Source organism: Notothenia rossii (assembly GCF_949606895.1).
Source record: "Notothenia rossii genome assembly, chromosome: 11".
In the NCBI taxonomy this organism is placed as follows: domain Eukaryota; kingdom Metazoa; phylum Chordata; class Actinopteri; order Perciformes; family Nototheniidae; genus Notothenia; species Notothenia rossii.
Window position 1 is genome coordinate 5,300,470 of NC_136910.1, and position 144,179 is coordinate 5,444,648.

At 40.7% G+C, this 144,179-nt stretch overlaps 1 protein-coding gene and 1 long non-coding RNA gene across 2 annotated transcripts; both read left to right on the top strand.

Moving 5' to 3' along the window:
• The first annotated feature begins 6,628 nt into the window (after positions 1–6,628).
• snx29 (sorting nexin 29) lies at positions 6,629–113,198 on the top strand. Its single transcript, XM_079658816.1, has 8 exons — positions 6,629–6,993; positions 27,331–27,437; positions 52,170–52,286; positions 54,068–54,123; positions 54,501–54,582; positions 86,787–86,927; positions 105,296–105,435; positions 112,179–113,198. Exons 1-8 carry the CDS (start codon positions 6,936–6,938, stop codon positions 112,303–112,305), a joined length of 828 nt encoding a protein of 275 aa, XP_079514942.1. The 5' UTR covers positions 6,629–6,935; the 3' UTR covers positions 112,306–113,198.
• Positions 113,199–132,942: 19,744 nt separating this feature from the next.
• On the top strand, positions 132,943–141,365 carry LOC307025574. The gene is made up of 2 exons (XR_013804201.1): positions 132,943–134,347; positions 134,550–141,365. It is a non-coding gene; the product is annotated as an uncharacterized lncRNA (long non-coding RNA).
• The last annotated feature ends 2,814 nt before the right edge of the window (positions 141,366–144,179 follow it).

A 144,179-nucleotide genomic window follows, 5' to 3' on the forward strand; every position in this document is an offset into this window, starting at 1 on the left:
GACAGAAATTACTCTGCATCCCCAAAAACCTCCAAAACCTCTCTCAATCGGCCAAGCCATTTTTTAACTATCGGCTATACAGTAATGGTCATTCATGCTAATTAGCGCACCTTATGCTAATTGTGCTAACTGCCCGACATAAGCAAGTTAGCATCTGGCAGTGTCTACGTGCTGGGGACTTGTACTAAACATTAAACTTTGGTGTACTCAACATTTCTGGGTTCACAACAGGACTCTCTGAGCTGGCAACTACACTAAGAGCTCTTCTTCTCATTTATTTGTCCTCCTTTGGGACAGGAGAGGCTTTACCTGTCTTTGCAACCAGCTGTACACCTTTACACCAGAATACTGATGAAGAGGTGATATGGGTTTTCAACAGAGAAGCTTATTCTGCAGCTGTGGAGATGAGTCTTTAACATCTAGTTTATCTTGTGCTTATGTCAAGCGTGTTTAGATTTAAATCTGCAGGCTCAAGAATAAATGAAATACGGGCGTTAATGCACCCTCCATGTTTTGAATACCAGCGCGCAGTAGATTTATCGGATAGAAATGATGCTCTTCAGAGAGAAGTAAACATTATATATTTGTCAAATCTTTACAAAATGAACAGCCAAGTTTCTTTGGTTTTGCACGGCCGACATGATTCATCTGAGCCGCTGTAATCGTGCCTCTGATTCTGCTGTGAATGTGATTCAGATAAATATAATTTGTTGCTTTGGCTCACGTCTGATTATGATATTAGTTTAGATCAACTGGTTTAGAGATTTGGGGCTTTTTTGAGATGATCTTGATTAGCATGACAATCAAATCTGTGTACTCTCTGGTTTGTGTTTCCAAAATGTAATTCCCATTCACATCTTGGTCTTATCTTACCTCATCTGTGTTAACATTTACATGCAAACAATCGTTTTCTGGCTTCATAGTTGCATTATATAAGTGGTTAACAGATTGATATATAAAACAGCCTTAAAATAAGCATAGATATTCAAACCGTGTACAGTCTGGGTTTCCAATGGACCAACTCTGTAGTTCAAATCTGAATAATCCCTGATGTTGTGGTCATTAGTGTCAACAGCTGTCAGATTAAACTAAGATTAGGATAGGAATACAATATTTGGGCGAAACACATTTATGCTTTCTTGCTGAGATTCAAATGAGGAGATACTACTCTCATATCTATCCATTAGATCAGATGAAGTTACGGCCCACAGACGATTAGCTTAGCACGACTTTCTGAGAGGGGATCTCTGTTTGTGCACAGTTTAAAACTAAAGAAGGAAACTATAATTTGTTTTTGTTTGGTAACTTGCATATTCAAATGTGACATGAGTAAGTAACATACTCATTGGCACCTAAACCACAATCTCTTTTTAAACCTAACCAAGTAGATTTGTTCACTTAAGTGGCTCACGCAGCGGCACCTGTCGACGTTCGTAGTTAAAATGCACACAAAATATTGTCTTACTTGTCCTCATACAATGCATACAAATCATTGTATATGATGTATTGCATTGTAATCATTGTATGAAGGTAGTTGGCTCTATGTGCTGATAGGTGTATTTTCTTGACTGAGCCAGACTGTTCCTTCCTGTTTTAATGTCTATCTTAAACTAAGCCAATTAGACGCTAGCTCTAGATTCAAATGTAGTGATTTGGTATATGGATATGACAACGGTATCAACATTTTCTCAGAACTAGTGGATGATTAAGTGTATCTCCAAAAAATGTAGACTATTTCTTCAGTATATAGACTCTGAAGAAAGCCCCGCAGGAGGTCCCTCTTCCTCGTATGTAATTTCTTCAGGCTTTCCCAATTTGAAACCACCTCAGAAGTAGACGCTTTGGGTTCATTAAAGTGGACCTATCATGCTATATTTGAATAATATAGTGTAGGACCATACCTATATAAGGCATATTTATACTTTTTATTTTTCTAAATACCAAACAGATCATGCATTTTAGCCATTCCTCATTTCACTCAATTTAACACTGTCTTTGCATCATGGGCTGATTCTGTGAGAACAGCACCATCTACAGGCCTGGCATATGTACTACAGCGTCTCCAGCGCTTTCCAACCGCAATGTCCGTGGCTGTCTCCTCCTGATTGGTGGAGTTTGCCCAATAGCCGTAGCGCCACTTCTGTGACGTCATAGAAGTGTTCAAATCTGGATCAGTCTGTATCAGATCCGTTGCAGCCCCTTTTTAAGAGATTTGGGTATGGAGGAAAATAGAGAGGGTTGTGTTTTCTGACACTTGGTGAGTTCCCTGGAATACCGGGAACACGTATTCATGTAGAAAAGACGTGCACAAGTGCATTTTGCATGATAGGTCACCTTTAATGCAAGATTTCACTGAATTCAAAACCAAAAGCTTCCTAATGGAGTTATCCTCTATACTCTACTGCCACTTCAATTAGAAAACTGTGCTGATGAAATTGAGCTCTCGATAATTACCATTTGCAGCACTTCACATGCGAAACCCATGGCATCTTTTATCTTGGAATGAGAACAAAACCCCTGAAAGATGAAGAAATAGCGTTTCCACAACATAATGAAGACTTGGAAGGGAATCCACTTTGTGAGAGAAGTTTTTTATTTTAGTTTCAGGGCGTTTTTTGGACCTCGGTAAATCCTACTGTGCTTCAGCCAACTCAAAGAAATGCTTGTTTTGCGAAAGCCTGGATCAAAAGCATTTCCATTGCGACTCAAACTGTGATTGAAATATTTAACTCTGGCACCGAGCCTCGTGCAATCTCCTCCTTCTCATCTTCAGAGTTAGAATAAGACGCTGTATGTATATTTGATCATCTTTCTGGACCTTTGACCACCTATAGAAAGATATAGACGCGTGTTTGGAGCTGCTGAGAAAAATAATGGAGGTATTCGTTGGGAAAAAAACACAAAAGTACACTTTGTTTTTTTTCCTTTCATCCTCCTGCGTGTGAAAAGCTTCTGAAGTACCGTCTCTTCTTCCTCGTTGTGTAAATATGAATATGGAACGACGTGTCAGGATGTTGTTGTTGACATCAGAGACGTTGCAGAGTACTTCCTGGAAAGATTGCTGCTTAATGACTGTGTGTGTTTTGCATATGCCAGCTGATCTGTTTTGTGTTTGTGTAAATCACGAGCGTTAATGCAGATTCCTCGCATCAGCACAGCAGCACGGGTCACTTTTTATCCCTTCTTCCTGTTTACTGCAGAACGACGCTGCTGATTAGGCTCGAGATGAAGAGAAAGCTCCGTTGTCTGCAGACAAGTCGGCGTGATTAAAGGCCGCCTTTCAACACTGAGTCTGTTTGTGGCAGAGATGGCAAAAGTGCACACATCCTTCACTCAAGTAGAAGTACAGATACTCGTGTTTAAAAATACTCTGGTGAAAGTAGAAGTACTGACTAAACTTCTTTACTCAAGTCAAAGTAAAGAGGCTTTGAAATGTACTTCAGTAAAAAGTACCCATAACTAGCAGCTGTTTTAAAGAGTACCTGACCTCCCTTTATATTAATAGAACAATGATGTCATTGTTAGCTAATGAATGTTTCCATGCTGAACAACGGCAACATGACAACGTTTTCATTGGTCCCTCTTCTTTAGAGAAGACCAGGAAATGATGGATACACGGATCGTGTTCAAATCAATAGGCACGCAATGACTCTAAATAATAATGATCACGCCACCAAACACACATTCAAACTAAAGGAACCAGCCTGTTTGGAAAATGAGAGAAGTAGTAAGTACAGGTATTTGTGTTCAACATGTAAGAAGTAGAAAGTACAGGTATTTGTGTTCAACATGTGAGAAGTAGAAAGTACAGGTATTTGTGTTCAACATGTAAGAAGTAGAAAGTACAGGTATTTGAGTTCAACATGTAAGAAGTAGAAAGTACAGGTATTTGAGTTCAACATGTGAGAAGTAGAAAGTACAGGTATTTGAGTTCAACATGTAAGAAGTAGAAAGTACAGGTATTTGTGTTCAATATGTAAGAAGTCAAAGTAAAAAGTCATCAGAAAAATAAGTAGTGGAGTAAAGTACTGAAACCAGAAACATGTACTTAAGTACAGTAACAAAGTGTTTGTACTCCACTACTTCCCACCTCTGGTTTGTGGGGGCTTCTGAGGTGAAGTTTAGAAAAACAAAAACAGGGCGCAGTTGTTTTTGAGGAGCAGGTGGTGCTGATTGAAAAACCTAGAATCACCTCCAGTGATTAGCCACGTCTGAACTTCAGCGTGTAGTGCGCCCTCATCTCCGCCGTAATTGGCTCTCGTATTGATTAAGTAACATATGCAGTCAGTAGTGTTTGTTTATGAAGTTGAAGTTGTTGAACTTTTGTTGATGAGACGTTAAACATCCTCTCGTACGTCCGGGGTTCAGTGTGGATGGCATTGAGTAACTTCAGAGTTTCAGCATTGAGATGTTGCTTATGTGCTGGAGGGGGGTGACCTGTTCTACTTTAGAGAAATCAAATGTTGAACCACCCTTAACTTTTGTAGACGAGGCCCTAATGTGCTTTTTTGGGGGGGGTTTCTCTTTCCTTCTGTGTGTTATATGGGTCTTTGTGCATGTCAATGGTCTGCAAAGGCTAAAATCCCAAAGTTCACTCAAGACTACAGTTTGAAAAAGAAATGAAAAAAGCTCCTCATCTTTGTTTTGGTTACTGATTGAATCACAGACCACAACTTCCTGACAAAAACTGATGGCCGTTGAATTGCATTGTGGGTAATGTAGTTGCCAGGTTTTGACGAGAAAGGATAATTCATGGAATAATCTATAGAGAGCGCAGACCTCTGCCGTGTGTCTGTTGGATTGGTTCAGATTTGATCGAAACTATTATGAATTCTTCTTTAGCACATGATACACCCTTTAACCGAGTTTCAAGAAATTTAAAGCAGTAGTCTTTTTTTTAAAATCTTAATGGCAATCAGACAAACCAACAAATCGAACTGAAAACATGGCGAGGTAAGAATACAATCGTTCTGTTCCCCTGCATTAAAACATATTTAATTCGGAGCGAGGATACCTTGGCGTGAGTGTCTCAAAGAACAGCAACTAGGATCTGAATAATATAATTAATATATTCAGCATATATAATGTATAATGACCTTAACAGACCAACACAGAGGCCATCAGTCCCCAGGAGCTCCAGAATCAGCAGTTGTGAAATATCTCCATGTAATGAAAGTCCTGTCAGCTATTTATTTAATGAAGCCTCAATTAAACAGTGTTTGGGATTATTGGATGGATTATTCCTTTAGTTTTGATTTGGCTGGAGATTGTCGCACGCCGTCGCAGCAGATTTTATTGTTATGTTCAATCAATAGATGACGTAGGACACAAATCCTCAACAGAAAAGAAAAACGCAGAATCTTTAATCCACATTTTTAGTGACTAAACAACTTTTTTCTCTGCGTTGGACTAATAATATCTACTTTGCTTAATAAACAAAAACACACAGAATGAATGCTTGAATCCAATGTGACCCCCAGCACTGGATGTGGATGGACAAGATGGTGAGGCTTTTCATTAGAGGAACTACTCAGATCTTAAGTCAAAGTATTGGCAGCAAAAAATATTTAAAGTACCAACAGTAAAAGTAGTTGTTTTGCATAATGGCCTATTTCTAAATTATATAACATTCCTGGATTTTGATTATCGATGCATTCATGTGTAAACTGATAAAGGTGGAGCTATTTTGTATACTTCTGCAGAATATATTAACCCTATATTATATGTTATGTTCATTGTATTACTGGAGTAGAAGTATAACGTAGAATCAAATAAAAAAACTCAGTGCTAGTACCTTAAAAGTATTCTTAAGTACAATATTTTAGTAGATTCCCCCACTGCTTTTGCACTTTTTTTTGTTTTTATTTATTTATTTTCCTTTATCTATTTGTTATTTTTTTAATAAGAAAATAAAGGAAACTACAATTTGTATTTTATTTTGACTTTTTTTCTTCTATTTTGTATTTTTAGTGAAATGTATTTTTATTTTATTTGATACATTTTGCACATTTTTTTACTCGTTTCTGTTGTAAGATTTTTGTACATTTTACTGTGGGAGAATCTTAAGACTTCTATTACTCCGCTGTCACTGCCCATCTGACAATCCTGGATCCTAAGTGGAGCAGGCCCTTTCCCTCTCCTGATCTGTATCTCTCACCCATAGATGGCAGTGTGTCCATGGCCTCCAGCATGGCGTCTGTAACGTTGAGAGGAGAGGCAGGCGGCCGCTGACAGGCCTCCGTAATGCAGAGTTACTGTAATGGCCTGCGAGGGAATTAGATGTAAACTATGAAGTACTTTGAGAGAGACATGTTGCTCCGCTCTGACCTCGAGCCGGCGAGAAACATCTCACCAGATCATTGATTTGACAAAGGCTTGAACTAATGATGCCGGAGAAGAAGTGGGAAGAGAGGAAATAAAAAGCGATCCCAACCTGTTGCTAAGGTCACCGGGTTGTACGTTAATGGCCGTCATCGACTCTTGCTCTCAGTTTGCTGAGAATCTGTCGGCTCTGCCACCTCTGTCTTCTGTCCTCTTTACTTTGGATCCCTCAATTAAGGCTGCCTTTTGTTCCCCAGGCTCTCATGGAGCCAGTGCCATCCTCCTCATCCATTATGGATCAGCAGCAGGAGGAGGATGAGCAGCACTTTGAGGGTTTTAATAAAGACATCTGGTGTGTGCTGTACAGTAGAAGCATGTATAGACTTCATATAGGGAGGATTTAGTGTCTGAGACTGGATGATGCAGTTCAGTTGATATCGAAAACTAAGGAACAAAACAGAAACCCAGAAAATGTGAAAAATAAGTAATTATCCAAATGATTTCACAATTTGAGGTGCAACCTTTTTTCTTATAGGATCGTAAGAAATTGCTAGCCCAGTCTGCTCTGATTGGTTAGTTGGCCGGCTCTGTTGTGATTGGTCAACCGCTAAGAGATGTCCCACCCCTTACCCCCGAGATCTACCAGTCCAAATAAAGAGGTACTACTACGAGGTAAATACACACTTCTACTTGAACAACAGTCAATGGATGACACGGACAACGTCAGCGAACTAGTCCCCCTCACTGCCCACCAGCCACGCCCCAACACATGTGATCACGCCGGCCAATCACAAAGCTTGGATGCGTTCAAGTGCATTATTCTGTCACAGGAAGATTATCTTATAGGACATTAACGATACAACAGAATATTGTTGCTCTATCTTTAGACACATCTCGCAATCGACTGGGAAACTCTCGGTCGATCGCGATCGACTGGTTGGGCACCCCTGCCTTAACCTATCATGTACACTGTATTGGAACGCTAGCCAATAGAAGCGCAAGTGTTACATTGTGATATCATTATGGAAGTAAACAAAGGAGTCCAAGGAGGTGCTTCAGGCAGGTAGGAAAATCTTTTATTTTAGCCTTTGCAGACCATTTACATGCATTAAAACCCATAGGACACACTACAGGAAAGGGAAACCCCCAAAAAGCATATTAAGGGTCACTTTCTATGATTCATCATTCCAAATTTGAGTTGATTTGATCTACTTATTGGCTACCACAATACCTTGCTGTATTCACCTCTGCAATAGATTCATATATGTATCCCGGTTGTTCCAATATAACAGTCTGTCAGTCTCTGTAACATTACTCATTATTTTTCGCCAACATTTCCTGGTGTGGTAAATGTATTCTGATTGTATTTCCTGTCAGACCGGCAGTGTGTGAGATGCTGTTTACTCCATGTATGTTTGGGCAGCGATCCATGCAGACAGACGTGTTCATTTGTTACCCTTAATGTACGCGAGGAACTCAGCCGTTATACACCTGTAAATGTCAGCTGCATAGTTACATTTCCCTCTGCCATGGTGATGTATGGCATGTTCTATCCGCTCAGTATTACTGAGACGTGATGTTATTGTGAGAACAAAGCTCACAAGAATTTTAACCTTTATTTCTCAAGGGAAGGTCGGCTGCGCACAGACAGCTCTTTTTTTCGTAAGCTGCACAGCTTTTACTCAATGATGCTTTCAATTTCTGGCACTAAGGGCACCTTGACATGACTTTTTGAGAGGTTGGATTGGCCTCCATTAACCTTTCCCGCCCTTATTTTTGCATTTGAAGTTTTCCAGACTCCACTTGCATCGTGTACTCGCCCTGTAACTGTGGTTAAGATGTGTTTTTTGTTCAGAGGAGTTTTCTAATGCAGGTTGTTAATGTGACCCCTTTAACCTCTTCTCATTAGTCTTCATTGCTAAATGGTGGGTGGTTCAGTGGGCGGCTCCGAACGGAGAACAAATGGTCCGCATCATTAAGTTTGATGTTAGCAGTGCAGGTGCCCTTTAACAGAACACACACTATTAACACAATAACCAAAAAGCAATTAGATCGACTTTCTAAAATGGCAGTCAATTAGCAAAGCTGCTGCACTGCATGTTTTGAGAGAGAGAGAGAGAGAGAGAGAGAGAGAGAGAGAGAGAGAGAGAGAGAGAGAGAGAGAGAGAGAGAGAGAGAGAGAGAGAGAGAGAGAGAGAGAGAGAGAGAGAGAGAGAGAATCATAACTTTTATATTAATAATTCAATATGCTTTCATTCAAATATCACACATTAATATGAAGAAAAATGTGAAGCTGCGTCACATACAGGGGAAACAATAGCCCATGGTTAAAAAGTGGTCCATTAAACAAAAAAAACAGATTTAATAATACGTTTTTGTATATGTGATTAAATCGCTTATACAAATGTGAAATGTGAAGGAACTTGGAATAATGAGTTGATGATTTATTTATTGAAACACTTCTGATGGTCCATGTACTGGAGTCACACATTGGAGATTCAGGTTTAGTTCAGAAGTTACATAAAATAACAAAAGACAAATCAGCTTAAAGCTTCTTTTGTGAAATGCTACAAGGATTTCTTTAATCTTAAGAAGTAAACGCTTTGAAGAGTAAACTTCACCGGGCCTGTTCTCACAGATTGTCTAAAAAGTTCTGTTGTTGTGCAGACATCTGGCTTCATGTCTCCTGTCAGAACAGAGAGAGGTCCAGACTGACTGAAGTCTCTCGGAAAACAACTCTACTTTCTAACCTGATTCACCCAATACGTTTCATGTTGCCTGATTGTTTTTTTTAAAGAAAACTTCCGGGTGCGCCCCTCTGTCTTTTGTTATTCACGGGAGAAGTGCACAGCTTTACAGAAAAATATGAAAAGCCGCTCTCCTTCTCGCTACAGATGCATTTGTTATGTATTCATGTTGGAGCGGTGTCGAGCTGCAACTAACAATTTCTTTCATTATTGATCAGGTGTGTGGACTCGCACAGGAAATAACAGACACAGCTGTTTTAACATCCCCTTTAAACTAACAAGCATTGTCTCTATGCTAATGAAGCCACATCAGTTTAATTATTGAATGCTTGTTATTTGGTTGCCTGACATATGACCGCAGGTTTTCTAAATGTGGGACAACATTATTACAATATGTCAGTAGATGACTTCCTAATTTTTCTCTGGTGTGTCTCTCTCACCAGTGTTGGTTAAGGTTTGTATTGTTGTTCATTGTGCTAAGTTGAGCAAGTTGAACATTTCCGCTCTACATAACACAAAAGTACGTGTTTTCATTTTCACCTCCAATAAAAATTGACAATATATCACAGGGGTACAGAAATCAGGACCCAAATGCAGGATGAAAGAGGGGAAGGCAGGTATACAAAAATAAAAATTAAAGCTGGTACAAACACTAAAGGAGCAGGCAAGGTAAAGCAAAAGGAAAGTAGCAAAACTAAACAAACTACAAACTGGAAAGACTGGAGGGAACACAAGGAAGACTAAGACGGAGACTGGAGGTGCATCTCACTTCGGTTAAATGGATTCTTTGCGTCCCTCACTTGAGTTGTTTCCCTGCGTCTAGTCCCTCCCACCAGGGAAGGAGAGACGCAAGGAAACCACGAGAAGCAGGGAAATTCGTTTGTGATGACGCCGCACAGCTGGTCGTCCGACAGCAGCCAGATCAGTGCATGCGCTGCATCGTCCAATCAGTGAGCGATACACAGTAAGGGGGCGGGGCGAGTGTCTGAGGATTTCACCGGAGGATGGTCTGGTGGTTCCTCGATGATCAGTTCTGCGTTATTGCTCCTCGATCCTCGGTCCTCCGGCACAAATAAGGCCACTGGGACGCTACTCAAGATGGCGCAGACAAATCAACTTCCGCTGATACCGAGCCCGAGGAGCGAGGAAATGAAAAATAACCGAAGTGAGACGCACCCAGGGAACCGCAACAGACCGAAATCAAACCGTGGGAACATTGAAGATGAACTGACAGATAACACAAGGGAAGTCAGGCATACACACACACTAACCTCAGAGACAAGACACAGCTGGAGAAAGCAAGCAAAAACACAAAGGCAGCAGCAGGTGATCACAGTCAGACAATAAGGCGGGAAAGCTAAACACAACAGGAAGTAAAACAAGACAACGAGAATGCATTTCAATATCAAACAAAACTTAGAAAACGACACAATAACCAAGTGTTGAAACTTAAACATTTTGGTTTTTCTACCTCCTCTCCAACCTGGTGTCAAATAAAGTGAAGAACACTCCTGTGTGGGAGGTATTTAAATGAAAATATATGGAAAAAAAACTGAATTCTTCTATAGTTTGTACACAATAACGACCTAATACATAAATCCAACTGGAACAAAACTCCTGAAACTTGAAGCGGCACCTGTGTAACACTGCAGAGTATATTTCCCTAGTGTAAATCATCGCCGCACAGTAAGGACGTTAACATGCATGAGGTGTCTCTGTATGAATAACAAATGACTTACTGTACATTTGAAAGCTGAAGATTCCCCCTTCGCTATCAACACCAGGAGAATGTCAGCTACGTTTATGTGCTTATAATACTTCATGCATAACTAAATGTAAGTGCTTTTTAAACCACTTCAAATGGCACATGTTGTGAGTCACTTTGTAATCAATTGGTGAGTTTAAGTACAGTGCTTCACGTTTTGCATTATCCTGCTAAATGTGTCGCGCATGAACATACAGGCGAGTGTTTGATAACTCCATTCATGTTGCAGCAGATTGAGCTGTGGAGCTTTTCCGGCTGAGACGTTTTTAGGTCAGAGCCTCTTTTTTTATCCCTCCAATAATTGCTTTGATCAAAGGAATAATTAGGTTTTCTCCTCCTCCTCAAAACACACACCTGATCACACGTCTCCCCCCCCCCCCCCCCCCCCCCCCTTCAGTTTGCAGAGACGGACGCTTTAGGATACTCTGACAGAAGGTAGAAAGGCAACAAAACAAATGAAGCAAAGCGTTAGCGGGACATAAATCTTCTTAATGCACGCAGATGAAATACATTCTAACCCGACTTTGTGCCAGGATAAGAAGCGATAATCTCTTAAAGCTGCGTTACTAACTGTTACCTGTTTGTTGAAAAGGGCATGCTGTGCTCAAGGTGGAGACTTTAAAACCCAGATTTAATTACAAACCCCCCCACAGTGTTTCTTTCCTCCTGAGTATTTGTTATGCTCATTGTGTGAGAGGGAACTTTATGATTTGAGTCTTTGCAGATCATTTACATGCACACACAATATGTAACACATTTGAATCTTTAATCGGTTGAATCTTGAATGAACATGTCTTCTTTGATTTTTAGTTACCACCATTTGTATGATTGTTGTACAGAAGAGGATTAGGACCACATGGGAAGTTTCTGCCCAAAAAAATCTCACTTTTGGGCAGATATCAATAAAATATGTGGCCCTTTGAATTTAGATCATATAGAAATAATAATAATATCAGACACCCACACAACAAACATTAAATGCCCTTTCCCATTTGTTTAGTAACATTGTAATCCTACTAGCGTACAGAAATCTGTCTCTTTCTTAAGTAACTGTACAGGAATACAGTTACGTTTTTGTGTCTCCTGAGTAGAGTTGGGAACCGAAACTTGGTGCCAGATGAGAACCGATAAGAAAATGCCGGGTGTTACAAAATACACAATTTCGGTTCTGCTTAACGGTTCCTAAACGCGGTAGACCCTGTATTCCACGGGTCCGTCTGCGCCGCGGCAACCCGGTGGAATACAGGGTAACGACAGACTGGCCATCTGTGTGTTCTGGAGAATCACAGAACGGCCGGTCGTCAGCGGGCCGTTCGTTGACGGCCGGCACCGCCCTTAATTTCTTTAAACGACATCATATAAATTGCGGCGACAGAGGTCCACAGTTGCCCCGCAGCGAGGCTCCCCCACCCTCCCGTAGACAGTTCACGAGCTCAGTCACTTCACATCACCAAAGATGGGTCGCGGTAAACGCTCTGAAGTGAGGCTCCACTACACAAAAAAAGAAAAAGACAAGGCACAGTGTAATGCCGCCTGTTAATAGCTTGCTTCAGGCATAGCTCAGTTAAAATAAAGCACAGCTATTGTGTAATACATTTGTATTGCATGTTTATTTTTTATTTGTAAAAATGTCAGTTAAAGCTTAAAAGAATAAAGATATTTTTGTTATCTAAACGTTTGACCTCTTTCTTTTAAAATGTTGTAATCAAAACGGGGAAACGATAAGAACCGGAATCGATAAGCAGAATCGGATCGTTACATTTCAGACGATACCCATTCGTACCCCTGATAGCGTAATCCCGTTACATGTAATCCTGTGTTTTACCCTCGATACAGTTTTCTGGTTGTAATTACATGTTTTATCTCCATATTCTCCCTTCTTGTCTTCCCTTCGGCTGTGACCCAGTTTCCCCACAGGGATTATTAAAGTTTCCTTTCATCATCTGCTCCGATCTGAAGTGCTCAGCCTTCAGTTCGGCCCTCGCACCTCTCAGCGTTACATAAAGTCTCTGCGAGGTTACAGAGTACAGCTGCTGCACTGAGCGCTGCCAAAGAGACGTGATGGTGCTCATGTCGGTGGAGGAAGAGGATCAATATTCGGATTATGTGTAGTGGAATGATTCAATAAATATTTATAGGAAAGGCTTAAGCTTGAATTCACATAATCAGAGTGAGGACAGAAATTGGATTACAGTGAGCATGTGTCGCCGTCAGTATCATAAGAACAGACACAAGCATGTGTTTCAGTGATGCATATGGACAATTACGCACGCACGCACGCACGCACGCACGCACGCACGCGCACACACACACACACACACACACACACACACACACACACACACACACACACACACACACACAGACACACACACCATGTATACATCAGTGGCGAGCCGTGACTTTTATACCTAGGCCCTCTGACCCCCACCCCTTCCCTCGAGTTATTACGTCACAGCGTATACTTCAGCGGAGTATCAAAACAACGGCCCGGGGTGCAAAACGCATCAATGAAAGCGACCCTCTACCACACAAAACAACACCTGTAAATAACCCTATTTGTGTTCTTTGAAATTGAAAAGGATATTGCATTGTGTTTTTTTACTTTAGTTGCAGTTGTATGTCTTAAATGTAATTTGGCATGCTTTTATTTTGAAGGCGAGTTAACGCTGTTGACAGGAAGTTATTGTTGCTATGGAAACAAGAAAAGTTTCACAGCGGGCAGAACTTGTCATAAAGTCTGGGATAATAACACCCACCCATAGAGTGGCGAAGTCACGCCCACTTACTTCCGCATCATGGGACCTTATTCCGAAAAGTTAATACATTGAAGTCAATGGAGAGAGAAAACTTATCTTTTGATCCCGTTTGAATTGTGCCTTGAATTACACATATGTTGTTTGTCAATCTTAAAAAATCATTTCCATGTTAAAAAATTCAAAGTTTGTCTTAAAACTGTTGAAATATAAGACTATGAAAAATACGCAACTAGAAAGACTACAAATCCTAGAGTCGCTGTCATAACTGATGTATTCCCTCCAGATAGCTAAAAATACATTTACTTACTGTACTTACTTACTTTAACAAGATGCCTGTGTGCTTTGTACCAGGTTGTTATCATACCAGTAATAGTACCTCTTGCTCGTTCTCGAAGAGCAACTAAAACAAAACACGAGAGTGTACCTTGTTAGCTAATGTTAGCTAGCTGACATTAACGTTACACATTACACTCGTGTTACTCACCGAAACCTTGTAAAGCCGGTCCCGCATGCTGGCTCTTACGGAACCGACTAACTCCCCTTTTTCGTATGTACAGCTCTCAACATGCCCAGACTTGTAGTGATTTTCACCTCTTTTAATACTTTTCGCCTCATTCTAAAAGAAAGAGGTGAAATGTACCAGCGTGACGGCCATCTTGGTGTTGGTGACGTGTGCAAGACCAGAGTTGTAGTTCATTGAGCGCTTCACACAAAGAAATGTGTAACTTCACAGTTTTACGACACATTTAAAAAAAAAATGTATTTGCAAAATTATCTTTTAAATTGACAAACATCATATGTGTAATTCGTGGCACAATTCAAACGGGATCAAAAGATAATCTTTCTCTCCCCATTGACTTCAATACATTATTTTTCCGAAATAAGGTCCCATGGAGGTCCACCGGAAGGGGAGGGACTCCGCCACTCTATTTAGAGGGAAGATATGATTGGTCAATTGTACTGTCATTTGACATTACTCTCTCGTTCAGTTACTATAGCTGGGCCCTCTGTGAATTCATAGCTGGACCGCCTGGACGTCCAACAGCTCCTCTCTTCACAGTAACTCGCAGAGACGAGCTTCTTTCATTTAACCCTTCACATTCCAACAGAAACTGAATAGGCAGATTCGAAGGATTTATTTCTTTGGAAATGTTATTTTAAATACAATAAAATCAAGTTATTTTGGTAAAACTAATGAAAAATATAACTACAAAAATATATATATATTTTTAATGTTTTTACATTTTATTTTGTAGAATATCTTGGGCCCTCGCAGAGGGCCTAGAGCAGGGGTGCCCACACTTTTTTGGCTGGTGAGCTACTTTTGAAATGACCAACTAACCGAGGTCTACCAACCAAAAATAAAATCCCAAATTGCAAGGGTTGCTGAATAACACGTTTTATTTTTACATGGGATAACTACAATAGGGCTGCAACAAACGACTAATTTGATTATCGATTAATCTATAGATTAATGAAACGATTAATCGACTATTCGGACTACTACTGTGTGCCTTGCACAATTTCTCAAACGCTCTTATTTAGCCATCAACTTTTAGATTTAGTTTGAGGTTGTTTTAGGCATGTGGAAACTAACAATGAAGACAATAAAGATGAATACTTGATTCAAAAATACATATATTATTAAATTAACTTAACAAATTGTGAACAAAATTAACATTGCTTTTTATTTGAATTAAATAAATAATATTTCACATCAAAAGAAACAACAATGTTTTAACAAATCGTATTAAATAATGTGATGACAGAACTGGAAACAGAATAGCTGAAACTTTAACAAAATAAATAACTCAGTTACCTCTAATCATTAACCCATGTTTGTATAATGTAGTTAACTCCGTGTGTTGCTGCTAGCATACATAACACCTGACGTGGAAACGTTACTCGTGGATGGGGCCACAGGGCTACTAGAAAGACAGTTGAACCCGGTGCATTTCTCCGTCTGGATGTGGTGCACTTTTGCTAAATGTTTAGACAAATTGCTCGTGTTACCGCCCTTACATGCTAAACACTTTTTGTGACGAGCATTGTCCACCTCAAGACGGGTAACATGTAACCACACCTTGGAGCGCTTCTCTCCACCATCTCCTCCGTGTGTTGCTGCATGTAGCAGATGCGTGTGTGTAAACTGCCCCGCCCCCTTGCAAACAGACGGGGGAAAGAGAGATCTCTTCTGGATTGGAAAGATAGAAAATACACCGACCATAGACGCATTTGTTTGTCTTTTTGCATGTTAGAAACGAGTTGGCGACACTAAGACTAAGAGATAATGTTTGTGTAGCAATAATACATGACCTTTCTCTTTCTCAACTCGCTACTCGGAGGGAAGTCGCTGTCATATGCCTTGTGAACACTCCGATAATGCCTCTCCACAATACCTTTCTTTGGCAGAGCGACGCTTGCTTTACAAATAAGGCAAATAACCTTTGAATGTGACATCACAAAAAAAGATTCTCCCTCCCATTCTGTGTGGAAGTGGTATGTCTTTAGCTTTTTGCTCGTTCCCGCACTCATTTTGTTGTTTGTCTCTCCCGGCACTTGACTGATTTTGTATCGCTTTGCATTCTGGGTTAACAGACTGGAAAGCAATAGGTCGCTTTTTCTGTCAATCAAGTAAACTCCTGAATTAAGTGGCAGGGAGGCCAAAGGAGGAGGGATCAAAACCTGTTTTGTCTATTTTAACGGAGCTGGATTTTTTTTTTTTATGAATGACTCGCGATCTACCAGCATTGCCCCCGCGGTCGACCGCGGTCGACGTACTGGGCACCTCTGGCCTAGAGGGTCCTGACGGCTCGCCACTGGTATACATCACTTCAGGGGACATTACATTGACTTACATGCATTTCCTCGAGACTTATCCTAACCTTAACCATAACCAACAAATGCCTAACACTAACCAAGTCTTCACCCTAAAATTAATGATTCCCCTCATTGGGACCTCCAATATGTCCCCATAAGGGAGGCGAGTCCCCACACGTGACTGTGTAAACATATGTAGGTCCCCACAAGGATCGTAATGCTAGGACACACACACACTCCTATTTTTTTTATCACTTTTATAATACAAAAAAAAATATATATATACATAATATTACATTTTATGCAGTAAATGTAAGCGAGTAATGAATTTAAATTACTTTTTCCACCAGCATTTGGATATTATTATGCTCTTTAGCTTTTTCCTGTAGTGTGTTATATAGGTTTTTGTATGTGAACACACTTCAACACACTCCAATACTCCTGTGCCCAAGTTATCATCAACTCATTCTGATTAAGGGTGTAACAAATACCATCAGTGTTTTCTTTTCTGCATGATTCATCTTTTAATCTCGTCTTGTTACTATGAATTTCTGGTAAATAGGAAATGTTTGTCCATTAGTATTCCTGACCATCTGCCCACGGCTGATTTCACACCTTAATATCTCGGCCATCAGCTGGTGCTCTGGCGCTAACGAGACATTGTGTTTGAGAGCGGCTCCAGCTACAGTCAAAGATAGTAATCAAGTCAAAATCATGACATTTCCAGGAAGAAAAAATTGCTTTTTAGATTTTCTATTCAAAGAGCTGGGACATGATTTGACCCTGTGTGTGGTGGGGAAAAGGATATTTGAGGGCAGCAGAGGAATGCTTTCAAGCACTTTTCACCTTTTTTTTTGTGGCTGAGAGCCGTGGTTTGATCCTGATGGGTGGCGCATGGCTGTGGTTCTGCTCTGATTCGAGCTATTCTGGACACTTCCAAGAACAGAGCACAGAGAGCACTCTTCAAATGAAAGTGTGTGTGTGTGTGTGTGTGTGTGTGTGTGTGTTTTTGTGTGTGTGTGTGTGTGTGTGTGTGTGTGTGTGTGTGTGTGTGTGTGTGTGTGTGTGTGTGTGTGTGTGTGTGTGTGTGTGTGTGTGTGTGTGTGTGTGTGTGTGTGTGTGTGTGTGTGTGTGTGTGTGTGTGTGTGTGTGTGTGTGTGTGTGTGTGTGTGTGTGTAGGGATTCGAACCCCTGGACCCTTGCTATGAAGACTTACACATGGGCTGCATCTCACTTCGGTTAAATGGATTCCTTTCGTCCCTCACTTGCGTCGTTTCCCTGCGACTAGTCCCTCCCACCAGGGAAGCAAGGAGAGACGCAAGGAAACCACGAGAAGCAGGGAAATTAGTTTTAAGAGCAATGGGACGTCGTTTCCTCCGGAGCGCCACGTGAAGCGACGTCCGTTTGTGACGACGCCGCACAGCTGATCGTCTGAAAGCAGCCAGACCAGTGCATGCGCTGCATCGTCCAATCAGTGAGCGATACACAGTAAGGGGGCGGGGCGCTACTCAAGATGGCGTAGACAAATCAACTTCCGCTGATACCGAGCCCGAGGAGCAAGGAAATGAAAAACCAAAGTGAGACGCACCCATGGGCTGCCCACTGAGCTACCATAGCACCCTAAAACAATTGTTTTTAACTTAATTGTATTAACATATCTCGCCATTGTTCATTTTTGTGAAACAAGAGGAAAAGCACACACACTCTTTTAACCACAGGACCAAGTCTCTGAAATGCTAAATGCCACAACATGCTTCAGAGCATAATCTCAATAGATACAAAGATGTTAAGACTTTTGGAAAATTATTCAATCTTTTAAAAAATATATATTTTAGTTGACTTCAGGACTGTCCAGCGCTTTTTGGAAATCATCAATTCGGATCAAACACTATGAATTGGAGCATACTTTTTCATTAGATAAAAACATGGATATGAAAACATAAATCTTTTTAAAAGTATTTTTGACTTTACAACGCCTTGGAGTTATTGGAAATCTTCAATTTGAATCACACAAGGAGTCAAACACAACCACCACTAGAATCTAATTCTCATATCTGTCTGCGGCTGTGCAAAACAAGCAGCTTTAAAAAGGAATAAATAGACAAATAAATTGTATTTGTAATTCAAATGTAGATTTAAAATTTGAAGTCCCAAACTTTATCCTTAATTCTTTCATTTCTTCACATTTCTTGGTATTCTTTGTGAAATGATCCCTTAGTCAGACACCTGCACACGTGTTTCCCCGGTGTCTTCATGTCTTTCATGCCTCCTCCGACATCTTCAGAGGGCTGCAGACGGGTGTGAAATAGCGTGTGTGTGTGTGTGTGTGTGTGTGTGTGTGTGTGTGTGTGTGTGTGTGTGTGTGTGTGTGTGTGTGTGTGTGTGTGTGTGTGTGTGTGTGTGTGTGTGTGTGTGTGTGTGTGTGTGTGTGTGTGTGTGTGTGTGTGATCTGTGTGTGTGTGTGTGTGTGATCTGTGTGTGTGTGTGTGTGTGTGATCTGTGTGTGTGTGTGTGTGTGTGATCTGTGTGTGTGTGGTTCTCAGCTGTGATCAGCAGGCCAGCACCGAGCTCCTGATTTGAGCCATCAGAGCCAGGAGGAGAGTGATTTCAACACTCCCTGCCTCACGTGTGCAGAGGTGGAAGAAGAACTAGTAAAATAAAGATTTTTACTTAAAGAGAAACTAAGGGATGTTTGCCTTCGCAGACCATTTACATGCACACAAACCTAAATAACATACAATAGAGGAAAGGGAAAACTCCAAAAATGATAATCCCATGTGACAGCAGTGTGTCGTCTTGATTTACACACACACACAGACACACACACACACACACACACACACGCACACACACACGCACACGCACACGCACGCACACGCACGCACACACACACGAACTGATGCACAAAGGCGTCTGTAATCTGAAGGAGGGGAACGCCAGGAATGAGCTATGAACGATTAGAAAGTGAAAGAAGATTGCTTTTGATTAGCACTCGTTAATTAACTCAGTCAGCCGCCTGCTCCCTCGCCATCCCATCAACCGAGTACAGCCTGACTGCATGATTAACTCTGTGTGTGTGTGTGTGTGTGTGTGTGTTGGAAAAAATTGAGGAAATGCAGGCTTTTGTTAGCGTAGCAACAAAACTTCCCTCGTGATTATGAGTCTTGAAACTCAATTTGCTTTGATCTGCGTGTGTGTGTGTGTGTGTGTGTGTGTGTGTGTGTGTGTGTGTGTGTGTGTGTGTGTGTGTGTGTGTGTGTGTGTGTGTGTGTGTGTGTGTGTGTGTGTGTGTGTGTGTGTGTGTGTGTGTGTGTGTGTGTGTGTGTGTGTGTGTGTGTGTGTGTGTGTGTGTGTGTGTGTGTGTGTGTGTGTGTGAGAAACATGTTTTTATGCATTGATATTCCTGCTGTAAAGTTGCTGGCCTCACACTTTGCTTGAGAAGCGGCGAGGGACTCCAACGTGCAAAGAGAGAGGGCTGCCAAGTTCAACTGTATGGCACTGAAAGATTGATAAGAGTGAACAAAAAATAATTTAGATGAGAGGGAGACAATGAGGAGGGGGGGGATGGGTAAGGAGGGAGGAAGTATCAAAGGTAGAGTAGGTATGAAGGAAGAGGATGAATGAAGGTTGCATACATGAGTCAAAGCAACAAAGGATACAAAGAAATCAATGCTTCACAACAGAGGAAACAAGGACACGTTTGGGTGAAAGTTAGCGGCACAAAAAGAACAAAGCATGGGAACCAGGAGCTAGCTGCGATTTCATAAGCAGATCAGATATGGAAGAGGAGATTCAGAAGAGCCCCGATTTCACAGTGAGCCGTGGGTGTGTGCCTCCGCTGCATGAGATGCAGTGGAGGCACCATGCACATGTTTTATTTAAAGGTGACCTATCATGCAAAATGCACTTTTGTACGTCTTTTCTACATGAATATGTTTCCCCGGTGTTCCAGGGAACCCACCAAGTGTCAGAAAACACAACCCTCTCTATTTTCCTCCATACCCAAATCTCTTAAAATGTGGCTGCAACGGATCTGATACAGACTGATCCAGATCTGAACACTTCTATGACGTCACAGAAGTGGCGCTACGGCTATTGGGCCAACTCCACCAATCAGGAGGAGACTGCCACGGACATTGCCGTTGGAAAGCGCTGGATACGCTGTAGTACGTATGCCAGGCCTGTAGGTGGTGCTGTTCTCACAGAATCAGCCCATGATGCAAAGACAGTGTTAAATTGAGCGAAATGAGGAATGGCTAAAATGCATGATCTGTTTGGTATTTTGAAAAATGAAAAGTATAAATATGCATTATATAGGTATGGTCCTACACTATGTTATTCAAATATAGCATGATAGGTCCACTTTAACAGGATGACGGTGTTTGTTCTCAGGCCGCGGTGCGTTCAGGGTCTCCTCTGCTAATGGACGCTCTCTGCCCCACACATCACGTTTCTTTTGATGTGGCATTAGCATTGATGAAATAACAAAAGTCAATGCAATTGGGATCGTTAAAGTCTGTCTTATCTTATCTACTCCAAACTAAAACTCCTACAGTTTTTCTTCAAAGCCCACCAGCAGATTGAGAAATAATAAACCCTTCAAAATATATTTCACCGCCACGTTTCCTCCTGCTAATGGACGGAGCAGCACCGCTCACATCTCTCAGCCTCTGCCCCCCCCCCCCCTCCTGCCCTCTGACATTATCATCTCCAGTCTAAGCTTTGGAGAGGATATTAAAGGTTTCACTTGATTTCACAGAGAGGGTTTGAAGTGTTCCCCTAATGTGAGGCTTTCTTTGTTCCTGCCTTTCTTCGGTTTTTGAGCAGGACACAATCAACCCTTTTATGTTTCATTTCATTTCATTTTTATTTGTCCCGCTCGTGGTACGCAAAACCAAATGGAACACGCCTCTACCAAAACAGAGCGAAAAGGAGCAGGGAGAAGAATAACATCTTATATGACCTGCCCCTTTCTAAAAAAAACTAAATAAATACAAATAGATGTTCTGCCCTTCTATAATAAAAAAATGTTCCCAGCCAAACATAACAGTATCTTAGGATACTAAGAGAAACACAAAAAATACTTATTTCCCACTTGACGGTTAACGGAAAGAAACAAAACAACAAAAAACAACAACACCAAATATATGACCGTTTATGTGAAGGTGAATCTGGATTGATCTGTTTTGCAAACCCAGATTTTGCAAGAAGGATGAACTGTTCAAAATAAGAAATTCTTTAAAAATGTAGGGATTCTTGCAGATTTTTCTGATATTTTCCAACCAATTTTAGCCAATATACGCACATATTTCTTTCCATTTGCAAACTGATTTTAGAAAAACATCAAGTTTCTCATGAAGGGGCATTGATACAAAAATGAAATCAATTAAAACATTTTCTAACATTTAATTTAAAATAATCATAAATTTGCATCTTTAAATTCTAATTTAATTAATACTCCTGCTGTTTTTATTCATAGCCCACTCGCAGACATTAAACACCATGCATTCAGAATGTTCTCAATAGGCGCGTTCACACCACAGTTACATTACATGTCACTTGTTAGACGCTTTTATCCAAAGCGACTAACATACTCAACACTGTGGGCAATCCCCACAGGAGCCATTTGGGGTGAAGTGTCTCAGGGACACAACGACATGCTGACTGCAGTGGGGTTTGAACCTGTGACCCCCTGATCTGATCACCAACGCTCAACCCACTGCACCACACGCCTCCCTTTTCCCACTTTAGTTCCGATATAGTTCCGAAATGTTGCGTTCACAAAAAAAAAATCGGGAACAAAAATTAGTTAATGAGAACCTTTTTCCCCCTTTTCCGTTCCTGCTAGATTGCAGGGACTTTCGTGGGAGAAAAAGGTTCCTATGTCTGATTGGCTGAGCGGATTGCAAACCACGCCTCGTGAAACTCCCAAAAAGATTTTTGAAGCCGCCATTTTATTATCTTTGCATTAGCATTATTAGCATTATTAGCATTAGCCCAGCGCAGAAACGCAGAGAGACTAACTTATGACAACACAAAAGAAAACATGGGAGCTGTGGAGATGAGGAGGTGTCGGCGTTCTGGCGATTTACTCGGAAGGCTTCAGTAGAAGCTGCTGGGAGTCCCAGCAGCTTCTACTGAAGCCAGTCCCCAACTCCGGGGACTTCCAGACGGGGACTTCGGGTGGCAGTATACGCCGTGAAGTGGTTTGCGGCCTGCCAGTAAACCCAAAGCAGAAGAAGAAGAAGTGACGTCAGCAGCTTCATTTGCGTAATCCTCCCCCAGGAACTTATTCCGGTGTGAACACGATATGTACTTAGTTCATGATAACTAAAGAGTTATCATGAACTGAGTTCTGATGAACCTTTGTGGGAAAAGTACTGCGGTGTGAAAGCGCCTAATCACTTTCCAAACAAAACAGACACATCCCTCCTACTTTAAAACCCTTGGATTACCAGTGTTTTACCACCCATTTATAATTGGAGGACATTTTCACTTCTGCCCGATATTTAATTTGAAATCCCTTATCTTCCAATAGCGCTGACATGCCGATATCAGTCTGCATCCCGACTGCAGGTAGCAACAACAGAACTGTGGAGGATTGATAGAAAGTCCCAATCACCAGCTGTGAAAGACCTCTCTCTCTCAAACAGTAAAGATTTGTTCATCGGTATTTCCAGTATTGATGAACATTGTTGCTTTGGTGCCTCTTTAAACCCATTTCACTCAACTTGAGTCTCTGTCCGTCCTGTGAGGGTCTCCTGTGGTGTGAGGAGGATCAGCTGTGTGGACTTTAGATCATTATCAGTGTTTGAAGAAAGGAAAGGATGAAGGAGAAGCGTAGGATGGTTGGACACAGACCTGATTCACGGGCAGAGGAGAGTCCCTTGTTGATGTTATAGCTGTTTTTCGTTACAAGGAAAAGCACATTTTGTTCATTTAAAACATATTGGGACTGTAAACGTGTGCTTGCTTCTTTATTTAATACCTTGTATGTCCCACCCTCACTGTCCCCTTGGCTGTAAATGTCCCTTCTGTGGTGCAAATTCTGGACCGTCTTCTCACGGTCTTTACGGCCAGGTTGTACTGTTCTTAAGTAGAGCACTCGAGTATTATAATTCTTATTTTAGCAGCACTTACAGAACAACACTTTTAAAATAACTCCCTGAAATAACTACGTTTACTATTTACTACCGGCTGATACTTAAATACTTTATAATTAAATGTTTGTATAGTTGTTATTATGCATAAGTGTGCATGTTTATTTTCCATTTGATTTCTGACACATGTGCAATGCCTTGTTTACATGCTGCTTGTTCCACTTCATTCTTAAAGTACAGCTACCTATCTAAGCTACCTTGTGTGTGTACTTATTTAATTCTAATATAATTAACGTGTGCTTTATTTAATACCACTTACTGTATGTCTCACCCTCACTGTCCCCAACACTGTTGATGTCCCTCCTGCGGTAGCTTCACAGGCTGTAATTAAGAGTGTGATGGTTTCATCTATTTCTACATCTTGAGTAAAACTAACCTTTTGAATGTCAACAAACTCCATTTTGCTCATTAAAATGCTTAAGCGTAAAACATCACGCCAATATTTCATATTTTTCTGTTCCAGGCGTAGGCTTTGGCAATCCATATGAGTTGGCGTTCAGCCTTTCAATAAAAACCTTCTTACTGCCGTCCATACTGTTTGCTTTCCAGGAAAGAAAGGGAGAATAAACTCAAAATCATCATCACTTTTATCCCAACTGTAGAAGATGTAGAAGAAATCACAATTTATGGAAGAATTCAAAGTTGATTTCATTAAGATGTTGTCTCAGTTTACCTGATGAATCATTTTATTGAAGTTGAGGATTGTGATCAAGTCGTTTTTGTTTTGATTCCGTAAACAGATCAAGCAGACTTTTATTGTCTAATTCAAAAACCTTAATAGATAGTTTGTTGAACAAAACATTGTTAGAAATAACAAATGAACCACGTTTCATATTAACATGACACGAAGTACAGAACGTTTATTAGATTGTAAAGGAATACATCTTTAGCTGTAATGTTTTCTGGATGGAAACATTTGAACATTTACAGTAGGCCAATTTCTAGGAAATTCCCCTCCGTGTGTGTGTGTGTGTGTGTGTGTGTGTGTGTGTGTGTGTGTGTGTGTGTGTGTGTTGTGTGTGTGTGTGTGTGTGTGTGTGTGTGTGTGTGTGTGTGTGTGTGTGTGTGTGTGTGTGTGTGTGTGTGTGTGTGTGTGTGTGTGTGTGTGTGTGTGTGTGTGTGTGTGTGTGTGTGTGTGTGTGTGTGTGTGTGTGTGTGTGTGTGTGTGTGTGTGTGTGTCTCTCAGTGGACTTCCCCACTAAAGTGGCTCATTATCTCGCACACTGTGATCATTAGAGAGGCGTCTCTGGAGAAAACACACACTCAGGTGAACACCCAGGGGGACACAGACTGAGGAGTGGGACAGCGACACGCGCACACACACAGTCACACACACACACACACACACACACACACACACACACACACACACACACACACACACACACACACACACACACACACACACACACACACACACACACACACACACACACACACACACACACACACACACACACACACACACACACACACACAGAGAGAGACATACGTATGTGTTCCCATCGATTTCCCTTAAGGGAACCCTTTTCTATCATCGACTAAACTGATGACCCATGACTAAGTGACACATTTAATGGATATTTCATATAATATTCAGTGCATAATAATAATAACAACAACACATAACAATAAACTGTGCAATTAACCCAAACAATGAACACAATAACAGCAGGAAAGTTGTGTGAAACAAGCGATTAGAATCCATTTTGAGTGTTATTTTTATGGACTTTTAATTCTAATCTTTGTCAATATTATGTTTTTCTTAATATAATAACAATCAAACAGTAAGCCTTCTTTTCTGACAAGGTCAGTAAATATCTTCTCAAAATTACATACAGTATGTACCTTTATCTATTTCCTAGAGACTTACCTAAAGAGACCTACCTGTGTGGAGTCATATCTCACTGCACTGTGTGTGTGTGTGTGTGTGTGTGTGTGTGTGTGTGTGTGTGTGTGTGTGTGTGTGTGTGTGTGTGTGTGTGTGTGTGTGTGTGTGTGTGTGTGTGTGTGTGTGTGTGTGTGTGTGTGTGTGTGTGTGTGTGTGTGTGTGTGTGTGTGTGTGTGTGTGTGTGTGTGTGTGTGTGTGTGTGGTTTCTAGGCTATTGGAATCCTGACTGAGGTTTACAGTACGATACTATTGGTGGGCCGGAGATAAGCTGTGCTGCTGTTCCCCTTTACCGTAGCCAAGATAAGGCATTTCTGTGCAGTGTGTGTTTGTGTGTGTGTGAGAGAGAGAGTGTATGAGAGACTATGTAAAATCTTCTACTGTATATGTGTGTGTGTGAAGCTTTTGTGTCTGTAACCTTTAAGTTTCTGATCAAAATTTTGTCTGGATTTTGTATTCATACGGACATTTATGTAGCATTTTTTTCAATCAGTCAAATAAAAAAGCTGAATGTGAAGATACTCAGCTTTTTCTTCATCTCATACAATCATAAAACTGAACTTATTTGGGTATGTTAATTATTTCCGCTGTATTTCAAAGTGAATTCAGATGCTATGAAGGTCCACAAAGTCTCTCCAGGAAGCAAATCTACCCATCTGAGAATGCATATATACTGAAGAGTGCATTGTGTGTGTGTGTGTGTGTGTGTGTGTGTGTGTGTGTGTGTGTGTGTGTGTGTGTGTGTGTGTGTGTGTGTGTGTGTGTGTGTGTGTGTGTGTGTGTGTGTGTGTGTGTGTGTGTGTGTGTGTGTGTGTGTGTGTGTGTGTGTGTGTGTGTGTGTGTGTGTGTGTGTGTGTGTGTGTGTGTGTGTGTGTGTGTGTGTGTGTGTGTGTGTGTCCTCAGTCCATTGGCTGACTGTATCCCACAGTGCTCTTATTTCTCTACCTGTAGCTGCTATTGATTCCTTCCCAGAAGCTTTCGCCCTGCTGTCCCGTCTGTTTGGAGCTACACTGAGCCTCCTCTATCGATACCTGCTCGCTCCGTCTAGACTTCCTCACGGTTGCTGGGGTTTCACTTTTATTTAATCAGAGTCCAGCTCTACTCCAAAACTCTTCTCCGAGTTGCCATCGTCACACTTTTATCTGAGCTTTGTGCATCCTTTGGTCGGGCTGGATTTCTGTCTCTGTACTTTACTTCTCCTCTCGCTTCCTGTCTCTAGCCTCCGTGTGTTTGTCTATGTGCTGCAGCACGCTGGAAGAGAACGTTAATTTGCTTTTCGCTGAGGGTGAAAAAATCAAGTTTCCCAAGCACCACAAAGATAGATAACTCCGACTTGTGCCCTGCTCCGCTGTGGGAACCTGATTAGTTCATGTTTACGGCCTCAGAAGTGGAGCTTTGCCCTGCAGTAGTGGAAAGAAACAATAAGCAACGAATAGGGGAGTTTATCATTTTGACAGTGTAGTTTTCTAATAAAAGGAATAGTGTTTGTATTTGTGTGCATATAGGTGTCGTTCTACGCCTCTGACTGCGAGAGTTTTTCTTCTTCGTGCGTGACTCATATTGACTTGAATGTGTGACAATAATTAAATTAAATGGAAATCCCTGGCTCTTGCCTCGGCTGGTAATGTGTTTATTATATAGATCTGCTGCTACCTGGGCATTGTTTTCCTCTCAGCTGGAACAAAAGCATCAAGCAGCCGCAGGTGACACATCGCGCTACAGAGGAAAGCACAATCTGCATAATTGGCAGGAACGCAGCGTTTATAATTGGTTGTCAGAAGAGTTGTTCCCCGCTGTGTGTGCTATCAACTTGTCACAGTATCTACGTCTGAGTAAACGGGCCGTCTCTTTTGTCTTTGTGTGTCTGCAGCTCTGTGTGTGTTGCAGTCGAGTGAAGAGGAGGCCCCCGTCCCGCAGAATAAATCCATGGAGGACATCGAGGAGCTGGCCGCCAGCTACGAGCGCAAACTCATAGAGGTGAGTGATGCCTTATTTTGTAATGCTTTGTTGTGTATTCGTTTTAAAAAAAGTAAAAGTGTCGTCACTAGGGATGTCCCGATCACCTTTTTTTGCTCCCGATCCGATTCCGATCATTTGATTTTGGCAATTTGCCGATACCGATTTTTCCCGATCCGATCTTTATGCAATGCATTAAGAGAAAAAAAGTTAAAAAGCATTCAAGTTGTCCCTTAAGGTTATTTTTTTATTTAAATTGGATATTCTATCCAACATGGATATAGCTTCTTTCTTTCACAGCAGCATTGGATCAGTTCAGTTGGGCAGCATTGGATCAAAACAAAATAAAGCTTATCAGTACTCGTTAGCTTACTGCTACAATTAGACACTGCGCCCACTCTGTTGCCAGATTTGAGAGAAATAAGCAACCAGGTCTATGAAAACAAGCCCCAAAGAAGCAACACATACATGATGTTGTGTCATTTGAAACCAAAACTAAGGCCTCAGGATGACTTTAACACTTGAACATGGTCATTTTTGTTTTGTAATATTGAATACAACATTTTAAAAAAGTATTTAAAAAAATAAAATAAAAAAAAAATCCCGATCCCCGATTTTTTTCTTCCGATCTTTTGAAAATCACGTGATCGGCTCCGATCCCCGATCACGTGATGGGATCGGGACATCTCTAGTCGTCACAGTTCTTGTGAATATTTGACAGTTTTTAAGTACATTTCACAGCATTTAAATGAACATATCATCATATTGGGAAATGTTTTAACTCACTTTATTGCTAGTTAGTTGACAAGATTGATATCGATGATGCGATGTTGGATTGCATAAAGATTTGAAGCAGGGGAAAATAGCTAGTGGAACGCCTAGAAAGTTTTCAATGTTTTCTTCGGCCTGATTACTGAAAAGGATATATTTTTCCATCTGCAGTTCACTCCTCGCATCTCTTTTTGTTATGTATGAACAATGCAATTGAGTACTTAAACCCTCAGCCTCTGATCCACAATGCAAGAAATGGTGTCGAGGAAAACAATGTTGTTTGTTTGCAGTCATTTCATTTGTCTGTGGTAACGATTTATTGATGTCAGTGAGCCACCTGGAGCTTGAGAAATACCTCAATTAGCACAAAACACATTCAAGGAAAGAAGGTTTTTTGGTCTGTTGAGAGCCGCGAAGGGAACATTGAGCAGAGAATTGTACTTTCTGCAGCTGCACTGATTCAAACCTCTTATCAGCAACTAGAGACGTTCCCAGAGCAGGTTTTACAGTGGTTGCATTGCATGATGAAGATCTTTTATAACTGGAAGTTCTGCATGATGTTGTCCTCTATTTGACGGACAATAGGAGGTGTCTCTCGTTGGAATCGTCCAAATGAGAAAGTAGGTTTAACATTAATAAGTAATAATTCCCCCAGTGTGCCAAACTTTGTTTTCACTTATTTGTTTTAATTTTTTAATTTAGTTTTTATTGAGTCAGGCACAATGAGTTTACAATCAATATGTTTCCCTTTCCCCCCCTCCCCTCCCGGTCCTAGCTAGTAAAGTAAATAAATAAATAGATACATATATAGGTAAAAATAAAGTAATGTAAAAGATAATATTAAAATAAAATTAATAGATAAGGAAATAAAGAATAATAACAATAATACATGTACCCATATACTCACATATGTATACCCACATATACACATACAAATATATATATATGTACATACCTACACACATGTACACATACACACACATACACGTACTGTACATACATACATGTATATAAAGACAAAAAAAAACACATAGTTCCCCCCTTCCTTATTCATTTAGTTTAAGTTTAATTTGTTTTCACTTATGTATGCACATGTATGTGTGGTGCATTTTTAATGGTGCTTACTTATTTATTGTCCATTTTCTTGTCACTCTCCATTGGGTTCTCACAGTTGTCGAGTCACTGTCTGATGAATTAAATCTGCCTGTGATGCAGGACGAAGGATTTTCTCATCCCTGACATGTAACAAGTTTTATAACCGAAATATTGTAAAATGGCTCGGCTAAACCACACAGAAGAGGGAACCGTTCTAAGGCGGAATTGCCCCAAAAACGAGGTCCTTTTGGTTTTTCTAACCACTTTTCCATAACTTGTTTGTCCTAAACATCTCTCACTGTGCATATGGACATTCAAACATGTTTAATTAAGAAAAATAGCTCAAGAAACACCATCTAAATTAGTAAAAAAAAACGTGAAATACTGACTTTATTTGATGATTTTACAACAGTCATTAGCATTTAAGTACTTTTAGCAAGATATGTCACTAGAATAAAAATGCTAAATAAGCACTTTAAGGATCTTGGCTTGTCGGTCATGATCGTTTTTTTTTGTGAACGGACAAATGTTGTTCCACTTTAAATATTGCATCAGCAGGGAAATGTGGGACGGAATGATCTCCTTTCCTTTGGTAAAGCAGGGTCCAGTATATCCTCTGCTAAATGAGATAACAAAGGAAGCATTGAAGCCCCTTTCCTATTATTTAGAGAACTTGAACAGCTTTCATCATGGCTGCCACTTCTTCTGGGTCATTTCCCTCCCTAAGGCAAGGCAAGTTTATTTATATAGCACCTTTCAACACAAGGCAATTCAAGGTGCTTTACAAAAATGAAAGACATTCAGACAAAGGTATTTAAAAACAGTCATTAAAAAGAAAAGATAATAAAATAAACATTAAAAGAAAAAATACATGAATGATGTTGTGTAATTTGAAACCAAAAATAAGGCCAAAGGATGAATAAAAAGTTACATGAATAAAAAGTTACAGTGCAGTTTAAGATATGAATACTTCACACAGATGAACACAACGGCTCAGTTTCAATTAAAAGCAGCGACACAACGAAAAGTCTTCAGCCTGGATTTAAACGTAGTAAGAGTTGCAGCGGACCTGCAGGTTTCTGGGAGTTTGTTCCAGATATTTGGAGCATAATAACTGAACGCTGCTTCTCTATGTTTAGTTCTGACTCTGGGGACAGAAAGCTGACCAGTCCCTGAAGACCTGAGAGATCTGGATGGTTCATCCTTTAGCAGGAGGTCAGAAATGTATTTTGGGCCTAAACCATTCAGTGCTTTATAAACCAGCAGCAGTATTTTGAAATCAATTCTTTGACACACAGGAAGCCAGTGAGAAGACTTCAGAACAGGAGTGATGTGATCCACTCTCTTAGTGTCAGTGAGGACTCCAGCAGCGGCATTCTTAATCAGCTGCAGCTTTCTAATAGATTTTTTAGTGAGACCTGTAAGACACCATTACAGTAGTCCAGTCTACTGAAGATAAAAGCATGGACACGTTTTTCCAAATCCTGCTGTGACTTTAGTCTTTTAATCCTAGATATGTTCTTTAGGTGATAGTAAGCTGGTTTAGTAACTGTTTTAATGTGACTGTTGAAACTCAGGTCAGAGTCCATGACTACACCTAGATTTCTGGCTTTATCTGTTGTTTTGAACATTGCAGACTGAAGCTAAGTGCTAACTTTTATTCGTTCTGCCTTGGCTCCAAAAACCATGACCTCAGTTTTGTCTTTTTTTAATTGGAGAAAGTTCTGACACATCCAGTCATTGATTTGTTCAATGCACTTACTCAGTGTTTTAACTGGAGAATAGTCTCCTGGTGAAATGGTTATGTAAATGTGTGTGTCATCCGCATAGCTATGGTAACTTATTTTGTTGTTTTTCATTATCTGAGCCAGTGGTAGCATGTAGATGTTAAAGAGAAGAGGCCCCAAGATGGAGCCTTGAGGTACCCCACATGTCATATTTGTCAACTCAGATTTGTATTTACCTATAGAAACAAAGTTGTTTCTGTCCTTTTAAACCAATGTAGAATTGTTTCCGAAAGTCCCACCCAGTTTTCTAGTCGGTCTAGTAATATGTTGTGGTCAACAGTGTCAAACGCAGCACTGAGATCTAATAATACTAACACTGAAGTTCTGCCACTGTTTGTGTTTAAGTGGATGTCATTGAAGACCTTTACAAGAGCACTCTCAGTGCTATGGTTTAGACGAAATCCTGACTGGAACACATCGAAACAGTTATTTAAATGCAAGAAATTACTCATTTGTTGAAAAACTACTTTTTCCTAAGGAACCTTGTAAAAAGAGAACAGATATGTCTTGCAACAGGAGAGACAGCATGTGGTTATAATTGTCCACCACTCATTTTTCCACCCATCTGGGAGTTGCCTTAATATTCTGCATATGTCTGCAAGCCTTCAGTGTCAGCAGCTCCACTGACGGTCCAGATGTGAAGATTCACAGATTTACATGAGCAGCTGTCAGCTGTCTCGCCTCTGAGACAAATATCCGACTCACCAAGTTATTGATTTTTGAAAATGTCACATCGAGTCTCGTTGGACACATAGAGGCCTGCCAGACACAAATAGATATTGGACAGGGCTCAGCCATAATTAACCTGGGAAACACTGTGACCTAGTTCAGCTTTAATACGATGATGCTAATGCAACTTATTGACTTTGACTTTGTTTATATTTGGGAACAATCCCAAGGTGCTTGATGCTCTTTTCCTCCTCTTCTGGTCATGTTTTCTGCTCGGCTGTGCACAGGGCAGTAAATCGTTTTTGGAAAAGAGATCTAAATGAACGTGAGGTTCTTCAATATGGAAAACAATGTCAGTAATCCCTTGGACACTGGCCGTGACTTTGGCTTTTCGTTAAACGTGCCATGATCTGAGTTTTTAGTTAATCAGTTTACCTTATTTTTATTAGTATTCTCACCCTGAGGAATGTCTGGTTTATGTACGGTACGCTTCACCAGATTCACCAGATGTGCGAGTGTCTGGATGAGTGGGTATTCTCAACTTAAAGGGGACCTATCATGCAAAGTGCACTTTTTTATGTCTTTTATACATGAATGTGTGTCGGGAACTCACGCAGCGTCAGAAAATAAAACCCTTTCACTTTTCCTCCGTACCCACATCTTTTAAAAACGGGGGTACAACGAGCGGATACAGATTTGCTGCCGATATGACGTAATTTCGGATGGTGGACCCACAGAAAGTTGCTATCAGAAACAATGCCTGACGTGTTTTGGACTTAATCTCGTCTTTGTTTACATTAGCAAGCCTCACTAACACTCAGAGCTAACCTGTACTGTAGAGCACATGTGTTTAAAAAGCAGGAAATAAAAAAAGGAACTCACCTTGTGATAAACCCGCAAGAGAAAAAGCATTTGAGCTCCATCCTGTTTCAGAAATAATCCTTGATGTGGTTTACAACAGGATGGAGTTTTATCACAGCAGAATTTAACTTTATCTCCGGTAGAATTCTGATCAGGCATTAGCTCCGCCTCCTCTTATATTTTTTTCAAGCTAAGGACCCAAAATCCGCGTTTCTCTAACAGGGCTGCAAAAGAGGGGTATGAGCTGTATGAGGCATGGCTACAATGGGGGATCTGTTTGGTATCTTAAGCAAAAAACGTTACAGACATGTTTTGTATAGGTATATACATATGTGTATAGGCCCTACAATATATTTTTCCAATATAGCATAATAGGTCCACTTTAATCTTCATGGTTGTCTGGTCTAAGTGGGTTTTAAAAGCTGTCAAAGTAAGAGGCCGGTTGAAATTTGTCCCAAAAGGTCTGAAAAATGAAAGGAAAGACAATGAAATCATAAAAAGTGTTAATGAGTGAAAGGCTGACGGGGATAAAAACAAAGAGGGAAGAAAGACAACTCGAGGGCATGAAGGTGTAAGCATTTTAATCTTCAGCTTTATTGCGTGTTGCTCTTCATTCTCTGCGAGTAATAAAAACAAATTACATAATCCAGTTTACATGTCCACCGAGGTTTCTGCAGAAATGCGTGACACTGATCTGTGGCTCCAGTGAAGGAGGTGGGCAGGAAGTGATGTAACATCGCCTGAACAATGCATACAAGCTGCTGAACATACAGCACAGAAACACCTCACTGAACCTGAAGATCACTCACACTCACCAGCATGTGACCGTTTTTAATTAAATGTAAATTCAATTATGAAACTAAAAATGATAACAGCATGGATTTGGCATTTGGTATTATTGTGTGCCCTTTGTTATCCCCGTTTAAAAAGTATTCCACAGTATCTTCTGATGGAGAAAACTAATGTTTGTTGGCCACAGCTGACTTTAAATTGACTGGACTTCTTTCTGCGGACTGATATGAATGCACGTAGTCCCTTGATCCTCCTTAGCAATGGGCTGTTCTCCTTAGCAACGGTCTGTTTTCTTTAGCAACGGTCTGTTCTCCTTAGCAACGGTCTGTTCTCTTTAGCAATGGTCTGTTCTCCTTAGCAATGGTCTGTTCTCTTTAGCAACAGCCTGTTCTCCTTAGCAATGGTCTTTTCTCCTTAGCAATGGTCTGTTCTCCTTAGCAACAGTCTGTTCTCCTTAGCAACGGTCTGCTCTCTTAGCAACAGTCTGTTCTCCTTAGCAATGGTCTGCTCTCTTTAGCAATGGTCTGTTCTCCTTAGCAACGGTCTGTTCTCCTTAGCAACGGTCTGTTCTCCTTAGCAACTGTCTGTTCTCCTTAGCAATAGTCTGTTCTCTTTGGCAACACACAGTTCTCTTTAGCAACTGTTTCTTCTCCTTAGCAACAGTCTTCTCTCTTTAGCAATGTTCTGTTCTCCTTAGCAACAGTCTGTTCTCCTTAGCAACGGTCTGTTCTCCTTAGCAACAGTCTGTTCTCTTTATCAATGGTCTGTTCTCTTTAGCAACGGTCTGTTCTCCTTAGCAACGGTCTGTTCTCCTTAGCAACTGTCTGTTCTCCTTAGCAATAGTCTGTTCTCTTTGGCAACACACAGTTCTCTTTAGCAACGGTTTCTTCTCCTTAGCAACAGTCTTCTCTCTTTAGCAATGTTCTGTTCTCCTTAGCAACAGTCTTCTCTCTTTAGCAATGATTTGTTCTCCTTAGCAACAGTCTGTTCTCCTTAGCAATGGTCTGGTCTACTTAGCAACGGTCTTTTCTCTTTAGCAACAGTCTGTTCTCCTTAGCAACCGTCTGTTCTCTTTATCAATGGTCTGTTCTCTTTAGCAACGGTCTGTTCTCTTTAGCAACAGTGTTTTCTCCTTAGCAACAGTCTCTTCACGTTAGCAACAGTCTGTTCTACTTAGCAACGGTCTGTTCTACTTAGCAACGGTCTGTTCTCTTTAGCAGCAGGCTGTTGTTTAGCGAAAAACAAACAACCTGTGGAATGTCCAAATTGACCAATCAGAATGGAGTATTCAACAAAGCCGGACAAATAAGATATGGACAAATAAGGGTGTCATAGATGTATTGTCACTGTCTTTCAGCTGTTAGAATATCTTTCTAAAATAACAAGAGCAGCCGAAGTGAAGCTGGAGATAATGAAAGAAGTAATCCTAGAAAAGGATTTTCAGCACTGTAAATCTATGAAGGTAAAACTCTCCTCAGGCACTTCACAATTGTTTAAATTGTTAACTGTTACCAGCTATATAATAACCTTTTGACATCAATGAACAGATTATACAAAGTAATAATGTGTTTAATTTTAATTTTAATTCAATTCAATCCAGGCAATTACACTTTTGTCCACCTTTTTAGTTGATGGTTTTTCATTAACATAGTGTAAATAATGACCAATTTGACTCAAGTTCACAAGTAGGAACTATGACTTCAAAGGTGTTATTATGTACTTTTTCTATTTGAAGGTTGGACATAGATAGAGATATAGATACCTGTTACTGTAGTACAAACACATTCTTTTGGCAATTACGGCAACGATCCAACAGAATTGCTTTATGAGATAACATCAATGAGCAAACTATACTGGTTTGTTATTGGTCCATTTGGCTCTGTTGCCTTGCTTTAATGTTTTAACAATAAAACAATCTGGAAGATATGCACTAATAGGTTTTCTAAAAGGTATTCGCTGTTGTAAAATAATCCTATCAAACCTGTGAAGAGGCATCATGTGAGTCATTAGGAAGCACCTCTTGTTTACATTTAAAAGGCAAGTCCTTGCTCTTAAAATTGGGCCCTTGTTACATTAGTGCTGTAAACGGAGTCTTCTGTTGCTTAAAGGCTGGATCATCCTATCCCAGATTCAGCAGACTGGCATCCATTAAACAAACAACTATATTAGAAGTCTTGTAAATGTGCAGTTCAAATTACTGCAGATCTTTTTTGTTTTGTTTTCCCATGGTGTATTTTTATATCTGCCGTGTTGTATTGATAAGTTGAGGGAGCTTCTGGAGGATAGACGAGAGATATGGGTCGAAACTTCCAGTGGGATCAGGGATTCTCCCTTTGATCCACCAGCTCATTAATTAACCATAAACAACATCAAGAACACGAACAACAATTACAAGCCAGCAACTCAGAGTCTCCGCTGTTCAGAGAGTAGATGCTGTTTAAAAAAAAGAATATTCGCGATATGCCTGTATGATGCCCGTTGTCTTCCCTTTGTAATACAAGTGACTGTGACCCTTAAAAAGACAAAATACTGCATAATGCATGCTACTCCTCTCAGGATGAAGCAGCTGTATCTGTTTGAAGTGAGCACAATAGCCATTTTAGGCCTTATCAAATGATCTTTTCACTTGAATTATTGTAAGTAAATATAATGATTTGATAGGACTCTTTTCCTCATAATACCGTCATGACATCAGTGTTTCAGGTAAAATGTGTGTGCATGTGGATGAATCTAGGGTGCATTCACACCTAATAGTCCGCTTCTCTGGTGCGCACCAGACGACAGTTTGTTACATTGTTTCATTTTTCAGAAGGTACGGTTTGCGTTCACACGGGCAAAACTCAAACGGACTATAAACTTTAAACACAAGTTATGTGCTCGGAAATGCTGTTCAACCATTGGTCAGACATTAAGGGGGTAAAAACGCATGTGGTGTTCTTACTTTTATGTAGCTGGCGGAGAATTTTTACTTTACACAACACTGTTCAACACTCTTTAACTAAACAACCGCGGATGTCTTGAAAGACTCTTTCGCTAAAGATTTTGAAGATATCTGCGTTCTTGTGACACGTAAATACTACGCTTCCTATGTTTTGGTGCGGACTGCGTTCACACCAGCAATGAACCGCTCCAGAGTTTGCAAGCAAGCGCTCCGAGACCACCTATTTTAGTGGACCAGAGTCCGGTTGTTTAGTTCACTTAAGAGGTCTCGGACTGCATTCACACCGACCCAAATGAACCGCACCAAGCGGCTAAACGCAACAGGGTTCGATTCAACCGGACTATACAAGGCAGTCGTGAACGCACCCTTAAAAGACCCACACTAGAGTAAAATGATCACACCAGCATTACATCTTAATGTTCCGGCTATATAGCTTTAAAAGTGTGTATGTTTATTAAAGATATCATCTACTTTCTGTATTGAGCCCAGCAGGGATCAACTCCCGGCAGTATTTAAGGTTTAAAAGTGTGTTCACAACAAGGTAACAACTTACTTTCTTGTTTGTTTTACCAGCTTTGTAGTCCGTTTGCTATAAGCCCCAAAACTTTGGATCGCTGTAAATCCTTTCAATGTCAAACGGCACCTAAAATAAAAAAGGGTTGACAATTTTCCCACACAAAACGTGTTGTAATTTTGAAATGAATGAGTCCTTGAGTTCAGAAAAGGGCACCTGCCTGTTTCTAGCCCACCAGTGTGACATGTGTAACTTGCAGTAGATTTGATCAGCTCTAGCTCGTTGGCTGATTAAGCTAACGCTAGATCTGTTAACTCTTTCTCTGACTGACTTTGTAATGTCTCCTGGTCACTATGCATAATTGATAAGCAAAATAAATCTTTTCTTTAAGGCCTGAGCAGCCACTGGGACAGAGAAAGCTCTTCTTGGAAACACACTATGTGACATAGCCTTCCCTGTATTTTCACATCAATAATGTTTCCAGCTTACTCGTGTTTAATTTGACAACATACTTCAACATTGAGGCTAAAGCTGTAAACAGGAAATGTTGAATAAAAAAGCAGCATTCTTCTTGCATTGCAGCGTAGAGCTTATAAATTATAAATTTCATCTGTTTGGCGGCTAAATTATGTTAGCTATAGTTAGCTAGCTAAATACACTAAGGTTATCGCAATTTCTTTGTTGACAAAACTGCCTCTGGCGGACTTTCTAATGTCTTAGCTAAAGCTAATCTGACAAACAAGTATCATTTGTAAGTAAAGGATCTCCTTTCACTCTGGTTTGCCTCTAAGAAAGTAAATCCTTCTCTTTGTATCTGGAGGAATATGCGGAACTGTTATACATGGAGCCTTCCTTTAAGGCCTGAGCGGGTCATAGTAAAGCTCTTCTTGGAAACATACTATGAGACATGAGCCGCTTTCACACCAAGTACTTTGCCGTACTTAGTGCCCCGGCACTTAGTGCCCCGGCACTTAGTACCCCAGGCAGGGCACTAAGTACAGATCGCGTTCACACCGGAATAAGTTCGGAAGATTAGGCAAATGAGCCGCTGACGTCACTTCTTCTTGTTCTTCTTCTTCTGCTTTGGGTTTACTGGCAGGCCGCAAACCACTTCACGATGTATACTGCCACCCGAAGTCCCCGGCCGGAAGTCCCCGGAGTTGGGAACTGGCTTCCGAGTAAATCGCCAGAACGCCAACACCTCCTCATCTCCACCGCTCCCATGTTTTCTTTTGTGTTGCAATAAGTTAGTCTCTCTGCGTTGGTGCGCGGGGCTAATGCTAATGCCAGCAAATACAATGGCGGCTTCACAAAACTTTTCAGAGTTTTACGGGGCGTGGTTTGCAATTCGCCCAGCCAATAGAAATTGGTACTTTTGTCTCCCCAGGAAAGTACCACCTTTCTAGCAGGCACTGAAAATGGGGGTAAAAGTTCCTTGCACTAAGTACTCTTTTTGGTGTGAACGCAAAATAAAGGGTACTAACGGAACTAAACGGGAAAAGTACGGGGAAAAGTACTCCAGTGTGAACGCGCCTATGGCCTTCACTGTGGGCCTCTTATCCCATAAATAATGTCTCCACTTAACTCACTTATACCTTGACATACCGGATAACATGCTCCAACATTGAGCAGCGTAGAACTTATTGATTATTTATTTCATTCAGTTTTACTGCTCTGTTTACATATTCTTTCGGTTTGTATTTTCAAACTGTATTTTGGGTAACATTGGCCAACCAAGAATATCATCCAGGGCTCACAGAGGGAAAATACTACAGTAGATGTTTATGTTAATACACCACTGTATACAATGTAATATAGACGTTTTTATATATGAATTGTTGTTATACAGTATATGTTAGTACAATGTAGATGCTTTGCTCTATTTATTTAGTTTACATAAATATTTTTCTTTAGATTTGTTGCTTTATTTGTATTTTTAGTGTATTTAATTGTATTCTAAAGTTGAGCAACAGGTTTTTTTAATTGTTGTTAATTGTTAGATTTTTTCCAAGCCCACAGACTGATATATTGATTTAATGATGTGCTCCTTGTTTGAAAACGTTCCTTGTGCGCACACTTGCCCACGGATCTTGATCAACCTTTGCAAAGGTGCGCCAAACTTATTTTCTCAAGACAATCAAACCAGACTTTTTGGAGAGTGTGTTAAAGAGGCAGGTGCCTAAATGGAGCGTGGGTGATTTAAAGTATTCAAGCAGACAGTATGAGAGCATTTTTTGAACATTAAAGCATGTAAACCAAGGCAGAACCAATATAAATGTTAGCTCTGATAAGACAGGAATGTTCAATTTACCTACTTCTGATCTTTTGGCATCATGGAAGCAGGTTCATTCACAAATAAGTGAAAACATGTGCTACCATGTATCCATAGCTACCAGCTGACTGTCATTTAACACGCTATCTTCACACTAGCAAAGTCCTGTCAGTGTATATTAAAATTCAGACTCCTGATGCTTAAAGGGACTACTTTCCGAATGTAAACCTAATCTTAATCTGTCCCAACACTTCTGGCACCCGCAGCCCGGCAGAACATGCACTAAGAGAGGGCTTTAGTTCCTCACTGTTCATCTGGGTGTGATGAAAACACCCCGGAATTAAAGCTGACAGACTCTGCTTTAACTTTGCGTTTCAAAGTAATATTACTGCTCACCCAAAAAAACATGTGTGATCCAAGCGCTGGTGGAGCTCTCTGTGATGCAGCAGTGACAAAGAGCTCCAGATTTAGCCTCTTTTTATAAACCATTTCTGTCTTTTTCTATTGGTCCATCTGCCGCTCTCATGCGCTCTCACACTTCCTAACTCATCTCTCTTTGTATCTCTTTTTTCACCTCGGTGCAGAGTGGACAGCACAGCTTGTGATGTCTATATCGGGCCTTTCTCACCCTCTTTTATGTATCTTGTTTTCCGTCTCTCAGCCGTGCGTCTTCCTGCAGCAGCTGTGTTGAAGTGAGTCAGAAACGCACAGATAGAGACACGCTACTTTTAGATTTACACAGCCGCCCAGAATTGGCGGTTTTCCGGGTGACGCTTCGCCCAGTTTAAAGGTCCCCTATTATACTGTCTTTCATCAATATATTATAGGTCTCAGATGTATCCGGAACCTGTCTCTGATTGGCTGGAACACCAAACAGATCATTGCAGCGTTACCCATAATCCCCTCTGTTTCAGCCCTGTTTCCAAAAGTGCTAATTCTCTCTCTATTACTTTAGATGAAAATAAGGAGCCCCTCCCCACGCCCCTCTGAGAGACATTTGGTTACAAAGAACTCAATGGTGCTCTAGGAGGAGATTCAGGTGATAAGGGGGGGGGGGGGAGGTTACCTTGGTTGCTGATTGGCTAATGGTTACTCCAAATGGATCAGGACAAAAAGAGAGAGAATCTTTGTTCCTGAAACTTTCAGAGTCTCTTTCCACAGAGGGGACACATGTTGATGTAGAAGAGACATGGAGAAGAGGGGACACATGTTGATGTAGAAGAGACATGAAGAAGAGGGGACACATGTTGATGTAGAAGAGACATGAAGAAGAGGGGACACATGTTGATGTAGAAGAGACATGGAGAAGAGGGGACACATGTTGATGTAGAAGAGACATGGAGAAGAGGGGACACATGTTGATGTAGAAGAGACATGAAGAAGAGGGGACACATGTTGATGTAGAAGAGACATGAAGAAGAGGGGACACATGTTGATGTAGAAGAGACATGAAGAAGAGGGGACACATGTTGATTTAGAGAAGAGACATGAAGAAGAGGGGACACATGTTGATGTAGAAGAGACATGAAGAAGAGGGGACACATGTTGATGTAGAAGAGACATGAAGAAGAGGGGACACATGTTGATTTAGAGAAGAGACATGAAGAAGAGGGGACACATGTTGATGTAGAAGAGACATGAAGAAGAGGAGACACATGTTGATGTAGAGGAGACATGAAGAAGAGGGGACACATGTTGATGTAGAAGAGACATGAAGAAGAGGGGACACATGTTGATGTAGAAGAGACATGAAGAAGAGGGGACATATGTTGATTTAGAGAAGAGACATGAAGAAGAGGGGACACATGTTGATGTAGAAGAGACATGAAGAAGAGAGGACACATGTTGATGTAGAAGAGACATGGAGAAGAGGGGACACATGTTGATGTAGAAGAGACATGAAGAAGAGGGGACACATGTTGATGTAGAAGAGACATGAAGAAGAGGGGACACATGTTGATGTAGAAGAGACATGGAGAAGAGGGGACACATGTTGATGTAGAAGAGACATGAAGAAGAGGGGACACATGTTGATGTAGAAGAGACATGAAGAAGAGGGGACACATGTTGATGTAGAAGAGGCATGAAGAAGAGGGGACACATGTTGATTTAGAGAAGAGACATGAAGAAGAGGGGACACATGTTGATGTAGAAGAGACATGAAGAAGAGGGGACACATGTTGATGTAGAAGAGACATGAAGAAGAGGGGACACATGTTGATTTAGAGAAGAGACATGAAGAAGAGGGGACACATGTTGATGTAGAAGAGACATGGAGAAGAGAGGACACATGTTGATGTAGAAGAGACATGGAGAAGAGGGGATACATGTTGATGTAGAAGAGACATGAAGAAGAGGGGACACATGTTGATGTAGAAGAGACATGAAGAAGAGGGGACACATGTTGATGTAGAAGAGACATGGAGAAGAGGGGACACATGTTGATGTAGAAGAGACATGAAGAAGAGGGGACACATGTTGATGTAGAAGAGACATGAAGAAGAGGGGACACATGTTGATGTAGAAGAGACATGGAGAAGAGGGGACACATGTTGATGTAGAAGAGACATGGAGAAGAGGGGACACATGTTGATGTAGAAGAGGCATGAAGAAGAGGGGACACATGTTGATTTAGAGAAGAGACATGAAGAAGAGGGGACACATGTTGATGTAGAAGAGACATGAAGAAGAGGGGACACATGTTGATGTAGAAGAGACATGAAGAAGAGGGGACACATGTTGATTTAGAGAAGAGACATGAAGAAGAGGGGACACATGTTGATGTAGAAGAGACATGGAGAAGAGAGGACACATGTTGATGTAGAAGAGACATGGAGAAGAGGGGACACATGTTGATGTAGAAGAGACATGAAGAAGAGGGGACACATGTTGATGTAGAAGAGACATGAAGAAGAGGGGACACATGTTGATGTAGAAGAGACATGGAGAAGAGGGGACACATGTTGATGTAGAAGAGACATGAAGAAGAGGGGACACATGTTGATGTAGAAGAGACATGAAGAAGAGGGGACACATGTTGATGTAGAAGAGACATGGAGAAGAGGGGACACATGTTGATGTAGAAGAGACATGAAGAAGAGGGGACACATGTTGATGTAGAAGAGACATGAAGAAGAGGGGACACATGTTGATGTAGAAGAGACATGGAGAAGAGGGGACACATGTTGATGTAGAGGAGCGTGAAGAAGAGGGGACACATGTTGATGTAGAAGAGACATGGAGAAGAGGGGACACATGTTGATGTAGAAGAGACATGAAGAAGAGGGGACACATGTTGATGTAGAAGAGACATGACGAAGAGGGGACACATGCTGATATAGAAGAGACATGAAGAAGAGGGGACACATGTTGATGTAGAAGAGACATGAAGAAGAGGAGACACATGTTGATGTAGAAAAGACATGAAGAAGAGGGGACACATGTTGATGTAGAAGAGACACGAAGAAGAGGGGACACATGTTGATGTAGAAGAGACATGAAGAAGAGGGGACACATGTTGATGTAGAAGAGACATGGAGAAGAGGGGACACATGTTGATGTAGAGGAGCGTGAAGAAGAGGGGACACATGTTGATGTAGAAGAGACATGGAGAAGAGGGGACACATGTTGATGTAGAAGAGACATGAAGAAGAGGGGACACATGTTGATGTAGAAGAGACATGACGAAGAGGGGACACATGCTGATATAGAAGAGACATGAAGAAGAGGGGACACATGTTGATGTAGAAGAGACATGAAGAAGAGGAGACACATGTTGATGTAGAAAAGACAGGAAAATGTGGATTTTGCATAATAGGGGACCTTTAAAATGTTAAAATGAACTTTTGATTTCCTGCGACTCGGCCTCCCGTCTGCCAGGAATGAAAAAAGATGTTCCTTGAAGTTATGATGTCCCTGCCCACTATGAAAGGGTCTCAGTTGTAATACTAGCACTAAGAACCACCTGCGATTAGTCTTTATGTAACACCACTAGGGGTGTAACGGTATACGTACCCGTACCGAAAACGAACCGAAACGTGACCTAAAAACCGAGGTACATACCGAACCGGAATGTTTGTGAACCGTTCCACCCCTAAACACCACAGAACATGATAACCCTCCCTGAAGATGTGGTCTTTTGGGAAATGCTGCAGTTGAATTGGAAAGGAGACAAACCCCCTGGATTACATTTTGAAGAAGTATTTTTCATCAGAAAGAATGAAATACGACGTTTGGACTGCGTTTAGGGGAGCATGTGGAAACAGAATGATGGATTGATATGTAAGACTGAAGGAAAAGGGCTATCATTTCATCTGGGATTTTGCAGCTTTGTGTCATTTCTTTCATTGGTGGGTTCATTAATGAAAAGCATGTAACTATAACAGTAATATTGATGCTAACGAAGCTCATGGGATTCATTCTTCAAATCATCCCTTATTTTTTAATACACTTTCTCGGTTTCTTAACTTTTAGATTCCAGCAACAATATCTAAAAATGTATCGTGGGGAGATCATTATCCATGCTAATCTATGACTATGCTCAAGGACATCTCATGGTTAACAGTTATTTCATAATTTCTAAATGAATCCTGCAATTTTTTCTTTTTCTTTTTCATTTTAACAAATCAAGACAAGACATATCCTGACATAGGTCGTTTTCATTCAAATGACAGATGGTTACATAACAAAGTATAATTAATAATTAAATAAAGCAAATCCAGTATAAATTGAAATAATTAAGTAAATAATATAAATAAATACAAAATAAATAAATAAAGTAAAATCAAATAAATACGAATGAAAGCATTTTACATAGGGACTGACCTCTTTGGCACAGCAGGATCAGATACACTGGGACTTTCCCATAGTATTCATCTAAAGTTTGGTTCATTTTCAACAACCCTCTTCAACCAGCGATACATCCAGCATTTCAACAATAGCCTAAAAATAAGCCTTACATAGTCTGTCGCAGAATCACAAATCTTTTATTAGCCCGCATCGGACTATTTACTGCGTTACAGCTGCACCGCTACAATGCAGGTAAAAAGCAAAAGACAATAAGAGTTGACTTGCATATTAAATAAAAAGGTAGTTCATTTTAAAAGGCATTTTTCATAATAAAAAAACTGACATCTAAAGAAAAGTGAGGTCTAATTTTGAGCCAGGGTATCTGCAGATTATTCCATCCCAGACTTGTTGAATTTAGGCGTGAAACGAGATGAATAAATCAATGTTTTTTTGTTAAACTCATCAACGCCATCTTGCCGTAAGGGAGCCTGGAGGGACAATTGAGTGAGATTGAACTCTGCTTTGTTTGGGAGGAAGAGGGAGACACCTGAGTGTTTGTGAGAATACACAAGTGATGTGTTTATCAAACAGTACATTAGTTTCTCTTCCTGTTGCTGCGTGTGTTTTCTTCTTTAAACACAGAACCATGCCCTTATTGAGTTCATGCATTTCTCTTGGCTTATCACCATAGCAACGAATACAAAAGACACACAAATATGTTCTGTCTGTAACCTTTAATCTCCTCTTATCGTCCAACTCTTGTTGTCCTCTCCATACCTCTTGTTTGTCCTTTTACGTGTTTTCATATTCTCCCCCTTCTCCTGACCTCATTTCTCCTCGGCATCATATTTCCAGTCGGAAATAAGGTTATTGGGTTTTGGGTCAGTTGTAATAACTCCTTTTTTTAGAGGGGCTCAACCAAGCCAGGGTTTTCTTAGCCTTTTTATCCAGGCCATTTGAGTTTGGTGCAGCTTATATCAGATCATAAACTGAGAGGAAGAGGCACAAAGAGATCCTGTAAAGATGGCAGAGGAGGAGTGTGAGGTGTGTGTGTGTGTGTGTGTGTGTGTGTGTGTGTGTGTGTGTGTGTGTGTGTGTGTGTGTGTGTGTGTGTGTGTGTGTGTGTGTGTGTGTGTGTGTGTGTGTGTGTGTGTGTGTGTGTGTGTGTGTGTGTGTGTGTGTGTGTGTGTGTGTGTGTGTGTGTGTGTGTGTGTGTGTGTGTGTGTGTGTGTGTGTGTGTGTGTGTGTGTGTGTGTGTGTGTGTGTGATGGCTCCAGCAGTGCGACAGTTGCATCAAACTAAACCCTGCAGGCCACAGTAAGCGTCTGATGGAAAACAACTATTTGCCTCGCTGCTCCGCTGTCATATCGGGTACAAATTTGTTTTTGCAGCCATATATAAAACATAGAATCCTCTTTGCTCTGCAGCTGTTGTTGTGTGGGGGGAAGTTTTTATTTTTCTTCAATATATGATTTGTTCTGTTGGTTCAACAAAATAAAATGTGGCTTTCTATTTGTTTTTTATTTGCACATGAAATAAACAATACCAATGTGTCTATTACTTAGTGTAACTACCATAGAAAGCTAAGTCCACTGCAGAGCATACAATAAGTTCATACAATATGTGTCATCATTAATCATGTGGGGGTCGGATCTTTCACACTGTAGACCAGGGGTGTCAAACTCAATTTCATCACGGGCCACGTAGGATGTATGGTTGCACTCAAAGGGCCGGTTGTAACTTTGAGACTATATAAAAAATACATACATAAATATTTAATATATATAAAATAATCCATTATATTATATTACTGCCTCTGCTTTGGATTATTATCTGATAGGGTAATAACTTCATAATTAACTACGTCTGAAAGCAGAAGTCTAGGGCAAGTAATTGCAAGTCTCTTCAGTGAGAATGTCGCAAAATGATTTAAAAAGAAAAGCTAAATTCTGAGGGGAAAAAGTTAAAAAAAAGAAAAAAGAGTGACATTTTGAAGCAAAAAAAAGTGACATTAAAAAAAAGAAAGAAGAGATGCATTGTGGGACATGTAGTTTATGGGCAACGTGCTTCTGTAAATCACCATGTAACCATATAATAAACATATTATATTCTTTCAGAGCTCTTGTGGGCCACATGAAATGAAGTCGTGGGCCGGATTTGGCCCCCGGGCCTTGAGTTTGACACCCCTGCTGTAGACAATTACATTTAAGAAGAGAAATGGCCATTAAAAAAGAGTTATGAACAGAGAAATGGAAAAAGGGTTACAGTATTTTTCTTAGCTTACGAAATCTAGGCATCAAATTGTCCTTAAAGACTATAGGATTCGTCGTTTTAAGAACACAGGTTTGACCAATTCTGTGATTTAAGGACACCTAAAGAATCTGACGCAGACTTTCCTTACGTTCTTTCTGTAGAATTTTTTTTTTAAAACTGGTCAGTGAGGGACATTGCTGGAGATTAGCTTTCTACTTTTGGCGATTGCTTGTATGCTTCAAAATCTTAAAGGTTGTTTCAATATGTGGAGACAATCCTGTTGAACAAAGCGTATAAGCTTCATAAATATGTGTTTGTGCCACTGAAAATAAATCAATGGAAGCATCTCATTGGCTTATCTGGTTTGGCCTTCGAACAATATCAATGTATTGCTCCCATGACCGTTGTTGATGAAGAGTGTGTCTGTGTGATGGTTTATCACTCCTGAGAAGCAGGGGACAATTTGTAAGGTTGCTTTGAGGGGGTCGTAAAGACTGAAACAAGCGGTCCATTTACTTTTTATTATCATTTCCATGAACTCAACAGGTATGCAAAAGGAAACGTGTAAACGTGTTGCTGATTTAAAAATGTTCACCATATTCTGTTCACTTCAGCTTCAGATCAGTAACAGTAGGACGCTGTTTGTAGCTCCATGTCTTACAGTACTAGTGTAGACCCACTGTATCCCAAAGCAGACGCCATCGTCCTGTCAGCTTGAGTTTCGCTGTCAGGTTCATTGTGATGTTTTTATAGTTTCACCCTGAAAGCTTTTCAACTTGATACCGCACCGGCTTGACGGATATTGTAAGCTAGTCCAGCACCTTCAGGACTAACAAGTTCCTGTTCAGGTTGTGAGTGTCAGGAAATAAGTGTTTGACACACACACACACACACACACACACACACACACACACACACACACACACACACACACACACACACACACACACACACACACACACGCCCACGCAGCCTTCAATGCACTTCTCCTGTTAGGAATAAAATCCTCCCTCTCGCCTGTTATTATGTGTCTGACATGATATGTGGATCCCTTTTAAAGTCAGTCGTTTGTTCCCTTTCTGTGTTTTGTGTATCTTTGTTGTTTAAATGAGCCGTTATACTCCACCTAATTCGTTCTGACTGTGCCCCTAAGCTGCACCTTCAGCTGTCTCCATAACAAATTCATACCGCTCTGATCTCCTCTTTCCTCGTTTATTTAGCTTTGTTTGTTTTGATTCCTGCAGCGGCTAAAAAGCCTGCATCCTGCAGATATTCGTCGGCCTGCAGGGGGGGGGGGGTCTTTTGGTGGCCCTCGAATATAGAAATGTCAGCGACAGAGTGGGACAAAGCATCTGATTAACGCCGATTGCATGTAAGGGTCCAGGCATGAGCAAACGAGCGCTGAACGCTGGCTTTGCATCCTAATGACCTACGTTAATATCAGAGAGGGTGAACTTGTTTAAACAAATTGGCAACGCTAGCACACACAGCCTAATATAGAGCACTATGCTGTGTGTAGAACACACACACACACACACACACACACACACACACACACACACACACACACACACACACACACACACACACACACACGCGCGCACACGCACACGCACACGCACACGCACACACACAAGCGTGCCACAACGGAGAATGCCAAACTGATTAACTCCCTCTCACTGAGAATTAATTGGGTTTCTTCACGCTTAAAATTAATTCCCTCTTTTATAATGTTCTATTTAAGAGTCGTGCTGGATAAATAATAAGAGGTGTGGGACGACGTGGAGTGTTTAAGAGTGGACTTCCTGGTGCTGAGTGGAGAATGACAGGATGTGACACAGACTTGATTTAATTTAGTGAAGCCTCTTATTGTTATGTTGCCGTCTTTTTGTTTTGTATCTCTCTCTTTGTGTCTCTTTGTGTCTCTTTGTGTCTCTTTGTGTCTCTTTGTGGTCTCTTTGTGTCTCTTTGTGTCTCTTTGTGTCTCTTTGTGGTTGCTTTGTGTCTCTTTGTGGTCTCTTTGTGTCTCTTTGTGTCTCTTTGTGTCTCTTTGTGGTTGCTTTGTGTCTCTTTGTGGTCTCTTTGTGTCTCTTTGTGTCTCTTTGTGGTCTCTTTGTGTCTATTTGTGGTTGCTTTGTGTCTCTTTGTGTCTCTTTGTGTCTCTTTGTGGTCTCTTTGTGTCTCTTTGTGGTTGCTTTGTGTCTCTTTGTGTCTCCTTGTGGTTGCCTTGTGTCTCTTTGTGTCTCTTTGTGTCTCTTTGTGTCTCTTTGTGGTCTCTTTGTGTCTCTTTGTGGTTGCTTTGTGTCTCTTTGTGTCTCTTTGTGTCTCTTTGTGTCTCTTTGTGGTTGCTTTGTGTCTCTTTGTGGTCTCTTTGTGTCTCTTTGTGTCTCTTTGTGGTTGCTTTGTGTCTCTTTGTGGTCTCTTTGTGTCTCTTTGTGTCTCTTTGTGGTCTCTTTGTGTCTATTTGTGGTTGCTTTGTGTCTCTTTGTGTCTCTTTGTGTCTCTTTGTGGTCTCTTTGTGTCTCTTTGTGGTTGCTTTGTGTCTCTTTGTGTCTCCTTGTGGTTGCCTTGTGTCTCTTTGTGGTCTCTTTGTGTCTCTTTGTGGTCTCTTTGTGTCTCTTTGTTTCTCTTTGTGGTCTCTTTGTGGTCTCTTTGTGTCTCTTTGTGTCTCTTTGTGTCTCTTTGTGGTCTCTTTGTGTCTCTTTGTGTCTCTTTGTGTCTCTTTGTGTCTATTTGTGGTTGCTTTGTGTCTCTTTGTGTCTCTTTGTGTCTCTTTGTGGTCTCTTTGTGTCTCTTTGTGGTTGCTTTGTGTCTCTTTGTGTCTCCTTGTGGTTGCCTTGTGTCTCTTTGTGGTCTCTTTGTGTCTCTTTGTGGTCTCTTTGTGTCTCTTTGTTTCTCTTTGTGGTCTCTTTGTGGTCTCTTTGTGTCTCTTTGTGTCTCTTTGTGTCTCTTTGTGGTCTCTTTGTGTCTCTTTGTGTCGCTTTGTGTCTCTTTTTGGTCTCTTTGTGTCTCTTTGTGTCTCTTTGTGTCTCTTTGTGTCTCTTTGTGTCTCTTTGTGTCTCTTTGTGGTCTCTTTGTGTCTCTTTGTTTCTCTTTGTGGTCTCTTTGTGGTCTCTTTGTGTCTCTTTGTGTCTCTTTGTGTCTCTTTGTGGTCTCTTTGTGTCTCTTTGTGTCGCTTTGTGTCTCTTTTGTGTCTCTTTGTGTCTATTTGTGTCTCTTTGTGGTCTCTTTGTGTCTCTTTGTGTCTCTTTGTGGTTGCTTTGTGTCTCTTTGTGTCTCTTTGTGTCTCTTTGTGGTCTCGTTGTGTCTCTTTGTGGTTGATTTGTGTCTCTTTGTGTCTCTTTGTGTCTCTTTGTGTCTCTATGTGGTTGCTTTGTGTCTCTTTGTGTCTCTTTGTGGTCTCTTTGTGTCTCTTTGTGGTTGATTTGTGTCTCTTTGTGTCTCTTTGTGGTTGCTTTGTGTCTCTTTGTGTCTCTTTGTGTCTCTTTGTGGTCTCTTTGTGGTCTCTTTGTGTCTCTTTGTGTCTCTTTGTGGTCTCTTTGTGTCTCTTTGTGGTCTCTTTGTGTCTCTTTGTGTCTCTTTGTGGTCTCGTTGTGTCTCTTTGTGGTTGATTTGTGTCTCTTTGTGTCTCTTTGTGTCTCTTTGTGTCTCTATGTGGTTGCTTTGTGTCTCTTTGTGTCTCTTTGTGGTCTCTTTGTGGTTGATTTGTGTCTCTTTGTGTCTCTTTGTGTCTCTTTGTGTTTCTTTGTGTCTCTTTGTAGTTGCTTTGTGTCTCTTTGTGGTCTCTTTGTGGTCTCTTTGTGTCTCTTTGTGGTCTCTTTGTGGTCTCTTTGTGTCTCTTTGTGTCTCTTTGTGTCTCTTTGTGGTCTCGTTGTGTCTCTTTGTGGTTGATTTTTGTCTCTTTGTGGTCTCTTTGTGTCTCTTTGTGTCTCTTTGTTTCTCTTTGTGTCTCTTTGTGGTCTCTTTGTGTCTCTTTGTGGTCTCTTTGTGTCTCTTTGTGGTCTCTTTGTGGTCTCTTTGTGTCTCTTTGTGTCTCTTTTTGGTTGCTTTGTGTCTCTTTGTGTCTCTTTGTGGTTGATTTGTGTTTCTTTGTGTCTCTTTGTGGTTGCTTTGTGTCTCTTTGTGTCTCTTCGTGGTCTCTTTGTGTCTCTGTGTGGTCTCTTTGTAGTTGCTTTGTGTCTCTTTGTGGTTGCTTTAAGTTTTTAGTACTTGTTATAGGTCTCTTTGCAGTTGTCTTGCATCTCGGTAGTTTTGTTTTTCCTGTTTTTAGTCACATAGATACTTAACGGTTCATGTCAGTTTGAATAAATTGGTCCAGAGGTACTTTTTCTGATGTGAAGTCCTCAAGGTGAAAGACTTATGAGGTTTTTTCTAGTATTTATCATCCAAAAATAAAAGGTACATGTCTACTCAAAAAGCGTTATCTATGAAATCAGCTGCCAGAGATTTCAGGTCTTCCAAAAACTCCCAGACTTGTTGTTTTTATTCACTTTAAACGTTGGGTGTGTTATTGCCTTTAGAGCTCAGGTAGTGTTTGACAGTGGAGAGATTTAACAGCCGTCCTGAGGACACACGTCATTATTCACTAAGCTGCAGTTAAACAGTAATATTCAGAAGTAAAGTCACTCTAAATCAAAGTAAAAACATCCTACAGCAGCTGTTGTGTTGATGGAGGTAATGACGAGAGAGTATTTATGACAGGACGCTCCATTAAATAGTGTTATTATATAGAAATGGTGGTCATTATCGTTATTTCTGGTATGATTACTACTCATCTCTGGGACCGGTTGTAAACTTTATTTGATTCACAGCATTGAGTTAATTGTTTCTCATGTTCAAGTTGTGTATTGTTTGCGTATCTAACATCCTCTCTCAGTCCTCCGCATGTTTTTTAGTTTCTGTTTATTTGAATTCGACAGATTAATTTATGCAATGACCACATTAGCTTGTCTCAAAACCTTCAGTTGAATATAAACAAAACATTTCAGCGACAGGTTATTGAGGCAGTGTTAAATGAGAAGTCTGTTCAAGCAACGTTTGAGCATCTCCACTGATTATTATATTTTATTTTATTATATCTCTCAGTCATGTCTAATGCCTGTTGTGAAAACAGACTATAACGTTTCGATGTAGGATAATTAGGTCTTTAGAGTCTGCTACACTATACAGCAATATGCCAACAACCCTCTGATTGGTTAAATATTGATATATATATTACCCTTTCAAACACAGTTACAAAGTGCTTCCAAATAAATAAAAAACACACATAAGCCTCCTCTTCCTCCTCCTCCTCCTCCTCCTCCTCCTCCTCCTCCTCCTCCTCCTCCTCCTCAGTGAATCAGTTAACGTACGAAGGTCTGTGCAGAGCGGCTGTGACAGCAGGTGTCTTCCAAACAGCTCAGTGTGTGTCACAGCTGTCAGTCTGCTGGCAGAGACCTGTCCACACTGTCCAGCATCGTTAGGTAGACATGCTTACACACACACACACACACACACACACACACACACACACACACACACACACACACACACACACACACACACACACACACACACACACACACACACACACACACTCAGAAGAAAAGCTTAGCCATATTTCCATGAGCACACACAGATGTGCATAACACCACGTCAAGGTTAGTTAGCGCTGATGAAAATGGATTATCAGGCTGGCAGGGGTCTGACTTGCTTCAGATATTAACTGGTCTCCCTCCTCCTCACCCTCTCCCCCCCCACACCCCCCTCTCTGTCAGGGTTTCCCAGTATCTGTCCTGCTGTCAGCATCCATCGCATCCACACACTGACCACCTGGAGCGCTTCTGCTTTTTGTGTGAAAACCAGATTTTGTTGTTCATAATGTTCCTAGCTAATATGATTACATGTTTTTTTTATAATTCTGTTTTTCATAATGACGTTCTACAGCATGATTAATGTAAGTGCTCTGTGTGTGTGTGTGTGTGTGTGTGTGTGTGTGTTTTTCCCTCTGTGTGTGTTTGTGTGTGTGCAGGTGGCCGAGATGCACGGTGAGCTGATAGAGTTTAATGAGCGCCTGTACCGTTCCCTCATGTCCAAAGACCATCTCATCGTCCAGATGAGACAGGAACTCATTGACCTGAGAGGCCCGGTGAGTTACTGGACACACACACACACACACACACACACACACACACACACACACACACACACACACACACACACACACACACACACACACACACACACACACACACACACACACACACACACACACACACACACACACACACACACACACACACACACACACACCCCCCTCCTGTCACCCTGCTGATTTTCATCTCCTCTTCACCTCACTTTGTTTTGGCGGTGCTCACTTTCTCTGCACGGTCACTGACTGACGATAACGGTTAAGTGCATTTTCCTTGAAGTTCTCATCTGTAAGATCTTTCTGTGTTGCTTGTCAGAGATAATCCCTCAATCGAACAGTGTGTGCTCACGGCTTTCTACTTTTTCTGTTGATGATGTTTGATTTTCTGTACGAGGAGCTTCTTCTGAAACACAGTTGACAATCACCGCCAACAACAACTACCCAGCTTTTTGGATTTATTTTTAAACTAGCTTATTTTGCTTCAAACTTTCAAAGTGGGTCTCTGCAATGACAACAAACACACACACACACACACACACACACACACACACACACACACACACACACACACACACACACACACACACACACACACACACACACACATACACACACACACACACACTCACACACACACACACACACACACACACACGGCCCGTCGACACAGCGGCATGTGTTGAAGCTTGCCGGCGGGGGGGGGCTGAAACTCGACCAACAACCAATCACATTAATCTCCCACCCCAGACACACAAGCAGCGGTTTGATTGGCTAGAGCTTGTACTGGTCTATGATTCGATTGGCTGACGCTTCCGCCGAAGCTTCAAAAGTTGAACATTGCTCAACGCTTCGCTCCCACAATGCAGTTAGGCGAAACGTGACGTCACCCCATTCAAAGTGAAGCTTCAACACCCGCCGCTGTTTGGACGGGCCGTCAGACACAGAGTGAGTGCCAACAGCTGGTCATGCTCAGGAGAGCTTGAAGCAGTGTGGCCACACACACACACACACACACACACACACACACACACACACACACACACACACACACACACACACACACACACACACACACACACACGTTACAGATGAGTGATCGCTGTGTTTGTTATTGCAGTGGTTCCCACATGCTGGATGGAAGTAGCCCTTCATCAACACCAGCACAAAAGCATTTGGCTGAATAATGCAAATGAAACTGTAATCTCACAATAGCTTTTTTAATTCTCCACTGACATACGCATCAATATGGTGAAATAATCAAAGGAACATTTAATTATGCGATTTACATTTTCACTATTTGTACAAGCATATGTTAAAGATGAAAATTAAAAAGCCATGACATTTCGTTGCCAGCTCCCCTTTATGATCAGCTGGTGGGGAATCACTCGCATATTGAACACTGCATATACAGTATGTGTGTGCTTATGTTATATTTGTATTTAAGTTTGTACTGTTTTGTAATCATTGTATTTCTTTCTTTCAAAAAGGGACAATGCACATTCATTAACATGAGCACTTTAGCCCATCATGTATACTCTCTAGAATTAGCCAAATAGTCTATTCATCTGTAGTTAGCGGCAGGTTCATGGTATTTAACAAAAACTAAAACACACAAAAACAATAAAAAGCACATGAGACACAAAGGCAGATACATAAGAACTGATAAAAGCTAGAAAGGCAAATACCATTTGAAAAACAATGGTATAGCCCCTCTCGCGGCTGGAGACAGCATGTGTGATTGTCTCTCTCTTTGTTTTCAACCTTTTTGTATTGTGCAGGTTCCAGGTGATTTAAGCCAGACGTCAGATGACCCCAGCCTGTCAGATTTTGAGACGTAAGAACATTTTTCTTTACTCCCCTGTCCCTCATTCTATCTTTTCCCCACTCCTCCTCCAACCTTGTCTCTTGCATATTGCAAAAGTTACCTCCGAACCATGTGAAACATCTGTTCCCTCTGCATAATTATGTCTCGAAGTTCTTCTTTCTCACCTGTGAACAAAACACTGTCTGATTTCTCACATCATCTGTTCTCCTCTGATCATCAGATTTTGAGGAGATTTACCAGAGTGAGCTTTGATTTGCTGTCGCTGTCCAAGCACACGCACTTGTTGATGTTCACTGTGATGATGATGATGATGATGATGATGATGATGATGATGATGATGATGATGATGACAGAATTGAGGACTGTTTGTTGTTTGTTTTACTCAGGGCTCATCGGGCTCTCATCAACGTTTGGATCCCTTCTGTGTTCCTGCAGGGCCGCGCTGCAAACGCTTACCACGTCTACCAGGTACACTCAGACGCTTTAACGTATATCCTCCGTTCCCCCAGAGAAAACAAGTAAACATTGCTCTACTCCACATTTAGGTATACTTGCTAATGATCAGAGATGGCAAAAGTACACACATCCTTTCCTCAAGTAGAAGTACAGATGCTCGTGTTTGAAAATACTCTGGTGAAAGTAGAAGTACTGACTAAACTTCTTTACTCAAGTCAAAGTAAAGAGGGTTTTGAAATGTACTTCAGTAAAAAGTACCCATAACTAGCATCTGTTTTAAAGAGTACCTGACCTCCCTTTATATTAATAGAACAATAATGTCATTGTTAGCTAATGAATGTTTCCATGGTGACCAACGGCAACATGACAACGTTTTCATTGGTCCCTCTTCTTTAGAGAAGACCAGGAAATGATGGATACACGGATCGTGTTCAAATCAATAGGCACGCAATGACTCTAAATAATAATGATCACGCCACCAAACACACATTCAGACTAAAGGAACCAGCCTGTTTGGAAAATGAGAGAAGTAGAAAGTACAGGTATTTGTGTTCAACATGAGAGAAGTAGAAAGTACAGGTATTTGTGTTCAACATGTGAGAAGTAGAAAGTACAGGTATTTGGGTTCAACATGTAAGAAGTAGAAAGTACAGGTATTTGGGTTCAACATGTAAGAAGTAGAAAGTACAGGTATTTGGGTTCAACATGTAAGAAGTAGAAAGTACAGGTATTTGACTTCAACATGTAAGAAGTAGAAAGTACAGGTATTTGAGTTCAACATGTAAGAAGTAGAAAGTACAGGTATTTGGGTTCAACATGTGAGAAGTAGAAAGTACAGGTATTTGTGTTCAACATGTAAGAAGTAGAAAGTACAGGTATTTGGGTTCAACATGTAAGAAGTAGAAAGTACAGGTATTTGTGTTCAACATGTAAGAAGTAGAAAGTACAGGTATTTGGGTTCAACATGTGAGAAGTAGAAAGTACAGGTATTTGTGTTCAACATGTAAGAAGTAGAAAGTACAGGTATTTGTGTTCAACATGTAAGAAGTAGAAAGTACAGGTATTTGAGTTCAACATGTGAGAAGTAGAAAGTACAGGTATTTGGGTTCAACATGTAAGAAGTAGAAAGTACAGGTATTTGTGTTCAACATGTAAGAAGTAGAAAGTACAGGTATTTGTGTTCAACATGTAAGAAGTAGAAAGTACAGGTATTTGTGTTCAACATGTAAGAAGTAGAAAGTACAGGTATTTGGGTTCAACATGTAAGAAGTAGAAAGTACAGGTATTTGGGTTCAACATGTGAGAAGTAGAAAGTACAGGTATTTGTGTTCAACATGTAAGAAGTAGAAAGTACAGGTATTTGTGTTCAACATGTAAGAAGTAGAAAGTACAGGTATTTGGGTTACAAATGTAAGAAGTCAAATTAACTACTACTTTAAGCTATTTCCCACCTCTGCTACTGATATATGTGAGAACTTTACCCAGAGGAAGCCGATGAAAACAAAGCGTTTTTTGCGATCAATTTGTTCGAGTTGAGCCGAACAACAGAGGGATGGAGTTACAAGTTCATTAAGCCAAAAAGTGAAGGAACAAATGAGCAAGCTCTGGAATAATTAAACATGAGAGTTTGCATTAATACCTCATTATGGGTGTTCATTAGCATTGTTGCATTCAAGCCTTATTTCTCCCACTCAGCTCTGCTCAAGTGGACATGACAAAGACAAACCTCCAGCCATGCTAGCAGAAAGTGATTTTACTCTCTGCTGGTTAGTCGCTACTCTGCTTTGGTCCAGACTGCAATATCTGAACAGAATTCTGATGGATTGCCATAAAATGTGGTGCATATATCAATGGTTTAAATGCCTATGAGTTTGGTGTACTAAGTTCTGACACTCCCTGTAGCGTCACCTGGAGGTCAAAGTTTCCAACCATCTCAATGTCCAGTCGATTTTGGTCATAATTAGGTTTTGGTAGTCTTTGACTTTTCTTCTACCTCCATTGATAATGGGATATTTGTTGTTTGGTGGAATTCCTTTTTTCCTTAATAACTATTATTATTATAACTATTGCATTGCTTTTCTGCAGATGACCAGTGACGTTTTCCAAAGAGTGGCTCAAATATGATTCATTGATTTTATTTAATAAAGCAGTCTCATTGATATTAAGTTCCATTTTCCATGAGAGACCTTAGGACATGTAGCATGTGAGAGTGTGGAAGAGAAACTGCCTATGGAGGGAACACAAGGATTTTAGCCTTTGCAGACCATTTACATGCACACAAATAATAGGGCCTCTTTAATAGAACATATGGTATTCACACCTTAGCACAGCTCCACTTGTGTAAAGCACCTTTGGAAGTGTTGAGGTGTTGGGAAGTGAACTTGAGAGCGGTTTATCAAACTGAATTTCTGCTTCTCGTTGTTTCTGTCAAGCTATGGAGCAAAGTCAACAACAGCCACTCATTCCCTCTGTGGCTGTTTTACTGTGTCTGTCACTTTAACAAGGTTTACACACACACACACACACACACACACACACACACACACACACACACACACACACACACACACACACACACACAGGCACAGGCATTTAGTTCCATGGTTCTGCTTTGTGAGACAGACAGAGAAACACACACTGTGGCACACACACATAGTGATGCAACACATAACAGTCACTCGATGGAATACACAGAGACACATGCACACAGACAAAAGAACACACGCATGCACGCACGCACGCACGCACGCACACACACACACACACACACACACACACACACACACACACACACACACACACACACACACACACACACACACACACACACACAAACTGCTATCTGCTCAGTAGCCAGGAGGTTCAGCCGTAGCGTTAGTGATGGTTTCTATGCGGAGACAGGTGACTCTCCCTCAGCTCTGTCTGATGCTCAGGACTCGGCTCACCTTATACATAATAAATGTAAATTCACAACGCGGTGCTCGAGCTGAGAGCTGTCCGACATATTTTGTATAAGAGTACAGTATCTCCGCGATGGACGGAAGCACGACTATGACAAATGAGTTGCATTGTTTTAATCCCTCCTGTCACATCTTCAAGCCACTTTTAGTGTTTCATTGAAAAGCAGACACTGCATGATGAGTCAAACATCGACCGTCTATAAGAAGTGGATAGCAACTATGATGTCACCCATTGGTTTGTGGATTTCCATTCTTAAGCCTTAATTTGGGCATTTTTGACCACACCATCTTTTTTGTGGTCAATGCCGCCATCTTGGATTGGTGCCCAATGTACTGTCATGGCTTAGTCGATATTGTATTGGCCGAGGGCTTTAATCCAAAATGAAATATACCTTTGTTTACTTTGCAGGTAAGGTAACCCAAATTAAAAAATAAATTAAATATTTTATTGGTTTATATTGATCAAATATCATTTTTATAAAAGAGGCATTCATTCTTATGTATTTGCCTTCACAAGAATGTTAAACAGTGTTATTTCCGTATACCTGGATAAGAAAATCTACTTTGTATTCTGGTAATACCTTTCAGAACAACATTACGTTTTTAAACACTGAACAATGAAAAAGATACTCAAATGAAAGTCTTCTTGAGGGTTCATATAATGCAGGGGTGTCAAACTCAAGGCCCGGGGGCCAAATCCGGCCCGCGACTTCATTTTCTGTGGCCCCACAAGAGCTTGCAAAGAATATAATATCTGTACATGCTACTTTACAGAAGCACGTTGTCCATAAACTACATGTCCCACAATGCATCTCAAATTTGACTTTTTCTCAGAATAGGACTTGAAATATGCCTTTTTTTTCCTCATAAATAGATTTTTTTTTCAAGATGTCAATTCTTTTTTTTCTTCTTCAGAATTTGGCTTTTCTTTTAAAATCAGATTGTGACATTCTCACTGAAGAGACTTGCAATTATTTGCCCCAGACTTCTGCTTTCAGACGTAGTTAACTATGAAGTTATTACCCTATCCGATAATAATTCAAAACAGAGGCAATTATGTAATATAATACATATTCAACATTTATATATGTCTTTTTATATAGTCTTAAAGTTACAACCGGCCCTTTGAGTGCAACCATAATGCTGATGTGGCCCTTGATAAAATTGAGTTTGACATCCCTGATATAATGCCTTATCTCAGAAAACACTACACTTTTCACATGAATTGGAAATGATAACAGTTTGGTTAAACGTATGTGCAGTACATTACAGTGTGCACTTATCTAACTCGCTTCAGGCACCAATCAGCATCCACCTGCAGTTTCCTTCTCTTTGATCGACTCCACCATCGAACGTGAACATTTCCCATGTGATGCTCAGATTTAGCCTCGTTCCTCGCTCTCAGTGAGACTGCTGTCCAGCCCTGGAGCTGCTATAAAGCGCTGCCCATCTGGTGCTTTGGAAACTTCCCTGAGCTATATTTGTCTTAATGGCTCCCTGTGGAAGTGGCTTTTGTTCTTCGACAGGCTAAAGGATGGCCAAGGTTACGGGAGTCATTGTAGTTAAGGTGAGGTTGTTGCTGTGATTTAACACCGATCCAACAGACCATGAGAGTATCACGAAAAGAAGGAAAGGGTCTCTTTTCAAATACCCTCCAGCCGGTGCATATGAACTTTCTCCATGTTTTTCTCATTTTCTTACTCTCCCACACCCACGCATATGCTTTCAAAATTGAACCAACGATGAGAGCAATGAGCCGAAGCCGAGGCTAGAGAGGGTTTTGGGAGAGCAAATGAGATTTCAGAAGCAGGAGATTTCAGGCAGGTCAAAGTAACCTTGTGGTTACATATTTTAAATAACAACCAATAAACCCTTTCAAATCATTGTCCAAAACAGAAAACAGACATTTACCCACACCACTACCACCTAAGAGAGGTAACTGTATTCAATTACATTAAATACATAAGTAATCAGATTACTGTTATTCAAAAAAGAATAGAGATTACTAGCACACTGATCAACTGAAACGTTGACTTTAATTAAATGTATTATATGCTTTTGCTTAAACAGCATTTGTAAAGTATTATCGTTTCTACATTTTTTATATGAAATATCTTAGTTTCTTCTTTTCCAAGGTCGCACTGTTACACACACATCTTATTGTTATTTATTTTCTCTTGTATCTATTTGCATTGCATTTTTAAAAGTAACCCTCCCAACCCTGCCCTTAATGTCTGCTTTAGGAGCTAGGAATGGGAACGTCAGTTGGTCTTCAATTTGGTCTATACTGAAATATCAGACTGTACTGTACAACCAGCGAAGCCCCTAGTAGACCCCCCTCCCCTACACACACCACAACACAGACTATATCACCCCTTGCTGCTAAATACCAAACAACTATGTGCAATATGTGCTATATATGCAATATGCCGTTAATAACTGTATAATTTATATCTGGCTGCTAAATCCTAAGAACCGTTACAAGGTGTGTTTTTTTGCATTTTGTAAATTGTGTAACTTTTGGCACAGTGGTTAGAGCGTTGATCATCAGATCAAGGGGCGTTGGTCCGTTGTGTCCTTGGGCAAGACACTCTATACCGCATTTGCGTATGTCTAATATGTGTAATGTGTAATTGTAGAGCGATTTGAGCACCTGTAAAAGTGCTTTAATTAAAATGTAATGCATTATTATTATTATTATTATTATTATTATTATTATTATTATTATTATTATTATCATTATTATTGTTATTTTAATTATTGTATACCTGGCTGCTAAATCCTAAGAACTGTTACAGGATTTGTATTTTGAAAAGTATTTTTTTTTTACTTTCTTTTAAAAAAAATATTTTGTATTATATCACAACTTAGTACTTTTTTTAACATATGTAACATTAAGCTGTCTGTGGCTATTTCCTGCTGTAACGAGGTCAATGTTTACACTTTATTAATCCAAAAGTAACGGAAAAATATCAGGTCTATTACTCAGATTACGTTACTGATTACATTTTTTGACATGTAACTAGTTATTGTAACGGATTACATTTTTAAAGTTACCCTCCCATCCCTGGCCTTAATGTCTGCTTCCTACTTCCCTCTCTTTCCCTCCTGCCAGATTGCACGCCATAATGGCACCGCTATCACTGCTTGTACTCCATTTCCTCTCTTTGCATTTCTTCAGAGCCACTTTCCTCTCCCAGCTTTTCTGAAATGACTTCCATCAGAAGTACGGCTGCTGGGATGGCTGACGTGAGACAGACAGATATGGAGAGTGAGAGACTGATGGATGGGCTCCATTATCAGGCGGCTTTTGCCCTTTGTGTCACTCCGAGCCTCTGTACCTCTTCTCCCCTTCTGAACTCATCGTGAGAGCATTATATCGGCCGTGGCAAATCAGTGCCTCCCTCCCACACAAACGCCAACAATAGAGGCTATCACTGGAGGAGGTAAAGAAGCATCCATTGCACCGCCAACAAACACAAGCACTCGTTTGGTGCTGCCAGGACGGTCTGTGTTTTCATTACCTGTGATTTAGGACTGGCTTTGTGCTCGTGAAAGAGCATCAGTCAGAGGATGAGGAGGGGGGGGGGGGGGGGGGGGGGGGGGGGGGGTGGGGTGGGGGGTGTGTGTGTGTGTGTGTGTGTGTGTGTGTGTGTGTGTGTGTGTGTGTGTGTGTGTGTGTGTGTGTGTGTGTGTGTGTGTGTGTGTGTGTGTTGCAAATAAAATCCATGACATTATGATATCTAGATTGGAAGGGCGGCCAAAATGGACACAAGAAAAGACAGTCCATAAACCAAAGAATATGATCCATCAAATGGGAGATAAACGGGCCCATGATTTGGTAAGGTCACACTGAAGTCAATCGTGTGGGTGGGTGTGTGGGTGGGTGTGTGTGGGTGTGGGGGGGTGTGTGTGTGGCCACAATAGCATTGGTTGAAATTTGCTGCAATCAAACAAACTATCAAATCACATTCACTTCTCAGCCCTGTAAGGCCCCCGGTTGTCATTGTACAACAATTGGCACATCCCAACCACCAGATGTTGACTTTTCAAATCTGTTATCGTTCATCCATCGTATTTCAGAAGAGCAGCGTGTGCCAATGAAGTCCGTGAAAGTTCTTAGTTAGTGTCTGAAGTTCGGAGGCTCTTCTCCTTCATCCTGATATTTGGCTCAAGGTGTTTTACATTTGTCTCGTCAGACAGTGAAGGGCACCCCCGCTGAGAGGCTGCCGCTGCGCTGCTGTCTGACGGGAGTTTTCAGGTCGTTGATTACTCGGTGTCATACCTGTGGAGTTACAGCAGCGGGGGGGAAACACAATTTGTACTTTAACTGACACCGTCAAAGCTATGATAAAGTTCTGTTTGCTAACAAAGAAGAAACCCAGTTAATTTTGATTATGGATTGACTTATCTGTAGTTGTGCATTCTATTATACCGTCTTTGAATAAATTCACAAGTTGCGTGAAGTTTGATCTCCTGCTAAATGCTGATTTAAGGCGTCAATAACAAGTGATATCTTCACTGCTTAGTTTACACAAGAAGAGGGAAAACTGCTATATTATTAAGAGCTTTTAAAGGCTTGATAATAACACACACATGTACCCTCCCCCCTCTGAATTATGACGTATATTTCAGATTTTTTTAAATGCAAAAAAGAGTGATTTTCAAATACAAATAGACGAGTATGCCTTTGCTATTGTTAAGTCCTTTGTGTCAGATTCAAGGTCATGAATGCACCTGCAGGCAGAGTTAGTTTTATAGTAATCTTTTGTTCCTACAAACTCTAGAACAAAACAAGAGTTGGTGTTTGTTGGAACAGGGTTTTAATGAGCATTTCTTTGTTTCTGTTGAGTTTGAATAAAGTGCGTGAGACGATGATTACGGCCCGTCTACACAGCAGCGTTAAAAAAATCTTCCAACGCTTCTCTGCCCATTGACTTTGAATGGGGTGACGTCACTTTGCCTCGCTTTTCGCCGAACCGCATTGTGGGGAAACAAAGCGAAGATTTCCAGGATTTCCAGGATTCAAAAGTTGAGCAATGTTCAACTTTTGAAGCTGAGCTGGAAGCGTCAGCCAATCAAATCCCGTTTATGTAAATCTGACAGTACAAGCGCTAGCCAATCAAATCGCGTGCAAGCTGGGAGAGACATACCACAGTTCATTTCCTCATATTCCAAACGAGAAATTACGGTAGCAAATCACCCGGTTCTTTACGACCAGAACTATTTACCGGGATACGAACCGGAGGAACCAGGCATGGAGGGAGGTGGTAGGTTTTCGCCTGTTTGGGGAGTTTATATATATATATATTGCTCGCATAAAATCCCCGTTTTTTTTTGCTTTGTATGCCGGGGGCGGGACATTCATGTGATTGGTTGTTGGTCGCGTTGCTTGCAAAAAATCCCCAAGCTTTCAGACACGCCCACCTCCAAGATTTTCAAGATTTTTCCAAAGCCGCTGTGTGGACGGGCCGTTAGGAAGTACAGTTACTATTGTCTGACTGGAGTTTTTCAGTTTGAGTATAACTTATTAAATGGATGTTTTCTCCATTAATACATTGTAATATTTGCCCAAATCCAAGTTCTTTTTAATTATGATATATTATTTTTAACCTGCATCACAAAGACTTGTGCCAAAGAAGTGGAAACATTAGCATATGTTGGACGTCAATTGGATTTTTAGCTGATAAATACTATCATTCCTGCTACTGAGTAATTGTTTTGGGAATAAATGCAGATTTTTAACCTTTCTCTCGTAAAACAAAAGCCAAATGTAACAGTTTGTTTCTGCCTGTGGAAAAGAGGCTACACATACACACTGCTAACATGCCAGTGATGTAGTGGCCTCATGAAGTGGAAAGAAAAAAGTCACCTTGATCTTTTCCTCCTTAATGACTCGGCTGGCGACAGATCCAAATGTTATTTAAGAGTTTTGGTCCAACAAACTCATCGTGTTCGCTGCTCCTTTCACGGGTTTATCCGCTCATCATCATCATCATCATCCATCTCTCTAACCTTGCTACTTTCCTCTCCTTTTCTTCATTCACCCTTGTTCCTTTTTTATCAATCAGTCTTTCCTCTTTTCACCCAATTTTCTTCTTTGTGCTCTCTGCCATTTGTTCCAATCTACTCCTAATTATGTTCCATTCTTGGACAGGTTGGGAGGGTGTAGTTGCTTTAAGAGGATGAGTTCCAGGGCAAAAAGTGCTGATTGACAATAATAAATCACACATATTTTGAGAAATGTAACTGTGTGTTGTTCTGTAAAGGCTGAGGTGCTGATAGACTAAGGAGCGGGACATCTCTAAGCAGTTGACTAGGGATGTAACGATACCAAAAACTCACGGTACGATGATATCGCGATACGTTTAAAAAAAAAAATGTAACTTGAATTTTTTTCCCTTTATTAAATAATAAATCTGATTTGTACAGCATTTTAGTAGGATAGTAGTATTTTAAAGTGTCAACAATATAATAATCAGACCCTGCAATAGAATAAATCAAGTTTCACTTTAGTTTTTCAAGTAACTCAACTCTAACTCACTCCCTCAGCATCATCAAGGTCATCTTTTAGGAATATGAGCATGTCCACATTTCCAGTTAGAAGCTGGGATGTCTGGGCGTTTACAATATCCCGCGCTGTGGAAAAAACTCTCTTGCTTGGTACTGATGTTGACAGAGAGATATGCTTTGGCCATGGGTGACAGCAGTGGGTCAAACTGTGCATTGTCTCTACACCACTTCAAAAACAATACAGTTGTTGCCAAGAAGGTGAGGCTTATTGACAGGGCCAGATATAAATATACTGTTGGTACTTGTCAATGTCTCTAGGTATGTACATGTAGCCCTGTAGATACCATGTCCTTTTGTGTTGTCTGTTGTTTTATGTTCATGTTGTAACCTACTTGCTGCCATGTTGGACAGGTCTCCCTTAAAAAAGAGATTGATGATCTCAATGGGACCATCTAGTAGAATAAAGCTTTAAAAGAAAAAAATTTAAAAAAATCGCGGTGCATTTTTTTTTTCAGTCTCACGGCGGTATGGAGACATTTATTAACCGCGATATTCGATATATCGTTACATCCCTACAGTTGACCAATCACAACAGAGCCGGCCAGCTAACCAATCAGAGCAGACTGGGCTCTGGTTTCAGACAGAGGGTGAAAAGAGGTGCTGCAGCACAGGCAGTACGAGAAAAATAAAGAGCTTTTTGAACTTTAAAGCATGGAGACATGTAGAGACACTTCATACTGATATACACCTGAACACCAGCAGGAGAGGACTCTTTAAAGTAGAGACACTACATACTGATATACACCTGAACATCAGCAGGAGAGGACTCTTTAAAGTAGAGACACTACATACTGATATACACCTGAACATCAGCAGGAGAGGACTCTTTAAAGTAGAGACATTTTATACTGATATACACCTGAACATCAGCAGGAGAGGACTCTTTAAAGTAGAGACACTACATACTGATATACACCTGAACATCAGCAGGAGAGGACTCTTTAAAGTAGAGACACTACATACTGATATACACCTGAACATCAGCAGGAGAGGACTCTTTAAAGTAGAGACACTACATACTGATATACACCTGAACATCAGCAGGAGAGGACTCTTTAAAGTAGATACACTGCATACTGATATACACCTGAACATCAGCAGGAGAGGACTCTTTAAAGTAGATACACTACATACTGACATACACCTGAACATCAGCTGGAGAGGACTCTTTAAAGTAGAGACACTACATACTGATATACACCTGGACATCAGCAGGAGAGGACTCTTTAAAGTAGAGACACTACATACTGATATACACCTGAACATCAGCTGGAGAGGACTCTTTAAAGTAGAGACACTACAGACTGATATATTACCTGAAAATTAGCAAAGTATTTCCCCTTTAAGAACTGTTTACTACAAAGAGCTGTTTTGTCCATTAATGCACGCCAAAAAAAGACATTTAAGTATTAATCCCTTACGCAATGCAGAGTAAATAAAGAGTGTAAATGTAGAAATAGCAGCATGGCAATCTTGAAAACCAGCCCCTCTGATCCACTCACCATCTGTTTTATATATGCATTGAGAGACGTGTGTGCATATATTCCAAATGAGCACTTCTATTTGATCAGTAAAAAGTTAAGCGTTTAATTTCCACATAAAGTCAGAAGCTAACTGCAAAATTCTCACAGGTTTTAATTATGCAAATAAGACCATAAAATGTCTTTGTAACTCTCCACATTATTTCCCTCTATATGCCCTTCAAACTTCATCTCTATTTCTATAGAACTGAACGGCATCAAGAGGCAGGTTCAAATGTGCTCCGGGGTTCTCTGCATTTTTAAAAAGTATTATCTTTTCTGCATATGCTTGACTTCATGCATAGTCCATTACCTTTAAATGTAGCTGTTTGCATACTGGGAGATCAGAAAAAAATCATAGAAGGTCCCAATTAATAGCAGTTACATAAAACCATCTTCCCTGTGCCTCCCAAAGCCTTTAATATGCACCGTATGAAACCACATAAATCAGTCACTCAATGAATAATTGAGACGTCCTCGTTGACACTCTTTCCGATGTGCCTGCAACGGACTGCCGCCCATCCCGGGGAAAATACAATATGGGAAATGTGTTAGCACCTTTAATTTCTATATTAGCCATTGGGTATGGTCGGGGTTAGCCGCGGACACTTCTGGAAGCTTTACTTCAGTGTGAGTGGCTCTGATAGCCAGCGCTCAGACGCATTGTGATGGGCTGCTTTAGCTATGCAGATGAGATAATACATCCATGTATATTCATCTGAACTAGTGCGGGGAGTGTGTGTTGCATTCAAAGACGGATAGATGTTCGGTTTTTAATGCTGATTATCTTGTGTGTTGGAATCTGAGTGTGTGAGCGGCGTGTGAGTGATTATGGTTATGATAATGGCTGGTTGGTGACAGAAAGAGATAAGTATTACGTTGATGACGTTAATGATGAATGTTTTATGATGATGATGATAATTACAATCGTTGTCTTGGTCTTACATCCATCAGTCATAGATTAAAAACCCTCGGGATGAGGCTGCTTTCACTGACACGCTGCAGAGCCAGAACCGTATCCACTTCAGCGTCATTTACATTCGATTTCCATTTTAAGGCACTTAAGTCAGTGCTCTTATCCAGAGCGATTCACAGTGGGGAGGTTGTGCTTCAGTGATAAGAGCCACTTAAACAAGATGCTTAGCTGTTGATGGACATGTGGTGGAAATTGCTAAGTTTAAAACTGTGACGTTATGGCTGGAGGGGGACGACGCAATAAGAGGCTGGATATTATCATGCTATACAATCCGATATACCTGCAATGTCAAGTCAAGTTAAGGTGACAAAAATGATACAATTTATGAATAAAAACACAATCAATCAAATCAATTTTGTTTATATAGCCCAATATAAAAAATATATATGTACAGCATAGACCCTATTAGTGGAGAAGGATACAATTCCCCAACAATATAAGGCAACGTGGGAGATATATGGAAAATGGAAAACTTTTATAGGGACATTTAGACAGACAGTATGAGAAGAAAGTGTTTTTTGGACATCACAGCATTAGAAACCCAATATAAAAGTATGAACCTGAAAATAGGCAGTCGTATCTCCTATAGAAATTCTGAAATACAACTGCTTTTATACGCGCTAAAACCAATATATCTGTGATAGCTTACTGTTTACTGGCCTGGAGACACAGTTGTACACACACATTGCTCGAACAGCACAACAAAAGCCTATCAACTGACCACAAAGACTGTAACCCATTCATAAAAAATAAATAATGTGTTATTGGAATTTGAAACCTCTTATAGATGTTAACATAATTGTATGCGCCTATTAATGTTTTGATATAAATCCCTGAATTCATAAATGGCCCATAATGTGTAGTAATGGCATCTATGTTAAGTGGATTTTTGAATGTACTTAATGCATCAAACGTATGCTCTGAGTTGTGGTGTTGCTTCTCTGCTGATGGTCTCTTTCATGTGGCATCAACATCTTTACCCGCACATCATCTAAATGTGAACCTTGATAAACCCCTCTTTTGAAGGCGTCTCTGAGGTGAAGCCCTGCCGTGTGGCTTCATCAGCGCGCTGCCCTCCAATAAAAACTTCAAAGGCGTCATGTCTGCAGGAGGGAATGGGATGTGAGAGGTGAAGCTCGCTTGGGCCCTCAGGAAGCGTCTGGTGATGGAGTTGTCCCTTTGAGGGAGTGAGAGTGAGATGATCTCTGCTTTAGCCTCCAGACGTGTGATTAGATTTCGGGCTGCAGCGTCATTTTTCAGTCTGCCTTCTGACTTCCCCTCTCTGCTCCCAATGCTCCCTCTCCCTGTTACTCCGCTAACGCTACAGAGTAACGCTACAGAGTAACGCTACAGAGTAAAGCTACAGAGTAACGCTACAGAGTAACGCTACAGAGTAACGCTACAGAGTAAGGATACAAGGTAAGGATACAAAGTAAGGATACAAAGTAAGGATACAGAGTAAGGATACAGAGTAAGGATACAAAGTAAGGATACAAAGTAAGGATATAAAGTAACGCTACAGAGTAAGGATACAAAGTAAGGATACAAAGTAAGGATACAGAGTAAGGCTACAAAGTAAGGATACAGAGTAAGGCTACAAAGTAAGGATACAGAGTAAGGCTACAGAGTAAGGATACAGAGTAAGGATACAAAGTAAGGATACAAAGTAACGCTACAAAGTAACGCTACAAGGTAACGCTACAAGGTAACGCTACAAGGTAACGATACAAGGTAACGCTACAAAGTAACGCTACAAGGTAACGCTACAAGGTAACGCCACAAGGTAACGCTACAAGGTAACGCTACAAGGTAACGCTACAAAGTAACGCTACAAGGTAACGCTACAAGGTAACGCTACAAGGTAACGCTACAAAGTAACGCTACAAGGTGACGCTACAAGGTGACGCTACAAGGTGACGCTACAAGGTGACGCTACAAGGTGACGCTACAAAGTAACGATACAAGGTAACGCTACAAAGTAACGCTACAAGGTAACGCTACAAGGTAACGCTACAAGGTAACGCTACAAAGTAACGCTACAAGGTCACGCTACAAGGTCACGCTACAAGGTAACGCTACAAAGTAACGCTACAAAGTAACGCTACAAGGTAACGCTACAAGGTAACGCTACAAGGTAACGCTACAAGGTAACGCTACAAAGTAACGCTACAAGGTGACGCTACAAGGTGACGCTACAAAGTAACGCTACAAAGTAACGCTACAAGGTAACGCTACAAGGTAACGCTACAAAGTAACGCTACAAAGTAACGCTACAAGGTAACGCTACAAGGTAACGCTACAAGGTAACGCTACAAGGTAACGCTACAAAGTAACGCTACAAAGTAACGCTACAAGGTAACGCTACAAGTTAACGCTACAGAGTAACGGAGCGTCCACACAGCAGCGTGCGTTGACGCTTGGCGTGTCTGAAGCTCGGGGAGTCAACGCGAGCAACGCGACCAACAACCAATCACATGAATCTCCTGCCCCCTACATACAAAGCAAAAAACATTCCATGCTAGCTATATATACTGTCTATGCCTGCTAGCTGTCCATTCAATATTAAAACGAGGTACACTGGATATAAACTCCCCCAACAGGCGAAAACCTACCAGTTTCACCCACTATCTCTACCCCCTCCCTCCATGCCTGGCTCCTCCGGTTTGTATCCCGGTAGACGAACAGAGACTGATCATAGAGCACCGGGTGATTCACTACGGCAATGATTATTTTCTCCTCCATTTTATGGAACATAGAAATTACCTGCTGTATGGCTCTCGCAGCATACACGCAGTTTGATTGGCTAGCAGAGGCTACAAAGTGAAGCTACAGAGTAAGGCTACAAAGTAAGGCTACAAGGTAACGCTACAAGGTAACGCTACAAGGTAACGCTACAAGGTAACGCTACAAAGTAACGCTACAGAGTAATTTGATTTATGGTGCATCTCAGGTGATGTTACAGAGTAGTCCAAAAGTTATGTAACTAGTTCAACTAATAACTTTTAGCAGTGAGTAATCTATTAAAGTAAAGCAGTATTTAGTAATACCCCAGTTCTGCCATATTTACCCATTTTCTTTGTGTCTCTAATTGTCTCCCTCCTTATGTTTCATTTCCCCCCCTCCCATCTTTCTTCCAGTTGCTCCACACCCCCCCACTCCCCGCCTTTACCCTCAATCCTTTCCTTCCTTACTACGCTAAAAGCCCATTTTCAGGACTTGTCAGTGAGTCATTCACTAAATATGAAAGAGGGGGAGAGAGATGGAGTCTCCTACCGTGACTTATATTTTAGTAAAGTGTTTAAGGAGGGACACACAGAGAGGAGTGGGAGGGAGGGAGTTGACAGGAGAAGGGGATTGGGAGAAGAAGAGAACGGAATAAAGGAATTGTGATTAAAGACGGAGATAAGAGCCTCAGCTTGTCCTGTTTTTCCGTCAGGCAGTTTTCCTAAGGTAGCCTCCGACTCAGAAGTTGAACGCTCATATCTGAATACCACCCGCTGGTCTTTAAGAACTTCTGCTGAGTCCTCCAGTGATAAAAAGCTTACAGAGTCTGGTGTATTGATGGCTGCTTTTTTCTGAGGAAAAAGGAGAGTGCCGTTTTTTTTCCAGATGGGCCAACAAAGCACCATTATGAGGTTCTTTATCCAGCATGATAAATGAGAGCTTAACCTCCTGACTTTCTCTATTTACCTCCAGCACAGTATGTATCTTTAGTTCTCTCGTTAAAAGTCTCTACATAACATCAACTGCCGACATTTCAATTATGCTTTTTCAAATTAGCAAGACAATGCTGACAAAATACCCTTTAATAATCTGACTTCAACCCTTATTATATGCTGTGTTCATCCAATATAATGATGTTGGAAGAGTGTAGTTTTTCTGCCTTTTTTATGAATTTTGAATCGTATGTCTTTAGATCTTGACATGTTAGTTCACGGCTGTTGAAAAAGGGATAAACAACAACTTCAATGTTAAAAAGTGTGGCTAAACGTAACATACCCTAAGAGCATACTTGCCAACCTTTAGACCTCAGAAATCGGGAGCATTTCAAAATGCAAAATGGGGGCGGGGGGGGGGGGTGCTAGTGGATCACCGGAGCTGTTAGATTAACATTAACATGCTTATTGTGGTTGTAAGTGCACTGCCTTGCGGCCTGTAGCACCGTCCTTGATGGAGCATATGTGTGGGCTGGACCTATATTTTACAGGAAAGGAGTGAGCAGAGAGTTGTCGGAGATGTCTGTTTTCTGTGAATATCTGCCTCACCGTCTCAGACTTTGAGTTGCGCGCGCTACTAAAGAGACGTGTTACCATGGAAACCAAACAATGGTGTAGCTGTATTAAAGTCCAAGTGGAAACAGTCGTGTGTAAATCTGATTTTGTCAGAAATCGGGAGAAATGCAGGAGAAATATGAGCCTGGGAGGAAACAGGGAGAGGGCAATGAAATCGGGAGTCTCCCGCGAAAATCGGGAGGGTTGGCAAGTATGCCTAAGAGAGAATTATCACTACAGCTTTTTGGCGCTTCAGAGCACATTTCAGCCTATTGTTTTGGTCTTCCGACCCACGAATAGGTTCACTCTCACTGTAGTTGTTAGTGTAATTATCTGCTGACAATGATTTCAGCAATAAAAAACATAAAAAATGTAACTGTATACTATCTGCCCTCCACCAAAAGATTAAGTAATACAGTTACTAACTAGCTGGTGGAGCAATAAGTGGTGAAAAAGCCATTTTCCTCAGGAGGTGCTGGAGACCAAAAATAGAGCAAAAAGAAGAGTAAATATTGGACTAACCTTCTTTAGCTGTCCTGAAACACGACTCAAAAAGGGTTGCTGATATTGCTTCATATGCGTTGAATGTTAAAATAGCCAAATATGTGCTCTAAAACTCACCATATTGGATCACAGCCGATTTCTGCCTCCCAAAAGGTCCCGGAAAATCTGTCGTTCAGAGTTTACATGAGGTAAATTAGTGATTGTTGTGATTTATTCAAGATTTAAATGTATGGATTAATTGGTTAAATGAGGTTGTTTTCAGAAAATACAGTGCTTATTGCTAGAGCTTACGAATGCTGCAAATGATGCATTTATTCTTGTATTTCATATGCCGTTGCCGATGGGATTACATTACTTCTGATTTGCTTTTTTTCATGAGATGTTGGCATTATTTTTTCTCTTGAATGCATTTTTAATAACTCCCCTGATAATGCTTTCTGATTATGCTGCAGATGAACATGCGGTCTGCTAACCAGCACTTCTCTTTTCAACAAAACTCTTTCAAAAGCACCAATATGCACTCAGGGATTGAAGCGGGCGCCGTGTTGTTTGCCAGGATTTTCAAAGTGATGTGACATGTTCTTCCTTTTCAAACAGTAACACTGAATATTGGATAATTATAAGTCCCTTTCCCATTTAAGAGGTGTTTTTTTTACAGTGATGAAGGAGAAGCTTGGTTAGTCTGTAAAAAGTCACTTTCTTTTAGTTTCTGTAATTATGTTTTAATGACAAGGATCCTTTAAGAAATACAAGCTGCTTCTCTTTCTCTCCTCTTACAGACTAATGGAAGCAACACAAAAGAGGTCTATGATGTGTGCGTTACATATTCAGAATACACAGGAGATGGCTTGTTAGATTACATACAGTAAGTAACAGCCTTTCAACAGTGGAAAGCACATATGAGTAACTCCTTATTCATCATCGGATTCATTGTGTTCCTTTGGGAGGACAAGGCTGCGTTTGAAACTGCACATGAGCTTTTATTTATACTAAGAATGACGTCAAATTGCGTATGTTGTGCGTTTTGTCTGCATATCATCTGGGTTTCTTGTAAGCAATACATTTCTGGACGTAAACTTCCATTTCTTAGAATGATATCTGAGCTAACTGGACATAATTAGCCAACCCACAATGCATTGTGGCTCTTCCGAGTATCCAATGGTTTTAATAATGAATTGTTGGATAAAGTTATTATGCATTATGGCGAGTGACGTTACGAAAGTCAAGAGGAAAGACTTGAGAGCTCATAAATATATTTACTTTGGGAATCATATTTAACTTTGAAAAATGTATTAATTTTTATTTTACAGAGCTTCAATGATTACTTGGCTAAGCAATGAGTGGAAACATTGCTGTTTTCAGCCTCTTCAATATCGAGAAGTTCTGATTTTTCGCTGTTGTATATCATATTGAAGTGACTGTCTTTGGTTTTTTGACTGACAACATTAGATATTTAAAGACTTGGATTGATTAGAATGCGATTTTCCCATTTTTCCGGCATTTTATAGACCCGACGGTTAACCAAATAGTCTAAAATATAATCGTCTGATGAAAATATTTCTTAGTTGCCTTAAAATAAAACTGAAAAGATGTTAAGGAAGTGTTGATTTACGATTGTGAAGATGTATTGCTGAGTTTACTCCATTGTGAATAACTGTTCGGTATACTTAATTGTACATTCACTATGCAGTATGCAGTAGGGCTGCTCAATGATGGCAAAAATCATAATTCGATTATTTGGGTCAATAATTGATATCACGATTATTAAAAACAATTATCCATTTACTTTGAAAACATCAATTTATTGGAGATTTATGTTTTTAACAGTTGATTATCCTGACCTTTAAGTATAACTCAACTGAAAAAAACAATAAAAAAAAAAGTAATAAAAAAAAAAAAATCGTTTTATTTCGATGACGTTGTTTTCGTAATCGTTGCAAGCCATTATCGTAGTTGCGATTCAAATACGATGAATTGAGCAGCCCTAGTATGCAGTACTTACTGATTGAGTATGTGCTCGAGTGAAGGGTATATTGATGAGGAAGGTTTGGGATCGTCCTCTAAGATCTCACATATAAATCTCTGGCAACCTCCTTCCTGTAGAGACAGAGTTTGGAGGACACAGTAAAGGTGAAGCCTGTTTTTAATCCCCCTAAATAAATATCTCAGCCTCTATCTGTAGAATTGGGGCGTCTACGGATAAATGTGCAAGACTGAGGACTCAAGAGGAGGTTTGGAAAGAATACAGAGTCTCATATCTTCCACTCAATTTGCATTATTTTGCTTCATCACGCCGACGCAATGATATTAGAAGTAGTTTTAATTGTTGATTGCTTTGAGGCCACTCGTTAATTTCCCTATTAAAGCATTAATTTTATTTAAAAGCCAACACACTCAACAGAAAAATGCTTAGTTTATTCTCCATCCAGCCGCCTCCATTCTCTCCTCCTCTTCACTTTAACTTTATTTATCTCGCCCTTACACCTTTTCTTGCTTTAAACTCAAGTTGCCCCTTGTCTTGAATCTCTTTACACCCTCCTCTTCACTCTTAAAACAGCAATCTCCCTCCTCCTTATCTCTTCCTCATCTGCATCCATAGCTCTTCTCCTCGCAGCGTCTAATTCAGTCGGAGCTCTAAAATAAACACCTTAACTGAAGTCAAGATAGTAATCAGCCGCTCTCTGTCGTTGGTATTGTCTCCACATGTCTTCGTTCCCCTTTATTTCTCCCTCAGTCTGCCTCATTGTGGAGTTTCACTTTTGCTTTAAATCTTTTTGAATTCTTTATTTTTTGAAATACCTAAATCAGGGGTGTCAAACTCAAGGCCCGGGGGCCAAATCCGGCCCGCGACTTCATTTTCTGTGGCCCCGCGAGAGCTCTGAAATAATATAATATTTTTATTATACGATTACATGCCGATTTACAGAAGCACGTTACCCATAAACTACATGTCCCACAATGCATCTTTCATTCACTTTTTCCTCAGAATTTGACTTTTTTTTCAAAATGTTACTTTTTGTTTTTCCTGAATTTCTTTTAAAATCATATTGTGACATTCTCACTGAAGAGACTTGCAATTACTTGCCCTAGACTTCTGCTTCTAGACGTAGTTAATTATGAAGTTATTATTACCCTATCAGATAATAATCCAATGCAGAGGCAATCATGTAATATAATACATTATTTTATATATATTCAATATTTATATACATATTTTTATATAGTCTTAAAGTTACAACCGGCCCTTTGAGTGCAACCATAATGCTGATGTGGCCCGAGATGAAATTGAGTTTGACACCCCTGACCTAGAGGCTAGAAGAGATCAAGTCTGTGGTTATCTGAATATGTGTTGATTTAAAAAGATGACAGTGACATTGTGACATATCTCTGATTTTTGTACCAGTTATTGTAGAATATTTGTTTTATGATTAAGACTTTATTGGTGCATTTCCCATTATTCACTTGTCAATCAAACAGTTTGTAATTTGGGGGTTTTCTCTCTTATGACTGACCTACTTTTTGTAACTTTTCAGTTCATCCATGTTGGCAACTTTAATTCCTTAACAAGAGAATAAACAGAAAGAATATGAGCATGCTGATCTTAAGCAGATAAAGGTTACCATTATCTCCATTTTAGGTTCATCATGCTTAAACACGTCGTTCAAAGTACTATTGAGGGATATGGAAACATATTTAGCATTTATTTGGTGAGCAACATCTTGACTTGACGATGGCAAAGTTATTACAATTCATCCTCGCTGCGACATGAATCCCGTTACCTAATTTCAAAGATTTTACTCAAAAACACCAAATCAACCTTACAGTGAAACTTCAGGACAAGACTCTTATCCAGACAGGAAGCACAATGATGCCTGTTTTCTTCTGTGGTCCCGTGCTTCTCCCCCACTCTCCAAATCTCAAAACTCTTTCTATTTCCTGCCTAATTGGACAAATGTTTTTATCTACAATGATCAGTGAGGAGAAAGGTGGTGACATAAGCCGCTGCTGCCGGTGCTTTGGTGAGACTCATTTTCTCCCCCTTAAGAAAAACACCTTTAAAGACATCCTGGTTCCTTTAATGTGTTTCTGGCTCTCCAAAGCTCCTCTGTTTTTGTGCTTCCTTCTTTCATAACTGTTTTCTACAGACAATGACTTCAGCCAGATCTTAAATGTAACTGTATACTATCTTCATCTGCGCCAAATGGCAGAGGGACACCGTTAGCAACTAGCTGGTAACTATACTGGAACATTTAGTACGGAAAAAGCCAGATATTTCACTCAGGAACTGGTCGAGACCAAAAATGGAGCCAAAAAGGAGAGTAAATAGGCGCTTTCACACCGCAGTACTTTTCCCACAAAGGTTCCTGAGAACTTAGTTCATGAGAACTCTTTACTTCTCATGAACTAAGTACAGATCGCGTTCACACCGGAATAAATCCCTGAGGGAAGATTAGACAAATGAAGCCGCTGACGTCACTTCTTCTTCTTCTGCTTTGGGTTTACTGGCAGGCCGCAAACCACTTCACGGCGTATATTGCCACCCGAAGTCCCCGGAGTTGGGGACTGGCTTCAGTAGAAGCTGCTGGGACTCCCAGCGTCTTCTACTGAAGCCTTCCGAGTAAATCGCCAGAACGCTGACATCTCCTCATCTCCACCGCTCCCGTGTTTTCTTTTGTGTTGCCATAAGTTAGTCTCTCTGCATGTGTGCGCTGGGCTGATGCTAATGCTAATAATGCTAATAATGCTAATGCAAGGATAATAAAATGGCGGCTTCACAAAACTTTTGGGGAGTTTTACGGGGCGTGGTTTGCATTCCGCCCAGCCAATCAGACACAGGAACCTTTTTCTCCCACGAAAGTCCCTGCTCTCTAGCAGGGACCGAAAAGGGGGTAAAAAGGTTCTCATGAACTAATTTTAGTTCCGGCTCTTTTTGGTGTGAACGCGTGACATTTCGGAACTATATCGGAACTAAAGTGGGAAAAGTACTGCGGTGTGAACGCGGCTAATGTCAACGTTAGTAGGCCCCAGACCGGAAACAAACATACATTTGTGGTCCTTTGCTACGCACTCTCCAAAACTCATGGTCTCTATTTTCTGCCTAATTGGGCAAATGTTCTGTCTACAATGATCTGTCAAGAGGAAGGGGAAGACATAAGCCTTTTCTGCCTTTCCGTTGTTGTGACCTGACTCATTCTCTCTTTCTCTCAAACACCTTTAAAGACATCCTGTTGCCTTTAATGTCTTTCTGGCTCCCCAAAGCGTTTCTGTTTCTGTTTTGCCTTCTTTTCTAATTGTTTTTTAAAGGGTTCACATCCTAGCCTTGCGATAAGAAACCCACTAATTTCTTCCTGCAACTTGTTGTTGTTCTGTTGTTTCTCCCTTGCTTTGCCTCCTTCTGGTCCTCACACCTTCACACAGTGTTACATTTCTTTAGAGGGAACCAGAACATGTCTTAACAGGTTGTAGGCAGATGGTGACTTGTTTTTTTTTTTTAAATGTCCCTCATTAACTTCACCAAGGACGTTCTGTTTTCGTTGTGTTGTTTTGTTGTTCGGGAAAACAAGTTGTCCTATTTTCATGAAACTAAAGGCACGGACACACCAGGCCGATTATCGGCGTCGGTGAGCGTCCTATGCCCTACTCAGATTAGTGTGTCCCGCACCGTTGGGTCTTTTCAGCCGTACCGACTGCCTTTGGCCGACTGTCGGCAAAAGAAATCACTCTGATTGGCTGTTCAGCTTAGCGAATCAGTGCATGAGAAGCGTAACGGAAGTGAGGGACCCAAACAAACTATTAAGAAGGCAAATCTGAAAATTAGTTTAACTCCAGCTCTCGACACAGGTTCAGGAAAGCCCCATGAGCTTCTCGCTGTAGAGTGAAAATGGAACACGCTATTTGTTGTTTGTTTATATCACAGTCTGTTCTTCTTCTCTCGGTTATCACGCAGTCTGTCTTCCGGTCGTTGCCTTTTTTGAATGACGAATACACACTACCGCCGCCTGCTGGTAAGGAGAGTTATTGCCACTCACGCATGCGCAGCGCGTACGTGCTTCTTGGCCGTCGGCTGAAGTCTTTGCGGTGTGTTCCAGTGCGACACATGGCCAAGACGCAGGAGACGTGAGGAGACACAACAGTCGGGGGTCCGTCTGTGTGAGTTCTTTGTTGTCAGATTGGTGTGTCCGGGCCTTTAGGGGTGTAATATGGCAAAAGAGAAGGAAGAACCAGATTCCTTTTGGATCCAATCAAGGAGTCCAATCATCACATTATTTTTCACTTATGGAAACAGCATTGGATAAGGTCTGAGTTCTTCAAGTTTCTTTCTATTAACAACCAACTTTTCAATATCTCGGACAACTGGGAGAAGTTCCTGTCAGATATTATATGTGGTTATTACTGAGCTTAAATACAATTGGCTGTACAGAAAGCCTTTGTGTAACTCTTAACCAATACATCCCACTCAGCTTTAGCCCTATATATCCATAGTTAAAATAAAGCAGAATAAAAACTACTTGTCAACAAACCAAAATACAAGTGGACCTGTTTGTCTCATAGCATTTTTATTAAGACGTGCTGCTGCAGATTGAAATCAAGCACTGTCTTAATTATATTCTCTAGAGAGCATCCTGGGGCTGCTTTGGCACATTCGCAGTATATCTGACTAATATCGCTTATGAGGACTCTGCAGGACATTCCAAGCATCCATAACCATGTAGTGCTCTCATGATGACGATGGCGTCTCGTTGGATGGTTTTGGCATCGATAAGAAGGCATGATGCTGATTCATCTGTCCCGCCTTTTTTTAATACACCTCAAATTGTGCTCGGAAGGAATTATATTCAGCCGACATTAAAGTTCACCTATTATACGGTTTTTCATCAATGTTTTCAGACCCCAGAGGCCAGCTGTCAGCTCTCCTCACCGGCTGCACTTCATCCACATTGTACAATTTATTTCCAAAAGCGTTTGCTATTCTTTTTCGTGCTCACTGTTTTAAAGGTCCCCTATTATACTGTTTTTCATCAATATATTATAGTTCTCAGATATATCCAGAGCCTGTCTCTGATTGGCTGAAACACCAAACAGATCATTGCAGCATTACCCATAATCCCCTCTGTTTCAGCCCTGTTTCCAAAGTGCTGATTCTCTGTCTGTTACTTTAGATGAAAATAAGGAGCCCCTCCCCACGCCCCTCTGAGAGACATTTGGTTACAAAAAACTCAATGGTGCTCTAGGAGGAGATTCAGGTGACAAGGGGGGGGGGGGGGGGGGGGGGGGTTACCTTGGTTGCTGATTGGCTAATGGTTACACAGCTCAGCTCATTTTCAGACAGGTTTTTATAGAAATGGATCAGGACAAAAAGAGAGAGAATCTTTGTTCCTGAAACTTTCAGAGTCTCTTTCCACAGAGGGGACACATGTTGATGTAGAAGATACGTGAAGAAGTGGGGACACATGTTGATGTAGAAGAGACATGAAGAAGTGGGGACACATGTTGAAGTAGAAGAGACATGAAGAAGTGGGGACACATGTTGAAGTAGAAGAGACATGAAGAAGAGGGGACACATGTTGATGTAGAAGAGACATGAAGAAGAGGGGACACATGTTGATGTAGAAGATACGTGAAGAAGTGGGGACACATGTTGATGTAGAAGAGACATGAAGAAGTGGGGACACATGTTGATGTAGAAGAGACATGAAGAAGAGGGGACACATGTTGATGTAGAAGAGACATGAAGAAGTGGGGACACATGTTGATGTAGAAGAGACATGAAGAAGTGGGGACACATGTTGAAGTAGAAGAGACATGAAGAAGTGGGGACACATGTTGAAGTAGAAGAGACATGAAGAAGAGGGGACACATGTTGATGTAGAAGAGACATGAAGAAGTGGGGACACATGTTGAAGTAGAAGAGACATGAAGAAGTGGGGACACTTGTTGAAGTAGAAGAGACATGAAGAAGAGGGGACACATGTTGATGTAGAAGAGACATGAAGAAGAGGGGACACATGTTGATGTAGAAGAGACATGGAGAAGAGGGGACACATGTTGATGTAGAAGAGACATGAAGAAGAGGGGACACATGTTGATGTAGAAGAGACATGGAGAAGAGGGGACACATGTTGATGTAGAAGAGACATGAAGAAGAGGGGACACATCTTGATGTAGAAGAGACATGAAGAAGAGGGGACACATATTGATGTAGAAGAGACATGAAGAGGTGGATTTGGCGTACTAGGTGACCTTTAAGACCAGAGAGATTTAAATATGTTTCCTGGTCAAAGTCTGACAGAAACTCTGGGTACAGATGCGTACGGAGCACACAGCAGCTACTTCCAAACACCAGTCATACTTTTGCAGAAACAAGATGTCAGCATAGCCTTCATCTGTAAAGAGATCTCTCCGTGTTGGTCTCCTGCGGTGCTGGAAATGGATTTGCACACCTTTTCTTTCATTTCCACCCCAGAGTGAACTCCTACAGTATCAGGGTCTTCTCAGAAAGATACAGCAGGGAGAGAGACATCCTTATCATCTGCGACTACTCGTAGTTAGAATACCCTCAGGCTAAAGATCCAGCTAAATGTCAAGCAAAGAAAAAGCTGCAATTATCCGTTCACAGACTTCCCGTTTCAGATCTTTATTTCTGTCGTTATTTCACAGAGTCCTCTTTCCCTCAGGAAGCGTGTCGTGCTGAGCTTGTTACCCCGTAGAAGTCCTCGGAGACGTAGGTTTTCCTTTACGTCTGCATTTTGTATGTTCTCCTCATCTCCATGCGGCTTTGAACCAGGTGTTGTAACTTCTTCACACGGGCAATTAGAGACTCTGAATCATGCATCGTGATGGAGGCGTGTGTGCACACCTCAGAGCAGCTTCCCGTGCTGAGGTGTCTGGTAATAGGGGTAGTAGTAAATAAATAAAAGCAGGTACGAGTACTACTTTTGACAGCTAAGCAGGCTGGGAAAACACAGAGCTCGGCTTTTTATCATGGCGTCACTATTCAGGCCGCATTGGGTAACATCTGACTCTGATGGTGGACACGATTGTCACTCACCAACCCAAACGGACCATCTTATAAAAATGTAAGCTTACACAAAATCACAGAAAATAGCTTTCGGTCAAGATCTGTCTTTGTGTTTCCTGTTTTGTTCTGAATTAGTGGTCTTCTTTCTTCCTGTGTTCTTTGTGTTTTCCCATTGTGTCCTGCCCTCTCCAGTCGTGTCTTGTCAGTGTGATTAGTCCTCTGTGTACCTGCCTGTCTTCCCTACTGTTATTTCTAATGTTTTGATCAATGTTCTCGTCTATGTTCCTCAGAATCAGAATCAGAATCCCTTTATTAGTCCCACAGAGGGGACATTTGCAGCGTTACAGCAGGAAAGAGCCACAGACAGCTTAGTGTTGCATATCTGAAATGCGTTCCTGATGTCTGCCTGAACACCTTCCTGGCTGTTTCCTTGTGTGTTGCCGTCCTTGTTCCTCCTGATTTGTCATTTTGTGTAGTTGTATCCTTTAGTATGTATTACCTTGCCTGGTCCCTTTGTGTTCTTGTGTTTCGCCTTTTTTGTTTTAATCTTAAGTTCATCAGAAGTTTGCTTTCTGTTCTTTTTAGCTGCCTCCATTGCCTTTGGTTTCAACATTGCCATTTCATGAAAGTCTTGGAGTGTTTCTCAATGTCGAGGAGGCTTGCTTCAGAAGCGAGCCAAGAATCCTTCCTAGCCTCGGAAAACGAAGAATGGTGGAACAGGCTAACAGGTGTGCGTCATATGCGAGGCCCCGCCTTAAATGGAGCGCGATTTCCGCCAAAGATTTGGAAATTGGTCCGTGCGCAAAGCATTGTGGGGATTTTAAGACCGCGGAGTCTACACATGTGCAGCCTCGAAATTTCTCGCTACGAAGTACGCCGGGCTCGGTAGAATTCCAAGTATGCTGGACATTGGAACAGTCCTTCGGCGGCACTCGATGACGTAGTATGCTTGAAATAGTGGCTCTGGAGCATCCTTCCTCGACATTGAGAAACACCCTTGGTCTTGTCAAGAACGTGAGGTAACGGTTCGCGTCATTCAGTTGTGGCTGGAATTAGTATTACAACAGCAAACACTGCAACAAAATGTTCATAACAAAGAAGAACATTGTGCTTCAATGGTAGTCGTTTCTCATTATGTGTGGTCACCTAACTGGACTACTGACACTGTTAGATTGATAATAATTGTGTCTGCTATCTTACCAATGTAACTACAATGATTGTGTCTTGAGCACTTCAAAATGCCGATGTATCACAGTCTCTCGTTTTGACATTCGGTGTTTCCGAGACTAAAGATAAGAATATTCAAATGTTCCTGCAGGAGGCCAGTGTTTTTCTAAATCAGTTGTTACAGTCTCTGCATTTTTAAAGCTAAACCTCGTGGTGCCCTGTATGTCTGGAGCCATTTTGTGTTATTCCTGCGGATAACTTCCTCAAATGTAGATAACATCTCTCCGGTGAAGATAAGGAAGTTTGATGCGCACCAGGAATATCTTCCAAAGCCGTCAACAGTAAACAAACACACAGTACAGACAGATACTCCGACTCAACAGTGAGCACATATTTCTAAAAGGCTTTTTCAGCAATGATGTTCTGAAAGAGAAATCCAACTTCCTGCACCTTCCCGTCTTTATGGCAGAAGTGCAATGTAGTTACTCTATAAGGCACGCGTTACAACTAAAGAACTTCACTTTTTTGTTTACATTTGATTTAGCTACAATACTGGCTGAATGCAGTGAGTTTGCACCTGAAGTAGGTGAGCCTCTTTTGTGGGAAAGGTTGATACAGTATACTGCACTAAAGAAGCAAAATTGAGCACTTTCCTTCCAAAAAAAACCTTTCTTAACATCTTAAATTGCTTAAGCTATCAAAGGTTTTCCATCTTATATTGGCTCTTTGAGGTTATATTTTGCATCAAACGCATTATAATACTGTCTCAATATAAATACGGACAGTTGAGAGGCCACGTCCCTGTTTGAAGCAGCTTTTAATGGAAATATCAAAGCGATGGGAATCCAATATTCATAGATGACGCAGTTTGGATGTCGCCAAGATTTTTGTCGGAGATAATGAAAGACTATTTGAGATAATTGTGTGTGTGTGTGTGTGTGTGTGTGTGTGTGTGTGTGTGTGTGTGTGTGTGTGTGTGTGTGTGTGTGTGTGTGTGTGTGTGTGTGTGTGTGTGTGTGTGTGTGTGTGTGTGTGTGTGTGTGTGTGTGTGTGTGTGTGTGTGTGTGTGTGTGTGTGTGTGTGTGTGTGTGTGTGTGTGTGTGTGTGTGTGTGTGTGTGTGTGTGTGTGTGTGTGTGTGTGTGTGTGTGTGTGTGTGGCCATAAATAAGTTTGCCAATGAGACGGCGTAAAGTGGATTATTCGCTTTGCTAATGCCGGCATACGCGAGGATCCATTTGGTGTCTGAGAGTCTACAGACACTATGGGACTGATTCTATGTCACATCTTCACTAATGCAGCTCTTAATGTGCCCTCAGGGACAAGAGACTTCATTTGGCTGTATAACAAAGTACATAAAGACATGCAATGGCACTAACTAATGTCTGGTCTTTGACGCAGGCATGCTCATTATGGGTTATGTAGAATTAAATCATTAAAAACTATTAAAAAAACTAATTATTTTGGTACCAGACTGTTAAAATAGGCTGTTTATTTTGGTCCCAATGTGTGTTTTATTCCATAACATGTCACAAACACTCGCTAAAATTGTACTTTTAGGCGTGTAAAGAGGGTGGTATCAAGTATAAGAAGTGAAATTACATTAAAATGAATTCATTATTCATTTGTCACGCTGCTCAGGTGCTTTAAGGTTATCAGGGTGTTTTAACAGACCTTATGTAATATGCAAAAGCACATACCTTGCCTTCTGCATGCATTGCGTCATGAAAAGTGTAACTTAAGTTAAAGCTGCCGTAAGTGCTCAGTGTTGCTTTCAGTTTAAAGTATGCAAGATGTGTATCTATGTTTTTATGAGATAATGAAGGTGATAGATATGTCTGAGTGCTTATTTAACACTTGTGACAAGTCCAGACTAAAGATGTGGATTATGAAATATTGATCTATTCTAGAATATGATGAAAAATGCTAAACTAACGGACTGACATTGATACTTATTTCACATATTTCCACGCTTTTGAACTCTAAAATAAAGTAAGAAATGCCTGATTCTACCGAATAAAGCTTTTATTATGACCCAGTTTAATAAGCCATAGAAGAAGCCACAAGAAGGCGAGACACACACACACACACACACACACACACACACACACACACACACACACACACACACACACACACACACACACACACACACACACACACACACACACACACAGGGCCAGATCACAGCGAGTCCTTCTTAACTTGCCAAAAAGAATTAAAACACTCGGATGTGCTTCTGTACACAGAGTGCTGACATGACATTCCTCCCGTCCATTAGCTTGTCTGCTCTCATCTCGTCAGCCACCATCGTCATTTTCCACATTCAGGGGTTTCCTTTAGTGCTCTTCATTACAACAAGCTACTTTATATCCTAGTGTTCAAAATGTCTCACTGTCGGCAATTAATTCTTAATTCATAAAGTGAGCGTTAATTGATAAAGACACAAAGAAGCAAGCGTAGGATAAAAGAAAAGCCGTTATGATATCCTTTCTCACCTCCCACTTACTCAGTAGATGCAAATGATGGTACGTGCTTTTACATCAGTCTATTCAACTATACTGTGGAGTTTCATTCCCCATATAAAAAAACATTCAAATGTCTTGACGTGTGATGTCACAGAGACATTCAGGACAGCGAACAAAGCCTCGGCTGCCAGTCTCCCACTAATGGCAGTCCCAAAGTGTTTTTCTATGAAACTTAGAGATCATCTTGTTAAAGGACAGTCGCCTCCAAACCAAACAAAATCTGTCATTATCCACTTGTTCCAACGTCCCTGAGGTTGACGTGAACACACCATGTAGTTCCTGTACCTTGAAGCCTTGATGGGTTCTTGTCTGCTGAGGAGTGGTGACAGAGTCTTGGTGACTTTGTGAAGTAGCTCGGGACTTTTGGAGTTGTTCTTTTCACCACTTTTCACGTGTTTGCAGTCAGCTGCTCCTGGTTAGGATCCCTTCACGGTTTATCGTTGAGGTTTTTAACTGGTAGCCACATTTCCACAGGAGTTGCAATGGACACTAAAAGATGAAGATGAGAGAACTGTAACCAATGTCTTACAAACTGAAGGTTTTGATTATCGAGGAAAACAGAAGTATGCTGTCACATTGTTAACCACCGTTCATTCTGCTGAACTCTACAGTAGTTTGCATGTTCAACTCATTCATAAACATATTTATCTCCAATAAAAACACATCTAAAAAATCAGAGTCGTAACCTAAAGATTAAGATGGACGTCACAGCTGTTAGTATCCTTGTCTAACATGTAAGTGACCTACCTAAAAGATTCCTAACATGAAAAGGCCAGTCCAATATCAAAATATGTGTCCCCTGTAGGGCTGCTCGATTATGGCAAAAATCATAATCTCGATTATTTGGGTCAATAATTGATATCACGATTATTAAAAACGATTATCCATTTACTTTGAAAACATCAATTTATTGGAGAAAAAAACAGTTAACAGTTGATTACTCTGAACTTTAAGTATAATTCAACTGAAAAAAGAATTTAAAAAAAGAATTATTAAAATTTCTTTTTTTTAAAGTAATAATAAAAAAAAAATCGTTTTGTTTCGGTTACGTTGTTTTCGTAATCGTTGCAGGCCATAATCGTAATTGCGATTAAAATATGATTAATTGAGCAGCCCTAGTGTAGTGTGCGTTTAAATGAATATATTTGGGGGAGGCTGTGGCTCAGTGGGTTAGTGTGCTGATCTCAATCCCCACTACAGCCAGCATGTGCTACACTAAGACACTTCACCCCAAATTGCTCCTCTGGGGATTGCCTGCAGTATTGTGTGCATGGAAGTCGCTTTGGGTCAAAGCTTCTAACGAGTAGAATAAGATAAGATGGACCTTTATTAATACATTCAGTAGTTTACACAGCAACAGGGTAAGAATGAAAAACAGGACAGCACAGATTCACACAAGATTAATACAATTAAAGATACAATTACAATTATATTCAGTTAAGTAACTTTAAAATAAGAAATTAGTTAAATGAACATATATACATATTTGGGTCATGTATACATATTAGATATATTGACATGAACGTGTGCCCGTAAAAAGTTAGACAAGTGACATGTAATGTAATATATTTAAGTGTATTATTATATTGTTATTGAATTATTAGAAAGGAATTAGCTCAACAATTACTTAAGTCTCCTGCTCTTCAAAACATCACAGCCAGTGATTTAAATTTGTTTTAAAAAAACATGAACAAAGCAGTTTGTTATAAATCGGTGTTGCAAAGACGCTTTTTGATGGAAACCGGATATCTGAAGAGTTTCAAGCCGAGCTAAAACTAATGTGCTAGACTCTGTTCAAACCAAATGGACTCACTAGCGTCTCACTAGTGTCTCAACGTGGAAAATGTGTGTTTCTCTGATTCAGTTTTAGCGGAGCAAGCTTAACTACCGCTAACATTTGCTAACTGGTGCTGAAGTATTGCACTGGTGTTTAGCTCTAGAGAGGAGCTGAAACCAGTCCATTAGGCTCCACTATACATCAGCCTAATGGACAGCGCTGTGGGAGTGTGAAGCACAGCCTTCTTATAAACGCAGCATGCATGCTCAGTCCCCTTATTCTGATTGTAAAGCTTTAAGAAATGAAAGGTTGTGTATGTATATTTATAAAAGCCCTCCTATGTGTTTTGTTATGCCTGGTAGCAGGGAGGGGGGGGTTGATCGATTTCTAAATCAATTCCTGCTTCCATGTACCTGAATCACGTCTGTATGTTTTGTTGTTGGGCATTTTTATAAATTGAATTCTCAAAAGCCATTCAGCTCTCTCTTTTTCCTCCGTGTTCTCTGCTGTAAAAATAGAGCTGGCTCTCCTTCCTGTAATAGGCTCATCTCTCCTCTCCCCTGAATCTCTCCTGAGTCTGAACACAGCAGCTAATGGTGCATGGAAATGGTGGCACCACAGTCATATAGACCGAGTCTGTATCTGTTGCGGGGTGTAAGTGAAAATGTACTTTTGCAAGGATGAGAGGAAGTCGTTCTTTTAACCGTTTCAATAATGTGTTCTAAGGCATTGAAGAGGCAGATATGTGAAGTGCAAAAAAAATAAAGGCGATCACTATTGGTTGGTTTCCCTTGCTTTTTTTTTTTTAATCTAAGAATATTTGGTTCTGGTTTGGTTGCTAGGGGTTTTTACAGTTTGTCTTTGATTGATTTGAGGACTTGATTGATTATGAATGTAATGATGTGGTGTCTTTCCTCTCCTCAGGTGTACATCCGGATCCTGGATAATGAGTGGAACGTGTACCGGCGTTACACCGAGTTCAGAGAGCTCCACAACCACCTGCGGACCCAGTTTCCACAGGTGGACACCTTCAACTTCCCCCCCAAGAAAGCCATAGGGAACAAGGTGAGCGGCATGGATATACATATACATTAACCAGCTTTGTTTCTGGCAGAAGACATAGGTCCGATTAGGTTTACTCTCTGAAACAAAGCCTATTTGGTCCTATCCTTATCTGAAAGAGAAAATGATTTCAACCGTGATTTATGCATATTCAGAAGTAAGAATATCTCAACTAAGCTGAGGAAGAGAGCTTAACAAACAGGCGCCAGCTTATCGTCATACAACAGGACGCCCAAATCACAAGGTCTAATCACTGTGTTCTGTACAGACAGAGAAACAAACTGAGACAAGGACAGAAGTGGAGAATTAAGAGAAGGAGACTAGCTTAATAATTCTCTATCTCTCCCTATTCGCAATCTATTTCTATTTTGCTAAAGCGGACACACACTGCTCCAAGTCCATGTCTTTACTTACCTAGTTACATTACATAGTGTAGTCTCCAGGGGAACTGCCATCTCCATCTTCCTCTCTCTCTCTCTCTCTCTCTCTCTCTCTCTCTCTCTCTCTCTCTCTCTCTCTCTCTCTCTCTCTCTCTCTCTCTCCATCCTATCTCCTCTGCCCCCCTCCAACATCTGCTGGATAATTTGGTTCTGGCCCCGATTCACCGCCCAAATCTGGGGTCCGACTGCACACCTTCAAACACTTTCACGGCTAGGAACTGTGTGCAGGGGCTGCAAAGTGTGTGTGTGTGTGTGTGTGTGTGTGTGTGTGTGTGTGTGTGTGTGTGTGTGTGTGTGTGTGTGTGTGTGTGTGTGTGTGTGTGTGTGTGTGTGTGTGTGTGTGTGTGTGTGTGTGTGTGTGTGTGTGTGTGTGTGTGTGTGTGTGTGTGTGTGTGTGTGTGTGTGTGTGTGTGTGTGTGTGTGTGTGTGTGTGTGTGTGTGTGTGCAGGATCATGTGGAAGTGTGGAAGGGCAAGTGTCTATCACCAGTCTAGCCAGTGTGTCTCAGTGTGTCCTCGAAAGCTCTCTGAAAGCCCATCACTCTGTAGATTTGTGTGAATTATTGGTTTTCACCGTCTCCAGAAAGTCGGCCATCACTGAGGAGAAGCAGCCGCTGTGTCTTTGTCGCTCTCTGTAAAGAAGGAGCACCGTGCTTTGGTCGAAATACCAATGCAAATGTATCCTGTAAAGATTCAGAGTCACTTTATTTGTTATATATTTGTTCAAGTGAATGACAGATACAGATACAATCGTGCCGGATCAAATTAAAGCAAAGTTTTCCTTCCATTTTACTTTTCTTTCCCCCTTCCAGCCTTCCAAATAAATAACATTTAAGTAACAGTTCATAGTAGTGAATACAAATAAATAAATATTATTCTTCTTCTATACAGCAGGGAGTATTTGTATTTAGTTAGGTATAGTCAGTACACTATCATTTGACTGTTGTTTGTGGTCCAATGTGCAGCAAACCACCAACTTCCCACCAGAATAAGTCAGTAAAACAATGATTTTTAGGATTTAATATAAGTTAAAGTAGCAATTTAGTCATTCTGAATATAACAGAGGTTGTCAGACACCATCCTCATCATCCCTGTTGTATTTCATTTTCAATCACTCAGTATTTAATTCTCATAATACTAAAAAAAAAGATTTTGTTTTTTTTAGCTGCTCTACATACATTTTAATGCAATTTTCTTCTTGTACCCAATTTACCCTAACTTCCGTTTGCCATCGCTTTTATTTTGAGTGGATTCATTTTCATAAGCCTCTTGAGGTCTGTTCCTCTCCCACACAGTGTGTTTGCTCTCCATCAACAGTTCCTATTACTTCACAAAAACACTGTTCACACAGCGGTGGTGTTCAAGTCAGGTTGAACGCAGAAAATCAGCTTTACTGTTGATGTATTCGTCCTTCGGTTTGATACTAAAACTTTAACATATGTAGACACAACCTAAAATATCTCCCTATTCTGTTCATTTTAACTTCATATCAGTATTTAGTGTGTCTACTTTAAAGAGTCCTCTCCTGCTGATGTTCAGGTGTATATCAGTATGTAGTGTCTCTACTTTAAAGAGTCCTCTCCTGCTGATGTTCAGGTGTATATCAGTATGTATTGTCTCTACTTTAAAGAGTCCTCTCCTGCTGATGTTCAGGTGTATATCAGTATGTAGTGTCTCTACTTTAAAGAGTCCTCTCCTGCTGATGTTCAGGTGTATATCAGTATGTAGTGTCTCTACTTTAAAGAGTCCTCTCCTGCTGATGTTCATGTGTATATCAGTATGTAGTGTCTCTACTTTAAAGAGTCCTCTCCTGCTGATGTTCAGGTGTATATCAGTATGTAGTGTCTCTACTTTAAAGAGTCCTCTCCTGCTGATGTTCAGGTGTATATCAGTATGTATTGTCTCTACTTTAAAGAGTCCTCTCCTGCTGATGTTCAGGTGTATATCAGTATGTATTGTCTCTACTTTAAAGAGTCCTCTCCTGCTGATGTTCAGGTGTATATCAGTATGTATTGTCTCTACTTTAAAGAGTCCTCTCCTGCTGATGTTCAGGTGTATATCAGTATGTAGTGTCTCTACTTTAAAGAGTCCTCTCCTGCTGATGTTCAGGTGTATATCAGTATGTAGTGTCTCTACTTTAAAGAGTCCTCTCCTGCTGATGTTCATGTGTATATCAGTATGTAGTGTCTCTACTTTAAAGAGTCCTCTCCTGCTGATGTTCAGGTGTATATCAGTATGTAGTGTCTCTACTTTAAAGAGTCCTCTCCTGCTGATGTTCAGGTGTATATCAGTATGTAGTGTCTCTACTTTAAAGAGTCCTCTCCTGCTGATGTTCAGGTGTATATCAGTATTTAGTGCCTCTGACATGTCTCCATGCTTTAATGTTCAAAAAGATCTTTATTTTTCTCATACTGTCTGTGCTGCAGCACCTCTTTTCACCCTCTGTCTGAAACCAGAGCCCAGTCTGCTCTGATTGGTTAGCTGGCCGGCTCTTTTGTGATTGGTCAACCGCTTAGAGATGTCCCGCCCCTTAGCCTATCACACACAATGTGTTGGAGCGTTAGCAATAGGAAAAAATAAAATCCCACATTTTTGTTCAGAGATCTGCTCAAATTACCAAAATATTGCCCACAGATGATGATGTAACCATCATCTTTGAAACATGTATTAAACATTTCCCATGCATGCTACAGCTTTGTAACTCTAAACAAAGTTTGGTTCTTGTACACCACAAGCTAGACACTATTGAGAAGACCTTTCATTACATTGAATCATTTCTGCAAACTGCTCAAATGAGCTGCTTTAGAAACAGAAGTTTAGAGAAACTTGCTAAAAAAAACAAAGCCCAAGGCTTTAGACTGAAATAAAACGAGGCAGCAGGTGGGGGGCTTTACAGCTCAAAGATTTCATAAGTACCAGATCGGTGAAGTGTGTGTGTATCGGTGTGTGTGTGTCTAATGTGTTAGTGTGCATTCAAAACAGGGTATTTTTCTGCATTGGGTGAAGTTGGTGTGTGTGTGTGTGTGTGTGTGTGTGTGTGTGTGTGTGTGTGTGTGTGTGTGTGTGTGTGTGTGTGTGTGTGTGTGTGTGTGTGTGTGTGTGTGTGTGTGTGTGTGTGTGTGTGTGTGTGTGTGTGTGTGTGTGTGTGTGTGTGTGTGTGTGTGTGTGTGTGTGTGTGTGTGTGTGTGTGTGTGTGGTGTCAGTACACAGCAGGCCTGCCGTGCTGAGTCTCCCTGTTATTGGAATACAGTCAGAGCTTGTTTCTGCTCTCGAGGAGCATCGTGAAGATCTTCTTCTTCAGGTGAAGAGGGAGCAGGATGCGTGCTCAGATTTCAAAAGCTGACATTTTAAATAGCCTTAAATGGAGCTCATTCCACCGGTCTCAAATAAAACAAAACAAAAAGCAAAGACATATATTAGTTTAATTGCAATTAAGATCAAATCCAACCCTTATGTTCTTACTTTAACAGGCCAATACAATGTGCATCCATTAAACTCCCTATAGGTACTCTAATTGTCTTCCATTAAACACTAGTTTGTTGTTTTATTTAAATGTAATTTACTAAAGTCCACACAGATCAACCTCACTGACAGAAAAAGAAAGAAGAGAGTTGCATTTTGTATTCTCAGTGTGTTTAGAGGCATATTAAAAATGCAAAACGCATGGCCGTCCTCATAAAACCTTGGCAATGCTTCTGTTTTTAAAGTATTTGAGAGATGAAACATTTATTTTTTGTTTCTAAAGCATACGGCTCAACTCCAAAGAGACACAGCATGCTGTTTTCCCCACGTTTTTTGAACCGTCTCAGTGTGATCGAGTCCTGAGGCCAAACATCTTGAAAACCAAATATGCTATAACCCATGTAGCATAATACCACCTCCAACTGTTGGTCAGGGGAATATTGTAAAAACATCGGCAGGACTTTGATAGTTTATAACTATAAGGCACGGCACTTTTATTTATACAGCACATTTCTACACGAGGCAATTTAAAGGGTTATAGGTTGTCGCCCTGTCGGTCACCGTAGTGTTCCATCCATCCATCTTCTCCCGCTTATCCGTGGTCGGGTCTCGGAGGTAGCAGTTCCAGCCGAGAGCCCCAAACGTTCCTTCCCCTGGCCACATCAACCAGCTCTGACTGGGGGACCCCAAGGCGCTCCCAGGCCAGCGGAGAGATATAATCCCTCCACCTGGTCCTAGGTCTACCCCCTCGGTCTCCTCCCATCCTAACTAGGTGCCCGAACCACCTCAACTGGCTCCTTTGGACTCGAAGGAGGAGCGGTTCAACTCCGAGTCCCTCCCGGATGACTGAACTTCTCCCCTTATCCCTAAGAGAGACGCCAGCCACCCTGCGGAGAAAACCCATCTCGGCCGCTTGTATCTGGTTCTTTCGGTCATGAAGGGTTACCGTAGTGTTGTCTTTCAAAAGTAAAGGAAAAAGTGCTCAATATATCACAATAATAATAATAATAAGAGTTCCTTTTCCTCTCGCACCCCTTCAGTTTTCCTCATCTCTGTCCCAGGGTTTTTTCTACAATCTGTTTCTTGACCCTTTTCCTGTTAGCTTCCATTACAAGGTGACACTTTCTCCACCGCTTTGCAAATCCAAAGCTGATTTTGGTTCTCACACACACACACACACACACACACACACACACACACACACACACACACACACACACACACACACACACACACACACACACACACACACACACACACACACACACACACACACACACACACACACACACACACACACACACACAGGGCCTCTCATCATTATGTGTGGCTAATGATGGAGAAAATGTAAATGTCAGGAGGGATGTGAGAGGGAGAGACCTTCAAAAAGCCTTTTAGCGGCACCGTGAATCTCTGCTCTGGAGAGGATGAAACATACGAACTGTCAGTGGAGATCAGGTAGTGGAGGAGACACCTGGACACACACACACACACACACACACACACACACACACACACACACACACACACACACACACACACACAGAGACACACACAAACACACACACACACAAACACACACACACACACACACACACTTCTCACTAAATGTATTGCACGCCTAACAGGGTTTCATCATCACACACAATTCCCAGAATGATTGACAGCTCAGAGGTAAACCTAGCAAAGAGCATCGGCTATGGATTTATCTCAAGTGATGGGAATTTCTTCACATACATATGACATTTAACAGGTTACCCACACACACACACACACACACACACACACACACACACACACACACACACACACACACACACACACACACACACGATCTGAAATAGTATTCCCAATAGACAAACTAGTCAAAAACATCATAATTTTAAGTTATGATATTCTTATTTTTTTTATAATCATGTTATTTACTGTTGTACAATGTGCACATTTTACCTTAACTTCCTCCGTTAATATGAATATTTGAATCTATTTCTATTTTATTTTATCTTTTTTTGGACATGTGCATGTTCTTATTTTAACTTCTTATGTTTCTACAAATATTTGATATTCTTTTTTATTTTTAATTAATCTATTATTATATATATATATTTTTTTCTTATTTTATACAATCTTCATTATTTCATTGTAAAGATTTATAATTTATTTGACATTTGATTCTGAATGTTTACACTTCAGATTTGTATTTGCTGTATATTTTTAAGCTAAATTAAATAGTTTTTTAAAGGAGATAATTTCCCTCTTAGTGAGGTTTTATTTAAAATGTCATCACGTAGACATTAAGCTCCAAGTTTAACTCCCAGCTTAAATCCTAAACAAATTAGTTTATTGTTTCTTAAATTTCAACCATGCAATTCCATACTTTCCATAATTCATCAAGGTGTTCTGCATATTCAAAATGTTTAACGATGAAACCCTTCTACGAATTGCAATCACAGGTTTTCACACTGTTTCGCTTCGCTGTTCAAGAAGAAATTAAGGGCTTTCTGAAAGTTTTAAAAAATACAATTAAAATGGTATTAATAATAAACTTTTGAATTGAAAAGTATTTTGCGTAAGAGAAAGCAACGTTTCGTCACACACGTCATACTGTCAATCTGACCAGAAATAATTGTATCAGTATTTCACGAGAGTAAAATAATTGAATTAAGTGAGGTCATGAATGCCATTAAGGCCCCGGCCACAAGAGGACGATAACGGTCCTATCTGCTACAGTTCACTATCAGATAGACGGTTCGGCCACACGAGGCCGACACGGAAACGCAGATAACGATAACGGGTCCCAAGGTGGGTAGATCTGCAAACGAAGCGCTCTGGGGGGGCTCCGTGTTTACGCCTATACGATCATTTCCTGATAACGATGACGCAATAGCCCCGCCTCTCCCCACGTCTCCTGCTCAGAGATCAGCTGCTGGGCTGTCAGAAAAGGGGGAGGAAAACAGAGGCTCAGTTTTTTATTATTATATAGAGTCGTTATCAATTTGTTTTAAAGCTCAATAAATAACAAAGAAGACATGTTGACCGGCGAAAAAAAATCTAACTGAAACTCTGCCGCACGGTCCCCTCGTCCCTTGGAAGAGGCGGAGAGGTGGGTGTTTGTCATCTGCTGGTGGACTAACGGAGAGATTTACAGCAGGAGCAAACGCTTGCCTCGGGGAGGGAGAAAAAGAGCCAGAGCGTCCACAGCGGAGAATAAACAGAAGGGCAACCATGGCAACCATGCGCGGGAAGTCTTCTTCGCTGCTTTTGTGGCAGGAGTACAGCGCCACTTACAGGCCTGGCATATGTACTACAGCGTCTCTGGCGGTCTCGTGTGAACGGACACGTTTCTGGGGCCTGTTGCGTGTGTGGACGGAAGACTTTTTTGATATTGATTGCGGTCCGTTTGCATTATCGTCCTCGTGTGGCTCCAGCCTTAGTCTTATGTTTAAGTCCTTCACTAAGCCTAAAGGAACATTTGAGTAATTTCCTTTAACTAAGCAATTTCAAACCTGACTTCCCTTCATTTTAAATGGAATTGTACTTAAATAAAAATGATGAAACGTCTCTTCTCCTGAATGCAATCACAGGTTTTTATACTGTTTCGCTTCACTGTTTCAGGAGTAATTGAGTTATATTGATTATATAATAATATATATCTTCATATATTAAGACCAAATTACAGTTAAAGATTCATATTTATATGTTAAAGTTATTAAAGACATTTGGGTTGCTTATGGGCCCTGAAGGTATTCTACAAATTTTATTTTGCCAGTATCTTTTTTGAGTGAGTGAATAATTGTATTTCAACATGTTACATCATTTTAATTTCCCTCCAAAAACAGGTAAACAATAAAGTTAACAAACAAAAAAGAAGTTTAGAGAACAAAACGGGTGATGAAAAACGGTTATAATCACTTATGATATTGCATCCCATCCTCACGAGCATGGAGGCTGGAAGTTATTCGGTCTCAGAGCACCATGCAGTCTGAAATTGTTTTTTGGAGAAATAAATATTATTAATGAAGCGTTTCTGTCCGACCTCCAGTTTGGCTGTGAAACATCTGAGCAGCAGCTAATTAAATCCACCAGGAGTTCCTTGCTATATTATTAAACTCCATGATCTCCTGCATTGTTAAAAAACGCACCATTTCCTCAGACACACTTATTACTGTAATTTGGACCAGAAAACAAAATATGAAGCAAGAGATATGCTGGGCTCCATGTAAGAAGCAGAACCCTCAGAACTTTTAGTGCATGACACTCAGAGTTTAATGCAGATTTATGAAAGTGAAATTGATTTCATGGACGCTTGTGGCTTTTCAATTTTGTTTATTTCCTCTGTTTGTTTTTTGGAGCAGAAAAGACACCCGGTCGTCAGTTAAACTAGACAGGAAGTGGATGTTTTGTTGATTATAACCATTATTTAAATGGCATTTGATGATACTTTAACATATTATCTACAGGATAAGATGTTTGGCACTGGAACTTAAAATTGAAATCCTTTAAGTCGATTATTCTGATGTTCAGGTGTCTCTACTTTAAAGAGTCCTCTCCTGCTGATGTTCAGGTGTATATCAGTATGTAGTGCCTCTACTTTAAAGAGTCCTCTCCTGCTGATGTTCAGGTGTATATCAGTATGTAGTGTCTCTACTTTAAAGAGTCCTGTCCTGCTGATGTTCAAGTGTATATCAGTATGTAGTGTCTCTACTTTAAAGAGTCCTCTCCTGCTGATGTTCAGGTGTATATCAGTATGTAGTGTCTCTACTTTAAAGAGTCCTCTCCTGCTGATGTTCAGGTGTATATCAGTATATAGTGTCTCTACTTTAAAGAGTCCTCTCCTGCTGATGTTCAGGTGTATATCAGTATGTAGTGTCTCTACTTTAAAGATTCCTCTCCTGCTGATGTTCAGGTGTATATCAGTATTTAGTGTCTCACTTTAAAGAGTCCTCTCCTGCTGATGTTCAGGTGTATATCAGCATGTAGTGTCTCTACTTTAAAGAGTCCTCTCCTGCTGATGTTCAGGTGTATATCAGTATGTAGTGTCTCTACTTTAAAGAGTCCTCTCCTGCTGATGTTCAGGTGTATATCAGTATGTAGTGTCTCTACTTTAAAGAGTCCTCTCCTGCTGATGTTCAGGTGTATATCAGTATGTAGTGTCTCTACTTTAAAGAGTCCTCTCCTGCTGATGTTCAGGTGTATATCAGTATGTAGTGTCTCTACTTTAAAGAGTCCTCTCCTGCTGATGTTCAGGTGTATATCAGTATGTAGTGTCTCTACTGGGACATGTCTCCATGCTTTAATGTTCAAAAAGCTCTTTATTGTTCTCATACTGCCTGTGCTGCAGCACCTCTTTTCCCCCTCTGTCTGAAACCAGAGCCCAGTCTGCTCTGATTGGTTAGCTGGCCGGCTCTGTTGTGATTAGTCAACCACTTAGAGATGTCCCGCCCCTCAGTCTATCACTTACAATATGTTGGAGCGCTAGCCGATAGACGGCTGAGTGTTACATAGTGATGTCATTTTGTTCTGTAAGTAAACAAAGAAGTCCAATGGAGGCGTTTCAGGCAAAAACCTTTAGAACACACTACAGGGAAGGGCAAACCCAGAAAACTCAAGTTCAAGATCAATTTGAGTGAGAGTGAGAGAAGGTCCTGTAACTCCTCAAGAAAAGAATTGTCAATTATAATAGAAAAATCTGAATTGCCAAGTCAGAACTTTTTCAAACTCTGCATGTGTAATTGGTGCATCTTTACAAAAAACAATACATACACATATTTATGGCTTATGTGTCAAATTCCTGTCTCGCACTTTTAACATATATTATGCAGAGTGCACGAGTTAAACCATCAATTCATCCAGTTAACACCTTCCCTTCCTGCGTTTCATCAGCTATGACTCCTGACATGCAAGTGCTGCCATAGATAAGCTCACAAAGGTGTGTGTGTGTGTGTGTGTGTGTGTGTGTGTGTGTGTGTGTGTGTGTGTGTGTGTGTGTGTGTGTGTGTGTGTGTGTGTGTGTGTGTGTGTGTGTGTGTGTGTGTGTGTGTGTGTGTGTGTGTGTGTGTGTGTGTGTGTGTGTGTGTGTGTGTGTGTGTGTGTGTGTGTGCTTACATAACTCTCCATTAACATTACTTACTGTGGAGCATGTAAACAGGTCACCTTCACCCCTAATGAAGCAGCAGACGTGTAAACACAGAGCAGGGAATCATCATTTGGATTCATTTCATGTGGAAATTGGCCCGTGTCACAATAGCCAGTGGCAGAGTGGACCCTGACGGGGTCTCTGTGGCCCCCGAGGCCCCAACCCCATCAACACCTCGCCTCTTTCACTCATTTGTGTCCCGCTAATGAGACTCAATGCGCTTTAGACCAGACTGTCCAGCTGTGTGACCTAACAACACACACCATGTTACACACAGCTGCACACACACACTGCCAGCGACGGATCCTAAGCAGCTGATTTGTCAGGGCCCGGCGAGGCATTCAGGCTAAATGTTCCCGAGTCGCGCCTGTCCGATCGCTGAGACGGAGAGGAGGGGAACGCTTTCATCAAACACAATGTTTTCAGACCCCAGAGGCCAGCTGTCAGCTCTCCTCACCGGCTGCACTTCATCCACATTGTACAATTTATTTCCAAAAGCGTTTGCTATTATTTTTCGTGCTCACTGTTTTAAAGGTCCCCTACTATACTGTTTTTCATCAATATATTATAGTTCTCAGATATATCCAGAGCCTGTCTCTGATTGGCTGAAACACCAAACAGATCATTGCAGCATTACCCATAATCCCCTCTGTTTCAGCCTTGTTTCCAAAGTGCTGATTCTCTGTCTGTTACTTTAGATGAAAATAAGGAGCCCCTCCCCACGCCCCTCTGAGAGGGATTTGGTTACAAAGAACTCAATGGTGCTCTAGAAGGAGATTCAGGTGATAAGGGGGGGGACACATGTTGATCTGGAAGAGACATGGAGAAGAGGGGACACATGCTGATGTAGAAGAGACATGAAGAAGAGGGGACACATGTTGATGTAGAAGAGACATGAACAAGAGGGGACACATGTTGATGTAGAAGAGACATGAAGAAGAGGGGACACAGGTTGATGTAGAAGAGACATGAAGAAGAGGGGACACATGTTGATGTAGAAAAGACATGAAAAAGTGGGGACACATGTTGATGTAGAAGAGACATGGAGAAGAGGGGACACATGTTGATGTAGAAGAGACATGAAGAAGAGGGGACACATGTTGATTTAGAAGAGACATGAAGAAGAGGGGACACATGTTGATGTAGAAGAGACATGAAGAAGAGGGGACACATGTTGATGTAGAAGAGACATGAAGAAGAGGGGACACATGTTGATGTAGAAGAGACATGAAGAAGAGGGGAGACATGTTGATGTAGAAGAGACATGAAGAAGAGGGGACACATGTTGATGTAGAAGAGACATGAAGAAGAGGGGACACATGTTGATGTAGAAGAGACATGAGGAAGAGGGGACACATGTTGATGTAGAAAAGACATGAGGAAGAGGGGACACATGTTGATGTAGAAGAGACATGAAGAAGAGGGGACACATGTTGATGTAGAAGAGACATGAAGAAGAGGGGACACATGTTGATGTAGAAGAGACATGAAGAAGAGGGGACACATGTTGATGTAGAAGAGACATGGGGAAGAGGGGACACATGTTGATGTAGAAGAGACATGAGGAAGTGGATTTTGTATAATAGTTGACCTTTAAATATCCATTCTTGTATCTGCCTTTTGGTTTTATTTCATTTACCCTTTCCTCCCATGCAGTCTCCATGCCACGCTGTATCGACATTTGAAATCCCAACTTGTGGTATTTCCTCATGCTGCCTGTGCTGCAGCACCTCTTGAGTGTGTGGGAGAGGAACACACAGATTTGAGCTTCTGAAGACCATTGACATGCATTAAAACCTATAGAACACACTACAGGAAAGGGAAGAGAAATCACAAAGCATAACAGGGCCTCTTTAATAAAATGACATTGACACAGGAAAGAAAATGTATTCACATCAATAATTGATGCTTTCTTGTCGAGTACTATATTTGTCCTATGGAATTAACAACAATGGGACATAATGGCTTTTGATCGTTGTAATTACAGCACACTGCATTAAAGTCCTGAAAGGTAATCATAGCTAGAAAATAATGTCTCTTACACAACTCCAATCGGCACATACGAAGCGAGGAGAGCCCTGATGAATTAATCAGAAGCTACATCGTGAATTATTAACCAGTCAGCTTGTTGTGCTCACGTATGTTGCTTCTAATTATGACAAAGAGACATTGTGCTGGTCTTGTTGGAGCGTTCCTGAACTTCCTGTGATGTTTAATGCATGGTGTTTGTTCAGAAACAGCCTGTGGTCCGGTGTGGGCTGACATGTGCAAAAGTGTTGACCTTGTTTTGTTTCCAGCGTGCACCAACGCTGTGCGCTCTCGTATAATTCAAGTGGACTGCAGCTTCAAACTCCTGTTCGAAGTGGCAACCGGGGAGATTCTGTTCTGATTTTCTACAGCATGTGTGAAGCACAGAAGCTTTTTGTTTATGGAGAATAAAACCGACATACAAAGGGGAACATTCCATTACAGAGAATCCATACAGAAGTGTGTTCACAGTCTGCTTTCAGAGGTGGAGAAAGTACTCTGATCTTAAGTTAAAGTATTAATACCACAGTGTAGAAATATTACAAGTAGAACTCTGGCATTCAAAATGTACAAAAGTATCAGTGTTAATATATCCTTAGAGAATGGTCCTTTTCAGATTAATATATATTTGATCATTGCATTGTCATTAAATATTATCGAACCATTAATTCAAAACTATTCAGATTTTGCAGCTCGTCAAGGACAAGACAGGTTTCTTAATCCATAATATTGTATCATAGTGTTTAGCATAATGTGGTTATCAATAATATAAACTGCAAGTAACTAATCTTGATAATTTAAGTACATTTAAAGGAGTAAAAATATGAAATAGCGTAAGATGGCACATCAAAAATGTACTTCAGCGATGCTCTCACTCTCTTCACTCGTCTTACACAGCTGAACTGACGGCCATATCCACATGACCCAACTTCTGCAACCCCATATTGATGACATAATAATAATAACAAATATTATAAACAAAGACCAAAAAACACCAAAACCTTATTAAATTTACTCTTATTAAATTTACTCTAAATTTACTCTAAATTTCTGTTGTGACACGGGACAATTTACTCTTTATTAAATGTACTCTTATTAAATGTACTCTAAATGTACTCTAGATTTCCTCCCTCCATGGCAGCAGCCACTCAAGGCACGACAGTAAACGCTCTTATTCCAGTTTTTGAAGCAGGATCGAAGTCTTGGTCTGAAAACCATTGATTTCCTGTTGGCTCAAACTCTAGCCTGTACTTACTTGTCACTAGTTAGAGTTGTGTTGTTGCCAGGCAACCTTAGATGTGCTTTTTGGAGTTTTTTTTCTTTCCACCGCTCAGAATTATAATTCGTAAATCTGGCAGTAAATTGTCTGAGCAGTTGTGGAGACCCCGATGCATGAGACCTGTGTGTGTGTGTGTGTGTGTGTGTGTGTGTGTGTGTGTGTGTGTGTGTGTGTGTGTGTGTGTGTGTGTGTGTGTGTGTGTGTGTGTGTGTGTGTGTGTGTGTGTGTGTGTGTGTGTGTGTGTGTGTGTGTGTGTGTGTGTGTGTGTGTGTGTGTGTGTGTGTGTGTGTGTGTGTGTGTGTCTTGCAAATAAAATCCATGACATTATGATATCTAGATTGGAAGGGCGGCCAAAATGGACACAAGAAAAGACAGTCCATAAACCAAAGAATATGATCCATCAAATGGGAGATAAACGGGCCCATGATTTGGTAAGGTCACACTGAAGTCAATCGTTAATATCAGCACAAAGTTAAATACCAGATAAAATGTACGATAAAGAATCTATAAAATATTATCCTCAGTGATCGTAATGTTATCTTAAATGTCTGTTTCTCTTGTCTTAATATTTGCCCTTGTTGATTTGGAAAATGTGCCGTGATGTCAGACTTGACCTGTTCAATAAGGTGTTATATTATTTAGGGATGTCCCGATCACCTTTTTTTGCTCCCAATCCAATTCCGATCATTTGATTTTGACAATTTGCCGATATTGATTTTTCCCGATCCGATCTTTATTCAATGCATTTAGAGGAAAAAAAGCATTCAAGTTGTCCCTTAAGGTTATTTTTTTATTTAAATTGGATATTCTATCCAACATGGATATAGCTTCTTTCTTTCACAGCAGCATTGGATCAGTTCAGTTGTGCAGCATTGGATCAAAACAAAATAAAGCTTTCAGTACTCGTTAGCTTACTGCTACAATTAGACACTGCGCCCTGCCCACTCTGTTGCCAGATTTGAGAGAAAGAAGCAACCAGGTCTATGAAAACAAGCCCCAAAGAAGCAACACATACATGATGTTGTGTAATTTGAAACCAAAACTAAGGCCTCAGGATGACTTTAAGACTTGAACATGGTCATTTTTGTTTTGTAACATTAACTACAACATTTTAAAAAAAGTATTTAAAAAAAAAAATCCCGATCCCCGATTTTTTTTCTCCCGATTCCGATCTTTTGAAAATCACGTGATCGGCTCCGATCACGTGATCGGATCGGGACATCTCTAATATTATTGGTAGCGTAGTGTAGCTAATCGTAGCGTAGCATAGCTATAGTCTACTGGCTCACAAAGGCAAACACGTTACTATAAATGGCAACCACAGCTTTAATATAACATCAATCAACAATTGTTCATGTGCAGATATATTGTTTACCTGAGCGTGAAATCACACTCGCCCCGTGTGTGCTGTAAACCGAGCGCTTTGTTTTGACAGCTTATCCGGCCGTGCTAGCATTTCCGTTCATGTTACTCCCAACTGGCTGGTTTAAAGGCCACGACTCTGCACTGTTTACCGACAAGAAGTTATATATATTCAAATAGGCTAGTATGAATGCAGTCTTATGGATCATGATACACATCTTTTCTTGACCTCAGGAGGTATAAAGGAAACATTTCTTTGTAGGACTATTCAACAGCAGTCTGTCTCAATTTTGACTAAATACTAACTTTGAATTCGCCCTCCAGCTTCCGATGTCCTCCTTTACGCAGGGGGTGTGTGATTTATGTATCCCCCTGTAGAAGACAGGAAAAAACCTTGCTCGCCTTCATGTCTTTTATATTCTGGTACATGTCCTTTCCTGTATGATGAATAATAATCGACTGGTTTAGGCTTCATGTCGGATCAGCGTAGCGGTGAGGAGAGGAGGAGACGTTGGGATGGAGGGGGAGGAGAGAGCTAAGATGAAGCTGTTTGTTAGCAGACAAGATGTTGGAGGACAGAGTCCGCCTTGTACCTGCATCAGTATGCCAGAGTAGTTTCTGCTCTGCCCTCTCCTTCCTCTCTGCAAACAAGACACGGCCTCTTCATCCTCCTCTCCGTCTCCACGAGAGGATGAGTCTGTCCAGTCCATTAGTGTTATTACTGCCCTGACATCCATGCAGGCAGTCAGGGTGTCCCTTATTGTGTTGACATAGCATGAAACCCACGCTGGCACACACAGGCTAATCTGACACATCACATTCACCCAGGCCTGTTCCACCCCGCAGGCCGCTGCCTCTACGTCTGTGCCGGAAACATGAAATGTATTCATTCAACAAAATGTCTTTATATGTTTTTAAAAACAGGAAAAACAATAAAGCCTTTGCAACAAGCCACCAGGAAGTGTGCCGAGCGTTAAAGAGGGCATGTCATGCAAAATCCATTTCTCCATGTCTCTTCTACATCAACATGTGTCCCCTCTTCTCCATGTCTCTTCTACATCAACATGTGTCCCCTCTTCTCCATGTCTCTTCTACATCAACATGTGTCCCCTCTTCTCCATGTCTCTTCTACATCAATATGTGTCCCCTCTTCTTCATGTCTCTTCTACATCAATATGTGTCCCCTCTTCTTCATGTCTCTTCTACATCAACATGTGTCCCCTCTTCTTCATGTCTCTTCTACATCAACATGTGTCCCCTCTTCTCCATGTTTCTTCTACATCAACATGTGTCCCCTCTTCTTCATGTCTCTTCTACATCAACATGTGTCCCCTCTTCTCCATGTCTCTTCTTCATCAACATGTGTCCCCTCTGTGGAAAGAGACTCTGAAAGTTTCAGGAAAAAAGATTCTCTCTCTTTTTGATTCATTTCTATAAAAACCTGTCTGAAAATGAGCCGATCAGATTTTGGTCACTTTATGATGTCATAACGATGTTTTATTTTCATCTAAAGTAACAGACAGAGAATCAGCACTTTGGAAACAGGGCTGAAACGGAGGGGGTTATGGGTAATGCTGCAATGATCTGTTTGGTGTTTGGAGCCAAACACTTCAGAGAGTTTTGTATATATCTGAGACTTATAATATATTGATGAAAAACAGTATACTAGGGGACCTTTAATGAGGGCGTATAATGCTCATTTTCAGTTTCATATTAGTATTTAGTGTCTGTTTCCATGCTTTAAAGGTGGGGTAGGTAAGTTTGAGAAACCGTCTCGAGATACACTTTTTGTTATATTCCATGGAATGCTCTTAACATCCCTATAGCAATGAATATATTAAATGCTTTGACAAAAAATCCATAAAAAAATATCATCTGTGGAAGCCGTGGCGCTGTAAAAAGCACGACCAATCATCTGAGCCGGCCCGGCTAAAGTAACTGGATGGCCTACCTGCCTGTCAGCCTTCCATCGGTGCACAAACTTATCCCGAGCCCTCATTGGTCATGTGCGCGTTCGTGTGTGTTGGAGGAGGGGCTCTGTAAGGAAGTCTAAAGGAAGGGGCAGATTTTTTCCGGCTGTGTATTTTCAAATTCTAGCGCACTTGAGCTGGTTTCTCCAAAATGACCTACCCCACCTTTAATGTTCAAAAAGCTCTTTATTTTTCTCATACTGCCTGTGCTGCAGCACCCCTTTTCACCCTCTGTCTGAAACCAGAGCCCAGTCTGCTCTGACTGGTTAGCTGGCCTGCTCTGTTGTGATTGGTCAACCGCTTAGAGATGTCCCCCCCCCCATAATGTGTGGAAGCGCAAGAGGAAAGGGAAAATCCCAAAAAGCACAAAAGTCCTCTTTAAAGCAAACTTTTGTATAAGTTGTGGACGTCATCTTATACGGAAGTTGTTATATCTTTTATGAATTGTGTTGTCTCTTTATTTTCAAATTTGGGGCAGTGCAATCTTGACTTTCATCGAGACAAATGAGAGTCCCCGTGGGCCTCATGTGTTAACACAATTATAAACAAGCAGTAGTTTCTTCTTTGATTCATGAATTTGTATTTCAAATTGTGGTAATAATGGCTTCTTCCACAGAAGATCCACATCTTTATTTTAAGACAATTGAGTTCCTTTGGGAGACGGGATTTAGATGAAAAGTGGAACAACACTTTGACAAACAGTAAATATTGGCCTCCTCTAAGGGCTGTTTGTTCTCGTCCCAAACACCAGAGAGTAAACGGAGCGGTGCCCAGGCTTTGTTCTGAGTGTTGCCGGACACAGATTAGCCTCGCTAACTCTCGCCATGTGGCTCCGTGCCTCCAGAGTCGCTCTGAGGGAAGTCTGAATGCTCATATGTCCAATTTCTCTTCAACATCAGCAACCAAACAGCAAAATAAACACAAACACTGAGGTGTGTTCATCCTCAAACATGCATGTTTTTTTTATCAATGGTGGAGCATTGCTTTTCATGGGTGGCTTTTCATTTTGGAGGCGTGGTTTATAGTGGATTTAAACTGCAAACATACAGTATTTGTGACACATAAACAAAGTTAAATATGAATTACAGATATCATTGTTATTATAGATTTTCGAAAAAGATATCTTGATGTTATTGTTGGCATGTCATAGTATTTAGTTTAGATACATCTTGCAGTATTTCGTAGGTGGCTTTAGTCAGATATACAGGGATGTATATGAGGACTTACCTGTGTATTAATGTAAACCACAAAGAGGGCATATAGGGAAACATGGAAATTCCCTATCCAATTATATTAGTGCGATTTGTTTGGGTTCTTTTATCATGTAGTGAAAATCTAATTTAGTGACGGCCCTTATTTGTACTGACAGAAGGAAAGTTGCCCCGATGGAAGATTTAATCCTGGAGTAGCTACAAGACGTAATCATTCAGCACAGCAGTCAAGCTTTTTCAGTTACAAAATGTTGGGGGGATTATTTTTAGGACACTAAAGGAACAACTCTAAAAAAAAGTGTAATGGGGCCTCTTTAATGGAAAGCTTTTGTGTTTCTTTACTCCATCCTTTGGATACTCTGTAGCTTTTTCAATGCACCATTCCTGCTGTAACTATCTTGTCTTCTTTCTCCCTCCCTCTCCCTCCCCCTCTCTCTCTCTCTCTCTCTCTCTCTCTCTCTCTCTCTCTCTCTCTCTGTCTGCAGGATGCCAAGTTTGTGGAGGAGAGGAGGAAGCAGCTGCAGGGCTACCTTCGCATGGTGATGAACAAACTGATCCAGACGTTGCCGGAGTTCACAGCTCGGCCCACCAAAGAGACCCTGCTGTCTCTGCTGCCTTTCTGCCTGTAAGTGGACACACACAGGCAGGTTCAATACCGCCGCTAAGCCTGTGTGTGTGTGTGTGTGTGTGTGTGTGTGTGTGTGTGTGTGTGTGTGTGTGTGTGTGTGTGTGTGTGTGTGTGTGTGTGTGTGTGTGTGTGTGTGTGTGTGTGTGTGTGTGTGTGTGTGTGTGTGTGTGTGTGTGTGTGTGTGTGTGTGTGTGTGTGTGTGTGTGTGTGTGTGTGTGTGTGTGTGTGTGTGTGTGTGAGGGATTAAGGGGAAGGATGCCAACACATGTGCAGGTGCAGGGCTCCTGTCTGTGAGAGATTGCTACACAGTGTGAGTGGAGGAATCCAAACAATGCAGTCAGAGAAAGAAATCACAAAGTGTGTGTTTGTAACTTTTTGAAATATTCAAAGCACTAGATTGTGATTTTGAGTTGTTTTCTGGTCCATGGCAAACTCAAACATGGTGCAATCCAAATTATTTTCAGTCAAATCATTTGTTAAGATGCGTTTAACCATCGCAGAAATCCCAGTATATGCTTGAATTGCATCTATAAAGGAAAAATATCAGTTTTTAGCAACAGTTTGTGGGTTATTGTACCAATGCAATCAATAAGAGGTTGACAAGGAGTAAGCTGCCACTGCTGTTTTGTTAGTAGTTGTTACAGCAGAGGATTAATGTCCGATCCCTGGTGAATAAACGTCAGCGTTTCCTGCATGTTACACTCATATGCATAATTCACACATAGCAGTGTATATGTTCTGTCACACACACTCACACTGTGTGAAAGAGCCTGATGCCTCCGCTGCCCACCTAGCTACCACTTCGTCTGAAAATAAGATTTTCCAGTCATTTCCTGTCCGTATTCATATCGGTTTCCACTCACTGGGATCAGTCAGCTTGCGTGACCCGTCACTGAAAGTCATTTCCTCTCCAAAGACATCTGAGTCATCGAGCTAAGGCAGGAACAAAAACAACATGGTGGACATTGGGGCCTTGTTGAAAGCAAATATGTGCAGAATCTTGTGCAACGCTGGCATTTCTTTCTTAATAATGACATGGGTGTTTATTTGTAGATAAATGAAAGTGCGGCTGTTCGATGTTTTCCAAAACTCAACATTCAAAGGCTTTGTTTGTTTGTTTGTTTTTTGTTAGCATTTTAGCACTTACAGTTCCCCCGTCTTTAAGGTAACGTAAATAAAACCTAAGGTAATGTAGGCTAATGTTCTACAACATAAATACTTCAGTAAATATTCTACTCTTTAATGTCCGAAGCTTTTGTGTGTCTCAAAATCAGCGGTTACTAACAAGTGACTAAATGAGATGCTAAATATCGACCCGCTGAACATTAGCCGCCTTTAGCTTAGCGGCTAATATTAGCGTTTTAATTCTGGTGATTGCAACCACCCTTCAAAAATCCTAAAGTGGTTTTAATATGTGGAGCTATGCTGCTGAACATAACGTGTAAATATCATAAACGTTGGTTGGCTACAGAGATTATTTCTGCAAGCTAATGGGAAAATCCAATTGCTATTCGTTGTTGCGTAACTTCAGGGTCAGCCTTCACAAGTACGTCGTCACTGCATCATTCAATTCCTTCAGTGTAGTTGTGGCCGTGAAAAGTCCAAGACTGTTTTTAGAAAAGATGGGTTTCAGTCAAAGGGTTACATTTACTCAACGTGAATACTACAGATCACAGACTTCACCAGATCATTTGATAACCATGGTACAGCTTCAGCAGAGATTTCCCTCATCGTCCCAGATCCATCAGAAGAAATTGAAGATAAACAAAGTTGAAGTAATTGTTTGTGATGTTTGTAATTAGGGGGCAACACATTCCCGTTATACATTTACAATGATGCTCGGTTCATCATGTCAGCACAACAATCATGAGCTAAATATAAAGTAACATTGAGTTGATGGTTGAGGACTTCTACTTGCATACACAGGTCTTATTTAGCCTCGGTGCTGACGGGAGATTTACCTCTACATTTGAATCGCAGTCGACATCGACTCAACACCGATCAGTGTACCGTTATATTCCTGGCTCACGTGTGTGTGTAAAAGGCATTCAGGCTTCTGTAAGTTCTCTACGATGGCGCTCTGAGGCCTGCCAGTGTTGTTGTGATGTTTCAAGTTTTAATATAACAGGACTGACTTAGTTTAGACTTAGTTAGCGAGATCAAACCTGCGCTGTCTCACGTCTTCAGTGAAGATGAGAGGATGATTAGTCCTGTCATTAACGAGATGAAAGGGGGGGGGGGGGGGGGAGAAGATGCCGAGGTAAGCAGGAAACTATTTGGTTTTGATCTAATTAGAAACCATTCTGGAAAATATGTAACAACCATGTTTGAACCAAATAAAGGAAACTCAGAATTCTTTATAATCTCAAATATGGATGCAGCGTTCAATTATCATGCTGGAGTTGTTGTTCTAAATTAAATCAATTTGTTTCATTTCACATTTCAATCGTGTTTTATTTTCAGAGTTTATCGATTTTTACGATATATTTTCTACTTGTTAATGCTGTTTTAATTCTAGTATTGTTTATTTCTACTCTTTAATTTCTACTTATGTGCAATGCCTTGTTTTTTATGCTGCTGCAACGCAAACATTTTCCCAATTTGGGATCAATAAAGTACCTCTTATCTTATTTCAGTGCCGTATGACATTTTGAGTCTATAAAACATCCTTTTGGGAATGCAAAAACAAAAAATGCATGTTTTATTTATTTCAAATTATTTGAAAAAATGTACTTTTATTTCAACTATATGTTCAACGATGTGTTCAAACTCAACATTGATAGTAATTAATTAATATCTCTGGCTTTACATGCCTACCATCTTCCCTCTCAGCCAAATGTTTGCATATAACACGTTATGCTATTTGCTAGGCAACACATTTCACTCGTTGCAGCTGCTTCAAAAATAACACATTGTATTTAGCCTTTATTTAAAGATTTAAAAGCAACGCCATTTTGTTGGTGACTCAGCCTCTCAGTCTTGTTTCAATCACCCCATATGGGTCAGCTTTCACGTAGTCATATGTCATTGCAAGTCCAGTGACAGGCCTGAGATCAGTGTTGCTGTTCTGCTGTTTACAGATTTCTTCATTTTGCACTCCTCATGCTGAGTTTCTCCTCCTGTCTGCAGCACTCCTCTCCTCCAATAGAGCTGCCAGCACTTAGTATGCAGCAGGAGCTCGACACCTTCATGGTTTACTCAGAACACAGAGTACACTCTCGGTCTTATTGACCTGCTGCCTCGGAGAAAAGTGCTGTAGACCTTTGTGTCACAGTCAAGAGCAGTTTTGTGTTAAGAATGAAGATATTACCTTTTATTGTTGTTGACTTATACAGTTTGTTTGTGTTTGTGTTTGTGCCTGTTCAGTGTAGACGTGTAGAGGGAATAGTTTGTTATTCAGACTGTTATTAATCTCACCCCGCCTTTTGCTGTTAGACAATCAATTTGATGCATGTTTGTGTACCCATTTTCTCTAATTATGCACCTCTGCAATTCAATTATTAAAATTCCAGCAGTGCCTGGTGAAGTCATTATCCTGCACAAGTCAATATCAGACCTAAATGGGGGACAAGTACACGCTGAGAGCCCGAGAAAAAAACTCTAAGCCTAATTATTTCCGCACATTTAGCTACTGTACCCAGTTTGATATGAATAAATGAGATGGCTGGTGGCTTCAGCTCTGCACGCTGCCCCCAATTTACTATGATTTTTTTTGCTGATATAATTCCCCATCGCACCACTGCCTGGCCAACCTTGGTCAAGTTCAGATTGTGTGACTGCATTTGATTTAGCCAGCCTGGGGAGAGGAATAAGTGCAGCTTGAGCCACTGATGAACTTACATTATGTGCTGGAGAACATAGAATAATCTGTGTCACATTAACAAAGATCAGGCTGTTCCCATTTGACCCGCTCACACTGTGCCCCCCTCACACTGTGCCCCCCTCACACTGTGCCCCCCTCACACTGTGCCCCCCTCACACTGTGCCCCCCTCACGCTGTTTGTGTTCTTTACTCAAAGGTATTTTTTAAAGTGGGTTTGTATGAGGAGCATATTGATAGTGTATTAACTACAGTAAATGGTGGTTGACATGCCCATAGTTTGTAGAGCATACAGGGGGACCAGCAAGCAGCTGAGAGACTGATGTTGATGGAAATATCATATTTTAGCCACCTTAAAGATTCTGTGTCAGTTTAAGTACGCCTTTAAAAGACCAAATAAAATAAAATAGGACTTGGAAAGTAAGAGATCAAGTTAAGTTTAAACAAGCTACGTCCATATTTTTTTAGCTAAAATCACGTTATTATAGCAAAGGGTACAATGCAGATAAAAAAGCCACAATTAGCTAACATGTGGAATTTAGAGGTACAGTAAGCATTTGTATGTGAAAATATAAAGTGACTGCAGTCGTATCAAGTAATAACAATACTTACCTGTACAAAAGTGAATTGCCACAGTTTCTATATTTATACGTACATTCCCCTGTGGTGGGGTCGAATAAAGGATTCATCTTTTTCTTGTCAATGGATTCTGGTGGCTTTGAAAAGATGCTAAGATTAGTTTGATTAGACTGCTTCAGTTTCACATCAGAAAGGGCTGAAAGCAAGTTAACGCTTTGAAAACATTCTAAATATAACCTACACCAGAACCTTTACTGTTCGTAAGTGGCTGAAAACAATTTGCTGCTGCCCCCATTCACAGCAGGACATCTCAAAGCTCCAAAGGCTGTAATTCTGCCTGATTTTCCAACCAGGGGGCATGGAGACAGTCATCTGTGGAAACAACCTTATACAACCCTACTTTAAAACATCCAAACCTTCCCTTTTAGTTTAAATCTGTGTTTGAACCCAGTGGTGCTACTGTCTCAGCCTATGTCAACATGACAGCGCCTCTCCTCCCTCTCACTGTGCTGCTTTGTTAGCCTCTGCTGCTTCAAATACAAGTGTTTCTCCCGCAGTGACACTTTAAGCCAAAGCAACGCCCCATGACGGCTTTTGTTTAAAAAGGTCTGTCCAGATAACCTTAATCACAGATGTAGCAGCTGTATTTATTTAATAAAAAAGGCCAGTGGGACACCAACAGGGAATTGCCCTCTGCCTTTTCCTTGTTTTTAATATTCATCCCTTTGTCAGAGAAGCACTTGAACCCCTTTAACAGTCCGTATTCATCGCAGGCTGCAGGTGAGAGTTCACTGTCTTGCCGATGAACTGCTTCAGAAGAAATGAAACAAGAGAACCATTTGAAATCCCGCCGTTCAGTCTCCCTGCTTTTCATTTCCTCCCTTTTGACAAGTGGCTCTCATTCATCCTCAGCCTTATCAGACAAGACTCAGGGATCAGGGGTTCACCCGTTGTGAAGACGGTCGCCAGGGAAACCAGGGCCATGATGTCATCATGAGTGGCCGAGATTATTTCCCACAGAGTACTCGGAACACCACAACATCATAATCACATAATGTGATTCCTAGTAACACCAAGGACATAAACCTACCACTAGTTCAACTGGGATTCATTTCATGTTTCTTTGTTATAGCAGAACATGTCAGGGGTGTCAAACTCAAATACACAGTGGGCCAAAATAAAAAAAATGGGTACTAGTCGAGGGCCGCACTGGTTCAATGTTTATTGCAAAACTTATTAAAATGAACCTATTGCACATTTTAAACCTGGAACTAACAAAGCTTAAATTATTGTCTATAAAAACAACATGAAACATTAAATAATAAGTTGCATTCATTTCTTATGGCTCTATCTGCAGCTTTTCCAGAGTCATTTCTTATGATTACATTTTCCCACAGGCCAACGACAGCTTCAACAAAACTATTTCCCTCAAAGAGAAACCAAACATGCCCTGTTGTCGTGAGAGAAAAAGTGCAGAAGGAAACATCCATTAAACTCAGTGTGCTGCTCTGTGATGCTAGCTCAGATACTTGGCATCTCATCTTGGGTGCAAGGTCATCAATGTTTGGGCTCAGGCTCTGAGCTGAGGAGACCCTCAGGATGGAGTGAAGGTGCAATATACCAGCGGGCCAGATCTAATAGTAATTAGAAATTATCCTGTGGGCCGAAATTAAATCCACCAAGGGCCTGATTTGGCCCCCGGGCCTTGAGTTTGACACATGTGATTTAGAAGATTTCCAATGCCATTTCCTAACAAGTTGCAAGAAACTTTAGCCCATAGTTGTAGTGCTGCCGACCAACAGTCAAACAAACCCACTAAAAACGTATCATTTGTGTAGTTTAAAACAATAAAAGTCTACTGTAGATGGCCTCTTCAATCCACTAACATTAGCCTGGTTAGCCAGCTTGCTACAACTGCTAAAAATCTGATTTTATTTTAATCGCTAAAATCTATTGTTGCAAGCTACAAATGTGAATCCTTCTTAAAGAAAAATCGAATAATTGTCAGTGGTTTATCTGCCTCTATTATCCTTGTAATGTGTAACAAAAAAAAGAAGTCTGGCAAAAATAGTGATAAAAACCAAAGTAAGGCGAGCAGTGAATTCAATAAACTTCCATTTTGCTACTCGATTTGCAATTAATGAAGACGAGTTCAGATATTTAGCTCATGAAATCGTCTCTATTTACTTCTTTGAATGTCGGGTTTCACAAGTAGAAGTCCTCTGGCAGAAGGCAAATGAGGCGTTTAAGTCTCCAGATGCAGCGTCAGTGGAGTGTTTGAATAACAAACTTGTCCAGATGTTCTTTTAAAGTCCCCGTCTCTTCTCTTCCTCTCCTGCAGAGACACGCCACAGGCCAACGACGGCGGAGCCAAAACGCCTCGCTCCAAAACGTCTTCTCGCTTCCCCCGACTGGGCCGCAGCCGCAACCCGGAGACCAGAACGGACCCTCAGAGCGGCGACCTTTAACCCCTGGAGCCTGTGGACTAATTATCTGTCACTTCATAGATGAGAGCAGCGCTACGTCAATGCCTGGGAAAATTCCTGCCCCGCTTACTTTCGGGTGAAATCAAAGCATGAGTGCGAAGTGGGAAAATATACTTTGATCTTGTCTAAAAGCTACAAAAGGATTACAAATTAGGTTTTTCTTACTTTCTTACCTTTAAAAGGACAGTGAAATCTGTGGCTTCAGGCTCCACAGAGAGGACGAAAAGCTTAATTAAAGGGATCCGGTCAGTCAATACGTGTGAGTCTGTGGGAAATACCTAAACACAGCTACATTATGATCCCCTATTAGTTTAAATTAAACCATGAATCAACGTGATGATCGATGTTAAAGGACATTGTGTAATTGTTTGCCAAACTGACATATTTGGGCTCCATGTATACAAACACGGTTTTCTTAAATGTTTGATCTGATTGGAGAAATGACAGCGAATTTTCACCCAAAAAGGGGCGGGGCCACATGGGTTGCTCTCATCTATTGGCTGAGGACGACGTTTCCTGTGTGGAAGTCTAACGGACCTTCAAAGTGTCACGATACAAGGACTCGTTCGAGGAAAGGAGACTGATTACAGGCCTCTCTGTGAGATAAATGTATATTTCTGTGCATCGCTGGGTGAGTGTAGGACAAATGACCCAATCACACACCTCTTACCTCACTGAGAGACAGACACTCTGTAAACTGCCCACAAACTAACCTGGACGGCTCTTCTCAAACACAATGAGGTGACAGAAATGTGTTTTTTTTCTTTTTTTAGTGAAAGTGTTACAGTCATAGTGCCTGCATTGCTTTGTAGCTGCTCTCCTGGTAGGTAGAAAGAGAGGGAGAGTTGGGTATATTAAAGTATTATCCTGGGAAATGGGTGTTGTTTTTCATATAATGTTTCAGCGTAACACAGCGTCCACACGGCGGCGTGCGTTGAAGCTTGCCGGTGGGCGTGTCTGAAACTCGACCAACAACCAATCACATGAATCTCCCGCCCCGGACACACAAGGACGCGGTTTGATTGGCTAGAGCTTGTACTGCAGTGTTTCCCATACATTGATTTATTTGTGGCGGGTCGCCACAATTAAATATTGTCCGCCACAAATTGTTCTCATAAAAAAAAAAAAAATTATTAATATAATAATTAAAGACCCAGTGAAGTGTGCACCTGTGCATGATCTGTTATGCTAATACGTATAGTAATGACCAACATTGTCCATTGGAACCCATATCAAAAGATGTTGGAATAGCAACGAATTTGACGAGTTTTGAATTTGCCGGGAAAATCTGCAGTCGACCTTCGCCTTCGTGGGCGTGGCTTGCGATCTACTGCGTGACGTCACGAGATGGACGCCGCCGCACTGTTTACATTCACCACCGTTCATTTTTTCTCTTTTTCAAAGTCGAATTTCTCAACGTTTTTGAGCTAGTATTTTCCTGGAAAGTGTGTCGGAGTCGACTGGAAGTGATTGCCAATCGAGAAAACCGTCAGCTCAGGGAGGTAAACTGTAGCCTAAGTTATCTCAGTGGGTTGGGTCATCTATGTAAACAAATATTTCCATCTATGTAATATTAGTTGTATAAAATAGGTTAAGAAATCCTTCCAATGTTTTTTGATTATTGAAATATATGTTTCATATGAGTGTTGAGAGCTGTATCCATAAATCTCTTAATGTTGCCCTCAAAGTGCACCAGATTGATCACTTTCCTCATCTATCCTGTCTGAAAAGCTGTCCAAATCAATCATTTCTCTCACACTAGTATCACTTTCCAAAGTCTCCGCCATGTTTACAATCGCAACTGGGTACATCTTGTGACGTCACAGCCACTATCGTCTGCAATTTCCGTTAGGCTCAGACGGCAAAATTAATAATTCATTAATTATTAATTATTAAAAATTATTTTAGCCATGAACAGGCACAATGATATGTAAGGAATGAAACTGCCATTTCATTTTGGTGCAAAAACATGCACTTCACTGGGTCTTTAATATTTATTTTTATTTATTTTTCATCCTTTTTTTTTTTTTGGTGGTCTAATGGATAGTGAGTTGGGCTGATGATCGGAAGGTTGCGAGTTCAAATCCTGCCTGGAACATCACTACTAGTGTGCCCTTGAGTAAGGCACTTAGCCCTCGGTTACTCCAGGGAGAATGTCCCTGTAATTGGTCATTGAAAATCGCTTTGGAATAAGGCGTCTGCTACAGTAAATGCCTAAATTGTAAGTTATATTTTTGGGAGGAAAAATCCCACAGATCCTCAACTCCGGTGTGTTTCACTAATTAACAACGCAACACAGAGCAACAAGAACGTTGGGGGGGAGGGGGTGCGGTGCCCCCACAAATAGAATCAAATTTTGTGGGAAACACTGTATTGGCATATGATTTGATTGGCTGACGCTTCCGTCGAAGCTTCAAAAGTAGAACATTGCTCTACTTTTGAAGCGAGCAATGCGAGCAAAGCGAAGCGACGGAGCCACAATGCAGTTCGGCAAAGCGTGACGTCACCCCATTTAAAGTGAATGGGCAGAAGCTTCGAAGCTTCAACGCACGCCGCCGTGTGGACGGGCCATTATGGTGCCATTACATTCAACACGACGATGATTCACCGTCTCTGGCGTCGACCACTAGGAAATTCTTGTTCCTCTTTAGTTACGGCTATTACAGACACTCTGCAGAAAGTGTTAAGATATGTCTTAATGTCGCCAGGGAGGCAGTGATGATTAAAACATCTTTTAAATTCCACATAATGTGCATTATAGTAGGTCATGGAAAGGCTAACCGACATCTCTTTGGGACTGTACCAAACATTTTTGAGGTGAAGACGGAGGGGGGGGGTTAAATGTTATGTTTTGAAAAGCACGGTCTTCCTACTCCCAGGTTTGTTAATATTTGATTTGGACCCTTCTCGTTAATTTGGAGAAAATTGCCTCTCCAACCCCCTGTCACTATTACAAACTAAAAGAGGAAAGGAATTAAATAATTGAAATACTAAGCTAAATAAAAGATGCTATTTAACGTTAAAATAAAGAAGTGGATTTAGACATTTTTACTAATGTACGCATCAATATTTAAGTTGGCGCAGTTGTTTTTGTTCTGACAACTTTTATACAGAAATATCTGTGACATCACTATGTAACTCAACACATTGTACGTTATAGGGTAAGGGGCGGGACATCACAACAAGTCACAGTAGAGACACTAACTACTAATATTAACCTGAACATTAGCATCATTCATATCCTATTTAAACAACACGTAAGAAGACAGAAGAGTATTAGTTATTTCAGCCTTGGCAAAGACAGAACTGACATCCTTTCCTTATCAAATTTGACAATAAAAGCCTTAGACATTTAATATTCTAGGCTGTAAAAAGTAATTTTTTCGTCACACTACAAATCATTTTTGGTCAGTCCCTTATTGAGAAGTAAAGGCATACATTCCGCTGTTTCCTATCATGCAACATGTCAAGGAAGAGTTTCAAACACCTGATCATTTTGTGTATGTTTTTTGAACAGAAAGAGACATTACACTTCATTTGTAAGCTGTGTTTCCGTCGGTTCACAATCACCCCCACGATGCTATTCTTCATCAGATGTTTAAAGAATGTTATACTAATGTGTCTTAGCAGGACTTAATGCAGCGTAATGTTGCAAATAAATGTTTTAACGAGGACTAAAGACTTGAAGGAAAGCTGCTTGTTAGAGTGCGACGGGAAGGGCTGCTGCGCATCAAGTGTGTGTAAAGCAGAAGCTCATGCATATGTATGGTTCCCCGAGAGTAGTCGAGACTGTGTTCAAACGAGGACTGATTGTGTTAGAAGGGTGTCGGAAAACTTGAATCAAAGGGTCGGCGCGCAGAATGGTAAACACTGTTCACCGTCTATAAGGGGAGGGCAACAAACGAGGCTTGTGTGTTTTAATTAAGTTGTTATTCTCACGCAGGAGTGACCCTCCCGAGCATCCATCGAGTGGTAAACACTGCGCAGGGAAGTCTCACAGGGAGGGCGTCAAGTGGATTCTGTCAGTGGTCAACGTGATGGGAGTTTGCCATCAGCAGAGTAAAATAAGTGAGATTACAGAAATGATATATATAACACATTTACATACAAATGTGACAAATGGCTCTGCTGTTGCATCCTATCAAGGACATGTCATGTGTTAGGATTTCTTTAAAGAGTATTCTCTGCTTTGATACAGTAACAACTTGGTCAAATCTCCCCTTATGCATCTGATAAAACAGTTATGTATTCTGTATATATTCCTTACAAACGATATCATCATCACATATTTAGGGAAGTCTCACAGGGAGGTAGTCAAATAAAGATTTCTATCAACGGAGCTCTTTAAGATTCTGTCTGTGGTCAACGTGTGGGGAGCTTGCCAAAAGAAAATCAGCAGAGGAAAATAATTGAGAGGACAGAAATGATATCGCAAATGATTTTACAATTTGACAAATGGCTCTGCTGTTGCATCCTATCAAGGACATTAGGATTTCTTTAAAGAATATTCTCTGTTGTAAAAACGTGGTAATATTTTAAATCTAGCACTGCCTCTTATAAATCTGATAAAACAGTTATGTATTCTCTTTATATTCCTTACAAACGATATAATCATCACATATCCTAACCATTCCTAACAAGGACGTGTAATGTAACTGGATTTAAGACTTTTCTCTGCTTTGATACGGAACAAAAAGGTTGACTTTTGAGTCTAGCACTGCCTTCTATGCATCAGAAGAAAAACTGTTATTTATTCTGTTAAAGGTACTGTAGGTAATTTTGGAGAAACCAGCTCGTGTGCGCTAGAATTTGAAAATACACAACCGGAAAAGATCTGCCCCTTCCTTCAGACTTTCTTACAGAGCCCCTCCTCCAACACACACGAACGCCCACATGACCAATGAGGGCACGAGGTAAGTTTGTGCACGGGATTGAAGGCTGACAGGCAGGTAGGCCATTCAGTTACTTTAGCCGTCTGACTCACAAGGGACAGTTTTTTAAAAATAGAATCATAATCGATGCAGTAAAACCATTAAAGATTGTCTTTTTTTTTTACACTCATCTCTAATTTCTTGAATAAACCTAATGCCTACATTTCCCATAATGCAACTTCACCACCACCAGTAAGTGTGCAAATAGAAAATTGGTGGTGAAAAAAGAAAATGCAGGATTCAAAATACTATGATGATAAATGTTTTTATAGGAAACAGTTTCAACACTGTTGTAAAATCTCACTTGGTTTTGGTGAATAACACTGAATTTAAAATGAACTATTGTTTGATTGAAATGAAATTCCACAGGGAAACTTATTTATTCCAGAAAAGAAATGGCTGATTGTTTGTCTCTTGTAGTTTCTTAACACTTATTCAAAAACACTTTGAATCAGAATTGCAAAAGTTGAAATGTGGGTTTCTTATAAAGCTTGAAATGTTAAACATTTCCAAAATATACAAGCCTTTCTTTGACGATAGAAAGAAGCGAGTGCTGTTCTGAGATCCTGGTGGACGGGACGGTTCACTCCTCTATCCTCGGGATATTCACTGAGGCTTTATAATAACTCTCACTGCCAGAAGGGTTGACAAAGGTCCAGTGTAGACATTAAATTAAAAAAGCAAACAAGTTAAACTAGAGACCAAACTCAATTACCATGTCAGGGTGTTAATTAGCAAGCAGACGTTAGCTACAGTACTTAGCTAGGGAACATTAGCTATTTAGCTGGTGAACGTTATATATCCATATATCTATCCATCCATCCATCTATCCATCCATCTATCTATCTATCCATCCATCTATCTCTCTATCCATCCATCTATCCATCCATCTATCTATCTATCCATCCATCTATTCATCCATCTATCTATCTCTATCCATATATCTATCCATCCATCTATCTATCTACTGTGTCTATCCATCTATCCATCCATCTATCTATCCATCAATCTATCTCTCTATCCATCTATCCATCTATCTATCCATCCATCTATCTCTCTATCCATCTATCTATCCATCCATCTATCTATCTATCCATCCATCTATCCATCTATCCATCTATCTATCCATACATCTATCTATCTCTCTATCCATCTATCCATCTATCTATCCATCCATCTATCCATCTATCTATCTATCCATCCATCTATCTATCTATCCATCTATCTATCTATCCATCCATCCATCTATCCATCTATCTATCTATCCATCCATCCATCCATCCATCCATCTATCTATCTATCCATCCATCTATCCATCTATCTATCTATCCATCCATCTATCTATCCATACATCTATCTATCTATCCATCTATCTATCTATCCATCCATCTATCTATCTATCCATCTATCTATCTATCCATCTATCTATCTATCCATCTATCTATCTATCCATCTATCTATCTATCTATCCATCTATCTATCTATCCATCTATCTATGTCCTTATAAAGCTAGCTCACCTTAGCTACCCAACAAGCTATGGAGAACATTAGCTATCTATAGCGATCGGTAAATGTATGGCTCTCTTAATTTCAAAACTAATTACTATTTAACACACTATGGTCAGACTTGCAGTGTGGACCTGTGTCTAACGTTCAGGCAGTGAGAGTGGTTATACAAATGTCTTAAAGCGGACCTGGCGCTCTCATACAGCCAACAGCTAATCTGTATCGTGCTATAAGTTAATAACAATTCATTTAAAAGCTTAAAAACAGGTTAACGTTGATAAAGATGGTGACGCTATGCTAAATATCGATTACACTTCAACAAGAAGAACCACAACATAATACTGCATTGTGAAAGAGCCCTATAGCCAGGGAAGCTTGAGGTCGACAGAAGTTTCCTGATACGATCACAAACATCACTTTTCTTTTGAATCACTCCATCTCCTCCCTCTGAAGCCTCCAGCTGCCGGATGAATTCAATCTCTCTGCACCTCGAGGCTGGTAATCGCAGCGATGACAAGTGGGTTAAGCTTATCGAGATGTGGCCGAAGTGTGTCTGTTCTCCTTTACTTTCCTGTCCTTGCCTGATTCAGCAGTCAGGCCTTATCTATCAGAGTTACATCAACAAGGGGCTCAACATTAAAGTACAATACCACCACCTGCTCTGGAAGAAATGCTGCTCCAAAAACAAATTGAACAAATTATGAAAACAAGGTGTTTTCACTTGAAATAAGTAAAAAATCTGACAACGGAACAAGTGAAAATTGTCTTGGTAAGATTTATTGAAATAAGAAGGGACATTTAGATAAATCAGATCTTGTAATCAGCTGGGAGAACTCATTTTGAACTATATTTGACGAGAATCAGGAAATGTTTACAAAATATAAGCCGCAAATGCTCCAAAGTGTTCTGTTTTCTGATGTTAGTTGGTGATTTTCAGTTAAAAAAAGTTTCATCTGAGATGCAACTCAAAATAAGATGTTTTGACTTAAAGGTGGGGTATAAGGTAATTCACTTCAGAAACACTTGTTATTATATTCCATGGAATGCTCTTAACATCCCGATAGCAATGAATACATGAAATGCTTTGACAATAAATACATAAAAAATATCATCTGTGGAAGCCGTGGCGCTGTAAAAAGCACGACCAATCATCTGAGCCGGCCCGGCTAAAATAACTGGATGGCCTACCTGCCTGTCAGCCTTCCATCTGTGCACAAACTTATCTCGTGCCCTCATTGGTCATGTGTGTGTTGGAGGAGGGGCTCTGTAAGGAAGTCTGAAAGAAGGGGCAGATGTTTTTCGGATGTGTATTTTCAAATAGCGCACTCGAGCTGGTTTCTCCATTCTTACATCAAGACCCGATATCTCACTGCAGTGATACTTCTGAAGTCATTATGTCTTAAATCAGGTGTCGAGACATATTCTGACTAGATATTGGACAAACATACTTGGCAAGATTTCGACTATTTGTTGTGTATGTGTCAGTGTTGTCATTGTAAACCTTGTTGCAAACACGCACTCCTGCTACCCGTTTGTCTGTGTACATTGATGCTTTCATGCATGTGTATTTACATACAGTATGTGTGCATATTGTCATTTCAATGAAAACAGGTGTGCTGAAACATGTTGATATAGAGAGAGATGAATGCAAGAGCGCTCGCATTATATTCTGCAAACAGATGGATGGATGGATACTGTGAATCCAATCTTCTGAACAACTGTGGCCCTCGTTGCATCTGTTTCACTCGTCAAATGCTTATTTAGTGTCCTCTGCTTCACTAGTCCCTCGATTTTAGTCAAAAATATTCAAAGCTTTTTTTTATTTCAAATGTTTCCCCCGTGCTGGGCACACTGCATCATTGTCCATTGACCAGAAAATTGGCTACAAGCCCGTTCAGGACGTGGATGGTTGCTTTTGGCAATGTTAGACATTACAAAACACACACACACACACACACACACACACACACACACACACACACACACATGCCAACACACAACTGGATACATGCATGCCAAATACTCGAGCGCTGAAACAACAGACCTCCTGCAATGTTTCTATTGTTCAAACAGAACGAATACAAAAGCTTTGACATTTATTAGGAAACTGCAGGAAAGTGTAAGTTCATTGTTTGAAAAGGTGTACTTTATTAGATGCTTGACCTAAATACACGGCCTCCCACTGTTTGAAAGGCCTTTTGGTGTCCCCATTACCAAGCCCCAAGCCTGTTTTTCAGGTTTCAGGCTCGAAAATGACATTCCCAGAACAAATGACCATACCTTCCCTTCTAAAAGGGTTAAATTAATAATCTTTTTTCTCAAAGTAATGATAAACCTGTGAGTTGGATGTAGAAAAGTCAGAATCAATATAGATGTTTTTTATTTGAAAGAAAATTCAGATTGAACGTGGTAAAAAACTGTAAATGATAGTGTCCGTCCAAAAGATATTTTGTACTTATAGTGAAAACTAACCTCGGATGATGGGTTAGTAGACTAAAAGCTTTAGGAATCCAAAGTACAACATATAATAAGTACCCTGTATCAAGATTGATGCAAAACAAGTGATATTTGACCTTTTTAGACAGAAAAAAACCTCTTCTGGGGCCATTTGGGGGGTTTCCTTTTCTCTGGCCCCCCTTCTTCGATTTTGACATGTGACATCTCTTTCTGACCGTTAGAGCCAATAGAATCGAAGGGAAATCCTCCCGCACACACTCATGTTAAAAAAAGGTGGCGTCTTCGCGCATTCAATGAAGCTACAGAGCGTAAGAATGGCCTGCTCTTCTATTTTAAAACGGAATTGCAGTTTTATTGCTTATAGATTATCAGAACATTTCAAAGGGAACACAGCCACATTGGATATTAACCGATGGATTAACTACATCATCGTTGTTATCGTTTTAATGCCATTGAAGACCAGTTTAAACCAGACAAAGACGAAGGTAAGCCATCTTAGCGTTGTGGGCTACCGAGCGCCACTTGTTTTGATGTACGTTTGTGTTGATAACGTCGCGAGTTTGTATCTTTCAGTGTTAAGGTGGGCACCGTTAGATTCTGTGTCTTTACGATCATAAACGATGTGTTGGATGTGCAGCTAGGATAAGTAATAAGGGAGCTAGGAGTGATTTTCGGTGCAGTAATAGGTTAGCATGTTTTGCTCGGAGCTAATCCAGAGGCTCACTGTTAGCATTGTGTGTTTAAAAAAAAAAAAAAATGAAAAAGATCAGTTAAATGAGTTTTTTCCCGTTATATGGATATAAAATATTCATAATTTATTAAATATTAAGGTTTCTTAGACGTTGTTTCCTGCAAATGACGTGATTTCGGCCCCGGAACCGGGTCCGTGGGGCTTAAGAGGTACATTTGTGAGAAAGAAAGCTTCGCCAAGAAATTATAAATTAAAGCTTCAGAAAGGTTTATTTGCATAAAAAGAAAACATGAGGTTCAATGTAAAAAATATTGCATGTGAAGAACATCAAGGAGAAAGGGACCCGTGTTTAAACAAGGTCACTGTAATGTATAAGCAGCGCTCCTATCTCCGAAACGCAAAATGGCAACAAGACGCATGTTCATTATAATGATAAGGAACAGCCTTATAGACAACCGGCCCTTCAGGAAGGAGCCTCCTAATAGAAAACGAGATTAGCATTTCATATTTACGCTTACAAGAAGGGCAAAAGCAGATGTTCCTCAGAGAGTGTGGACTCTGCTGAGCTGTGTTTATCTGAAATGCTTGTGTCAGGAAATACAGAAACGTTATCCGCTGCTGCTTCTGATTGCTCGGGCACAGAGGATCATTTTCAATGCTGCAGTTTCGTAATGAAAAGTAGTTCGGTCTGCAATCTTTATAATGAGTTGGGAGTTGGGGCAAGAGGAACCCAGGTAGCTACTCAATAAAAACACACCTGTATGCAATCCTGTCTCCTAAATAGTTGAATGAGCGCCCCATTGATATCAGGACAACAGAAAGTATACTTACCTTTTACTTCAAACTGTAAATGCACTTGTTTTGCTTTAACTTGGCCATTAAATTGGCATTTAAAGAGTTTAGCCAATTTTAAACTAATGCGCCGTCTCTTACAATGGTTTGGCTCATTTGAAGCGAATATATCTGCACGTTCCTTGTTGTTCTGAGTTTGTATCTTGATGGTTTGATGGACATATTGTAAATCCCTTTGGATTAAACCATCAGCTAATTAAAATGTAATGTACTGTATGTGGGGCATAAACTAAGAGGGGTGGAAGGCGCTTACTGAAACGTATATTTACACTTCATGGGTGTTACTTGTTCTTTTCGTCCATCACGATAACATTTTACTCACCATCTCCTGTACAATGGGTAATGTTCCTAGTTTCCTTCTTCCACTTTCAGAGCTGCTTTCCATGGATTATCATTTACTTAACCTCACCAAATAGTTTTGATTTTAATTGGACCTTTTAACAATTTTCTCCTTTTTTAAAATCAAATGAAATGCCCCTTTTGTTTTATGGCAAAGGGGTTTTTAAGGAGACTGGGTTGTCTAACCATTTGTCAATAGATAGTGATGCATTGCCGAGGTTTGTGTCACTTTTCGATGACAGTATTGTTAACTGTAATAGCGCTGTAGAGCATCTGGAACACACTTTATATAATGTGAAAACCATGTGCTGCGACCTGTATCCCTGCAGCACCTGTGACATCCTTTGCTTGAATGAGTCAGCCTCCAGCAGCCTGTACTGTTTTTCCACACAACTGTTTTATATTTTTTCAATTTTTTTACCTCAGGTTTTGAATAATTTCTCAGAAAACAATCATATGAGCAACTTTTTTTTGCTCTGAGCTCCGGCTCTCCAGCTGCCAGGCGTTGAATTATAAGTTGACTGTATTCCCTGCAGAGGGTGAAACACTCGTCTGTTCTTTAAACTCACAACACCTTCTCCATCTGTCTCATGCTTTCTCCTCTTTACTCTGTATTCCCTTATTTATTTCAGCCTCCCCTTCTCCATCTCTACTACACATCCCTGGCTTTTCTCATCTCTGTTTCACATTTACTGCTGTGGCAGGCATTTTGAAACACATGCCATTGTCCTACAGCAACAAGCTGAACACTGAATTAGCTTCAGAATAAAGGTATGAATAGAGCCTGCATAATGTTGCCCTTGTTATGAGTCTATACAAACACGAATCTCCATGTGAATTTAAAAACGTGCTATCATTTAAAGGTCCCATGTCATGCTTTTCTGGTTATTACCCGTCCCCTTGTGTGTTATGAAGGTTTTTCTGCATGTAAACGGTCTGCAGAGTCACAAACCCTCAAAGTACACCCTGTAGCGAGTAAAACTCTAACACAGAAAAGACCTGTCTATGCTGCCCCAGAACGCCTCGTTGGACATTTCTCTTTTTCCATTGTTTACTTCTTGGGTATACTGTAGTGACGTATTTCGGGAATAGTAACATAACGTTACGTCCGCGGAGCCGTTACGTTACATCCACGGAGCCGTTACGTTTGGACCAATCCGCGGACTTCCTCACACACACACACTCAGCAGGACGTTGCGAGGCTCGCTGCTGCGAGGAGCGGGACACTGTGAGCTGGCTCACTGGTGTGGGGTCGGCGAGACACCGCGGAACTCAGCCTGGGCACACACACACACTGCCAGCCAGGCCTAGTAGACCTCAACAATGGAATTATGATCAGTAGAAATGGCCATGACACGGGACCTTTAATATAATTGTATCATCGGCGCCAGACAAATGGGTTTTAGAGATTGCACTTTTACAGCATGGCTAATTTATCTTCTTGAATAATTGTTTTTAAATTAATGTATTAGTTTTTTTGAATTGATTCAATAAAAGTGCTTTTGGATTTGAGGCATAGTAAAAGGTTTATTTTTGTTTTATTGTATATAAAAAAGGAAATTATTATTTGATAACAATAATTCTCTTTATTTAAAAAAGATTGACTTCATTATTCCATACAAATTTGAAAAATGAACAGTGAGAAAAATGTGAGCGTTATTTGAATTCCTTGGAAAAATGGCTTTGGTTTTCCGTTTCTATGAAAAATCCAACCTACAAAAACCATCTCCTCCCTTCCTGTCTTTTCTTCACTTCCTGCCCTTTACCTTCAATTGTCCTCTGCTCTTCAGGTTCCTCTTTCATCTCGCTCTCCCCGCCTTCACTCTGATCTTTTCTATCCTCTCTTCATCTCCCAATTATCTCCCCTCCCTCCTCCAATCACCACCTCCTCTCTCCTCTCAGGAGACTCAGCCTGTATTTACTCACCCGTCACCGGCTGCCTCTGTTTATTATACCTGTTCAGAAAGAGAGAGAGAGAGAGAGACAGATTTTCCTCCCGTCCCTGCTGCTGCTGCTGAATCCTAAAATGCCACGATGGAAAATGTATTGTTTCACTATTTTTTCACTTTCTTGTTTAATGTAAGGCAAGGCAAGTTTTATTATAAAGCACCTTTCAACAGGGCAAATCAAATTGCTTTACAAAAATTAAAGACATTAAGAAACATATTATACAATGGCATTTAACCCCCCCCCCCCTTACTTTGTTGTTCGAGGTCAAATTTGACCGGTCCTGTTTTAACTGCTATTCCATTAACACAAAAACCATTCATCATCACCAAATTAAATTTAACACCCTTTCAAACTGTAGATATTGTATCAGACTACTGGTATACTTGAACAACTGCATGTAAATATACAAAGAACAGACACTGAACATGTATTGAGTGTGCCAGGTGTGATCCATGTGGGGGGATGGGCACATAAACTGGGGAACACGTGTGTGTGTGTGTGTGTGTGTGTGTGTGTGTGTGTGTGTGTGTGTGTGTGTGTGTGTGTGTGTGTGTGTGTGTGTGTGTGTGTGTGTGTGTGTGTGTGTGTGTGTGTGTGTGTGTGTGTGTGTGTGTGTGTGTGTGTGTGTGTGTGTGTGTGTGTGTGTTATCTGATCCGGATGGTTACTAATTCCTTTTCTTTATGGCGGGAACACCATGGGTGTTACAAAGTTGACTAAATCATCCAAAATTCAATGAAAGTGGTGATCAGCAATTTGATATGTTCAAATGTCTACTGTGAAGGATATCATAAAGCCTTAATGCAATCGAATGTGAAACAAATGTTTAGCTCTGACTCAATCATTACTAACTTTTTAGCAGAAATAGTTTTCTATCACCTCCCTTTCTTTCTACTTTCTTGTTTAACTTATCCTTTAGTTATTTCAAGTGTTTCATGCTAAACGAACCCCCTTTGGAACATTCTAATCTGCAACCCAATATTCCGAAAATCCAACGGATCCTGGCCGTATTTGTGTCGCATATACAATTAATTAGCTCCCAGACATTGATGTGGCTTGCTAATGTATTAAGTATTGAGCTCTTAAACAAAGTTCACATGACCTGTACTCACATCATACTTGCCATTGCCAACCCTCCCGATTTTCGCGGGAGACTCCCGATTTCATAGCCCTCTCCCGATTTCCTCCCGGGGTCATATTTCTCCCGCATTTCTCCCGATTTCTCACAAAATCAGATTTACTCAGGACTGTTTCCACTCGGACTTTAATACAGCTACACAATTGTTTGGTTTCCATGGTAGCGCGTCTCTTTAGTAGCGTGCGCAACTGAAAGTCTGAGAGGGTGAGACAGATAGTCACAGAAAGTCTCCATCAAGGATGGTGCTACAGGGCGCAAGGCAGTGCACTTACAACTACAATAAGCATGTGTAGATGTTAATCTAATACAGCTCCGGTGATCCACTAACACCCCCCCCCCTCCCCCCGCGGAGGTCTCAAGGTTGGCAAGTATGTAAAATGGATCATCTACTGTAAATCTCTGAGCAGAATATGTTGTATCTAATCTGATTGAAATACACTCTAAGGCCCAAATGGATTATGGTGATTAGTATATGCTATCAGTTGTGGAAACATGGGAATTAAATAAACTGGTGTGTCCTTAAGCTGTTTAGAAACTTCTTCAGCAGTAAATCATGTGTAACATCCAACTTCATTAGATAAAGATATGCTGATTCTCACCATGCTGGGACCTATAAGAGCAGCATGTGAGTTAGTAAGTTAGTTTCAAGATAATGTAGGTTTACAGAATGATGAACTGTAGCTTTCCAATGATGAAAGCGCCACCCTCTCCATGCTGTAGAAACATTTTCTTGGATCTCAGCAGGATCTGTTTTTGTTCCTCTCCTCTCATTTGGCTTTGTTTCTTTTACCTGCAGGCTGCCTCCCCTTCACAATGCAATCTCAGTCTGAAGTGTGCTCTGCCTGCCCCTCACAGCTATCACAGGCTCTCACTATCGCCCGCGGCACTCTTTTGATCAACCGAGAAGCTTGAAGTGAACGTCTCGGAGCGCCGTTTAGACCGCAGCAGGGGAGGAAGAGCGAGGTGAGATGCAGATGACAGAACTGCCAACGATAGCGGGGACTTTTCAAGGACTTTGAGAAGTAGATATACAATTTAAAAAGGACGTATAATGCTATAATGCTTGCTAGTGAATTCATTTCAGTTTTCCGCACAAACACTGCGCTAGTGGATTGTCAAAGGGGGAGCCTCGTTGCGGGGAAATTATACAGATGGCTAGTCCGCCCCTGAAAATGTCTATGCAAACGTTATTATTAATAATAATCTTTAAAAAAAAAATATAACAAAAATGTATCAATTTTTTTTAATAATTTTTTTTTTTAAATTTTCCATTTTTATTTTGTAATCATCTCGCGACCCTCACTCGGGGTCTCGCGACCCCACTTTGGGAAGCCCTGCGCTAGACCAGCAGTTCCCAACCTGTGGGCATTGCAAGTGGGCCGCCAAATAATTTGCAAAACATTATGATTTGTGTGGAAACATTTCATTATTAAGATTTTTTATTTGAACCTCTTTTCCTTTCTCTTTCTCGATCCACCTTGACAGCGGTCTGTAGTACTGGATTAACAACGTGTCACATGTTCTGAATTGACCAATCAGAACTTTATTTAGCCTCCGTATTGTTTATGGTTGAATGTGAGCCGCGAAAATGTTTAGATTCTTAAGTGGGCCCTGAGTTGAAAAAGGTTGCGAACCGCTGTTTTAAAAGATAGAAGTGTTACATAGTAACGTCTCTTTGTTAAGTAAACAAAGGAGTCGATTCTAGTCCAATCACATCCTCTTATATTCCTCAGAGATCTCAGGCCTGCAGATGATCCTGAAGCTCTCAAATAAAACCTTCATTCAGGATTTTCTCCACCTGCTTAATCCTTTTCCAGGGTTACAGGATCGACAGCCAATCCCAGCATGCATTGTGTGGGTCAGGGGTCACGCAGCAGGGGGGTGGTCCCTCTGCAGATCTCCACAGACGGGCACACGCTTACATTCACATCGACGAGATATACAAGGTCGGCTCTGGATAAAACAATACTTACATCTGTTCAAGGACACAACCTTCACTGAAACCTGGCACGAAAAGAGTGTGTGTGCGCAGAGTAACAATACCTAAACTCTCTTTATAACTCTGATGCAGAGAAGGAGAAATAATGAAGAGGCCCTATTCTGCTTGTTGGAGTTTTTCCTTTCTTGTAGTTTGTTATATAGGTCTTGGTGCATTTCAATTGTCTTTCTTTGCCTGAAACGCCTCCATTCGACTCCCTTAACAAAGTGACTTCAATATGTGACAGTCGCGCTTCTATTGGCTATAGCGCTCTAAGTCATTGTACGTGGGGACATCTCTAAGCTGTTGACCAATCACAACAGAGCCAACCAGCTGACCAATCAGAGCAGACTGGGCTCTGGTTTCAGACAGAGGGTGAAAAGAGGTGCTACAGCACAGACAGTATGAGAATAATAAAGAGCTTTTTGAACATTAAAGCATGGAGACATGTCCCAGTAGAGACACTACATACTGATATACACCTGAACATCAGCAGGAGAGGACTCTTTAAAGTAGAGACACTACATACTGATATACACCTGAACATCAGCAGGAGAGGACTCTTTAAAGTAGAGACACTACATACTGATATGCACCTGAACATCAGCAGGAGAGGACTCTTTAAAGTAGAGACACTACTGATATACACCTGAACATCAGCAGGAGAGGACTCTTTAAAGTAGAGACACTACATACTGATACACACCTGAACATCAGCAGGAGAGGACTCTTTAAAGTAGAGACACTACATACTGATATACACCTGAACATCAGCAGGAGAGGACTCTTTAAAGTAGAGACACTACATACTGATATACACCTGAACATCAGCAGGAGAGAACTCTTTAAAGTAGAGACACTACATACTGATATACACCTGAACCTCAGCAGGAGAGGACTCTTTAAAGTAGAGACACTACATACTGATATACACCTGAACATCAGCAGGAGAGGACTCTTTAAAGTAGAGACACTACATACTGATATACACCTGAACATCAGCAGGAGAGGACTCTTTAAAGTAGAGACACTACATATTGATATACACCTGAACATCAGCAGGAGAGGACTCTTTAAAGTAGAGACACTACATACTGATATACACCTGAACATCAGCAGGAGAGGACTCTTTAAAGTAGAGACACTACAGCAGGATATACACCTGAACATCAGCAGGAGAGGACTCTTTAAAGTAGAGACACTACATACTGATACACACCTGAACATCAGCAGGAGAGGACTCTTTAAAGTAGAGACACTACATATTGATATACACCTGAACATCAGCAGGAGAGGACTCTTTAAAGTAGAGACACTACATACTGATATACACCTGAACATCAGCAGGAGAGGACTCTTTAAAGTAGAGACACTACATACTGATATATACCTGAACATCAGCAGGAGAGGACTCTTTAAAGTAGAGACACTACATACTGATATACACCTGAACATCAGCAGGAGAGGACTCTTTAAAGTAGAGACACTACATACTGATATACACCTGAACATCAGCAGGAGAGGACTCTTTAAAGTAGAGACACTACATACTGATACACACCTGAACATCAGCAGGAGAGGACTCTTTAAAGTAGAGACACTACATACTGATATACACCTGAACTAAATACACATCCAAGGTAAAGGAAAAACATAGCAGCATTCTTAAAGTAAATCAAGATATAAAAGAGTCAAGTAGCAGTGACATATACACAGTGTTATATCACAACAGTCTTGAGTGGTGCAAAGAAGGAGATAGAGACCCTCGACTCTAACCCTGCCTGTTTTGTTCTCTGCATGAAAACCACTTGATACTGGCTTTCATGTGTTGCTATTAGGAACTGAAATCATCTCAAAGTTTGACACATTACAGTTTAATGTTCAAGGATTTGTCACACTGTAGAGTGGGCCTTCAAAACGCTGTCTTTAAGCTTCTGGTTCTCGCTGATACACTTCATAAAAAAGCTTTTTAACAGCTTTTTGAGTAGTGCTCATCGTTGAGGTTTCAGAAGTGAAGGTCAAATTCATATTGTGAATAGAATATCTGTATTATGAGACATATGGTCATAACTATCTAAGGTACAACGAGCTATGAGGTTGTGAAACGTTGCTATATGTCATCCTGTAGAAGTGGCAACTGTAATATATCCACTCTTTTGTACTACACTGCCAACAATCCTAGAATCTGTTCATCACAGAAGTGAAGTTGTCTCCACAGTGTTTGCTTTATGGTTTGCTCCCAAACGAAACAAACATGACTGCCCGTTTAGAAATATTGTCTTATATTACAAAAGTAGTTCACCAAAATGAGGTTCTTAAACCATTGGAGGCACAAAGTAAGCCATGCCGTTGCTGAATCTTTCTTCACTTTGCAGTAGATCAAAATCTTGCAAAACTTTTTCCAGGAGTTTGCAGATTCCTTGAGTTGCCATTCATAATGGTTAATGGGATGTGTGCTTTTATTGTCATGCGTGCATAGCTAAAGTGTAGATATATCAATGAACATCTTAGGTCCCAGGCTCCTCCAACAGTGCAACACAATAAAACATTACATTGCATTTAGCTGACACTTTTATCCAAAGCGATTTACAATAAGTGCGTTCGACCAAGAAGATACAACCTTGAAGAAAACAGAATCATCAAGTACATCAGGTTTCATAGAGCCAAACATTTGAAGTGCTACTCAACTGGCTTTAGATAAGCCAGTCCTTTGTTAGTATATAAGTGCTTTGTTAGTAATTCTATCGCTCGAAGTGGAGTCCAAAGAGATGAGTTTTCAGTCTGAAGAAGATGTGTAAGCTTTCTGCTGTCCTGATTTCAATGGGGAGCTCATTCCACCATTTTGGATCCAGGATAGCAAACCCACATGTTTTTGCTGATGGGAACTTGGGTCCCCCTCGCAGTGCGGGTGCAGCGAGCCGTTTGGCTGATGCAGAGCGGAGTGCACGTGCTGGGGTGAACGGTTTAACCATGTCCTGGATGTAGGAAGGGCCAGATCCATTCGCAAGTCCCAGAGTCTTGAAGTGGATTCTAGCAGTTACCGGAAGCCAGAAAACAGATAAAATAGTGCAAGTAAATACAATAGAATAGAAGTAGTGCCATACGAGTCTATATACAAGTGATACATAATGTGTAAGTTGCAAACAGGTGAATGTTATGGATGTTCTTAGTTCAGGTGTTGAACAGTCTTATGGCCTGTATACCTAACAATATAACAAAAAGCATATACACAGTCTTCTTGTACCTTTGCCTTTTATTTTTTGTTTCCCAATTTTTTTTGTTGCTCCGAATCATTTATTAAACATCACTGTTAATCTTGTTGTTGTTTGTTTTGATTCCATGCCTATAGACGTCAATGGAGTTAATGGGGAAATTCACTTCCTGTCCTGGAGCCGTTCAAAAAACTCTATAGAGAGACAAGAAGCCTCCTGAGCCTGAGGAGACAGCTACCTCTGCAAAACCATCGCCTACACATCCTTTTTCCATCACAGAGCAGCAGCCATGAGCCCAAAGTAAGACTCAACCTCAGACTGTGGCTAAACTGGGACCGAGGAAATGTGTTTACTTAGATGGCCTGAACAGCAGAAGGGATGTGGATGCAGAGGAATATACCTTTTTATATTGCGGCTCTGCAACTCTGGCTGACGCATCTCAACAACTGTCTGCATTTATTTTTACTTTCTAACTCGCCCCGCAGCGGAAACTCTAACTCCTTTCTGCAAACCAGAAATCTATCCTGAGTCTCCAGCTGTACACCAGAGGAAAACCTTTTAAGCCGGGCATCTCACTTTGAGATAGGAGACGTTTCTAAAGAGTGGCTCAACTACAGAATAATGTGTTGGAATAATCTATATTATATGATCATGTGTTGTAAACCATGCTCTTGAGTTTCATCTTTTTGTTTATCTTAAGAGACCTTTACACCATGAATGTGCACATGTCTGTCTGCAGTGTGTTATTTAGCTTAGGGTCTTGTAACATGTGATTGTAAAAGGTCCAAAGTGTAAACTAAAAAGAAGTGTATAAAACCTATGAGATTCTGTTATTCTTTAGACAGACAAATATACTGTTGGCAGACTTGACGCAAGTGTTCTTGCTCTTATACTGTTGAACAACAATATAATAATTCCTTCAATCAGCAGTGTGTTTGTGTTTCTATTTGTCATATATTTGGTTATTTCTTGAGTGTCTAAGGTTTCGGATCCGTGGCATAATTATGTTCTGCAAAAACACTCAGGTGTCTGACTCGAAGGAATATTACCACAGTTGTTATGTTGCTACTTAAACATTTAGTTGATTTCTTCATAACCCCTCAGGTTTGAACTTGATTGATTTCATCTACAGTGCAGAAGTAGAAAGTAATAATAATAATATTGAACTTTAATTGTATAGCACCTTCCATGCACAAAGCAGCCCAAAGTGCTTTAAAGAAAACATAACAACAATATTAAAATAAATACAGAAGAAGATAAAACATCAACAGTGATTCTAATGAAATTCCCTTGAATTGAAGCTGACAAGAAAATAAATAATGTGAAAGAAGGTGTAGTTTCTTCTCTTTTGCTCTTTTCAAGTGAGGTATACTCTGTCGAGACCCTACAGTGTGATATCTAAAGGTATGAGAACGCTACACCTTTTGAAACTGTCCTTTGCCGATTTTCAGACAGAAAAAATACTTTCTGTGTTTAACCTGTTCCCGCATTTAGTCTTTTGTACCTAACACAGCATGAAAACAATGGAAATAACTGTTATTTGAGAGTATGCAACACATAGTGAAGGATTATTTGAATTATTTGAAGGATTAAAGTAACGGGGTATGACAGGAAAGTAAAATCTGGTATATTCATTTTGGTGTCACCTTATATATGTTCATGTGTGTTAAATTTGAAGGGACAAAGTATCTTTTCCTCTCCCAATATATTGAGGTGAATTCTGTGTGTTTAAGAGAAGGATGGGAGCATGGGACACCATATTTGGAGATAGTGCCAGACGCTGGAATGCTTCCCTCGTAAAAAATGGGTGTGTGTGACACAATCTTGTAGCAGATGTGTATGTGTTTTCATTGAAGTAAATATAAGAGCTACATGATTACTGGTCAACTATACCTCTGTTCTTATTCTTTCATGTGTGGGTACTAAATGGCTACAAACATTGTGGAGAAATTAGCTTAAACATCTTTTATTACTCCATATGAAATGGAAACAGTTTTTATGACAGGGACGAGAGAGGTGGGGGAGGGACGCATTCCAGGAGTTTCAGCATGTCAATTGTCAGGGGAATCGACTTGTTTTCAATAGAGGTGTGTGGTTAGTTACTTTGTGTTAATAATAGCAGTATGTGTAAAGGAAGCTGGAAATATACAATGTGAAACCTTTTATTTGAAGTAAAGATGTGAACAATAGCTCAAACAAATGGAAGGGCCATAGGTAAGCCTGTGAGAAGTTTGACTATTTGAAAAGCATCTCTAATACTGCTTAAGAGCATAGGTAATGTGTTCCTCGTTGTTATTGATATGAAAGTAATTAACATGTATTACGTATATTTAGCCAACTATAACAACTATATCTTAAAACATACTTTTAACTTGTGTGTGGCAGTCAGGAGGCGGGAAGATGGACTCAGGGACACAGGGCCATAAAGGAGATGTGTGTGTGCTGGCTAAAAGCTGCTGTGTCGCACTGATTGGGTGCGACAGGCCATGTGTTGATCTCTGCCAATAAGATGACCTCTGGGGGAATGCACGTACACACCTCCTCCTGTGTTTTAGTATGAAAGCCTGTGTTTTCCTTTGGTTCGCGCTCTTGTTTTTCACCAGCCGTTCCTGAGACCTGTCTCACACTGGGGGTAGAACCTGAGCCCGGAGTACTCTGCAGAGTGCTTCGTGATTTCTTTGTATTTGTATTTTGTATCGTTGCCTTGTATCATTAAAGCCGGATTATTGTTTCACTTGCATTCTGGTGTTTCTTAATCCCTCCCTTTTCCCGAATTCACCCAGCTTGTCAAACGACACGCGGAGACGAGGTTGGTTTTCAACATCCTCTAAATCTCCAACAAATGGTGAACCCGACGTTTCTGAGTGGGGTGTTTTCGGGGAAGAGACCACCAGCGGCAAGCGGACGAATGGTCCGGAGAAGAGGCCTAGAATAATCTCTGACAACTAAAACGAGGATCCTTCAATTGAAAGGTGAGCAGACAAGCCTGTTTCTACCGAAGGTCTGTAATTGGCTAAACTAAATTTTAGAGTTGTCAGAGACATATTCCGGTGTCATAGTTGTTGCGGTGGAATATACAAATACATATTTTAGATAGGTAGGAAAGTTATATAACATAAAAGTGAATCAACGAGGTATGTAAGACGAAGGTGAAAGGCCCCGTACTTTTTTCAGAAAGGAGACGGCTGAAGACTCGTTGGGGGACGTCCAGTGACCGTTTTCAGACGGCATCCAGGAGACGAATCTGAATAACAATTCTTAGGTTCATAGGAATCGAAGTTGAGTTATAAGTAAAATCCAAAGGAGAGTAACGCAACCTTCAAAAAGCAATTTTGAAGTGACCGGACCTCATTAATCCTTTGTTCTGTGGGGGTTGCTGAATAGACTGTACGGGGAACATTTTTTCTGTGAATATTTACTGGTAACAAGGACAGTAAGTCAGATCAATAGATATGAAGTCTGTGAATATTTACTGGTAACAAGGACAGTAAGTCAGATCAATAGATATGAAGTCTGTGAATATTTACTGGTAACAGAAACAGCCTAAGTCAGATGAATAGATACGAAGTCATAATGAAGGGAACATTTTAACGAGAGGAGCGTGAGTTAAGAGCTTACGAGGACAGTGGGTTCAAGCAGAAAAATTGAATAAAAGGATAGCAGAAGTGTTAATTGTTGAAAGAAGCCCCCCTTTTCCGAAGGAGAGGCTGAGAGCTACAGCAGGGGAGAGAGAAGGGGGTGTCAGTATTTGTCTGAGAGTTCCCCCACCCTTTTTCCTCTCGAGAGCAGCAGCAGCAGCCCGGAGTGTGTCTGCTTGCTTTTTCCCTAGTGATCTGAAGTTGGAGTGAAATACATAGAAAATGAACAGATCAAGGTGTGATTTGAAGTGGAAGATATATTGAAATAAATAAGAAACAATGGTTTGCTGCTATTTAAATATAGTCTTTGAGAACTGATTGATACCGTTGCATTGCGTTGTGAATTTCATGGTATTTGTCATTAACTAAGGATTGTACTTAATTATATTCCAAGGGGAAAATTATATTAAATACAGGAACAAAAGAGTAGAAAGTAAAGAGAAGGTTTTTGTAAGTTTGTCAGAGGGAATCTGTTAATGTTTAAGCATGACAGAGGTCCTGCACGAGGTTTTACTCCAGCCATCTCACACGGTTACACAAAGGGGTGATTTATGAGAAACTTGTGGTCAGGAGAAATGAGATGTTTTGGAGAGTAGACAGAGAGAGAGAGAAAAGTAAGGTTGTTGCTAAAATATAGAGAGTAAAAGTTATATAAAGTTAACTACTATTCGGGAGAATGTCATATTGTTGAATGAGTAACCTAAAATAAGTGAAGATGGTGAAATAGTTTGATTAAGGATACAACCGGTAACTACTGATTAAATACACAGTGATGGTGTACATGAACATTGAGAGTAGATTAAGTTGTTTTGTTCTTCATGCTTTTCACCAGAAGTCATTTGAATTGTTATTATTTTTAAGTCGTGTTGTTTTGTGTTATATTTCTAGACTATAATGTACCCACATGCATGTGGTTTCTTTGTCCCAGTTCATTTTAAAGTCAGCCGCCTCATGGCTAAATCTATTTGACCCCATGAGGTCAAGAGTCATTCTGTTAGACCACCATCTTGTGAAAGACAAATCATTGTTCTTTTGTCACATTTTGAATTAGAAAAGAGTTCATTTTGCTAGATCAATTTATCTATAAATGTTGTAGTGGGAGTTTTGTGTTTGCTAACATTTTTAGGAACGACAACACTAGGAGATGAGTAAACTCAAGAATCCGTGGAGTGTAAATACATTAAGAAAAACACATTTTTATACTCTAACTTTTTGCACATCATAGACAAGGAATTTAGACAATATAAATAAATATTCACCAAAAGTAATAAGTAAAATGGAAAGTAGACATGGGCCTACACTTGAGTCAAAGTATATTACTGTGATCTGATCAGTGTGCTCTGCAGGTTTACTATTGTTCTAAGTAACAGTGGGATTTAAAATATTGGAGAAAGTATGGAGATGTTCTTTCGTAGTGTGTGAAATATGTGATGCTTGAAACAGGTATTTCAATTTATGGAAGAAAATGGTTTCCTGAAAGAGTCAGGTTGGGTAGATATGTAACAATGGATGAAACAATTTATAGAGGGAGTTTTTGTAATATCATTAGTAGACATTAATGGTGTTGTTTAGATGGCATTTAGCAACTAAGACATATAGTATGATTAGAAAGAGACAGAGTGGAAAGGGTTGGATTGATTCAATCTCAGTGTGCTAGACTTCTTATGGATAAGGCGTCCCGGGACCTGGACTCCCCCTCTGAGTTAGAAAGGCTACGACCCCGTCCCTCCAAGCAGACAAAAGACCCAACCCAAAAGGAGGCTCCTCCTTCTCCATCAAACAGACAGAGAACCGGAGCTGAACCGTCTCCACCTGAGGCATCCAGAACCAAACCGCTTGCTGACATACAGAAATACTCTCATCAGTCCCTCAGACAGGGCATGAAGCTGAGCCACGAGATTTGGCACAGGAGCAGAGTGGGGGACATGAGAGCAGAATCCGCCCTCCATGAAGCAGCAGAGAGGCTGTAAAGGGGAGATGAAATGCAAAGCAGTGCAAAGAACAGTGGCATGATGTGGGCTGCAGATGTGACTGGGCCAAAGGCTGCCTAAAACAGTTACAGCGGATGGATTCAAGAGCTGATGGACTGAAGAGAAGACAGAATCAGAGGAGTTGGCATAGTCGATTTGAAGTGAGGAGGTCGGGGTCACGGCTTGAGACAACCAGGGGAGGAGAAAAGGAGAACGGGAATGAGTGAGTTTACACATAAACACACTTATTCACAAAACGCGCATAGAAGACACCACATTTAAAGAACTTGAATTGACTTGATAAATAAGTAAAGATAAAAAGAGGTATTAACCATGAATTAATCGATTGGTAAATTCAAAATAGCAGTAAAGAGGAAACTATTAATGTAAAATGAGAAAATCATCCTAAAAACACACTGAGGGTTAAAGGGGAGACATGAGGGAAATATGCACTACACTTTAAGCAGGGGGTGTTTTGGAGTAGCACAGTGTAGAACCATATTCTTCAATCTTTCCATCATATTAATAAATTATTCTTCAAGAGATTTTTATTCATGTGTGAATAAAGCAGTGATTTCATTTGTTACAATATTGATTTCACCATTGTGGCATAGTTATTACCATAGGAGGGCTTTAGGATGGAAACTGTTTTTAATCCTTGGTAAAGTAAAGGGTGATGGTTGCATGTTCGGACACCCAAGGTTCCACACACTGCTAAAGAGTTTAACATTGTTTTTAAGTAGACCAGAATTGAAGATAAATGAGTATAATGAGCTATGAAATGCAGAGCTACACAGATCCTAGTAATGTTTTGACTTAAGATAATAGTTATGTACACAAGTTTCTGAATTAGATTTCTTAGACATTTTAATACTACTTAGTTGTAAATAAATTGCAGTAGTAGTAGTACTATTATGAAGTGAGTTTTGTACCAAGTTGCAGGAAATGTGGGAAGCAGCCGTCCCGATGACAAGTTAGAGATATCTGACTTAAGGTGGTAATCGGGAATTGATAAATGATGGCGCTCCATATATGACTGATTTTTGTAGACAAAGGATACTGGCTTATGCTGAAGTATCAAAGTCTCTGCAGAGCACGACACATGGCCAATGAAACTGAGACCAAATGACCTTTGACCCTGACTGACAGTGTGACTTGAGAAAAGCACTATCAATGACTGACTCTGGGGCTGACCAAACTTGACTTTACAACCTGACAGTGTGGGTGTGAATGAATTTCTGCATGTGATCAGTGTAACTGCATGATTCTAAAACAATAACTAACCGAGCATGTCTTTGGACTAATACATTATTTTGGAGCTCCATGGGAAACACAGGTTTCCTACAATTCCACACATTTGAAAAAGGCACATGTGACCCGTTTCTAATTCCCACAGGAGTTGGCGGTTTGCAAATGTAAAACTCAAACTAAAATCTAAAGATTCTGTTTCTTTTAGGACTGCCAGCTGGAAATGAACACTTATTTTCCCTGGAGTGTTTACTGTGAAAGATGATGGATATACTTTTGTGAATGATGTTTGGTATTTTCTTATAACCACTGGTTACCTGAAAGTTTTCTTCCCATACAGGATTTTATTACACATGTTTACATGTGTAAAAAGGGGGAGTGTGGGATATTTTCATTTAGGGACTGGAAGAAACCTGCCGCCCCAACTCAGATGTTCAATCTGACCATTGATTGACAGTTTTATATTTAACCTGCTCCATATCTGGGGATAAGATACTGTTTGATTAATGTTGACATGTTTCTAATATTGATTGAGTTATAACAGGTAACACAGATGCAGAATCAGTGGCCAAGGGGCTACTGAGAGAGGTAATTCCAGAATGAGAATGAGAAGGTGAACTGTGATAATGAAAACAATTTGGTAATATTTCAACAGGTATTAAAGTAACTGAGGTTTGAAATGTAGAAAGAACATATTACAGCTAAGTTAAAACATAGTAATGTAATGAGATAGAATTTAATTTAGACAACATCTTGTAACTAGCCTGGTAAAGAAGTAAAAGCCATAGACTGTTTAGATCATTATGGGGATGTACATTTAATTTAAAGTCATAATAGAAAGACATTTGATGACAGTATGTTGGATTTCTGTATTCATTTTTCAGCTTGATAATATCCAAGCAGTGACAGGTAGAAGCAGTCTCGCCTGGAAATTATTCACTTTGTCAGTATCATGATTTTAGTTGTTTTTAATCCATAACATTAGTGTGTTCCATTACCAGAGACATTAGCAGTTCATATTATATTTAGATTTTAAATGGGATCTCAAGGATTTCATTTATAATAACACAGATGCTTGTCAGAAATTCAGAGCTATTGAGATATGTTATTTAGTTCACCTGAAGATGTTGGGGTTTAGTTTGTTGACACAGGCCAAGTATTAGAATTCTGAAGCGGCCTACCAGTGGTGGGTCAAACACCTGAGGGCCCAGAAGCACTGAGCGTAGACTTGAGGGGTGGGTATCAGATTTCTCCACACAGGTTGCTGACGCCAAAAGGGGGACCCGAGGAGCAGGAGGCCGACACAGCGGAGTTCGTCTGGCTGAAGGTCGTCAGGCCTACGTGACTCAACCCCAGGTTCTCCGGCCTCTACAGAGTGACCCAGAGGACATCTCATGCCGTCCGCCGAGGAGCAAAGGGGGACATCTGGTACTACTGGAGCCAGTGTGCGGCGAGGAACACTGCGGCTAGGACCTTGGAGGACATCAGGATGGACCTGGCTATCGTCAACGCGGACATCCCTACAGCAGACGACTTGGAAGCAGGCATCAGCGGACTGGAGGAGAAGGACCTCGCGGACATCCCGACAGCAGACGACTTGGAAGGAGGCGTCAGCGGGCTGGGGGACTTCTCGAGGCAGCAGAGGAGTCTACTTCTCTCTGATCAGATTCATCAGTTCCACCTTTGAAGGAAAGGCCGCATCTCCCCCTCCCTATCAGCTGCCCTTGTTGGCGTATTCCGCTGAGGGGGGGGGGGCCCTGATGATTCAACAACACGCAAGGATGCTGCTGTCTGGCACTCAGGCTCTCACTCTGATAGTTTCTTCACTGTCATTGGAGGTTGTTTTCTGTTCTCAAAGGTTTAATGAAGGGGGACAGACACAGTATCAAAGAATGACAGTAGTTTGTTTCAAATGTCTTATGTGTGTTGGTCTCGTTAATGCGAGACCAAAAAGGGGGAATTGAAGGATTATTTGAATTATTTGAAGGATTAAAGTAACGGGGTATGACAGGAAAGTAAAATCTGGTATATTCATTTTGGTGTCACCTTATATATGTTCATGTGTGTTAAATTTGAAGGGACAAAGTATCTTTTCCTCTCCCAATATATTGAGGTGAATTCTGTGTGTTTAAGAGAAGGATGGGAGCATGGGACACCATATTTGGAGATAGTGCCAGACGCTGGAATGCTTCCCTCGTAAAAAATGGGTGTGTGTGACACAATCTTGTAGCAGATGTGTATGTGTTTTCATTGAAGTAAATATAAGAGCTACATGATTACTGGTCAACTATACCTCTGTTCTTATTCTTTCATGTGTGGGTACTAAATGGCTACAAACATTGTGGAGAAATTAGCTTAAACATCTTTTATTACTCCATATGAAATGGAAACAGTTTTTATGACAGGGACGAGAGAGGTGGGGGAGGGACGCATTCCAGGAGTTTCAGCATGTCAATTGTCAGGGGAATCGACTTGTTTTCAATAGAGGTGTGTGGTTAGTTACTTTGTGTTAATAATAGCAGTATGTGTAAAGGAAGCTGGAAATATACAATGTGAAACCTTTTATTTGAAGTAAAGATGTGAACAATAGCTCAAACAAATGGAAGGGCCATAGGTAAGCCTGTGAGAAGTTTGACTATTTGAAAAGCATCTCTAATACTGCTTAAGAGCATAGGTAATGTGTTCCTCGTTGTTATTGATATGAAAGTAATTAACATGTATTACGTATATTTAGCCAACTATAACAACTATATCTTAAAACATACTTTTAACTTGTGTGTGGCAGTCAGGAGGCGGGAAGATGGACTCAGGGACACAGGGCCATAAAGGAGATGTGTGTGTGCTGGCTAAAAGCTGCTGTGTCGCACTGATTGGGTGCGACAGGCCATGTGTTGATCTCTGCCAATAAGATGACCTCTGGGGGAATGCACGTACACACCTCCTCCTGTGTTTTAGTATGAAAGCCTGTGTTTTCCTTTGGTTCGCGCTCTTGTTTTTCACCAGCCGTTCCTGAGACCTGTCTCACACACGTGGTAGAACCTGAGCCCGGAGTACTCTGCAGAGTGCTTCGTGATTTCTTTGTATTTGTATTTTGTATCGTTACTGTATATCATTAAAGCCGGATTATTGTTTAACTTGTATTCTGGTGTTTCTTAATCCCTCTCTTCTCCCGAATTCACCCAGCTTGTCAAACGACACGCGGAGACGAGGTTGGTTTGCAACATCCTCCAAATCTCCAACAATAGGCATACAAACGGAAATACTAAAGGTTTTAAAACTAGAATTTGATACAGTCAAATGTGAAGATAGGCACTCAATATTAGGTTGAGGTTTAAAACTTAACAAAGTCATATCTGAGTCAAGCGGCGAACTCTGGGGAAGAGCCGGGAGGCCAATAAGGAAGTGCCACGAACTGCAGTTCATCTATTGGCCGATAGGGGATGGCTGCAGAAAGGCGCAATTTCCCCCATGTTAAAATGCCCAACTTTACAGCAGAAATAAACTCGTTTCTACCCCTGGATGCAATACAAATTATTCTGGATATGGTTAGATTCCACCTTCATGACAATGGATTGGGGAGTGAATTCTTTTATAACGCACCCCTTTTAGTTATATTAGGTCTTAAAGTTTTTGCATAAATTAGGGCGTGGTCACTTTGATGGACAGTTCTCTGCGGTGACTGCTGCTTCTAGCTTTCTGTCCCTCTGCTAGCTCCGTTAGCTCTGTTAGCTCCAGGATGCTACAGGGGCTCAGCTGCGAGGCTGATCCGGGGAACACAACTTGAACTCGGACGTGTTTGTTGTGTTGGTGCCTGGTGGAGTATTCTTCATTTAAATATCGGACTTATCTTATGCCGCCTCGGCTCCGCCTCTTTGCCCTTATTTGGAGCAGGCGGGAGTTCCCCCGGGATTCCACCGGGTCCGTCTGCGGTGCGGTTTTGGTCCGACCTCCTCCAGCGTCATACCCAACCAGGGCGCGTTTCAGAAGCGGAGCGTCTTGCGTGCCGGTTCGCAGTTGTTGTTGATTTGGGCATATTTCCTCGACAGGCTACTTTGTACAGACAAAGTTAATAATAATTGTAATATCTCAGTTATAAACGACATAAATCAAAGATGTGTTGCTGTATTTTAGTGGTAAAAAAATGCATTCATCATCATAATTATTCTATATATATAATTTACACAGTGCCTGTAAACCGGAGGAGAACGCTGGCATATATTCTCCTAATTGAAAGACTACGGAGGGATAGGGTCTGCAAAATGTTTTTATTTTGGGGATTCACTGATGCTCTGACCGGTCCACTTCCTGCCCGGCGCCTCTGCAACGCCTCACGTCACGTCGAAAATAGACCAGCTGCCTATTTTTAGCGGAGCCCAATGCCGAGGCGATTCTGGGACGCTTCCGGGACGCTTCTGGGACGCTTTTAGCCGTAACGTGGCATTGACTAGAGTGGCCGCGATCGCCATGAACGCCCCAACGCGGTTGTAACGCGGTCGTAACGCGGTCGTAACGCGGTCGTAACGCGACGCAGACGGACCCGGTGGAATCTAGGGGTTGGACTGTGACTTCACTGTTGAGACGGCAGCAGCTGACTCCGCATACTAACGGCTTCTCAGCAACTCTGCAGAAACCTATGGGTGACCTCACGGACACTACGTCCATTCATATATACAGTCTATGATCTGAGTCCCTTATAACGTTAATTGACAGGACTGACCAATAAACCATGTGATGCTCGTTCAGGTAAATCAATACTTTTATTTCCAAAGGTCCTCACTTTAAAAAAAATGGTTGTACGCAGCTTAATGCGACACATACCTACGTTTAATATTAGGTCGTGACCTCTAGTGGCCATAGTTATTATGACGGGTACAATAGAAGAGGTAAGGACGTTTAGGATAAAGTTGGATGTGCAAAAAAATATAGGAATTTCACCCAATAGGATGGAGTTAGTATCTTGTGTGAAGAAAAAGTCAACCTGTCAAGGTATTTAAAGTTACGAACATAACTACGTCACATTTGTTAGTACTAATTTGAACCCGAACTATTACGTTTTTTCCCAAATATAACTAAGTCGTTTCTTTTAACAACGTGCATTTGTATCACTAAAAGAAGATTTATCATCGCTGTTGGGTGGGTCATGTATTCTGTATATTGAAGGTATGAGGACACTTATGAGGAAGGAATGGAAGTACACAGGTTTTTCCTCCCATTGGGCTCTATCAATAACGGAGGGTGAGACTCGTCCACACAGCGTAAAAAACGAAGACGCCTTGCATGCAATGAGTAAGAGGAGGCGTGGGAAGAGAAAGGGACTGTAATTGGACACTTAATCACGGGAAGTGGAGTTTTACCGCCAGAACTGATGACCCTTAATAGAAGAGAAGGCTTTGTTTAGTATGAGCAGGAAAGAATAAGACTATCTTTGATACAGAAGAAGAAGGATTAGCTGAAATACTATCGCCATAAGGAGAGCCAGATAGGCCTTTGTATCGCCTTCTGTCTTTATCTTGGTCGTCCTGTCTCACCTGGTCCATTTGCTGGACAATTTTTAGTACTTAGCTTTGAGGCAGAAATTGCTGACCTCAGACAGTGACCCGTGTCATTACCACTGAGACTATATATATATCTCTAGGAGCACACACACAAAAACCAAAGAGGACAAAAACATATTGGAAGGACACAGACAGTCGTAGCAGATGCGGGGTGGGGGGGGGGGAGTGATAAGGCAATGAGAGAAAGTTACAGAACGATTGAGACAAAGAGGACACAAGAAATAAAGAGGATGGAAAGAAAGGCAGAAAATTGAGATCATGATATTGAGACAAAAGGTGGAGAGAGCGGCCAAAGAGAAGCTTCTTCAGAAACGAAAGTGGAGCGTTTCGGGGGAGAAAGGATTCAAAGCCGAACACGCCACAGCGGATCCGTCTCATGTCCGCCGATCGAAG

Coding starts and splice junctions, on each gene's coding strand:
- snx29 (XM_079658816.1), top strand. CDS start 6,936: ATGTCCCACCCCTTACCCCCGAGATCTACCAGTCCAAATAAAGAGGTA. Junction 54,124..54,500: donor AGCCTGTCAGATTTTGAGAC/GTAAGAACATTT, acceptor TGTTTTACTCAG/GGCTCATCGGGCTCTCATCA. Junction 54,583..86,786: donor ACGCTTACCACGTCTACCAG/GTACACTCAGAC, acceptor TCCTCTCCTCAG/GTGTACATCCGGATCCTGGA.